Source organism: Odontesthes bonariensis, chromosome 14, assembly GCF_027942865.1.
Source record: "Odontesthes bonariensis isolate fOdoBon6 chromosome 14, fOdoBon6.hap1, whole genome shotgun sequence".
Lineage (NCBI taxonomy): Eukaryota > Metazoa > Chordata > Actinopteri > Atheriniformes > Atherinopsidae > Odontesthes > Odontesthes bonariensis.
In genome coordinates, this window is record NC_134519.1 from 31,175,538 (window position 1) to 31,293,677 (window position 118,140).

Here is a 118,140-nt window from a genome sequence, read left to right on the forward strand (position 1 = left end):
TATCCAAATCCTTAGGATCATTAGCAGCTGATGTCTTCACTAAACTCCTTCTCCAGAAACCAAGTTGTCATTTTGACCGCAAGATAAAATTTAATACTTCTGCCAAGTAACTCTCTTGTTGAAGCTGTGATCACCAAATGGATGTTACCAAAAAAATTTACTTTCCTGATCTTTACAGCAGATGGAAATTGCTGCAGTTCTCCCGGCACAATCTATTTGGCCTCAGCCTTTACTGGTGTGAAATATTGAACTTTTTTTACCTTATGTTCCTGCTAGGCCCCTCAGGTCCTCAGAGCAAGGCCTGCTTGTTGTACTGCTCCCATGTTTGAGAACACAGTGGGACTGTGGATTCACAGTTCAGGGCTTGGGGCTGACGAAAAACCCAACAAACTCTCTCTGGTGTTTTAAATCACAGTTGAAGACCTTTCTCTTGTCAGATTTTTTTTGTGCTTGACTTGTCAAGTACACTATTCTGGTTTGTATTGTTTTTTAATTGATTTTTCATGTTTGCTTTTCGAAATGTTTCCTATTATTGATGCTTCCATTATTGTGTCAAGCACTTGGTTCCCAATGCATTGGAAGGTATTGTAAAAACATAGATAAAACCTTTAATATATTGGTTATTGAATTGATGTGCTGTTGCATAAATGTGAGAGGTGGATCCTACACTCACTCAATGCCAGTTGCTCAAAATCTAGATTATCAGTCATGTTTGCATTCATGTATGAGGGAAAACCTAACGTGAAAATGTGGAGATTTTCACATTTTGTCCTGATTTTCAGTAAATTGCCCCCTAGATCTGTTCTTAGAATAAAAGATTTGGAACGCACACATTACTTCACTTGTGCCTGTTGATTAAAAGTGTCAAGATCCTAAGATTTTTAAACAACTGAAACAAAATGTTTTTACAGCCTCCTTTCAAATAAATTCATAAGGGTTTGGCCGCATAAGATTAACTGCAAACTTTTACATGCTGTAAGATTCCAACAGCAGAGCTCTTTGTCAGTCCTGAATAATCTATTGGAATGCCAGAACATCAAAGCCCCATTTGAGTCAGAACATGAGAGCCAGACAAGTGCACAGGCTGTACCGAAAATGTTTTCTGACATGTGCTGTGGTTACACTTTTTATTTTAAACAGCTAGACATGATATTTAAAACTAAAGTTTCATACAGGACAAACGTTTTATTTTTTTATTTTTTCCGATAGGATATAGATTTTTTTTTAAATATGTGAATAACACCTTGCAGTGCCATGTAAAGCTCAGAGCAGTTTCCTAAAAGACGAATATCTGTCAGCTGGTAAACAGAATCTAAAACAGCAGCTGTGTCCCTCTGCAGATTCTCAGTAAGAAGTGTGTAACACACCAGAAAAATGTGTAATATTTGCTGTAATAATTAGTTTGGAATAATCAGACTAATGCTCCATTAATGTAGTGCTTGATGATGATAAGGTAACTGTAATCCCATTTTCACACAAATTTCCGCATCGCCAGCTACATATCCAGGCAGTAGTACCTCCTTAAAGTTTAAAGTGTAATATATAAATCTACCACAATCTGTCAGGCATTAAAACCTCAACCTCTGGGGCCCTCAGGGCAATTACCTTCATAACTGGGTCAGTAATTCAAACTCACCAGTGGGGTTTGGAAAGCATGTTGTTTTTTCTTCTTACTTTTGCTTTCAGGTTGGTCAATTGAAAGAACAGTTTTTACAAAAGCAAAGTCTTACAAGTGATCTAGCTCCAGGCTTAGGCAGTGTCTGTGATCTCTGAAATGAATGTACATATATTCCAGTCCACAGTTATCAGTAAGAATGCCTCCAATTATTCTCAGAAACACACAAAGTGCTGTCTTGACAATAAGCCAAAACTTTGAAACATTTGTACATGTTCACATATTCCATAAAGTTTCATCCACCCTGGGCTTTACGAATGCCAAAGTAGCACCCTGTTGATTTTTAGGATCCCGACTGCACTGCTCACTACAGTGTGTTGGACAGTGAGGCCTTGGACTGGGTGCAGGCCAGCAGTAGCACAACAGGCAGCTGTGCAGGACAGACAGGGGATTTATAGAAGGTCCGCATTACAAACCTTTCTGTTTGTTATTTGTATGTTTTGCCATAAGCCTCGTTTTCCTTGTGTGACCAGTATTGCAATTACTGTGTCTGTCCTTCGAGTTTTCTGCATGCTGTGACTTACATTTTCAACAAATCAGCATGTAGTATTAGTATTGATCCAATTCTAAAGGGAACCCGACTGAGTATAAAAGCTTTCAACAGCATTTGTGAGCATTACAACCTTTAATAACAAGTGACAGCTTGGCAAACTCATAGCATAGTCAGAGTAAATTATTTTTGAGTTTAAACCCTTGAATGTGTTTCTTGATTCAACACAGGCATAAAGAAATGAAATAAAAACATGTTCCAGGAACAACTTTGTGGGTAATCAATCTCATAACCTTCTATTCCTCACAGAATTCCCTGAACTACTTACACTTGGAAAAAGGTTAAGACAAGAAATCCCCATATCATTATTCTTTGGATGTGTATTTAATTAATACATTTGTGTTTCTTTACTTTATGCACACCATATGAAGACACAATAGAAGCCAAACAACACAGCAAGTTTATTTCCCAGGTTCTCATTGATACTGCACTGAATTCCGGAGAATAATGCATGTTTTTACATTTTGTATAGCACTGCTTCTTAAAAGAATCACTAGTTTTGACTTCTTTTAGACTTTGGTTGAGCTTTCAGGGCCTGTTGCATTTGTCCAGATGTCAGTTTATTTCCACCCAGCCCCATAACTGATACAGTATATCTCCCCGGTCAGGCTTCCCTTTGCAATTTGAGGTATGTTGTTGCAAAGAAATTTTCTAAATATGTCATAAAAAATGACTTAAAGGGTTAGGCTCAGTACTGTGTATCTGTTATAAATTACTGGGCAGCTATACTAAAGCATCTGTCTGGGGCTGGAGCAATAGACCCTTGGTTTATCTAAAACAGAAATAGAAAAAAGCTTCAGTATCAATCAATGTCCTGCAATAAAAGTGAATTCTATCAGAGATCAACTTTGGATGAGGTCTGCAGTACATAGAGGGACTATTGGTGAGTAATATTAAATTTAACCTCTTGCAGCCTGTACAAAAATAATACAGTTTGTGTTTTAATACACACAAAAATAAATTCTCAAAGTAAGTGGAGTGTCACAGCATTTAGTGAAACAGTTACATCACATTTAATAGGCATGAAGGTTCACATTTGATGGTGGGAAGGGTTGGAGGATGATGCAACACATCACACTGCCAAGTTGGAGGTTCAAGACAGTTGCTTACACACAACTACTTTTGTCAAGAAAATAACTGTACTTTGAAATGTTGTTTTTGCTTTCATTTGGTGTTTCCTTGTGCTTTCAACTTGCTGTTTTACACAACAAAAATGGCTTGGTTGAGGTTAGGTATTAAAAACAAGGGGGTTGAGGTTAGAAAAGCATGGCTTGGATTAAAAATGATCCTGTAATAACTTATCCAACCACCACCCTCTCTGCTGGACACACAAACCAGATGTCCTACTAAAATGGATTAATTTGAAAGTCGCGCTGGGTGGCACGAAGAAAAATAGAATTTCGTCTTTTGGTTTTTTTGTTCCAAGCCTATTTCACAATTTTCTATGAGAGTGAACTGTACATGCCACAGCCCAAGATTTCAAGATGTATCCTAAAAATTTTCCTTAATCCTTAGTCAGGATTTTACGTTATTCGAGTCTCAGATTTTATCCAAGCCATGATGTTTACCTTGCCCTTATCTCCTAGCTCTTAATGCCTTAACCCAAGTATCACTGAATAAAAGATGTGGATGCAGGTGAGTAACGAGTTCAGGTGGTACAGTTATTGAGTAACAAGGCGAAGGTGACTGAGAACTTCCAGAGATAAAGGCTGAAAACCAAACCAAACAAACAAAAAAACAGTAACAAGAAATTGAACAGAATACATGAGGTTCCTCGAAATCAAACAAGAATTTAAGCATCATCAATCCGAGAAACAATAAGACAACTGGACAGATAATGTGTGTTGCTCCATTATCAAACCCCTCCTACCCCCAAATGTTTGAGAGGACTTTTAAACCTTTTTCTCTCATGTAAACACACATTTTGTGACAATTTAAAAAAACGGTCTGAGACCGTATTCTGGTACAATTTACTAGATTATTTTAACAGTTTCATGAACTTGCCAGTGTTGCTTGAGAAAATTGTTTATAATTACTTCATTTAATAAAAGAAAAAGAGGGTGTGGCACAGACACACACATATATATATATATATATATATGTGTGTGTTATATAGTTATATATGGTGTAGGTATGCAGTGTCTTCCTATAGTACCATAAATACATGAATAGATATACTAAACTAACATAAAAAAGAAAAATAATGGGTGGATAACGGTACATGTAGAGCACACAGTTCGAGTCCCACCGTGTTGAAATCGTCAGTGTGTATTAATGTGGACCCAAATGCAACCTAATGGAGGCAGGCAGGTGGCATATTAAACTAGCTTTTATAATAAAATAAGAACAAACAAGAGACAAGGCAGGACAGGAAGACCACTCACAAAAACTAAGGAGAAATCTAGAGTATTTCTCTGGATTTCCTTTCTTCACAGAAATAATGGTATATCTAAGTTTTTATACACTGCTTTTTTTTGGCGCTTCGGATGATGTTTAAGGTGATAATAAATCATTTTCACACTAAAGATAAACCAGAAAACATGAAAAAAACCCACCAAAGGACCTTTGCCATGCGAAAGTGTAGATTCTAAATGTTTGGCCATGTTTAAGGGTGCAGTCAAGATCAACACAAGCTAAATAGTCAAACTGTAGAAAAAGCATGGATTTTTACATCTGTTTACTTTCATTCAAATGTGCAAGCAAGTGAACTATCACTGTATTTACAGTAAGGCTTTTCCATTCGGGACATCTCAAATGTCTTCCACGAAAATGAAAACAGACCTCACAGACAGGAAATCCATCACATTTCCCCCTGTGGGTCCTTTTTCTGCCTTCAAGACACAACCATTTTATAATGTCTATTTCATGAAAGCCTTTTCTTCAGACCCTTCCAGTGTTTGAGAACACACAGTAAGTAAGTTCACCATTAAAAAGGCCAAAACAAGACTAAATCTGGTGATATGGAGTAACCATAGCAACTGCAGTGCACTTTTAACACTGTTGACTCAAACCTATTATAACAAACTTTAAAAATGTGTTAGTGTCTTTGCACACAAGAATGGAATTATATCATGATAAATAAATCTATTATGCAAAAGATATGAATTTCTTCAATAAATTAACAAAAAACTGTAATAATTATCATCTTTTCTGAGCCAGTAAACAGCTCATGTCAAAAAGAAGCAGAGGGCTACAAAAACCAGAGGTTCACATGAGGTTCACACAACCAGTGACCTCCATGATTTCCCTTTTGGTGAAAAGGTGAGAGGGTTGGTCTAATTCCCGGAGCTCCCAAACCATTACATTTACCTCTTGTCTTTTACAATTTAGTAAAAAAAAAAAAAAAAAGTTCCAAAGCATCACCTCCTGTCGTGTCTGGAGCCCGTCACGTGGGGGCGGCGCGTTTAGTTAGCGGTTGTTCATCACTAACGTCTTCAGTGGACGCTGCTCAGCTCCATCACCACCACACAGCGAGCTGACGGTTAAAGTGAGGATTTACTTGAAAAGCAGCACCCCCCCCCCCCCCCCACCCCCCTCCTCCCTCTCTTCGATCAGCAACTGACGCTCCGGGATTTATTTAATAAACGTGAGGGTGATTTTCTTGTTATCAGCCGGTTTCATCACCATCATCATCATGGGGAAGATCACCGGCGGACACTTGTTGTGCCTCCTCCTGCTCTCCTTTCCGCTCTCCTGGGCAGAGGACATGAAGAAAGATGCGAGGAAGACTGAGAATGTCGCACGTAAGGATGCGGTCCTTTAGAACGTTTATGAAAGCTGTTTTTATGGAATTTACTATTTTTCAGCGCTGTTTTTGTTTATAGTCAAAGGCAACATCATCTGAAAACCCTGCAGCTATCATAGAAAGAACAAACCGGACTAATCCTGCATGCAGCTCTCGTGCAGGATATTTGATTTGATTTAATTTGATTATTTTGATTTTGATTCACAGCTAAAAAAAAAAATCATGTAAAACGAAAATAAAATGTAGCTTTTACTTCAATTATTCATACACATATAATTTGTCACAGAGAGATTTGTATACGTCACCTGACTGATAAATAAATTTGGGGCTAATTGTCAAAAATATCAAACAGTTATTTTTAATTATGTCATATATTGTTACATCAACAGAGCTTATCGGACAATGCTTGCAGCTTTGTGCCTATTGTAGGCTACAGCTCTGAGTTTTACGCTACACTTTCACACGACCCTTTTGGTTGGTTTTTCTCAGTTTGTGGAAACATCATCAGGTTAACAGCGGAATGTATTTCTGCTATGAGGGAGAGCTGCTGATGACCCCATCTCTTAGGAGGCTTGTTATGGGAGGATATCATAATGTCAAGCAGGAGGAATCGCAGCCTCAAGAAAACATTAGCTTGGGTTTTAATGTCTCTGATATCTGGTTTAAACTGAGGACAAACATGTATGTGCTCTAACAGGCTTTGTTCAGTTTCACCCATTTGATCAGGATTTTAGTCAAATACAGGACGCTGCAAGACATTTTGTCAGTTTTTGAAAACAACATTCAGGCAGCAGATTGTTTTCTTTACTTTCATTTAATTTGAAAAGTAGTTCTATTTAGTAAAATTTATTTATTTGGCTATTTTGTCTGCACAGATCCCCATATAAGTTAATTTAGAAGAGAACAAATGCCAGCTGTTGTTTTGGTGAAGTGTTTTAAAAAAAAAATGTTTTTAGACAAAAGTAATCAATCACAAAAGGGATCAAAATGTGAGTGAGGACATCAGGAGGTGAAACTTGAAACTGTCCCAAGTCGTATGAAGGTATTTACCGTAAAGTAAGTGATACGTTCTTAATATTCGGTGCAGTATTAACAGCAGTTTGGCAGGATTAGAAGAGACGGTGCAGAAGCCATCAGGAAATTGGATTTTTGATTGTTGACTCTGCCCACGTGTTAAATGTCAAAGTTTTAAAGACGAGCGTGTTGAAGGTTCCAAGTTATTTCTCTGATGCTGATAAACTTGTTTTGAATATGTTCAAAAATAATTTTCCGGCCATTAGTTTGATTTCTTTTGGAACACCACACAATTTTGGCTGCCATGTCCTAAAATAAAACAAATATGACACCATCAAGGCTTGGATACTGGTCCAGCACTGCATGTTTGGCCTACTGAAGAACTAGTTCCAAAATAAGAGTTCATGGTGCTGAAAACTTTACACGAGTTACATAATTTTGGACAAGCCAAAACATTAGCAATTATTTTTGTCATGTAGCCAGAGGGAACACATTGTCCAATTGTTCTTACTCTGAGGAGGCTTCATAAAGGTCAACCTGCCTTGTAACTGAGTGATTGTTCTCTGTGAGGGCCTCTGCTTGGAAAGATGCCCAAATCGTCAAGTCAATTAAGCTTTCTTGGCTTGTTCAGAGGAAACATAGAAATTCCAAGCTCCAAAACAGAGTTTCTCTTAATGGGTCAGCTAGTTCTCAGTTTTCACCCACTAATTATCTGACAATGCTCTGATGTCTCACTGCCCTGCTTGTTGGTGTTGAGCCAATTTTGTTGCAAATAATTTCTTGATGAATTTCGGTCTAGTCTTGTGGGGGCCGGGCAGACACTCTCTCCTCTGTACTTCTGTACTTCAAGTCGAGTTTATTTGTTGTTGATTGAGATGGGTATTTGAATGATGAATTATGGTCTTCTTTGGTCCAGCAAGATGACAATTAGCTGAGAATTGTTGTCTCACATATCCAAACGAAGCTAAGAATAGAACTAAAACCCCTTCACGTTGAAAACAGCTTACTGAAGTGGTGTGGACATCTGAGCTTGGTGCCTCCTGACCACCTACCCATGGAGGTATTCCTGGCACATTTGACAGGAAGAGGACCCTTAGGGCAGATCCACAAGAGCTGCCTTATTGTATTAACATTTTGACCGTGAATTTGATTCTTTTGCTTGTGGGTACTGAATTGGCCTCTGTTGGTACTGAGGAGATAAAGAAAAAAAAAAAGACATTTCTGTTCTTATATTTTTTATCCTAGTTTGGAGCCATGCTAAGACCAGACGGCTGTTTGCGAGGCAAAAGATTTCTGCACAGCAGCAAAGTCACATTCTTGTAAGTTTTCACTGATTTACTTTTAGCTATCTTAGTCATATGAAGCCACAGCAGATTCAGTAAATTATCAGCAGGACATACCTGAACGAGCTTAGACCAAAGCGGGAAGATATTTGATTTTTTTGTTGTGTAGTTAGTAGTTCGGTTTGGTTAAAGTGCATTCAGCTGGGTTCTTTTTTCCTTTTTGTGCAATTTATTTAAACGCGTCTTAGATTTGTCAATCGGTGGACACACCACCATCATCTTATATTTGTAATAGAAAAAAAACAAAAAAACTTTGAAGACCTTTGGAAATTGGATTTTGCATATCTGGTGAAAGTTTTAAACATTCCTCTTTACCTTGCTATTGTGATGTAAAAAACTCAAAACGCATGTTTGTTTTTGCATTCCTCTGAATTTAAAGTTCAGCTGCTTCTATTGAAATTATGTACATCTTTAAAGTCTTGCTCTGTGTTTAAACATGCTATTACATGCCACAGGAGTTTTAGGGTATTCAAGCAACGTTTCCCTTTGTCTTCCTTTTCTTTCAGCAAGACATTTTTGATTAATTCTGTCACCATTTGTGCTATCTCAGAAACACAAATCAAGCATTATGAACCCTGCGCGCCGTTGTGGCCGTTTGATGGAAAATTGCTCCTCACATGTGCCGTGCTGTGACCCCTGCGCTTCCTGCCGCTGTCGGCTCTTCAACACCATCTGTCATTGCTGGAGGATGAACCCCCTGTGTTTGAAGAGGACCTAGATGGAACACAGACAAACACATATCTTATGTACAAATACACACAAAATGTTATACACAAAAAGTATGAATCCAGAGGTATTCACATACAGCAGAGGTTGAAAGAGTTTCTATATCTCTGCTAAATACTATATGGACTGAAACATCATCAAATTTTCACACATGTTCTTAAAGTTAATCAAAAGAACCCTTTAAGAAAATGAAACAAAAATATTAAACTTCATCATAATTTACTGATTTATCCATTAATAATTGATACATTATTTCGTATTTGTGGGTGGGTTTTATTTGAAAGACTGCGCTTCACAGTGACGTTGTGAGAGTGCATCATGGCACAAACAGAGGAGAGCTCTCTCTCGAAGTTTTCGAACTCCAAAGTCAGACAGATAGTGTACAAAAGGTGATAGATGGTCGATCAACAAAAAAATCATTCATTGCTCCAACAGAAGGATTTATTTTAGAAAGATAAAGGAAATGCATTTGTTAATTCAACAGACTTGTGGTGGAAGGACCTGAAGCTTTTCTGGGAGTAACACAGTTATCTCTCCTCAATAATTCAATGTTATCTATAGAACCATATATTTTAAACAGTAGCCTATGTATAGAAAGTGTAAAGTTTTTCCTCCTAACTCTTACAATGATTTGGCCTGACAGGCTTTAATGTTGCATTCGATGTACCTTGGAAATTGAAAATTTTCTTTGATCATTTTTGATAAACAGAAAGGGGAGAGATAGCATGGCTGGCTCAGAAGAAAGGAACTGGCTGAAATGTCTCTAAATGTTTAATTAGATCAAAACTCTCCCTGTATGCAGAGCTGCTTGAGCAGTTCATTTCAAAGGCACAAATAGTAACTTTACTTTCATTAGTAGATAAAAAAAATATGGTACATTTGTATTGCAACCTATATTTGTTTGCTCCATTACCTTGTGGTTGATAGACAGCAGTCAATTTCCCACACATGTGTATCTGTCTGTAGTGAAAATTGTCATAACTCACTGAATTTTAAACCAATTTCCAAGCTAATTTGTTTTAAATTATGGATGCTTATTTATGACAGAGGATACTTTAACAGATAAAAAGTCGAGTTACATAAACAAAAAGACTAAGTTTAGTGCAAAATGATTTTTTCCTTTCTTCTTTTAAAATTCACTCTCCCTACTCTCATTTCTGAGTGACATTTCCACCAGTACTCACAGCTGCGTACTGTTGGACCACTCTCCTCAACAGGCAGTGAGTAACAGCAGGATTTTTGCTTAGTTTTTTTCTTGTCTTCAAGCCGTAGTGTAGCAAATACACCCTAATGCGCACCTCCCTCTGGCCTATGTGTTATCCAGGTTCAGCTCAGCTCAGTGAAGTGGATTGGAGTGTGACTTTTTTTTACATTTGTAGAAAATTACATGTTGTCCCCCACATATTCTCATCATTCTGCTCTCCTACCATGTTACTCGTGTGGGAGACCCAAATAACTAGATTTGTTGTTCAAAATGATTTTTTTGTTTGTTTGTTTCTTCCTTTCTTTGTTTTTTGTTTTTTTGTTTCATTTTTTCAGATCCACTGCAAACTAAATGTGGATGTGGATGAAGTTATTTTATATTTTTGTTATCTAATATATATGTCGTAAGCCTATAATTTCATTGCATTAATTTCAAGACAACATGCTAAAAGTGCTTAAACATGACATGACAAGTTACTTTTATTTTCAAGTATGGAAGGAAATCAACTTTATTTAGAGAATTTTGTCTCAAAAGAAAATAAGTTATTTTGAAAAGAAATTCCTGCATATACTGTACGTGGAAATAAAAATCAACCATAGCCGAGAGCCGACAGACAGTAAATATTTGAAAGAATTGTTTATATATCCCTTAGAGATGTGCATAGACATAATGTAAGTCTGTGTGAAATCCAAATAAAGCAATTTCATAAAACGTGAATTCTACCCTGCAAATCTGTACTCTGTCTCTACAGCGCCTGCTTCTGCTATGATATAAAGTGAAGAGAAGGAAAGATGCCTGACTGCACAAAGCAGCACATTTTATGTCTTGAAAAAGCAGCAATTTCCATTTCGCACAGACAATGATTTGTCCATTTAAAAAAAACAAAAAAATAATTCAGTCCTTGAGGTATTAATCCATACAATGAACACATGTTCTGTGTCTCGTTATGTAAGTTTCCTGATGTCCGGTATATAGGGAGGAGCACAAGAAAAATTCTTAGTTATCATATGAGACTTAAATCTGTCTGTAGGGAACATGATGAATGGTAAACGTTGTCTGCTTCCTCCATAAAGAACATGATTTTCTGCAGCTGTCTGATTCATGTGAAGAAAGACATGCAGAGATTAGATTAACATGACTGTCTAAAACGTTGATAGCAGATAGCAGAGAGCAGAGAAGTGAAGTTGACGTTTTTATCTAAATTTTCTTGTAGCTGCATTCCTTTTTGCCATCATGTTCATTGCTTTGTAATTTATTTTGTTCCTCTTGACAAAAACAAGCAGAGTAGTCCAGAAAATGTGACTAATTAATCTGCAGCCAGAGAGCAGGAACTGAGACAGCGACTGCTTTTAGGGCAGCATTGGAATTTCTTGGCGTGAAAGAGGAAGGGAAAATAACAGCATGAGTGTTAGTCAGAGAGGGAATAATGCAGAAGTTACATTAAAAGAAAAGGGATAAAAATCACTAACTGCAGTTGATAAGCCATTTGGCATCATGGCAGGTTGTCAGGAGCTGAGTTTTAATGTGGATCATGGTTATCTGGAAGGCCTAGTTCGAGGAATGAAGGCTGGGATTCTTACTCAGACTGACTATCATAACCTGGCCCAGTGTGACACGCTAGAGGGTAAGAATTAAGTTTAATTTTAATTTTGCTTTGCCAATGTATAGTATAATACATGTAGCTAAATTCTAACTCAAGTTCTTAAGTGCAAGTGTGTGTGAATGTTTTAGAAGTAGCTGCAGTGGAGAGCTGACAGGCATCACTATTTATCCAGTTTCTTCACCTGGAACTCATTTAGCAAGGCATGAAGTTTTTTTTCACAGAATTTCCTTCTGTTTGTGAGGCATAAAGTACAGCTCAGTGAGGACCAGCAACATTTTAAAGTTTCTGAATCTGACACTGTGCGTGTGTGTGTGTGCGTGTGTGTGTGTGCGTGTGTGTGTGTGATTTGGTCTGGTGAATTTGTTGAACAAGTCCATTGAAAGTCAGAGAATAGTTGTCAGGCTTATGATTCAGGCCATTGTGACTACATCAGGATTTTGATTTAGCAGTAGAGTGATAAGAGCCAGCTTGTTTCCTCTCCTCGCCTCAGACATGAAGCTGCACCTTCAGAGCACAGACTACAGCAAACTGCTGTCCTCGTCTGAAGACGACCTGACGGTGACTCTGGTGGACAGCAAGCTGAGGGAAAATCTTGTGACTGAGTTCAGCTGCCTGCGCTCTAATGCCATACCGCCGCTCTCCACCTTCCTCGATTATATAACGTATGCTACATCACCTAATGTGCTTTATCAGAAGTGTGGGGGATAATCAGATATTCACATTCATAATTTGTAAAAAATAGTTCTCTGTCAACTCAGTACTTTGCCTTCGTCACTCATAAAGAAAGCAGTGAGTTCAGTACTTCTGAACAGTTTATTTTGGCAGAGTGTGGCTAAGATTTTCACTTGCAGCTGAAAACTAAACTCCTCACGTAGAAGAAATCTGTTCTGTAACTCACAAAGGTCTCCACTTTATTCCATCATAGTCCATTATATGGAAAAAAAGCCCTGTTTAAATTAAAGTCACATATGTGTGGAAACCCTCTTATAGGGGAACGCAGACAAAAAGATGAACAATTCACTCTCTCTTCTGTGTTGCCATAGTTACGGGTACATGATCGACAATGTGGTGATGCTGATCACTGGGGCCCTGAAACGCAGAGATGTGGGAGAGCTGCTCCCACGGTGTCACCCACTTGGAGCTTTTGATCAAATGGCAGCCGTGAGCATCGCCCGCACCCCAAATGAACTCTATTCAGCCATCCTGGTGGACACACCGCTAGGTAATTGCTCCTAAACAGGATTCAGTTTTGTATTGATTCAGTGTCTGGTACAGATTTGTTGAACGTCCCATCACCAGTTAACAGTAGTGATTGAAGTACATCTTTTAATAGTAGGAAACAACTCTGAAAATAGAAGGCTGGTGTTGTTGAAGATTCATACGAAGGTATCATCTGGGATTTTCATACATACAGTTTTGTGTTATAAAATATCTATAATTTGATATTTATGATATCACAACCCTAAGTAAAAAAAAAAGAAGAATGAACATTTATTTTGACTCGTATACTATTGAATTCTATTCCTGCATTTCAGGCCTGCAACACATTCCAAAACAACTGGGATGGGGCACTGTAGGACTATGAGTGGTATCCATGAATGGCTGAACATTTGAGGAGCAAAAATGGGCAAAAAAACTGTGAGAAAATCATTGAAATTACTAAAAAGACTGTTGCTTGAAAAAGATTTTTGGGGAATGAAAAAGGGAATTGGCGTATCTCTCTCTCTCTAGTGCAGGGGTTCTCAACCTTTTGCAAGCGGGGCCCCCCCTAAGATGGTTCAATGCAGTTGGGGCCCCCCCTCCTCCCGACACCACCCCTCCCCCTTCACGGCCCCACCCCCACGACACGTTACGTTACGTTACGTTACGTTACGTTACGTTACGTTACGTTACGTTATGTTACGTGACGTCACAGGCTCAAAATACTACCCCCTGGTAAATTTGAAATGAAACTAGTCAAACAATAGTCCAACTTCTTGCATTTTGGAGGAGGGAATTTTCGTGATTGATTTTTTTTTTCCGATTTTTTCTTTTTTTCCCCCGATTTTTTTAATTTATTTATTTTTTTATTTTTTCCGATTTATTTATTTATTTATTTTTTTTCCTCATCCTGTAGTCTACTCGCGCCCCCCCAGGAGAGTGTCCGCGCCGCCCCAGGGGGGCGGGCCCCACCGGTTGAGAACCACTGCTCTAGTGCATTAATATGATCATTAAAATCATCAGACCTGTCAAGCAATCTGGAGAAATTTTCGTGTTCAAAGGGCACAGGCACTAGCCTACATTGGAGAACTGGGATTTCTGATGCCTCAGACAGCACTGCATCCAGAACCATCAATCATTAATAACTAATACGACCAGATGGACAAGGGATTACTGTAGGAAACCATTGTCAAACACTACAATACAGAGTTACATTCACGAATGCCCTGTAAAGCTTAAAAAAAGAAGACTTTTGTTCCAAGGCAGTGTCCCCTCTACTGGCTTGGAGGGATATGGGATGAACCTTCACACAGTGGAAGCCTATATTGTGGTGAGATTAATCTGTATTCAAGACTCTTTTGGGGGGGAAATGGATACTGTGTGCTCTGGACCACAGAGGATAGGAAAAATCCAGACTCTTGAAAGTAATATGTCCAAAAGCCATTCTCTGTCAGTGAGGTTACATGGCACTGAAAGGATCGGATTATTGGCTAAATTAGAATAAGACTGAGTTGTTAAGTTCATGCATACACTTTAATCGGACAAGAAATTGGATCGGATCGGATTACTCGCGATCGGATTAAGAGAGATAACTTGGTTGAAAGTCAAATTAAACGTGCTTGTAGACGTAGCCTGGGCGAAAGCCGACTGTTGACTCCGTCAAACAGTCTGGAAAAACCCAAGAGGAATCCGTTTCCATGGAGGGTGGGAACTTACTCAGCAACTTAAATTCATTGGAGTTCCCTTAACCAATCATTAATGTTTAGAAAGGACGTAGGTTATGCGCCGAGGTTCATGCTTACTCTCGCGAGGCTCTAGCTCGCGAATCACGCTTCCCACATCCGCTTTCATTATACCGGTACCATTTGATAAATCAAACTTTTCCCAAAGCCAGTTGGAAGGAGAGCTACGACATCCTTGCCACTAACAAAATTGACGAGGCATTCCTCTTGCTCTTGTTTTAATTGTGTAATGCTCCCCAGAGTTGAGACAACTTCATGGATGGCTTCTAGCGTTCTTCCGTCGCCATGTTTATTTCCGCTGCGGTTGAACTACAATTATATGGACTACAATGGACTCCGCGCGTGAGTTCTGCGTCACCACTCGCAACTGTTTGCTGATTGGCAAAACACTGAGCGAACCGAGGTAGGGGGATTTGGCCAGACTATGTGCGGAGCCAAAATCTTTGGGCGGAAGTACGTAAGGATGGCGTCGCCAGGCTATTGTAGACGGTGAAGCACGGGGTGAATTAGACTTTGCGTTCTGCGCATGCTCGAGGTTTTATCCCGGGGTCGTGACCTGGAAGTTGGAAGAGACGATATTACTGTTGTCGTTGCTGCCGTCAGACAGAAACAAACAATCCGATGGAGAATGCGCCGTTGTGCATCGTGTTTGTGCAATAAGCATGCTCACCACAAACAAAATGTAGAGGGACGTAGCTTCATCATTTTCTCGAATGCCTGAGTTTGTTGTTGTTGTTGGTGGTGAAGCGGTCAACCGGAAGTGGCTCTATTAGCAATAGTTGAAATGGGTACAGCGCCACCTATCGTATCGGAGTATGACATGCTTTGTGCCTATGATTCGATTCATTCACCGCCATATATATCCAAGGATAATCACCCTTGCTCAAATAAGGAACAACTCAGTCTTATTGTAATTTAGCCAATAGTCCGATCCTTTCAGTGCCATGTAACCCCACTGTGTGATGACATGGGGTTGTAATTGTTTGCCCTTGGCAAAGTTCATTTACACTTATGATGGCAGCATTAATGCAGAAAAGATTTTAAAACCAAATGTGCTGAGATGCCAAGAAAAAAAATGGGACCTCTGTGCATTTTTTAAGAAGACAATACAAAACCACATTCTGAGTACAAAACCATGGCTGAGGAGAAAAAGAGAGAGTACAGGTACTGGACTGGCCCACCCACAGTAGAGAAATGTCCCCAACAGAGAATGTGTGGAAAATTTATTAACAATAATATGCGAACCCCATACTGTGGCAAACATGCGTTTACAGGAAAACTGGGATGAAATAACACCTGAAACACCTTTAAATTTCGTAAGAATGAATGGCAAGATTTCACAGTGGTGAAAAAATTCTATCTTTGTTTGGAAAGCTGGCCGTAAATCTACAAATGATGTTGAAAAAAAGAAAATGAAAAAAAATACAACACGTGTAGGTTACACTCTTTGCCCTGAGATAAAAGTCAAAGTAAAAGTAGAAATCATTGTTTTTTTTTTCTTTCTTCTTTCTTTTAAAATGCCCTTTGCATTATGTGTTAGCTTTTTCTCATTTAAGGTCTGTATCTACTGAAAATGTTAAATTGGTAAATTGAAAGCTGTGTAAAATTTCCTGAGGAAGCAAGATGTGTATTTTGTGTTGGACGCTGCAGTTCTTGAGGGCATTATATTCATATTAAACTAACATAAAATGCACTTATTTTAATGAAGAGGAAAAAAACACATAAAGTTAATTTAGGTATGTAATGTTCTCATAAATGTTGTGAATTCAAATTAATTCAAATGGGCATTATCAGCTTTATGAATTGCAAACACTTTGTCAAATTAATGTGAAGAAATTCAGCCAAGCTCACATACTGCAGACTGTCTGCAGCAGTTCCATGCTGGAATGCTTGTGTCTTGTAAACATATTTTTCTCTGAGCAAATGTGTAAAATTTCTCATTGGATCAAGTTGATTTTGCAATAACATTTCATGAAATATTTGGTGTGATCAGGTCTCTTCAGAGTCAAAGTGGTGACTTACTGACCATGTTATTCTTTTCTTTTATATGTTTTCTTATCATGAGAGGACTTGCCTTCCATTCTGGGAGTCAGCCAAATGAAACTATATTATTCAACATGTAGCTTAAAACCCTTACGTGTGTTTTTATGATTTTTTTGCATTGCAGCTCAGTTTTTCCAGGATGCTGTAACTGAAACCAACTTGGACGACATGGAAGTCGAGATCCTCAGAAACAAGCTGTATAAGGTGACTATGGGGTGATGTGAACTGGTACAACTGCTTTCGCTTATCTTGGCAGATAGAGGGTGTTAAGTTCACATAGGTTCTGTACTGTAGGCTGTTTTACAGTTAGAAACGTGTTTAAAATTCTCAAAGAAGACAAGGTTCATAATGTCTGAATGCCTACAGTCATGTGAAAATGAACATCATCTTTCAGTATAGTTCTGAAACGTACTTAAATTCTTGGACATATATTTAAAAAAAAATCATGTGATCCTGACGAGTTTTTAAAATTAGATAAATACAACCTCACATGAACAACACACAACATATTACAACATCATTATTTAACCAAAACCTATCTAAAAATGCAGATGCAGCATATAAAGTTCACCCATACAGTCTCTAGAGGAATTAGGAGGATAAGTATCCAACAGGTGCCGCTGATCCAATACACTTGATTAATTAATAATTAAGATTACTTTATTTTCATGTACAAACACATGGAGACAGATGCCATTCACTGGAGCAGTGGGCAGCCAATCACAGCGCCTGGGGAGCATGGGGGTAAGGGTGCCTTGCTCAAGGGCACCTCAGCTGTGGCAAGGAGGTGGACTGCCGCCCCTCTAGCTGTCAGTCCACCAATTTATTTTGAGCAGCGAGAGTGGGAAGGTGCAAATTGAACCACCGACCTTCTGGTTATCGGATGACCCACTGAGCCACGGCCGCCCTAATTAATCATCAGGAAGTGTGAGCACCTCTTTAAAGGTAGATGTTTAGGCAGTTTGCCAGTCTTGCACAAAGTCAAATGTGAGCCCATCTGTCGACAACTAAAGCTTTGCCAAAACTGGATCATGCAACAGGACAATGATAGCAAACACAGCAGCAAATCTACAACAGGAATGGCTGAAAAAGAAAAGAATCAAGGTGTTTCAATGATCCAGTCAGTTTAGACTTCAACCTGAATTAAAAGCTCTGGTGGAACCTAAAGAGAGCTGTGTATTAACAATTTCTTGCAAACCCCAATGAACTGCAAAATGATAAAGATAAGTGAGTCAGAATGTCTTCATTATTATATGAATGGGACTGATAACGTAATTAAAAAGTGAAAACTTTAATGGAGCTGAAATGGTTCTGCAAGCTCCTGAAACATGTTGTGCACTTAGTTTTTCACACATTGCTTCTGCATTTTGGCTGAGTTGTTAGATAAATAATGTCATACATTGTTGTTCTTCTGAAGTTGAACACACGTCTTTTTTTCATCAATATTTTATTTGTGCATCAACTTTTCTTTTTTTCCTTAAAGGCATATTTAGAGTCTTTCCACTCTTTCTGCAAGAAACTGGGTGGTGCTACAAAAGATACAATGTGCCCAATCTTGGAGGTACTGGCAATTCCCACTTAACGAACTTGCAGAAAGGTTTTGCAAACTATTTAAGATTTGTCTGCATGTCTGTGTGCTGCAGTTTGAGGCAGACAGGCGGGCCTTCCTCATCACAGTGAACTCCTTCGGGACAGATCTCAGCAGCGCAGAGAGGAGTGTGTTGTATCCATCTTGTGGCAAACTGTTCCCAGAAGGACTGCGACTCCTGACCAAAGCAGAGGACCATGAACAGGTTAAAGCTGTGGCCGACTGTTATCCGGTGAGTCTGATCTCTTGTCCAAGGACTCTAATGAGAGCTGCTGCTGTATTGTTATTGCAGACAATGTCATTTTTACGTGTGGTTAACTTTTACCTGAACCTCCCCACAGGACTATAAATTGATATTTCATGACCCTGAGCCAGGTTCAGATTTTAAGACTCTTGAGGACAGATTCCTTGAACAAGAGGTAAGATGCCTTTATTATTTGTCAATAACATTGGGATGTCCAAGGAATAGAGTCTGCAGGTGACTTTTTTTTAAATAGTTCAAGTATCTGATTAAAACGTCACATTAAACTTTTCCACATTCAAACTCATTTAAAAAAACTTGGGCAGCTTGCTTGATCATTTTTACTGTAAATATAAAAAATAACCAGTGAATGCATTCTTTATTTCTTAGATGTATTCAAAACAAGCTTTTGGCTGTCTAAACTTTAGTGCTGTTGTTTTCCGCAGGTGAAGCTAAACACACTCGCCTTCCTGCAGCAGTTCCACTTTGGAGTATTTTACTCCTACTTCAAACTGAAAGAGCAGCAGACTCGCAACATCATCTGGATTGCCGAGTGTGTCACACAGAGGCAGAAGTCCAAGATACACAACTACATACCCATCTTTCAGGGAAAAAACTGACAAAGCAGTAAAGAGAAACACGTGTATTTAAGATACATAGACGGCACGGTGAATGTATTATTTATCTGATCATATGAAAAAATATTTGCTGATTTCTCTATGACCTAAGTAGAACTGTGTGGAGTGGCTGCTGTCACCTCCGTGTCTTCATTGACAAAACAAAAAAGAAGCCTTGTAATCATTGATAAACTACTAGCTATTGTCAGTATGTTCACATTTACATTATTTTTCACATTAAAGTGTACACTGTGGAAAAACACCTTTTCTGTGCTTGAGAACATATATCATTTGGACTTAAAAACTTCTTGAAAACCACCACTCTGTCATTTTGTTCCAGGCCACCTACGCCTGAAAAATGTTATTCAGTTAATAACCCAGCAGAATAAGAGCCCAGTGGATAGACTCAATTTAGGGGCAATTTTCCGTCAGTGGTTAACAAAAACCTTCTGATGTGTGCCAACCACTTTTTGTCAGACTGTTTTACCACCTGGGCCAGTTTAAAGTATGAGATTATGCCTCAAAGAGGGATCACTATCAGCTGTCTTTTGTCAAACTGCAGACAAGGGAAATCTAAGTATTTGAGAAATAATCTGGCCATCAGATTCTTTGGATTTATGTACTTTAGTGTGCGTATCGCCGGCAGAATGACCTTGTAGAGAAATGCAGTCACTAATAATATTGGTAGTCAAGTATATTCTATCAGTTTATTTAGTGGTAGTGTGAGCTGTGTTTGCTGGGTGTGCTAGTATGAGCGCTTAGTTTGTTAGCGTCTGTATGCTCTCTCAAACAGTACAATGTGTTTTGATGCTTATTGAGTTTTATTTATGTTCAAAGTTTATGGTTGCATGGTAGCATGAAGCTGTTCCATCTATTTTAAGTGTTGAAGAGTAAAACTGGTTGGTCTGAACAGGGCTGTGAAGATGGAGAAGAAAATGGTTTTGTACTGTATCCCAGTGGTATTTTGATCCAAGCTACTCAGACATTTCATCATGACCACAGGAAAATGAGTCAATTCTTGAAAAAAAAAGGAATTATATGTCACATTTAAGGGTACATTACATAAGGTGTAACAACACATTGGAGTACAAGATATGAGTATAAAAGTAATGCAGCACCGCCAGTGGTATACACATGTAAATTCATCCATTTTAGCAGCTGACTCAGGGTGTCATCCTGGCTCATCATCAGCTTGTTCCTCTTTCATACTCTGACTGAAACAAAAGAAAAGGAACATGTAGTCAAACGATTATTAAATTAATTTTTTGTATTGAAGTTAAATACAGCACAACAGCTCAAGGATGTGGAAAGAGTATAATGTATGTTTTGTGTATTGGTCTAACTCACTGCACTGGACTGGGACCTCCAGTGGTATGTAGTTCTGCTGACAGAGATGAACGAAAGCAGATGCTAATCTGCAGGGGGCTCTGGAAGAGCTCAGCTCACAGGCCGACAGGAACTGACCAGGATCCACCTAACCACACAGACGCAGTGTAGTAAACTTTCATATCAGTCTAAAAAAAGACTGACTTGAAAAAAAGACTTGTTTTCAGTTTCCCTCAGGTTCAACATTTAATTTTACACCCAACTCAAAGATGATTTATTTAATCTTCTTTAAAAGTTTTCTTTCTTTGGCACATCTGAGGGATGAAAATGTTTGTCTTTTTTCAGTCTTTAGTAGTAGGTGCAGAGTGTTTTTTAAAATATGAGCTTTTCTCATTACAGAAGCCCAATCTTCATGATGGGATCCATTTCAGGTGAGAAGAGGTTATGGTTGCATGAAATGTTCTGTGCCTGATGAGTCTTCATAATGTCTCCTGACACCTCATCAGATTTATCTCACAAGGGAGTGATGACAGTCATGTATTTTTGAGTGGCCCCTTAATCTAAGACACTGCTGATGCATGCCAGCTTTTTTTTGTACTTACCACCCTGAAACACAGACTCAGTGGCGAATCAGGGGAAGAGAACAGAGAGTCGCAGCTCACTGGGCTCATGGCTGCTTTAGAAACTTTCTCTGCTGTATCTGGGGGTTTGCTACATTTTGGTCTTAACTAAAGACACAGACAAATAAAGCAGCTTTAAAATCGATACCGTCAGATCAACAAAAACATTTGTGAACACATGGTTTTAGGTATTCATTTCATTCACTATTTTTGTTCCACCTGCCAGCTGTAGAAAAAATCTTCAAGTGTTTTGGCTTGAGATCCATCAGGCAAAGGAAAATCATTGCCTGCATCATTGTCGTTGGTCCCCAACAGACCAGTGGACGCACCTGTGCAAACAAAAGCACACAGATGTGGCAGAACGTTAAGTTTGTGAGGTATGTGTGCACAAATGCACGGCATTATAAGTCATACAGGTTCCTTCCTACCATGTAACCATCCATCCAGAGTGAAGCTGCACACCTCAAGCAACAGATCACATGACACCAGTCCTCCATTTTGATTGGACACCTGTACAATGTTTGACCCTCTCCTGACACTCAGTCCATCATCACTGTCAAAAGTGTGTATGACACTGTTGTTGCAGTCAGCCTTCACCTGTGACACAAACGCTTTCTTTATACGTCTACTTCACTTGGACAAACTTGGTATAATGCTGTGATGGAACCCCTTAAAAAACGCCCATAATTCACACCTGCAGTAACACCTACCTGTCCACTGTGCTGAATGTCGATGGTGCTGTTGTTCATATGTATCAGGAGGAAGCTCTGCGAGTCTCTATTGAGCATCAGTGTGAATGAGGGGTCGCTGCTGACATCCTGGGCGAGGAGCAGAGGACACGAACCTGGCAGCTCATACAAGTGTCCATCAAACGTCACCACGAACTGATCTGCCACCAGCAGAGCTTGGTCTTTTTGCAGGGAAACAAAAGCAAACAACAGGAAGAAAGGTTTGAAAAACAGTATTGGTTATTTAACTAACCTCCAAGTGCTTAATTTCTTAATAGACTTGTAGAAAGAGCCCAGTTTGGTAGTTTTTGTAACAATTTGTTTGAAGTCATTGCTTCTGCTGGACAGCCGAGCCCAGATGATTTTCATTTTCCCATTAATGATGGTAAGCTGTTCAGGACCAGAGGACATAAAACACCACATCCTGTCGCTCATTCAACTGCAACTCATCATTGGAATGATCTTCATGTTGGTATGCGGCAGCTTTTTTTAATACACCAAATGAAGTGCTGTTTGTTCTGCACAAACGGTTCAACCACAGTTTTATCAATCTACAAAGCATTTACCCAAGTGGAACTGTGCTGTGTCAAAATACCTCTTGGTTAAATTTGGGCAGATGAAAACACACATTCTTTGAGATTGCTTTGTAATAGTTTCCAGAAACTTTTCAATAGTTTCTTGAAAAGTAAAAGTGATGAGTCTACAGAGATCTGTTTTATTTGATATGCATGGTTCACATCAGCCGATGCTTTTTGTGAAGAGCAAAATACAAATGTTTTTAAAAACTTAAATCTGACCCAAACCACCGATCATTACTCTTTGATCGGATTTCAGTTTGCCAACTCAGACTCCAGTCAACTTAAGTTGATTTTGTCAGTCAGAGTGTTCACATACTGTTTCAAACCAACACTCTCAAAGTTTGAATAAAAGGTTCCATCTGTACATGAGCAAAACAAAGATATGGTAAATCCACTTTATTGGATAAATTAGATTATGTTTGTAACTTTGATGATGGTCTGGTCATATTTTAACTACAAATTCAACCTTTTCGTGCCAGTGTATATGAAGAATAATTTAATAATAGAATCCCCCTCTTTTCTGTCTTCTCAAACTCCAGCTGGTCGAGGCGGATGGCCACCCTTCCTGAGTCTGGTTCTGCCAGAGGTTTCTTCCTGTTAAAAGGGAGTCGTTTCTCTCCACAGTCGCCTCAGGCACGCTCAAGACGGGAGATTGGACTGAAGACAAGTTTCGCTGCAATCTGTTGGTTTTCTTAGCTAGGAAATTGTTTTTGAATTGGCTCTATATGAATGAATTGGATTATTTTATAAATAATTATGATTACAATGAATTGAATTCCAATGGGCTTGAATTGAACTTTATTATTTAAGTGCCTTGAGATGACATTTGTTGTATTTGGCGCTATATAAATAAAATTGAATTGAAATTGAATTCTCTAAACCTCTTGTAAAAAAAAACAAAAAACACAACAAAGCCATAATTAATAACTGAAACATCAAATTTTTGCCTCTAAGATTCACCATTGCTATGAATAAGTATTTCATCCCTCCTGATTTCTTCTATTCGTATGTTTCAACTGTGTCAGATCTTTCAACAAAATTTTACCTAAAACCATCTGAGTTGAAATGTCATAGCACTGTCACCTCACAGCAAGAGCGGTTAGAATCCTGGCTGAGGCCTTTCTGTGTGTAGTTTGCATGATCTCCCCGATGTATGTGTGGGTTCTCTCCGGGTACTCCAGCTTTCTCCCACCGTCCAAAAACATGCATGTCAGGTTAATCTGTGATTCTAGATTGTCTTTAGGAGTGAGTGTGAACATGTATGGTTGTTCGTCTCATTTGTCTCTGTATGGCCCTTTGATGGACTGGCGACTATTCCAGGGTATACCCTGCCTCTCACTCAAGGTCATCTGGGATAGGCTTCAGCCCCCACCCCCCACACCAGTGGGTATAGAAAATAGAAAATAGATGTATGGATGTATAAATACACTTAAGCAAAAAGGTTATCTAATACCAACTGGGCATGTGTAAATAAGTAATCTCCCACATAATCCAAAAACCTTACCAGACTGCATTACTAATTGGTTGCAGCCACAGCAGACACATCCAGCCTTAAATACAACCAACCCAATCTTATCTAATCATTAACAGTCAATCTCGAAAAGATAGAATGAATTGGCTACATGGTCTGACTAGAAGCCCCCGATGCCAAAATCAAAAGCAAATCCAATGGAGGTTAAGAAGAAAGATGACTGAAATACAACATATTGGAAGGCTTGCAAAGTTAAAGCTATGATTTTGGATTCTAAAGCTCAACTGTGAGACAGAACCTGCAAATGTTAAAGACTTAAAACAAAAAGGGGCCTTCTCAGAAGTGGCTGACCAACTAAATTCCTGTGGTTTGATGAGTCAAATCATTTGAGAGACAGGAGTCATGAAACAGGCTGCACAGTGGTGTGGTGTTTAGCACTGTCGCTTCACAGCAAGAGGGTTCTAGGTTCAATTCCCAGCTGGGGCCTTTCTGTGAGGAGTTTGCATGTTCTCCACGTGTATGTGTGGATTCTCTCCGGGTACTCCTATTTGCTCACATGCATCTTAGGTATTCCAGTTCCAGTTTAACTGGAATTGTTCAAACTGGAAAGTATTTGCTGCTAAAGGTGGCTGGTGATTTTTAATTTTTTTGCCTCAGTCTGTATTATTTTCATTTCATACTTCATAGTTCAGTATGAGATACAAACAAAAGTGATTTTTCATGGTTCTGTAATGAACCTGTTAAACCATCAGCCTCATTAAATTGATGTCTTACGTATGAAGGGGCTGTCCATGATTTTCCTCTTGAGACGATATAGTTCAGCAGTAGGTCTGACCGAGGCGAGGGCCTGCAGGGGCCTCAGGAGCCACTCCTCCAGAAGGGTCTCCACCAGCCCAGCCTCAGCTACCCTTGGTGAGGTAAGGGTTGGTAGTGGCACTGACACAATTACTGCACATTCTCTGAAAAAAATAAAATAAATAAATAAAGATAAAATAAAAAATAATAATATATACACACACATATATATATATATATATATATATATATACATATATATATATGTATATTTATAGGATTTTTACCCAAAATATCTTACTGGAAGCATCCTCAGTTTTGCTCTGGCTCGATATTTAGTAATCTAGCAGCAAATGCCAACTTTGAGTCTATGAGTCAAAATAAGTTCATCTAATGGCCGTTTTGCAAGAGATTACAACAGCAAATTACTTTTTGGACCGCACCTGATTTTCAGACACAACCCCCATTTTAATCTCAACAACACACCTGCACAGTTTCACAACTCTATCTTGCATGGTTGAACACTCACAGAGCCAAAGAGCCTTTTCAGTGACTATGTCTCTTCATGTTGTTCAGTCCCGCTTTAATTCAAAACAAGGTAACTTAAACACTGTTGAAAAACAGCGACGTAGTCCACAGCAGACATTGAAATAAACATCAAGATTTTTCTCACATCTGTCTTCTGAAACAAAATGAAGAATATATCCTCTCATCAACAAGCTGAAGCCATTTTATGAAAGACAAGGTTTACAGGGCTTTTTCAGTAAGTCTCGGATCTGTGTACTACCTGGGGGAGAATTTGTACAAAGAGGCAAGTCGTTTCCTGACTCCTGACAGAGCCATGGCCAACTTGGTTTCAGTCCAATGGAAGGTTTGTTGTCCTGCCTGATTGACAGAGAAAACCAACAACTGATACAAATGATTGAGAAAATGTACAGTCTTGTTGCTTATCACTATATTATTCTTTAGTCTGAACCTTGATCCATGGTCATATTCAGGGCAGTCCTCGCCATGCACGCTCTTTTACAGACCCTGACTTTTATTCACTTGTGCATCATAATAACGTTTTATACATACCACATTTCCAGAAAAAGTTTGGAAAACTTCTAAAATTCAATAAAAACTTAAATCTTAATTATTATCTTAATCCTGATTTTCATTACTTTGAACTTTTATTCAAAATAAAAGAACATTGTTTTCAGTCGCTTCACTGACCAAATCTATTGTTTTTAAGAAATATAAACTATTCAAATTCAAATTTAATGCCACAACATACCTAAAACAGTTGGGGTAGAGGCATGTTTCTGCTCAATGAGGTTTCAAGTTACATTTGTGGATGCATCTGAAAGGGATAGTTCGCCTCTTTTGACATGAAGCTGTATGACATCCCATATTAGCAATATCATTTATGAACATTTTCTTACCCCCCGCTGCGTCCTGTGAGCCGAGTTCCAGCCTCGTTTTGGCGTTGACGAAGGTAGTCCGGCAAGTTGGCTGGGGCTTAAAAAATAAAGCGTCTTGCTTCTCAAAACAATATGCATTCATTACAAAATCGTTCATCCAGAAAAAGTCAGACCTCACAATCGCTTGGCGCTATTTCTCTCTCCCTTCGTATCACTACAGGCTGTGTAAACCTTGCAGACCGAAGAGCAGACCGAGCAGTCCCCTGCTTCCGAGCAGGAAACACCGTAACAGATGCAGCTATCGGCAGGTGGCTGAACGCATTGATATGAAGGGAGGCAAAAATAGCGCCAAGCGATTGTGAGGTCTGACTTTTTCTGGATGAACAATTTTGTGATGCAAATGTATTACTCTTTCGAAAGTGTATTGTTTTGAGAAGCAAGACGCTTTATTTTTTAAGCCCCAGCCAAATAGCCGGACTACCTTCATCAACGCCAAAACGAGGCTGGAACTCGTCTCACAGGACGCAGCAGGGGGTAAGTCAATGTTCATAAATGATTAAATGATATTGCTAATATGGGATGTCTATGAGATTTAAGATTTTATTACATTTTAAAACATTTCTCAACTTTTCTAGAAAGGTTTTTTCCTTACAGGGTAAATTATCCGTGTTTCCAAAAAACTACACACTCTGTATCAAACACACAGAAATATCTGGAATAGTTGAAAGGAATGTCTACAGTATAAAACACTTTGAAAAAGCCAAACAGATATTGATAATACTTTTTTTTTTTTTTTTGAAAAGGTAGTTTTCCTACCACATCCAGAGCGATTCTGAGTGCGATGACTCCAGCCTGTGAAAGTGGCCTCAGTTGGTGGTTTTCCAGCAGAAAAGGCAGAGCATCCATCAGCCTCTCAGTCCATGTTGAAACAGCTTCTTTCCACTTCTCCTCCAACCTCTGGCCCTTCACATCCTGGTATACACCTGCCAGAGTGGCAAGTGGCCCTGAGGATGAAAAGCAAAACACTCACAGTCATCAAAGAAACAGAAAACGAGAGCTGTTGTAATAAGTGTCACTTTTCTAGACTTAAGTTACAGTAAATAAAATAGAGAGGAGAACTCAGCACTCAATACTATCAGACAGAAATCAGAAGGCATATATATATAATGAGACAGAAGACAGAAGAGATGTTCTTAACATGAACAGGAAATAAAGTTTCTTAAAGAAATTAGATTTTTGCCTGTAAATACAGGCATGGACTGTGCTTCACTCAAAAACGAATGTCTTAATTTACATTCACATGATTTTACATTTGTTTTGCATTGCATAGTTTCTGTTGAGGGAAATGGTGGTGCAGCAACTGGCCCTCATTAAGCTGGAACAACAGGTAAGCATCTTGTCTCTGCACTCACGCCTCAGCTCCTGTTCTCCCAGCAGCGTGGCGTCCTGCAGCAGACTCAGAAAGCAGGGTAGGCTCTTGGTTAAGGTGTTACGCAGGGGCCCTCTGTGCCACAGACTCAACAAATCTCTGTCTCCTTGTCTCAGCAGAGCCTCAGACCATTGTGAGACATGAAGAGTGACAGCACTCAACTCCTGCAGCAGACGGCTGGAACTGGACTGGAGAAAAAGCAGCACAGAATTAAATTCAATTCATTTTTATTTATATAGCGCCAAATACAACAAATGTCATCTCAAGGCACTTAAATAATAAAGTCCAATTCAAGCCAATTGGAATTCAATTAATTGTAATCATAATTATTTATTGAAACTGAATTGAAAACTTCATTGCAGTAACGCCTTCAAAGTCAGATCCCAACATTATTGGATAGCACTAAGCCAACACAGGCTTTTTTGTGCATGCTAGCATGTGTGCTGTGGTTACCCGTTTCCTGAATTCTATGAGGACATGCTGTAATGTCTTCATTCTCTTTGTGAGTTTGGTCTGTATCTGAGAGCTCAAATAGTGAAGCCGCTCCTGGGAAATGAACAAAAGCAAACAAAGTTAAAACGTGTCAAACTGGGTTAGAGCTTGGGATGCTTTGATGCCATCAGCAATACCTCTGCTGCAGTTAAACTCTGCAAACAACCACTCGCTTTTAGCTTTAGCCTCTGGTTGACCGATCCCAGAAAAACACTTCCCAGAGTTTCAGATTTTCTTTTCTCATCTCTTCTCTGCACATTTATCCTCAGGGTGTGATTTGCTCCCATACACGCTGCCACAGTTAGATCCTCTTTGAGGCCTGAACCTGCACAGAAAAGGACAGAATTCTTTACGTTGTGGTCTTCGTGTTTTTGAAATTATGGCATTTATTCCTGAGATTGTTCTGTATTTACCATTTGTGTAACCGGCTGTGGTCTGAAGACACCGTCCCTCTAATGACCCGTTCAGCCAAACCTTTTCTCTGTGGTCCAGTGTGGCCTGCACCTGGAGACATGACCCACGGAGCCAAGACATGGCACTGCCTCCAATCTCCATACTCCAATTACCAATCCTAGACTGGAAAGTGTACAGCTGTATATTTATCAGGAACAACACTGAAAAAAAACAATAAGAATCTGAGAATTTTATTGGATGGTAAGGACTTGCTGTACTGAGTAACTAATAGCATGCAACAAAAAAACTGGTGACAAAACAAAACTTTGAGTTTTTGCACAAAATTTTCAAATAAATGGAGCAGGTGGAGGATTGTGATACGTATTAGGCGTTTTGAGTTGACGCAACCATTTTGTGAAAGCTTTGACCATGACAAAACCGCTCTGAAGGGATGCTTTTGAACTGACCCTAAAACAACTCTGAATGAGGTCCTACATGTCCATATCCTGTTTTTGGAACATCCCCAAAGGTGTGAGTTGCCCTAAAGTGGTCCCTTGGTTCATGTGGCAGATAACAGCCCCAAAGGGAATTTTGGAATACAAGAAACCTTTTTTAATAGCTGAGATAACTATTTGTTTTGTGCCCATAATTGCAGTAACTTCATACAATTATAGTTCATAGAACTTTGTTATGTCTCTTTTAGCTCCTACATAAGAGCTGATTCCTTCCCTGCACCAAGAGGCTGGTGAACTGAAACTGCCATAATAAAAAATACACATAAAAATATATAAATGACACTATAAATCAATTATTATGCCAACAAATGATAGTAAAATAAGGCAAAAAAGCAATAATTAACTTAGAGAATGTGAAATAAATTGATATTTTTACTTTAATTTCCAACCAGATTATTTAGCTTTGTAAAACTTTGCAGTTTATTTGAATATCAATTTCCTTTATTGATTTAATCATTAATCCATTCATTGATTTATTTTATTTTATTTTAATGTTTATTTAACAGGGACGATACATACAGCATTGCCACAAAGAATGAAAAATGCGATGCATACAAGACGTCTAGCTTCAGCTAATTTGCAGTCTTTGTCCCTGGTCAGGTTAGAGAAGGATAAAAAATACTGAGCACAATAAGTGCAATAATACAAATACAGTGAAAAATATAGTGAATGGGTACCATGAATAAATGAACACAGATACAAAATTTAGATTAAAAATTATACAAGATAAATATATTAAACATTAATAAAGTGCTGTATTGACAGTGACGAGAAAGAAGTTAATGTTTACATTTCTGCTGCTGCTTAAGCCAATGTTTAGCTTTGACACTAAACATCTTTGGTTCTGTTTGGGATTTGATTTCTGGTGGTAAAGAATTCCATAAGTGTGTACCTTGCACTGAAAGGGATGATTGGCCGAATGTTGTCCTGCGTCTTTGAATTTTACAATTTTGCTTGCTCATGCTTCTTGTTATTGTCCTACAGCTGTCTGACTTACTAAAAATCTGTGACATCGCTTGTGGGGCCAGTCCGTTTACGCACTTAAAAACAACTTTCAAAAAAGAGAATTTGATAAAATTGGAAAAAGATAACATATTATATTTCTCAATGATTTTACAATGGTGCCACTTTTGTGGCTTCTGATCTAAAATTTTTAAAGCTTGTTTATGGAGTGAGAATAAAGGTCTAGTTGCTGAGTCAGTGGCCTGGCCCCAGGCAGTGATGCAGTAGGACAAATGTGAGAGGACCATAGCATGCAGGTATAAATGAGCTGCCCCAAAAGAAAGACATGACCTGATGAGTCTGAAACAATTCAGACTAGTTTTTACCGTTTTAGACAGCTTCTTTATATGTGCTTCAAACTTAAGTGAAGGATCTAAAGTTACACCTAAGTATTTAAACGCATTTACCACTTCAATTTCTTTACTATCAATAGTAATGTGGAATTTCTCAAAGGCTTTCTTTCTTATTGAGAAGCACATTGACACTGTTTTTTTGTGATTAAGTGTTAAGTGATTCCTTTGTAACCATTCTGAAACAGTAACCATCTGTCTATTTAAGATATCTGAGGCTTGACAGGGATTCTTTGTTGAAACATAAAACACTGTGTCGTCGGCATACATCTGACATTCAGTGTCTGTGCAGATAGCAGGTAAATCGTTTATGTATAGGCAGAAAAGAATGGGGCCTAAAACTGATCCCTGTGGCAGACCAGTCTTACTGTTCAGAGGAGATGTTTTCACATTCTGTAAACAAACACACTGTTGTCGATATTTCAAATATGAGCTAAGCCAACTAACAGCAAGAACAGAAAATTTAAATTCATGTCTTAGTTTACTGATAAGTATCTCATGACTTACAGTGTCAAAGGCTTTCTTCAAGTCCAAAAACACTGCTCCAACCACATTCCCGTTGTCAAGGGAACATTTTATTCCCTCTGTGAAATGGCACAGTGCCATCTCGGTTGAACATTTTTTACGAAATCCAAACTGTTTAGAATGGTAAAACTGATTGTTTTCAAGATAGTTCATTAATTGATTAGCGATAACCTTCTCAAGTACTTTTGACATTGCTGGGAGAATTGATATTGGTCTATAATTACCGGCATCAGTTAATGCAGCAGATTTATAAATTGGGGTAATAATAGCCTTTTTAAAACTTTGTGGAAATTTCCCTTCTTTAATGGACAAGTTTATCAAATGGAGTAATGGGTTTATCCAGATGGCACTATGTTTTTTCAAAAATAAAACATCGATCCCAAATGTATCTTTTGCCTTTGAGTTGTTTAATTGCATTATAATTTTTTTAATTTTGGTGCGGTCAGTTTCTTCAATGTTAAAGCAGGAAGCCCGACCATTAGCAACGTTGTTTAAGTTTTGTAATTGTTGAAAATTTAAATTAAGTTCATCTGTGTTGAGAGTTTTTTGGAAATTTGATGTAAGTTCATCTACAGATTGTATGAAGTATGTATTTAATTCATTAGCTATTTCCTTGATGTTAGTGGAAATCGTTCCTTTAATACTAAGTTCCTTTATGTCTCTATGATGCTTTGGTTTATGATTTAGGAGTGTATTAATATGTCTCCAAAGATATGAGCTATTCCCACCCGAGTCATTTATTAATTGCATGAAATAATTTGTTTTTGCCTTTCTTAATTCAGTAACAACCCGGTTTCGTAACCCCTTATAGATAAGGGTATCTGTATGTAATTTTGTAGATAGTGATATTTTTAGTGCATGATCCCGCTTCTTCATCAACTAGAAGATGTCATTATTTATCCATGGCAGAGTTGGTTTATGCTTCAACTTAAGAGGGCAGGTGAACTTTTGGATTACATCTGCCACAGTATTTGTAAGAATATCGCAACATATGTCTGTGTCACTACTTTGCAAGACATTATCCCAGTTTAGATGTTTTAATTCATGTTCAAATTGATTGACTTTTTGTTTAGGAATTCCTGTTGGCAAATAATTACGATTCTGTTTGAAGGAAAGTCTCTGTAGGCATTTTTTTGTAAGTTTCCTAATTATCAGAATCATATTATGATCTGATAGAGCTGTTAACAAATTATATGTTTTTGACACTCTGTCAGGTTTGTTTGTAAAGACGAGGTCTATAAGAGTTTTACTAGTTTTGGAGATTCTGGTCGGCTCTTTAATAATTTGGTGTAGTTTATGTTTGGACGTAACTGTTTTAAGTTTTTGCTTACAGTTTTTGTCCACCCAGTTTATGTTAAAATCTCCAAGTACCATGTTTTCTGATCTATGGTTTAGTGCTTTAAGCAAATCATCAAAATTTTGATAGAATGTTACGTTGTGTTTCGGTGGATTGTACAATACAATTATATCAAAGTTCATTTTAGGTGACAAAACCACATTTAAAATTAAACATTCTAATCCATAAGTATCCAGGTTGACTTGAGTGCATTTAAAACTGTCCTTCATGTAAATTAACACTCCGCCTCCTTTTCCTGACAGTCTGTCTTTGCGGAAGCAGGTGTATCCAGGCACATCAATCATAGTTGTTGGGGTGTGACTCTGTAGCCAGGTTTCAGTCAAGGCCAAAAAATCCAAGTTGGAGTCTGTTAACAGATGTTTGAATTTCATCTCTCTTTGGTATAATACTTCGTATGTTCAAAAGACCACCTGTAATGCCCTTCGGTTTTTTCTTTGAGGCCCAAATTACCTTTGCATGGTTTACTGTTTGAAAATATTTCACACCTTTTTGCTGGAAAGCTGCTCTGCTGTAGGCCATTTTTTCTTTGAATCTGTCCTGCTGCGGGGAGAGGTATGATGGTACAGGTGCTTGAGTCTTGAGCAAAGGGGTTGGGCTTGAGTCCTTTTGTGGGGAGGAGCTCCTGCTCTGCTTGATTTCTTGGGGGATAATCAAGCTCCCTGCAATAATTGAGTCCAGCTGAGGAACTAGGTTGAAGCAGTCACTTGTACCTGCTGAGATCAGTGAAGGTTCCAGTGATCCAGCACTCATTGTGTTGAGCTGAGTGTCCACACCTTGGCAAGTGACAGTTCCTGTTGTTACTGTGTGGCCAATGTTGTTACTTGATGGGCCAGGGTTCAGCTGGATATCGCCACTTAGTAACAGCATGAATAATAAAAAATACAAAATGTATCTCTTATTTTTCCCTTTGGTGTGTTGTTGTTTGACCTTGCTTACTCCAAAAAGATAGTGATCTTTCTGCCAAAATAAGGTGTAAATGATCAAGTATCCGTGTCCAAAAAAGTTAAGTTTGGGAATGTCCAGTATATATTGTAACTTGGCATCTGAAAAGGTGCCTGTAGGTGGCTCATTTGATATGAAATACTGACTAAGGGGGACACAGAGAAGCCATAAACAGAGCAGAAGCCAGAGATAAGCAGTCTTTTTGTCTCCATGCCGCTGTTGGAAAGTGGGTATTGGTGTAGGTGTGCAGCATACCTGGAAAAATCCCAGACAAAGTGCAAGTGCCCATAGACAAAGGAACCATGTGCAGCCATATCCTCCATAGCAGTTGTTTGGAGCAGGTTCCAGAATATTCTTGGAACATATCCTTAGTTGGCTGCAGACTTGGTTATCATTTACCCCAGCATCATAAATTGGAGAGTTAGAAGTTTGCAGAGCCAAAATTATAAGAAGGAAAAAGTTTTGTAGACGAAAAAAGGAGAGAGGAGTGGAGCCTGACAAACCACCCCTGCTCTCGGCGGCCATCTTGCAATCTCTCCACAAAGGAAAAGGATAAATTATCCCTGAATTTATTTTTCTTTTTTCTTTGCATTTTCCCTCTGTTTAATCCACTAATCTTATTCAGTTAGTATTTATGTTATTTCACATATTCATATATCTAGATTAATCTATGTATGTTCTTTCAGCTTTGCATTTTCTCCCCCCAGTTGTTTCACCAAGCCCATGTTATTTGAATGATTTATTTTTACATTTCTCTGACTCTGTTTTTACATCACTGTATTCGAAAGAAGGGGGCTGTCTTTCAGAGTGCCTCATGGGGGGACTCTGGATCCAGTTCAATGGTCAAAAATTCACTTTGAATCAAACATTTTCAAAGCTCTTTTCCTTGACCTTGTTGAAAACTTCACAGGGTTAAAGAAAGGTGACAGGGGAAATGAATAAGAACAGGAATAAAACAACAACGCTGTAACTGGAATGTTTAACTTCAGCCTAAGAAAATCAAACAAAGGACATGAGAATTGGACTGACTGGGTGGTTGAGCCTGTTTGCAACAGAGAGATTAGAGTGGGATTTTGACTCTTAAGAGAGTTACCCAGTCCCCATTTTATTACCTCAGCTCAGGGTGAGAGGAGCCACTGACACCAATTTCAGTGTATACGGCAAGTTAAACTAACCACCTGCTGGCAGTAGCGTCATTTCTGCTTTACAGACATAGAGTGATAAAATCCTTCTATGCGAAAAGCAATTAATCATATCTTATAACTTGTGAAAACTTTTCACTCCCGCTGAAACAAATTAGATCAACCATCAGTTTCCCATATATTTTTTACAACCTTTACCATAACCACAAAGCAGCAGGTCATAGAAGTGAGAAAAGGTTGTTCGAAATGTTTTACTACCTAACCAAATCTAGGTGTTCCTATTCAAAGTATATTATAGGTGACTATTTATCATGTGCTTTACCTCAGAGAACAGTGACATGTTGGTTGCTTGAGCAGTAGAAGAGTTGGTAAGGGCGAGGGTGAAGCTGCACTGGTACGGTCGACCTGTCAATGACAGGCGGGACTGAGTGTAAAACAGCTCCTCATCTGAGCTCACTCTGTGAGTTCCTGACCACGACAGAGTCTAACAGACAAACAGAAAGGAAATAAACAAAGCCGAAGCCTTTGGTTAAGATTGGATCATTCAAGTGAAAGAATAGAATGGCTGCACAATGTATATATACTGAATTAAAAGATTCTGCCAGATCCTTACTCGTGTAAAGTTCGCTTCGACTTTGCCTTTCAGTAAGAAACAAATGGTGGGTAGGTGTTTGTACTCACAGGGTCTGATGGACAGACACCCAACAGCACCGTGTGCTCCAAACGGTCCATGAGGTTGGTTTGAACTTTGGCCAGGAGTGTGTGTGAAGGACAAGGCGCAGAAGACACTCTGTCCAGACCAACATGAACCTGAAGACTGTGCATTCCCCAAAAACTTTTCTGGAACAGAACAAGAAAACAAAACTTTTTTTTTCAAAATGCTTGCCCTTGATTGTAGAATTCAAATGCCTTTCCACATAATATAAAGCTGAGCACCTGGTACTTGAAGCCTTGCTTAACGCTCTTGTTGTGCCATTTTAACTCTGCATTCTGTGAATAGGAGTTTCCCTCCCGACCCACGGACACACAACCTTTAACAGAGGACACTACCATCTGCAAAAAACCATCACACAAACATGCAGATTAAGAAACATGGATGTTGTGCACATATATTTGCCTCACATGTAGCCTCAGCCGTGTGGACTTTTGAAGATGCTGAGGATCGACCAACCTGCTGTGCTGAAAGCAGCACACACGCCTGCCCCCTGCTGGAGTTGGTCTGCCACTGCTTGTTCAGGCTGAGAGAGATGTTGACAGGGGCTGCACTGTCCCATGATAGATGGGTCTGCGCACGCGCACACACACACACACACACACACACACACACACACACACACACACACACACACACACACACACACACACACACACACACACACACACACACACACAGAGAGAGAGAGTCAACAAGCTCTTCTTAAGTTACACTGGAATTTGGAATTTCTCAAATGTTATCCTAAATGTAAATTAATGTGTGAATATCATTGCGCACTTGGCAGCTGCTGCGTTGTTCCCTCTGTGAGCTGTGTGACAGTGTGAACAGGGACAGCTGGCTCAGTGTGGAGGAGAAGGGCTGCTTCAGCTCCAGTTTAGTCTCGTTTCTCTCCTCAGAGCGACTCCATGCACTGAGAGCTCTGACCTACAAGAGACAAAAAAGGGAAACAAAAAGAAAAAAAAAAAAAGAAAAGAGAAATCGAAACAGATGCTCATACATGGCATTTCATAAAACTCTGGTATGTTTTATAAATAGACAGGAGATATATATACTGATTTGACTTTATTCAATTAACAGATGCAAAGCTGGCATCAGGGCGCTCTGTGGAACGTTATAGGTGGTACTAGCAAGCAACTTAACTCGGACTTTAACTTTATTCCAGACATGACATTCAATTCTCAAGTTTTAAGAATCAGGAGATAATAAAAAAAAACAACTTATCAATACCAAGTTTTACCTAGCAGTAAAGCTATTAGAAATAAAAATGACTGAGTTAGAATCAAAAGCCAATGATAATTGGTAATTTCTTTTTTTATCCGGTTAATGAAACACTTTGTTCAGTCTGACCTGTTCGTGTTGTCCATGCCTCATCCAGCCCAGTAAAACACTGTCCAGTCTGCCTTCTAAGGAGCGCTCCAGCATCACCTCCAAACTGGTCAAACGGGGAATACAGCTGATCTGAACTAATGTCAAGGACACAAGAGAGACTTTAACAATATAGTCAGCTAGATAATATAACTGGATATAACATTCAAGGACCGTGCACCCAATGTCAAGTTTGTGTTTTATCTACAGTGAAAACAGAAACTTTTCAGAGCTTTTCAAGTTTTCCATATTTTATAATGTTTAAGACTCATCTTAAAATAGATTAAATTCCCTTCTTTTGATGGTGTATCTCAGAGAGAAAACCAAGCTATGGTCGAAAGAACTGTAGTAGACTTGCTGGAGTTGTGGGATTTTGTCAATGTGGAAGGATACAAGAAACCCTCTACATCACTGAAAGCACCCCAAATCACCGAAGCCTCAGTATGTTTGGAATTGAAGACTTGGAACCTTAAAACATCTTAGAAAGGATTTTCCAGCCAAACTGAGAGACCAAGAAAAATGGGTGTTTTTCATACAGGTGACTAGTCCTAAGGTGACTATAAATGAGATCCAAAGTTTCTGTGTGGACATGGGATAACCTTGAAGAATGACAACAACTGGAGCAGAGCTCTTCCAATAAGAGTGGCCTGATTCATTAAATGTCACATGACAGACTGCTGAGAGTTTGAACGACTCTCGGACCATGAGAAGCAAAATCCTGTGATTTGTTGGGCATCTTCTCAATATCAACCCTATAGTCAAGCATGGTGATGGCAGCATCATGCGATGGGAATGTTTTGTTTTTTTGTAACAGGGACTGGGAGACTAATCAGGATAGAAAGAACGATGGATGTACAAAAATGCAGAGTAACCCAGAGTGAAATCTTTTTCTAGAGTAAAAATTAACCCTGGCCTGGACAAGGATTTACATTTTAACAAGACAACAACCTGAGGCAAACTGTCAAGAAAGCATGGGAGTGGCTTTTGTAAAACAGCCAGAATCTGAACCTGAACTCAGCAGAATTTCTCTGGGGAGACCTGAAAATGACTATGCACTCCCCCTCCAGCTGGGTTGAACTTCAAACGATTCTGAGAATGTGAGAAGCCTCCAGAAGATGGGTGAGCCAAAAAAGCAACCAACTTATTTCCAAGAAGACTTTACTGCCAAATGTGCTCTAAGGAAGTACTATGAAAAGACCCTGGATTATTTTTTTTATCAATATATCACTGTAATTCATAACAAAAATTTTGAAAAACTATATACATCTAAAAAAAACCACAACACAAATAATTCTGGAGTGAAAAATGAATCAACACGAAGATTAGTCTGAAAACTTTCTGCATGCACTGTACACAGTACTGATGTGGCCTTTTAGAAAGCTCAGCAAGGTAGGTGTGTAATAATTCACCTTTCAGTGTTTGGTTCCCAATTTCCAGCGTTGGAGGATCAGAGTACAGGCCAGACAAGCTGAACTCGTGATTACCCCACACAGCTGCCTGTTGAACTTGGTAGCTCCAGTCCCTGCCCTCATACACTGTCCTCACTGCGATGGTCCTGGGCAGTGGCTTCAGCTACAGAACAAAAACATCTATTTATCAAACATTTAAGATGCCGGAACAACTTACCTTTTAGGAGCTGTAGGACTAGAAGAGTCAAATACTGTAGAAGGTGTTATTTTGAGTGCACTACCTAAAGTCACAAGCATTATGTGCTCGATCTTGATAAAGGTTGACAGGACTAGGAGAAACACATCAGCTGATGATGTACTAGCCAAAAAACTCAAATTAGCACTCAGGCATCTTAAGTTACTTTGTGTATAAACAGTAGTGTACATAGTGTGTGATCAAATTAGACATCACAAACACAATTCAGTACTGCGAGTAAAAATTTTTTTATGAATTCTGAGGGCAGACCTTACATGTAAATATTACACACAGATTTTACTGACAGTCGAGATGTAATTGAGCTCCTAAATACCTGTGGGCAGGAGTGTTTCAGCTCTACAGTCTGTCTATATCCGCTCTCGATGGCTGCCAGCTCCCCCCAAGCCCACAGCTTCCTCCTGCCTGACAACACCTCCAGCAAACCTGCCACACTGGTCCGAGACTGGTTCAGCTGGGAGGGCAGAGAGATAGTTGTCTCTCTGAGACATGTAATTTTCATGCTGACAAATCTGTGAATTGACTGACTTCAAAACTGCGTTCATTTCTAGTTCAAATAGAATTAGAATAAGAACGCATTAACGAATTAAAACCCACCTGAGATCGAACATTAAGCTGAGAGGGCAGGTAGACCAACATCTTGGGAATGCTGTGGACCACCTTCGCCACAAGGTCCTTGCTAGACAACACATCTATATGTGAATGCATGTGCTTATAAGATCATATGCTGTAATGTTTAATATTAGTTTGATTCTCAGATTTTTTAAATACCATCATAGAAGTGAATGTCTGACGGAGAGTCAGTTTGTGTGTATCAGCAATACCTATGAGGGACATGGTGTCCCTGGATGATGAGTGCAAATGAGGAGCTCAGTTCAGGGTTTACAGCCATAGAACACCTCAGCTGTGACTCAGTAAGCCTTCCCCAGGCCTCTACCTATAATCAATAGTGACGGAGGTGGTTAGCACAGATGAAGAAAGTTGTTAGAAATTTATCTGCATGTTGACCTTACATTACCTGGAAGGCAGGGTGAGTTTTTCCTTGTACAGTGTGTTTGAGTGTGACTCTGGCCTCCTTGGTCCCTCCATGTGTCCCCCAGCCCCCAATGTCCCCCACCAAACGAACCCTCCAGTCCTGGCTGCAAACATCTATTAAAGCGCTTCGCTGAGAGCCTGCAGAGGGTATCAGAGCATCGCTGTCTCAGGCTACAGTCAGAATACTGACATCCATCACAAAAGAAGGATTTGTCCAATGCATTCTTTGGCTGTTTCAAGAAAAGATCTGGAGTTGTTTGTAATTCAGAAATGAAAATGTCGGATTTTCTTAAACAGATATCAAGCAAGAACATGGACGTCAAGCATTAAAACAGAGCTGAAAACTGGGTTGACAATTGGTAATAGTAAATTAAATTCAGAGATTCATGGTTAGGAAATGATGAGTAATTTGAAGCAGGAGTTTCATAAAAATCTGAACCTTATGGAAAAAAATTGTAAATGAACATCAAAACATAATAACAAGATTTTTAAAGAGTGTTGGCTGAGTGAGCCTTTTGCTCTCACACAGTAAACAGTAACATCTGCAGGTAGAGTTAGACATCTCAAACTTAAAGAACCATTATAAAAGGCACAGCAAGCAAGAATTAAACACACCTTTAATTCCATTTTACCTTTGAATTGAGCGGTCAGGAAAGTGTCCAGTTTGTGGGGTGTCCTTGTCTGATTGAAACTTGAAGGAGAATACGAGAAAAGTGCCGCCAGATGTCCATCGGTGTTACTGACATTGAAACCAGACGAGAGCAGCTTGTGTCCGGCCACACTGAGCTGAGCCCTTGACTGAAGCTGGGATAGGGTTCCTTTGATAGAACATAAGCCCTTGGAAAGAATACAACAACAACAAAAATTCAGGGCAGAAACTTCTCTTTAGTGTAACTCTTAAAAAAGAACACATGAGCAATCCAAGTTATGTGTGTCATTAAATACAATGCAAGTACGTGACAGTACCTCCATATTAAGCGGCAGCCCTTGGTCATGTAACCATGACCAGCTGTGCCACATGTTTCCTCTTATTTCTTTGATCAGAGGAAAACTTTTTACATGAAGCCTTAGTCCTGCCTGCTCATCTCCATACTCAGACAGTAAGGTCAAGGCCTTCCCTTCAGAAGCTCTAAGTTCCACCTGCACACAGTCATTGTTGGGCTTTAGCTAACATCCCTTCCACCTCATTAATTAGTCATTTGGTTTTTTGGAGGGTATATTTGACTGATCTAACCTGTATGTTGTTGACTGAAGGGACTCCCAGATCCATCAGATAATTCAGTGTGTGTCGAACATCACACTTCACTCTCACTGTCTCAGAAGTCTTTGACACTGTCATCTCTTGACTTAACTGAAAACATTTTAGAAAGTCAACATTAGCACTTGTAAAAGAACTCAGAAAAAAAATATGAACAATGACAATCCTTCTATTGTTAAGTTATAGTGCACAACATAGAAAGATAAGATATCTCTCTAGTGTTGTGATTGTTCTTTCCTCCATACTTATAGGTTTTCAAAACATATCCCGCATAGAATTCTTGACTTCAGGTGCTAAAGGTTTAAATGTTCATGTTAAAAAAATAAACAAAATACTGAAAAACCTTTCAATGAACTGATCTATCTTTACCTTTTGGTCTCCTGCACTGCTGTTGAATATGAAAAAGTATGAACCATCGTTGTGACTCCCAGAATTCATCTTTAGCGCAGTATTCAAGGGGAGACCAAGTTTCTTCAACAGGGGCAAGGAGTGGTTTACATGAAGTGATGCTTCATTCTGATCCTGCAGCAGCAGAAAATAGAAGGTGACATCATTCCGTCAATGGAACTGTGAATTTATTTAAAATGTCATAGGCATGTTTTTAACATTTCCGGAAATGTGACAAATATAAAATGGTCAAATCTTTCAGGTGCTTCTGACTTCATACGTCAGCTTTTCTGAGAGCCAACAGAGCCTGTAACTCCACATCATCTATCGCCGCAGAGATGTAAGAATCAACAAAAGCTGGAGAAACAACCAGAGATCCAGAAGCCTGCATTCTGTGCGGACTTCCCCACTCCTAGAAACATAAGCAGGAAGCAGAAAAATATTACACATTATAGGCAATGAGAGATGAATAATATTCTATGTGTGCATTTAGTGGCAGCTGTACCTGGATCACTGTGCAGTTGTTGTGATACACCAGCAACCCCTGCAGGTCAGGCTGTAACATCACAGCTCCACTGGCTCTGACCGCGCACTCCTCCATCATGACCAGCACTTCCACATCATGTTGCAGTTTTATGAAGCTGCTGGTTAATCTCAGTCTGCTACTTTTTGTCAGATGTCTGAGGGCAGGGATGTCATTGTTGAGCTCACCGTCTACACTTAGCTCTGGCCAGGGCTTTACATCAAGCCTAAGGAAAGCTCTCCTGCCCTTTAGGTCAGCGTCGAGCAAAGCTGACCAGATGCCTTGAGGATCCTGCCACACTGAACCATTCAAATGAGCCTTTAATGGGCAACAAGTCTGCCGTTAGTTTGACTAAAAGAGGTAGCAAACCAACCAAACTGCATAATTTCCTCTTTAATCTGACTTTGGATGTACACATACAGACAAAGAGTAAAATTACATTAAATTGGATGAATTATTGAATAAAGTCCTACCGATAACTCTGGGCACTTCGACTCCAAAGCCCAAAGCCACTGTGCCCTTCCTCTGGCTATGACTCTGCTGGCTCTAATGTTGCATGTCCCCACTTTGATAAACAGAGCCCTGGCCTGCTCAGGGCCTTCAGGAGCAGTAGCCTCTATGTTGACAATCTGTGGCAGACCTTGACTCCTCAGCTCAAGGAAGGAGTGTCTGAGGGTCCCAGATAGATGTGGAGACCTGCAGGACTGATTTAGCTCTAGCGAGAGATCCTGGTTGTCTGCCCTTAGTGAGGAGGACACTGTCAGCTGGCAGGGAGTAACTGATAGGAGGCCCTGAAGAGCCAGGGACACAGGGAGGATCGTCCCCTAAACCATAAACACAGGTGGACAACATACATGAAGGTGAACAACATCTATGGTGTTGTACTTCTCGCTTGTCTACTGCTGCCATGACAAGCGAGTTGTACCTCTGCCCTCTAATAGAGCTCAAATTATGTTTCAAAGGAGGCTATGCTAAGATAAACACATGGGATTCATGTAGTTCTTTAAACTATGATTAAAGAAATAGTAATCATTGTCTTGTCACTGTTAAATATAATAATTTAATCAGGTTTCCCCGTAGCCAGTGTTAGGCAGTATTGAAAAAAAACCAACTCATAAAGGATCTTACCTTCAGTAAAGGACAGTAGCTGGTCACATTGACACTGCAAGAAGACTGCCAAACTTCTGTCTGTGAAGCCACGGTGTTCCCCATATCACCTCTGAAATAACATTGCCCCAGCTCCAGGCCAATCGCCACCCTAGGATTACTTACAGTTGAGAAATTAAGGAGAAGCTCTCCCTGAGTCGGAAATTGCATCTTTATTGCCTCTATAAAGTGTACCAAAGATGCCTTCAGTGTAAGGTGAGGTTTACAAGTTAGGGACAGACCAAGACTTCCTTTCAGTACCCCCCCTGCCTGAAGGACTGTACTCAGATTTGTGAAACAACCTGAGTGGGTGACAGAGACGTTGACTGAGGCTTGTGGAGGCAGAAAAGTCTGTAATGGAAAAAAATGGAACAAATAAAAAAGATAGATTACAACCAGTTATTTGACATTCCGGACAATTTAGCAAAAGTTAATCCCAATTTTCAGTTGTACAGCTACAGTGCTTCAGGTATATATATTTTTTAATGTTTCATATTAGTGGACTTTCTCCTGAATTCTTTTGGAACGCAGTATTGTGGGTAATTTGCTAATTAGCTTTTTCAAAAACACACGTCACTCTTGCATGCATTCAAAACTTGAGAGCCCTGTTTGTATGAATTCAGCCAAATTAAAGACATGGTTGGTAATCCTGTTCAGAAACACATTTTGTAATACTGGGTGAAATGGTCCATCTATCCTGAGAGAAATCTATACAAGATGTATTTAGAAAAAGGGACGAAAATAATCAGACCTCTGTGGCAGCTGCAGGACTGAGAAAAAGCTGACCAATCCGAGATCAGCGCTGTCTGTAAAAGGGCTGTCCCGCCCCTTTTACAGACAGCCGTTCCACTTCCTATTCGCCCCATTATAAAAAATTTGGCTGCAGTTCAGTTGATTTTCTCTGGGGGCGCTGGCGAGCGAGTGCAGAATGACCATTTTCCATAGGGCTGGCGCTAATAACTCAAAAAATGTCCCCGCTAGCGGCTGAAACCTGAAAATAATACTGTGATTTCTGACAGAGGGATGTGGATTTATATTATCATAAAATTATCATAATAGAGACTCTCTGCTACGCCCCCCTCTGCCGGCTCCCTGCTCCATGTGCGCATGCGGTTCTACCGGCTTTGGATGAAGCACTGACGGAATGGGGAGGGGGGGGTGGAGCTTAGAGGAGGGGACACTTTCGAATCTTGCTAGCTCTCTTGCTAGCTCTCTAGGATTACCTACCATAGCTTTAAGCCAATTACATAACTTTTAAGCTGACTGTAGAAGTATAGGAGAAAAATCACAAAAGATGCTACAATTGATCTTGTGGAAACCAGATTTTGATGAACAGATTTTAATTGATGCAATAACTATGAAGGGAGTGAGTTAGCAATTATAACAGAGTGAACCTGAGTTGGAAATTGTTATGGTTTTCTTACTGCAATTTGAGCCAGTATAGAAAAGCAAGAGTCATCTCCAAAGTGGAGATGTTTCTTTAGCTTTATCTCTGGTGGGAAACAAGTTTCCTTGTTTTGTTGTTTCCTGTCTAACCTTCAGAAAGACACATTGGTGATGAACAAAAAACCTCCATTGGGTTCTGCCGTTCTTTCACCCCCAGTGTTGGTTTGCCAGGAGAAGCATGGAGCACACATCATTCTTCACCACAAAACGGGCTTCACTTGCTGTGGTCAACATGAAAATAGTGAGCACCTCTTGTACACCAAGCAAAGTCAGATTTTGCTGAAGCGTGGCTCTGAAGGAGGTAGAAGGTCCCTGGGCACCGGAGATGTTAACCTGTAGAAATCTTGCATTGATAGAGAATCGAGCACTCCCAGAAAAGGAACTATCACGGATCTGACCTGACCTTTGGAGCTCCACTCTGTTTGGAATAAATGAGGCAATAGATTCCCAGTGGTGCAGTAGGCTCCAGCCCACCTCAGCTTTCTGCTCCTTCAGTAGCACAGCCAACAGGCTCTGGATGGAGTCCCCCTGGTTTATAAAACTCAGAGATCCTTTGAGTCCATCTTTTCCTGCTTGTGCATGTACAGTTAAGGAGTTTTTATGAGGTACAACTCCCTCAGTATTTCCAATCTGCATCCACACCAGCCTCCCCACTCCTGTACACTGAATAGACACCAACAGGCTGGAGATGATGGTGTTCCATTCTACACTGGCACCTGCCCAGATGTTACACCAGCTTTCCAACCTTATCCGACCCATTGTTACAGCCTTGTGTGTAACACTATGGTTCCCATACTCAAGCAGGCCGTGCCAGCCACATAGCCCAGGCATCTCCAACCTCAGTCCGATGCTCAGGTCTGTTCTCCAGGGGCCAAACTCCATCCCAGTCCCCATGACCCACCTGTGAGGCCCAGGCCGGAGTAGGAGCCTAAAACCAGATTTGTTGGGCATGCCTAAATATGTCAGCAATAGTACAGACGAATGAGTGAGGTTAGCTCTGAGCTCCCTCTGACCATTGGAACTGTAACAGGCTTTTGCTTTAGCACTTAGGCTAAAGTGAGTAAGTGACAGGCCATAGCAAAACCTGTTGTGTGGCCTATAGGAGCGAAAGGCTCGTACCTCCACTGGGCGGTCGGCGACATTTCCATAACAGTGAGCTGAGAGTTGGTCTGCGGTTACCTCCCCTGTGCAGTTCATCTGTGAAAACAAAACCTCATGTGGGCAAAGTTTGTTTTCTCTTAAGGAGGAGGATAGAAGAATTTCTGAATATTTACTTTAGGCCAGCCACATATAATAATGTCATTCCTTGGCATGCTATTCTGCGTGTTGAGATAGTGTTTCAGTCATATTCTTGGTGCTTCATTCAATACTACTGATTACGTGAACGGGGATTATGCTTATTTGCTGTGTTTCCATGAGCTAATCATTCTCATGTCTTTGTGTCAATACTTAGGTCACAGTCAAAATCAAATTAGCTTATATGTTCCAAAGTAATCCATATTTGAGTATCTACATGTGAAAGACTTCTTATCTGTCCTTTGTGTTTGTTACATACAAAAGAAGAGAGTGAATTTGGGTATTTTCATTTTCAGTCATTGTCTAAATTCTACAAATGAATTTCTGCGAATAGTATAAAAATACCTGTACAGAGGTAGACATGAATCCCTGGAGCAGCTTGATCTGTTGCCACAGAGACACTACCAAAATAGTGGTTTTGTTTCTCGATCCAGCATTAAAAAGAACGTCAGCAATTCTCTGGTCTTCCATATATATGACCAAGCCTGTGTCCAGTCCAGATGTTTCTAACTGGGGGAAGAACAACATAAAATTATTTTGAAAAATGCAAAATATGCACAAGCTTATTTACTCTTGAGAATGATAACATTTTTAATGTGAGTTCCAAAATACATTCCAAGGAGAAGATAGATAGATAGATAGATAGATAGATAGATAGATAGATAGATAGATAGATAGATAGATAGATAGATAGATAGATAGATAGATAGATAGATAGATATGCACCTGGTAATATACTTCAGCTTGAAAGGAGCTAGATAAGCCTCTTCTCATTAGGGCCTTGACTTGGTGCTGTAACCTAGAAAAGTACTGCCATTGTGGGATAAGAGGGTCTGTCCTGCCTCTGTGAAACTCAGCTTTAAGATACTCAGGTCCAGCCAGCAGCTCTGCCAGGGCCGACAGTTGACCATCATCCTGGGTCCACAAAAGCTGAGCACTACTGTTGGCTGGTATACCTGTATCCAGAAGATAAAGAGAGATATATGTATGTGTGTATATAACAATATTTAGTCTATAAATATATCTATTTAATGGATATTGTAAAGAACACCTGTGGCATTAAGCAGGTGGAAAGAATGAGAGAGTTGCACAAAGAGCTCTCCCCCTCTTTGGTTCACCAGCTGCCGGCTGACGTTAACACACAAATGCTCCGCCCCTGACCAAACACACAGCCAATCACGGGCCCCCTGGAACTTTTCTCCCATCGTGTCCTTGTTATCATCTATGTCCAAACTTTTTGCAGCATCCCCTTGATGTCTCAGCTCTATGCTGTGAACTGTCTCCATCAATCTAATTCTCAGCTGTCCTGCAACAACACACACAGCCAAGACAGTCTTATAAATTGCTCTTGGAACACATGAAGAGTACTCACATGATGCTGCATTTTAGCCCAAGACACTTGAACTTTTAACTAAATGAAATAACCAAGGGTTTAATTTCAAAGTTATTATAATTAACATTTGCATCTGAAGCTCTACCTTCAATTAAGGTGCCAGACTGCCCAAATAGCCCATCCAGCCCCAGAACTGTAGGAAGAACATTTAAACTGGTCATGGAGTGCCTCAAGTCCCCTGACACAGCCAGCTGGAGACCGTGGGAGCTTTTAAGAGACCCTTTGACCTGAGCCAGCAGAGTCTCCTCTCCCTGTGTTAAGGAGCCATGTAGAAACACACTGAAGAAGAAAGGAGAGGCATGCAAAAGATCAGAAGTTCATAAAGAGGCAGTCAGCATTTTTCATGGTGTAGTCAGTATATTACTAAGGACTAAATAGAGATCTTGACCAGCTGGTTAAAAAGATCTTGTAAATAATGATGGACAAACCTGTCTGAGGACATGTTAGCAGCTATGTTTACATTCAGGTTTGCGGCTGTGGGCAGCAGGCTCTGGGAAAGGTTCACTCTGAGTCCCATAGCCCTGTTTCGCTTCTGCAGGGAGTTGAACATCTGGGCGTTCAGCATCACTCTGTCCTTTCCATCAGCCTTCACATATATTGCGCTGCTTCCCTTGCCAGGTACTGAGATGTCTGCAGAGGCCTTTACCTTAACAGGACAAACAGTGAAATTATTTGCAATTATAATACAGTGTTAAAGTTTGCCGTAACACCAAAGCAGCCTACCTGTAATGTTTTGGGAATCTTTGATTTGAAGGGGTGACTGAGAGACGAATGCAGGCCGACTCTGCCTGATGTTCCGTTCAACTGTACTGAAAGCTGAAAAAACAGCCCTTTGTTGAGAGACATTTATCAGAAACAAGAAAGAATTTGCAATAAAAAGGCCTATTGTATTTGTTTAACTCACTTTGCACTCCTGTCGTTCTATTCTCAGCTTCCCTCTGGCCTGATAATCAAAGTCATTGTTGTCTTTAGGGTTCCAAAATACTTCTCCTTCAATTATAGCCAAGGAGGGGAGCTGCAGCTGTAACAGCAATTACAGAGGAACTGGTTTCATGTTGCCCTTTTCTGTTGTGAACTGTAGTGAAGACTCTTGGAGGGGGCTTTACATCACTTATTCAACTGCTGACCGAAGTCACCACTGACAGCATTATGCAAATCAGTGTGTTTGACAATTCAAGCATTAAATATTAAAGTAGATTTTATTGCATTATTTAAATGATTGTTAAGGAGGCTGACCTGGAGCTGATGGATGAAGTTGGCTTTAACTTTTATTGCTTGACGAGTTGAATGCAGAGGGTTCATCTGAGCTTGCCCAAAGAAAGTCAGTCTCTCCTTGCTCCCGACCCGTAACCTCCCTCGTAAATCTTTTTGGGTCTGAAGAACAGTATATGACAAAGAGATCATACCGCCCAAATCCAAAAAAGTTTTGAAACTATGTAAAGTGTGAATAAAAACAGAATGCCGTTATTTAAAAATCCAAAATCCCAAATTTAAATCATAATTGAAAACATAGAAAAACATTTCAAATGGTAAAGGGAAGATATTTGACTAATTCCTGAAAAATATTAGTTTCTCTTGAAATTGATGGCCGTCTCAAAACAGTTGGGATGGGGATAGCAAAAGACTGGAAAAAAGCACTGCAAGTGTTAATAAAATGACACAGCTTGAAGAGCATGTTGAAAATGGTAAGGTTAATTAGTAACAAGTCAGTAACAGGATTGAGTATAGAAAGAGAACCTTATTCAGGAAGAGTCTCTCAGAAGTAAAGACAGGCAGATGTTCAGCAATTTACAAAAAAAAATTCAGAATAATGCTATGCAAAGTAGAACAATCAGAATCAGAATCGCTTTTTATTGCCAGGTATGTGGACACACACGAGGAATTTGACTCCGGTTACACCTCACTCTCTTTAGTGCAACAATTACAAAAAAATAGACAAAAAAATAGACATAGAACAATTTCAGAAATGAACTTCTGTGAACACAGTTCTCTTTTGCCAACCGAATAAGCATTAACCCGAATGTGCTGATACCTTTCAGGGGAAGTTCATTTTGTATTGCAATCTCATTCTTTTGGTCTTTACCCACATCTCATAACTGTTGAAAGTTTCTGAAATACCCACCCATCTCCTGAGTCTGCCTAGCATAGTATTATGATCTACAGTGTCAAATGCAGAAGTGAGATCAGCCAGCGCCAGGACAGAACAATCTCCTGCATCCCCCTTAATCAACAGGTCATTGGAGAGAGCAGTTTCAGTTGAGTGTCCTTGGCCATTGTTGTTGATTGGCAACAAAAGAACTGACAAAATTTGGGGGACTCCCCAGAATGACATAGGATTTATCATCATTGAATTGAAAGACATTTTTGGGCTGTCCAGTATTTCATGTCAGAAACCAGCTGTGAGATTTGCCATCCTGCTGGGATTTGCGGGTTTTATCAGCATGAAAACTCAGTGCCATTAGTGTAAAAACCGTAGCGTACATCATGGCCTTGAATAAGTTTGCCATGTGGCAGCGTAGAATGGTGCGGGAGAACTGAATCTTTGGACATGCCACAACTCAGCTGAGCTGATGGGTAGGTACTTTTCCAGATTAGTGGAAAAGCTTCTGCTAGAGAGGTGGAATAGTAATAATGTATGAGCTGAGAAAATTGCCGAGGAAATGTGTGCTATATTAAAATGATGGACCTTTTAAAATGTCTTTGCTATGGTTTTAATCAACAAATTGGGTTCAGTTGAAATTACTGAGAAAACGGTTTGCCAGTGGTTTAAAGAGTTTACCTGGTTGCTGGTAACAGTCACACAGATCTCTGAGTCTGATGGAATAGTGTCAGAGCTGAATGGATGGATCAGTGCTGAACAAACCTGAAAATTAAATGAATAAACAATTAAATAAAGATATTTGAACTTTCACTAAGTAGAGAAATAAACAATTCCTCCAGTTTTCCTTATTTTACTGAGGATCAAGATTTACAAGCATTCAACTTACAAAAGGGCTCGGAGGTTTGTAGCCCAAAGTCAGGGTGTGAATGATTTCTCTGTTGTCATGGATACCAGCTTTAGTTTCAAAGATGTAGAGGCCTTTGAGCAAGTCGACGGTAAAAGTCTCCCGCAGGAGGAGATTCTGAGGAAGGCTCTGGAAGGGCAGTCTGTGTGGATGTTTGTTGTTAAAACCAACAATGTGCAAAAATTAAAAAAATATTAAAGGAGCTAAATTACAAATGGACCTACAGCAAACTAACAGACTCCATTCAGGTAAGTCAGATTGGGACACATACCTAAGCCGGAGTACTGCTGTTTTCTGATACGTGTTTTTGTCCCTCCTCAGCTCCTCCACCACTCCCTCAAACTCCACTTCAGAGGCCGAACCCTTTGGCTTTGAGACACTCATCTTTAAAATCACCTGTTTTTTTTTCAAATTCTTTAACAAAGTCCACAAGCAGACAGAAATAGCCAGATTATTAAAAATGTAACAAACAGCAAAATAATTACACCTTCATTCTATAGATAAATGAGCATTCAACACTCCCAATCCACAGACACAGCCCAGTGTCCCCACCCACCTTATCAGCAGTGTTCAGTGCAGCAGCAAAGCTGACATTTTGCCTGCCATAGGTGGTGCTTATTTGCAGGGTGTAGCTAAGTTTGGAGGCCTCCACAGAGATGTTTCCTCTCAGCGGAAGAGTCCACAGCGAGCTCAAGGAGCCGGAGGCTTTTGCACCCTGTTTCCCCACCACACCCCACACCCCTGCCTGCCAAGGCACGGAAGACACATTTTGAGACAATATGTGCATGCGTATACAAGTTTAAATGCGAATTTACTTAAGTCAAGACATCACAATATTAGCTTTTATCTCGATCATTTTCAGCCCTAAAATGCAATTGATACATCTTGGTCAAGGTTTTATTAAGGCTTACTTTATCAAAATCTTGTCTGGAACATTTCTAAAGAATGTGTAGACAAAATAACAGATTCTCATTTGGCATATGAGCAAGCATTGAAGGAATACTAAATGATAATACTTAAACTGTTGGGACTTAACATCTTATTTGCTCCTTACTTGGAGGTACGTAGCAGCTGGTGTGTAGAGCTCCAGACGGGCCTCCCTGTCTCTGCCCCTGCCCCTGTAAAAACCCTCCAGCACGAGGTTACGGATGGTCAGCCACTTGCTGACTGTCAGCTCCGAGGTGAGCTGCAAGGTGTGGCGGTGCAGCAGGCTCAGTTTGTGGGTGCTGTAAATGTACAGCCATGGTGTGTCCATGTTAAATGTACCTGGACGATAATAAGAGACTGTGATTTGTGCTTCAATGCACATGCAGGTCTGTTCCAACTTCCAACTTATGAAATATACAAAGATAACAGCTAGCTTTGTTATTACCTTCCAATTTATTTTGTAGGGAGTCTTTAGGAGAGTTTTTCCAATGTAATCCAGCCACAAGTGGCATCAGGTTGTTGTAATTGATTTTTAAGTGTGTGCTGCTGTCAGAGCCAAACTGCTTCAGGTGAGAATGCATAAGCTGTGTCCTGTAGTTTAAATTTTTCTCAGGGACCTGGAAATTGAACTGGATTAACAAGAAGGAGGAATAGATAATTTTTAGACATAGGAAATTATATATGACATAATGCATATGAAATAATGATAGAAAATTGTGAAAATAAGGATTGCAGATGTTTTACCTCCAAGGTGTAGCTGGTGTGATTTTGGGTGGACTGGTTTTTGAAGGACTGGCTCAGGAGAAGTGTGTTTTTGTTGTTAATTTCATCCCAGTGTGGGCCATAGCTCATGTCCAAAACGGATTTAATGTGGCTGGGGCTTTCTTCATGCCTAAGGTGGATCTGAAAAGGATATATCTTATCGCATCGTATCATCATAATGTTTTGTGTCAAATTGTATCATATAAAATTGTTCTGCAAAAGCAAAGTATTTGGTGTGTGATAAAAGATGCTGATGAGCATCACATTATGACTCTTATTTATGTCTATAAGAGAAGTTTTCTGTTTACAGATTGGTGTCATGTCTGCAGTCACCTTATGGTTGATAGGAGCGGTGTTAGTGCAGTAGAACTCATGATCAGCTCTCATGATGTATGTGAGGTTTGAATCCCTCTCACTCCTCAGTCTCTGGGACGTGTAACACTCCTGACGTAGCTGCCTGGCATTGCCTGTAAAAGGTGAAAAATCTAAATAAACCAAACCAAACTGGCTAACTTTTCACTGCATGCTATATATTTCTCATTGACATTTGCTGTGAACTTTCTATTTTTTTTTTCTGAGCCATCCTGAATTACTTAGAAGTTGGTAGTTTTAAATAGCAGGGAAAGGTGGTGTTTGATATGTTAACACATTTGTTACACAGATATAACTAATGTTATGGCCCTTGGTCTATCTTTTAAATGTAGATACACTGTCTGAGGTTGCCAATTCACTGGTCTGCACGTGCTCCTCCCTCCTAGTACCTGACTGAACTCTGATTGGATTGGTCTCTTCCATATTTTATTCAGGAGGGCCTGGCAGTCATGTCTTTTGTGCAGCTGTGATCTAATCTGAGCAACTCGCCACCTTGACCGTGTCCTAGTGACTGACTTTGCTTGTTGTTTATTTGGGTACTGCTCGTCCTTAAGGAAGTTACAAACAGATACCTTGATATACTTAGTCATATTTTGACACTGTTCTTTCACTGGCAGGTTTTAGGTTTTGCAAACTTGGGCAAACCTTAAAACCTTTGTTTAAAATCTCGAAAGTCTCTCCACACGGCTATGAGACTAAATGAGCAGACGGAGAAGCAAAAGTAAAGGAAGAGGGATTGCGGAGCTTTAACAGATGGTATGACTCAGGACATGCTACTGTTAATTACTGTGTCTACAACTCAAGTGTTGAACCATTGGCTGTGAGTTTGCATGTGGTCAACTGGAAAAGTTCACCTGTGCTACCTGCCAATGCTGCATATGACCAAGCAACAAACACGATACTCCACAGCAATCAGGAGATTTCAACCACACCTTTCGCACTGCTACATTTCAGCTTTCCAAGAGCTACTCAAATGTTTTTTATTTATTTATTTTGTGACTGATGCAGTCATACATCCTCAATAATCTATTCTGAAGTAATACAATTTCCCTTTGGGGATTAATAGAAAAATATTCAGATCAGTTCAATAATTAAATTCAATCCAATTTTGTTCAAATCAGTTCAGTTAAGTTCAATTCATTGTCAGTTCAATGAATACGATAGCCTGGGAATTCCCATGCTGCTTTGCGCGCGATTTCATTCTCACTGCAAAGTCAGCCTGGAAACCACCGCCCTTATTTTTGCCAGAGTTTGGGAACCAATCACAGAACGGGGGGGGGGGGGGGGGGGGGGGGTGTCAGCTATACGATGACGACGTCTATGCGCTACACCGAAGCTTGTAGAGTGTTAATCCAACATGGCAGCGGACACAACGTTACCGTTCGATGCAGCCTTAGAAAGTGTTTTAAGTAGCTTAGAGTGCAAGTTTACTTTAATTTTACTTTTTTTCTTCGTCTTCCTAGTCGAATTTCTGTCATCATCTGGTATAAGTGATACAATTGGCTATGAATCGTGCGCAAAGCAGCATGGGAAGAACCAGACGCCATTTGATAGACATTCGTAGCACCCAATAAACGGCTCTAGGCATTCGTAAACCACGCCTCAAATACGAGAAAATGCACACCTAGTTCCCAGACCACCATCTCATCGAGATTGTGGACGCATCAGCCAGGCTATGAATACGATACAATACAGGCAAAAAAAGTTCAGTGAATGATAAAAGAGATTACAATGATTTTGAGAAAATAAATGATCTGGCATACATGGAACACCATCCATAACTAAGTGGTGAGAACAATGTACAGGAACATTTGTGCTAAGTATGGGCTGGAAGTTCCAAAATCAAAGTGGGCTTGCCTCCAAAAGTGGTGGAGAATGACAGGGCAAAGATGCTGAACTACAGAGGAGCAATTCCAAGTGACAGCAACATAAAAAAGAAGGGACACAACAACTCAGAAATGACCAAGGGCTGAAGGAGAAAGTTGAAAAGATATGGGAAGTGAAGGCAACATTGGTAATAGTAGTATTCAGGAGACTCGGGGTTGTGATCCCCAAACTGGGAGAATGGTTCCAACAGATCCCAGGGACAACATCAGAGATCTCTGCCCAGAATAACGCAGTGGTAGGGACAGCTAAAATACTGCTAGAACCCTTAAAGGGATAGTTCGCCTCTTTTGACATGAAGCTGTATGACATCCCATATTAGCAATATCATTTATGAACATTGACTTACCCCCTGCTGCGTCCTGTGAGCAGAGTTCCAGCCTCGTTTTGGCGTTGACAAAGGTAGTCCGGCTAGTTTGCTAGGGTCCCGAAAATAAAGCGTCTTGCTTCTCAAAACAATATGCGTTCAAAAGAGTAATACATTTGCATCACAAAATCGTCCCTCCAGAAAAAGTCAGACCTCACAATCGCTTGGCGCTATTCCTCTCTTCCTTCCGTCATACAGCTTCATGTCAAAAGAGGCGAACTATCCCTTTAAGGTCCCAGGCGGGGAATTAACAGTTACTCTTCAAATGATATAATGCTTTATAATGAAATATAACTGGCAGTTTGCTGTTTGTCTTAATCCATTAGCAGTTAGCGTAACTGTAGCTTGATCTTCAGATAATTCAACAAAAAAAGCTTCTGGACGGATTCTGATATTCATTTTTTCAATAACTTCATACTTGTTTTTTTAGTTACACCTCTCAATTCACTTTAAATATTAATTTAGCCTGATATAGAACAAATACAATGCAAAGTGAAAAGTGTTCTGATCAGTGAAGAGCTTTCAAATGCATGAATTACAGATGTAGCCTACCTTGTTTAACCCAGTTAGGGGTGGACCAAAAAAAACAGTTGCTGACATCCCAGTGGCAACTTCCAACTTTTGAATAATCTTTACTAACCTCCCAGGCCGTATTTGAGCCTGATTACAGAACTCCACAATGACCTCCTTTGCTCCATCAGGCCCAGCATCCTGCTGCCGACCACCCCAGGTAAGAGGAGCTCCGCCTCCACAGAGTACTGCCTGCTGCTGCTGTCCCGCCTGCGCTCCAGAGCCACTGAACACAGATAACTGCATGTCTGGTGTCCTCTGCAAAATCCAATGTTTTAGAGATGATTTAAAAAGTTTTAAAAAGTCACCTGATAGTGATGCAGTTTCTTTGAACACATTCTTCACAGTAGCAGAAAAGCTGGTCTTTCTTCCCAGTCCACGAGTAACATTCGCAGATAGGATCATTGGATGTTCATCAGCGGCCATCTTAGCTTCAAGGTGATAGCGTGTCCTCTGCTCGGACGGAAGGGTGTGGGTGTCAACCAAACCCTGTAGAGGACAATGTTAAGATTAAATCTATCTGTCATGAAAAAGTATTGTCATTAAAAACAAGAATCCAATACTTACCATGATATAATAATGAGCATTGTCAATGACAAGCTCTAGCTTCCCTGACTTGATGTTCCTCTCTTGTTCAAGTTGTCCTGAGAGAACAAAATTTTTTTAGAATTATATCCTGAAGATCTGAAAAATATTATCCTGGCAACAGGGCAGCTGTGGGACCGACCTTGTATGTGGATGGTTTTCAGAGGATGAGTGATCCTCAGGAGCACTCTGTGAGGGTTGAAGGCCAGGTCCAGAGACATATCCCTGGGAATGGAGGACTCAGGAGTGGCTAGTAGGAGGTGGATGGAGGCATCTCTGGGAAGCCATGTGCCTTTCTGAAGGACAATAAGTGAGGGTGAATACAGCATTTCAAACACATTACAGGTCTCACAGAAGGAAAAACTTGGAATTTTAAATTTCAAATAAACTTATTGGAAGTTAACTGGTACATCTTCATATTTTCTAACACCTGATAGTGCAGTGAGTAAGCAGCCTCCAGCAGATAATAATGGAGGCCTCTGTCCAGCTTCAGCAGCCTGAGGGAAATGTGTAGCGGTCCAAAAGGGGTGAAAGTAAGACCAGTGGCGAGTGATGGGTAAGAGGAATTGGAGCACAGTTGCCATCCGATCATTTTGGACCCTGTGAGAAGGCCCAGATGACTATTTAGTCCATAAACTTACTATAACAGTACAAACCATTGAGTGAAACAATCTTATTTGACCATAAATCCTTATGATAGCTTTTCTGAAAATCTTGATTTTGAAAAAAAATTCTAATGCTTCATAATTACACAACTAGAATGCTGCCATTAAAGTCACACTCACATTTCCTTTCTACAGGTGTATTTTGATATGCATGTTTATGTGGCACTTACAAGTACAGTGAAAAAGCTAAAAAAGAAAGGCCAAATAAAAATGTATTACCAAAGCAGAACTTTAAAAGTTGATGTATGTTATCTTTACAATGTTAATACGTAAAGCCTCCCTCAACAGTTTGTATGTGTCGTGTATAACGGTATACATGGTGAAGTAGGGCTCACAGGTTTTTGGTGTGCAGGTGGTTTTTTGGACTCGACTCTTTGGCCCCTTTATCTCCTCTCTGTAGTCTCCACTGAGCTGAAATACTCTGGAGCTGGTGATCACAAAAGTTACACACAGTTTTTGAGAAACCATCATTCACATCTCAAAATAGTTATATTATACTTTTTGAACTATCCATCCATTATCTATACCGCTGAATCCGTCGATCGGGTCGCGGGCGGGCTGGAGCCTATCCCAGCAGTCAATGGGCGAGAGGCGGGGTACACCCTGGACAGGCCGCCAGTCCATCGCAGGGCCACATAGAGACAAACGAGACAAACAACCATGCACGCTCACACTCACTCCTAAGGACAATTTAGAGATGCCAATCAGCCTAACATGCATGATTTTTTTTGGACAGTGGGAGGAAGCCGGAGTACCCGGAGAGAACCCACGCATACACAGGGAGAACATGCAAACTCCACACAGAAAGGCCCCAGCTGGGTGTTGAACCTGGAACCTTCTTGCTGTGAGGCGACAGTGCTAACCACCACACCACCGTGCAGCCACCTTTTTGAACTAACGAAGGCAAATTTTCTCTTACATTTTAGATTTTTTTCTTTCTTAATTAAAGGACACGTCCTGCTATTTGAAAAGTTGACGTAAGATTTTCATTAAATATCTGTGGTCAAAATGCCACAGAGATCCAGTACAACACTTTCCTTTTAAAACATCAATTTAAAGGTCTTTTCATTGCAATTGGTTTTAGGGCATCGAGTGACCTTCTCCACTCTAGTGCACTCCTCTCTTTGATCGGGTGAGTCTTCACTGAGGTCTAGCTTACAGCTTTAAGCTACCATGTAAACATCAAATCTGGGCATAAATTTGCGCACAATCGCCCTTCAGTCATATGTGAGAGGATGTAGTGAATGGCTGGAGAGCTAACAAGGGCATAAACAGCAAACCAAGCTCAAACTTCCATACACCAAATTGACTCTCAAATACTTTACATAATACTTTCCAATGCCAATAAACATAAAACATTAAACAAAGTACAGGTAAAGCATTATTCTGTGTATCATCCATTCATCCATTAACTTCCGCTTATCCAAGGTTGGGTTGTGGAGCCAGCAGGCCCAGGAGCCCTCCGATGGAAACTAATTTCAGCTGCTCGTATCTGTATCTGTATCTGTATCTGTATCTCATTCTTTCGGTCACTCCCCAGATCTCCGTGCAGCAGCTTTTTCAAAGTTTTTTTAGTTGGTTGTGACTTCAGACACCTAAATGTGTGCTCTGAAGCACAGATAAATTGCCCTTCATACTTCACTGTTAAATTTTACACTCAGATGCAGTGACTAGTCCACAATCCGTAAAGGCGTAAACAGATCATGGAGCACAATTCCCCACACAGATTGGATACTGTATTCAGGAATGAAATAGTGTAATTAGAATACGCAGTCACACTCACCCGAGAGAGATGATATCTATTATGTCTTCTGGTGTGTTCAGGGTGACTCTGACGTCTTGACCCTCCTGTAACTGGATGCTGCCATCCAGACTGGTGGAACTCTTCAGCTCAGCGACCCACTCCACCGCAGCTTGACCCAAAGTGCTGTCAACCCCCATCCTTGCTGACAGGCTTACATATGCACTAAGAACAAAGACACCAGTTACACTCAGTTACACCAACATTGCAAGACACAGATTGACCTCAAAAGTTGAAACTGTTTCCACTGTTGCATTTGGAAACAAAGAAGTACTTAGGTTTGATGTATCCGTTCAGAGAGAAGTGAGAATATTCCCTGTAGTTAATGTTGCCCTTCAGATGCAGTGAAAGAAGGGAGGTCATGTTGATGCTCAGTTTGATAGGTAAACCAGACAGAGACGGTAAGACCAGATCGTCTGGCATCAGTACAGCCTTGTGGCTCAACTGAACCTCATGACCCTGAAGACCAAAAATGAAGGAAGTGTGAAGAAGAAGGGTGATGAGTGGTAAACAGAGAAAGAAGTAAGAGTCAGAGTCTCAAACAGCAATGCACATGTCAACTTCTATCTTTACCTTGAGCAGTTTCACAGCCAGTCCAGCCATGCTCAGTGACATCTGGTCCGTTTGATGATAGATATCGTCACATGTAAACACACTGACTTCATTACCAAACACCTTCACACCAACCCAACACTTGAGCCTGTTCTCCTCAATTTTCCTTCTTCCAAACAACTGCAAGAGAACAAACAAACAAAAACACAAGCAGAAATCCCTGCTGTGTTTATCACTGTTTTGTTCATGATGATGGAATACAAATTTTATTCTGTTATTGATAGTTTGTTATGTATTAAGAAATAATTTACAAAATGTTTCTTATCGATGACCTGAATTGGGCACCAGTGCATCTGCTTACAGGCATTAATAGTATTAAAAAAATATTGCTGTCATTGTGCCAATTGTAAAATAATAAGTCATCACTCACATTGCACCTGCAGCACATTTCCAGCACATCTGAAAATGTTCTCTATCCCTGCATAAATACAACCTGAAATGTCATCAGATTTTTCTTTCAAATTATTAAGAACCCAATTACACAAATGAGATGCAAAATATTACATAGCTGTGAGTAGAAAAGAATGTGAACCTTTGCTTTCACTATCTGCTGTGACCTCATTGTGTGTTATTAACTATTTCTAAACTTTTTAATAATCACTGCTGATCACCCCCACAAATAATTTTGGAGAAATTTTAGCTCATTCACTCTGAGATGTTGGGTTAGGGTTAGGGAACTGCTCACTTCAGATCCTCAGGATGTTGGTCACTCACTTCGCCATTCCACATAATTAATTATACTCTTCTCTGGCCAATCTTTGGTTAAATGCCTTGTGTGTTTAGGGTAATATTTTAGCAGGATGACACCTACTTGCTCTTGAGATTCAATTAAGACAGTTGTTCTGGGTGTTTCCTTTCGAATTTGCTAGTATATTGCAAAATGAATTGCTCCCCGACAATGATGGCCATCACTGGATAGAGCAGAACAGGCCCAAATCATACTACCACCACCCTTTTTCACGTTGGGGATAAGGCCTTAAACTGGATAGTGTTTCTTCTCTCCAAACATTACACTTTCAAATACACACAAAAAAATCTTTTTAGTTCAATTTGTCCTCAAAACATTTTCCTTACAACATATGGCTTTTTTACAATATTTTTAGCAACCTGCAGATGGACTGGAATGTTCTTTTCAGAGAGCAATGGTTTTCTCTATGCACCCTGCTACAAACACCATTGTTGTTCAGTGTTCCTTTAAAAAATGGACTCATAAACATAAATACTAATTAATGTAAAAGGGGCCTTTAACATGTTTGGATGTAATGCTGGGTCGCTTTTATGACCTTGCAGACTTGCACCGTTTTTATACTGGAATCCTTAAATACTCAAGAGATCCAGAGCAGTGGCCTGCGAGAACACAGAAGTCCACAACATTTGACTTCTTGCCAAGTTGATTGATTTATCATTATTTCATGAAAAACAATAGCTCATTTTAAAAACACATCTTAAAAAACGTTGGGACAGGGCCTTGTTTACCACTGTGTAGCAGCCCTTTGTCTTTTAACAAACAGTCTGTAAATGAGGAGACCAGTTGCTGGACTTTTAAGAGAGGAATGTTGTTACATTCTTATCTGATATAGGCTTCTAGCTGCTCAGTAGTCCTGGATCCATTTGTAATGTTTTAAGCTGGTGAAAGGTCTGGGCTGTAATCAGGTCAGTCCAGCACCCAGACTCTTTTACTACAATACCATGCTATGATAGATTCACTATGTCGTTTAGCATTGTCTTGCTGAAATAAGCAAAATCCTTTCCTGAAAACGACACATGTTCCTCTAAAACCTGTGCATCCCTGTCAGCATTTATGGTGTCTTTCCAGATGTGCAAGTTGTCAGTTCTATAGGCACTAATGCACCCCCATCCCATGAGAGATACAGGCAGTTGAACTGAGAACTGATAATAAGATGGATGGTCCATCTCCTCTTTAGTCCAGAGGAGGCAGTGTTCATGATTTCCAAAAAAATTCTAAAGTCAATTTATCTGACCGTAGAACAGTTTTGCACTTTGCCTCAGTCCTCAATTCTAAATGAGATTTGATCCAGAGAAGATAGCAATGTTTCTGGATCTTGTTCACATATGGCTTCCTCTTTGCGTGACAGAGCTTTGAGATGAACTGTGTTCACAGACAATGATTTTTGGAAGTGTTCCTGAACCCATGCAGCGATTTCGATGACAGAATCATGCCTCTTTTTAAATACAGTGTCACATGAGGGTCCCAAAGATCACAGTCATCCAGTATTGATTTTTGGCTGTGTCCCTTTTCCACAGCAATGTCTCTGAATCGTTTAATAATAATTTGTACCGTAGATGATGGAATATTCAAATTCTTTGAAAATTCTACAACGAAGATTAGTCTGAAAGTTGTTCCAGAATTTATTGGCAATATTTTTGCAAACTGGTAAACTTCTAACAGTATTTACCACAACGAGACTCTGCCTCTCTAAGATGCTCGTTTTATACCAAATCATGTTATTGACCAATTGCAAATAAACCTAATCAGTTACAACATGTTCCTCCAGCTGGTTAATTTTTGTACAACTTATTTTTCCAGCCTTTTATTGCCCCATTATAGCTTTTTTGAGACGTTTTGGTGCCATCAAATTTCAAGATGAGCTGATACTTTCATGATAGTGTAAACTGTCTCACTTTCAAGATTCAGTTCTATTGTGAATACAGTGATAGTTTATAAGATTTGCAAATCATTGCATTCTCCTTTTATTTACATTTCACAAAGTCCCAACATTTCTGGAATCGGGGTTGTATATGTATTCAATTTAAGTTTTCCAGTTTGGTTAGCCCACTTACATTGTGTACTGAGAGCATGAAATCTGAAAGACAATACCATTGGTCTTTGTCTGATCTTATAATGTGAATATGTTAAAACAGATGCTTTACTTTTCTAAGATAACAACCTGTTGACTGTCTTACAACAACCACAGACATCTTACCATGCCTGAGGCCTGGTTAAGAAAACTCTTGGTTGTAGACAAACACTTTTCTTTTTCTCCTCTGTGACCATCATTGGTTTTTCTTCTGTTTCGTTTCACCTCACGTTCTCCGTTTTCAGCAGTGGGCTTGCGCTCTGTCTTGTAACCAAAGATGCTCTTCATAAGCGGCTCAGCATTCTCAACATGAAGGTCCACCTCAGTTGGGAAACATAATGTGTCAATTCAACAGATTTTTTTAAGTGCCACATGACATGCTAATATTCTCCTATCTATCTATTGTACATCAAACTTACTTCTAAAAGGTTGTGGGCTCTGCCATGAAAATACACTGTCAGGTTGGCAGAGGCAGATCTGGGCAGAAATGATTTAGGAGAGAAAATCAATGACGTTTCCACATTTTTGATTCCAATGCCTGAAACATACAAAAAAGCAGAATAGAATAATGGCAGTAGGCTGCTTGGAGATTATCTACTATACATTTAAATGCCTAACCACCCTCCATTACATCAGCTGTCAACACCTTATAATTATCTTCTTGTGTAAAGACCTAATGATCCCTTTAAAAGGTAGATCAGCTTTAATGGTAAGTACATATAACAATTTCAGATTTCTGTAATTATGGCCTGAAATTCTTATTACCTGTGGCATATGTGTGGTCTGAATATGAGGAATATTTAAAAAACTCTGCTTCAAAATCCCGACTGATTATGTCATCAGGCATTGACTCGATTAAGGCCTGCTTCGTGGGATCCTCACTCCTGAGAACATTAGTCAGATGGCTCCACACAAATGAGCCCACTACAAATAAAAAAAAACAACAAGAGAAAAGCTAATTTTTTTCAAGGAGACAAGCACAATAAAAAAAGAAGACCTGAGAAGGAAACATCTGTCAAACATGCACCCAACAGGTATACAGAAGATGGATGAGCATTGGAGGTTAAGTGCCAGTTTGTAGAACTTCTAAACTGATTAGCAAGAGTGTAGCAGTCAGATCATGCCTGGAGTTTAAGAAATATTGCATTATAAATTTGTTAACATGCAAATATTCCCTTTTCATGATTTTGTCCATAAATATAGCATCCTGAGGTTGTCCCCACTGAACATTTTGACAGGTGGAACACGTTACACCATAAAGTCTTGAGCAGACCTTGACTGGATGTCTCGTTCCTCAGCCTCGTTTTCACCACTTCAAACACTTCCTGGTCAGGGCAGAGCATGAGCTGCTGGTATGCAGCGATCCTGACCTCAGTATCCTCCTGGGAAGAGCTGTACAGCTGCAACAGCACAGACCGCTGATGGAAGGAAACTGCTGTCAGTAACTGATTCTGAGCTCCTAGTCGTCACCTCCACTCATCGTGAATCAATTATCACTTAATTTAGACATTCAGTTTTTGCGGGTTTATCTAAATTCAAAGTTTAGTTAATTACTATACGTCCAGCAAATCCAACTAAAAAGAGCACAATAGCAAGCTATCAGCGACTTGTTTTTATATACATCATTATAATACTACTGGTTTCATCATCAACTTACATCAGCCGAGCAGGGAAAGCGTCTGAAAGCTTGGATGGCAGCAAGCCTTAGCTCCAGTGAAGTTGTGTGACCCAGTATGCAACGATTTAGGAGAGGAATGAAGGCAGAGGCAGACAAACCAGTGTTTCCCACTGATTTTAGTGCATGAAAAAGCTGCTGGACAACATACAGTCATGAATGCAAAATGAGCAGTGTTTATTTGAATTATTTTTTCAATGGGTCCATGTAAATTTAATAATATGTACGTTACACGATCACTGACTCCTGTTAAAGGCATTGTACCTCCTTGATTTGAATGGGTTTTTCGTCCTTGCAGCCCACTTTCAGAGTTTTCTCAAGTGTCTGTAGGAAGTTCTGCACCTGAGGTATTTCACTACAGGAAGTTGGAGATCTTTTGCACAGTTGATAGGTCAGAGATGATCCTGCCAGCAGTGCCTTGGACCGCAGCTCTGGGTCCTCCAGTAAGGCCTAACAAACAAAGCAAATATCAATTTGACCAAAATATCTCATCAGTGAATGCAAGAGTTTTGATGAGAGTAATTCAGTAATTGTCAATGTCAACCAGAGGTTCCTACAATGATGGCACCAATGATGAATGGTGATGGATGAGGGATGAGGGATATAGTGGTAAGACAAGAATGAGCCAACCCCTCCTCCAGTTCTTTGTTCCTTATCAGGTCAGTCAGTAGTATAATGCAATTTTCAGATCCACATGCAGGCAATGCATCCAGTAGTGGCTGCCTGTAGAAACATTTAATTAACATCAGTATCAGTTATCTATCTGCTGTAGGTAATCTGTAACACCTAGACATCACTGTATCATATCGTTGAGACAAGACTATTTCTTTAAAGCAGACTAAAGCTACAGTATTTGCTGTTAATGATTTACACAGAAGATATTTAATCACATTAATAGAATTGGTTGGCATTTTTGTTAATTAGCTATTTTGCTTTCAAGTACAGAGTACCACTCTCATGTCTGACCAGCTTCTACTGTTTTTTTTTTTTTTTAAACACAAAGGGGTATATGTTTGTAACTGACTCAGTTCAGTGTTTTTTAAGAGGAAATTACATCAGGTCCTATGCAAAAAGTAATAAATTAGCCTAGTTTAGCATAAAAAATGGAACCAAAAACTCAAAATCTGAAACTATTGCCTACCAGCTCCTACAGCTAAAGCTAATGCCTCATGAACCTGCTATATATCCTGTTGTTTAATCTATATATTTTGTTGTAGTTTTAAGACGAATTTTGCACTAGATTTATTCCATGCAGGACCCTGCAGGATTAAATTTTTCCAACTATTTTAGTTTGCATTGGCAAGCTGTAACTTTATGTACTGTACACACATTAGAGTGGCATCCATCAGGACTTTTTCTCAAACACAACCTCCATTCTATTTAGTTGCACTAAGAGACCATAAACTTCATCTAAATGTGAAGTGCTTGTCACGTATTTTTAGAACATTTAGATGAATGATTTATTAATTAAAACCATCTTATTCACATGCAATAGGAAAACAAAACAGAACTTTTGTGAACAACAGAGATGACCCTGACTGCTCTTTCAGTAATGTTTTTCAAATTAAAAACCATAGCTTTATTCAAATGTACAGTACTAGATAAGCAAAACAGACCATATTCATTAGAATATAGAGGGTGGGGACATGTTGGGAATTAAAAAATTAGGAACTGAAGGACTAGCCAGAAAGATAAGACATTATGAGACACAGGGGAAATACTGACCAGTCATTGCGGCACTTGAAAGATGCTTCTTGCCAAACTGTCTTTAGTTGAGATAGAGTCATATCTTTCAGTTGGAACACCAGCTGAAGTAACTCTTGTGATACCTTGGAGCATATATAGTCAAATTCAAACACATGCATGAACTTATATTATCAGCATCATGCAATCGCAAATAATTCTCCAGTGTCTCTAAAGTATTCCCACTCAACTAGAAGAAATCAACTCTTGAAAAACTGTAAGCATAGTCAGGTTCTCCATCTGATGGAGCTTTTGAAAGAAATCCCATGTAAATAAGCTATGTGGAAAGTTGCCAGATTGGGCGTGACTAACCTCTTTAAGAGAATCAGGAACCTCAGGAGAACTCTAGCCATGACTTACACATACAAACATGTAATCAGTGGTCAGGCAGAGTAAAAGTAATGTTAGTTATTCATATTCACAGCTGAAAGGAATTGCAGCAGTTGAAGTATAGAGTTGGTCAAGGGAAACACACAAAGAAGACCCTTAAAAGTAGTATGGGACCTGCTGTGTTTGTGGCCTACCAATTGTGGGTCTGAATTGAGGCTGCATAACAATCTGATGGTCTGAACTGCCTGTGGTGTTGATGATCTGGTTTGTTCTTGCCTTGCAGCCCCTTCATCCACAAACTGCAGGTCAGTCAGCATACCAGTACTTAGAGATTCTATGGAAGCAATTAGGAATTCAGGCATCAGAGTCCATGTTCATTGAAGAGCAGGGTTACTAAGGGGAAAGGCATAGTGTTGATACAAGTCTTACCTGCTCCTAAAGGAAATCCTGGATGGGCTCTGAGCAGAACTAATGTAGACACAGTTTGGGTCTTCACCAGCCTGGCAGTCCCGGACCAAAGGGCCAGAGATAGAATTTCAGTACAGTTAGCCTCTTCCATTACTGTTGCTCCATGGTGCTGAACACAGCGTTGTTCCATTTGTACTGACTAGCAAAAAAACAAACAAACAAAAAATAATATAAAAACCTGCTGAATAAAAATATTGAATAATTTATAAAAGGGTTTGACAAAAAAGCAGTATTTTAATATTCTGAATCCAAACTATTGGAATTACTTCATAACACAGCCACGGTTATGCATAGTTTTCAAAGCCCATGACCTCAGCACCATCAGTCACTGTCTGAACATGTAAAAAGACAGAGGGTACTCAAACTCACTCTGTCATTTGTTAAAGCAACTGAGTGAGGCCAGAAATTTGCCAGCCTGGACTGCTGGCACTGTGCTAGATCCCTGGTCTTCACCAGTGCTGGTCCTCGCCTCTCATACCTGCTGATGCACGTACCGTGGATATCAGTCTGAGGAAGAAGCATCAAACACAAGTCTGTAAATAAACTTAATAATAACTGGTGTGTCTGGTATACTATATACTCTGTCATACTGAAATTAATCAAGTAATTGTTCACAAAAAGTTCAATGGACCATCCAGAATGTTATCATCAACAACTTCCAAAACCAGGTTCTGTGATTATATGTGGTTGTATCAGTGCTCTTGGCAAACGTCATTTACACTTCTGTGATGGCAGCATTAATGTAGAAAAGTTCACTGAGATCATAGAGCAACATCTGCTGCATTTGAGACGATGCCTTTTACAAGGACGGCCATGCTTTTTTCAACAAGACAATGCAAAACCACATTCTGCACACATTACAAAGGCAGGGCTGTGCAAGAAGAAGGTACAGGCACTGGACTGGCCTGCCTACAGTCCTGACCTGAAATGAGAACTGCAGTGACAACCCTGTATCGTTGCACATCTTAAGATGTGTTTGCAGGAAAAAATGGACTCCATAAGACTTAAAACACTTAATCGCTGTGCATCCCCAATACCAGAACTTCTTTAAAGGGTTGTGAAAAGGAATCGTAACATTACAAAGTACTAATAGCTTTACTGTCCCAGCTGTTTTTTTTAGAATATGCAAAAATTAAAGTGAAATTAAGTTAACGAGACAAAAAAGTATATATATATATAGATATATTGGGTTAATTTTGTCAGCAAAGTAATGATTCACAGTTTTATCAAAGAGAATGCTCTCTCCATGAACCCCACCTCCTTTTCTTCTTTGAGTTTGGTGACCACGGGGGAGGTCTGGAGCATGCTCAGTAAAGCCTTTTTAATGTTGAGAGCCCACACCTGCTCCCCGTCCTGGAGACAGAGGGCCGTGACCTTTCCCCCCTGCAGGGAGAACTTGAGGCGAGTTCTCTCCAGTGACTCCCTGGGAAACAAAAACACCAGATGAGCCCTCAGAGACCTGATAGCACATACAAGTGGAGCATCTGAACAGAGTATCTCATTCATAGAAATAATAGTTGTTGCATCCCCAAAGCATCTAGGTTTACATCTTCAGTGCAGTAAATGGAGCACCCACACAACTAAACAACAGAGATAGAGAGCAAAATTTTGGGTAAAAAAAAAACACCAAATAAGTTAAATATATATGTGTTACCTCAAACTTTTTAAACGTGGCACAGAATGTTCCCTCAGAGGGGAGAGCCGTTTTATCTGTGGATTCCTTATCTGTTGGACAAGCATGCACATGAAACCACAACATAATATGCTCTTTAGATAAACAACTCACAAAAAAAGTTTTGCAAAGCCAACCTGCATCATTAGGTGACACTTGGAGACCACATCAATATCAACCACGCAGTCAAGGGCCAGTCCATTCCTGCCGCTGGAGTCATGAAGGGTGGTGTTTATTGTCATGGTATACCTGTAAGTGTACCTCACACCCTTGTGATAGGAAAAGTCAGATGCAGGAAACCCTGCGGACGCAAAATAATGCACAATTAAAACATGAAAAAAGGGGAAAAGAAAATCCTCTTTGTTTATATGCAAATAATTTGGGGGAAAATGTATGTTTATTTGTCTGCAAATGTGCATTAAGTCCCAATACACTATTAAACAAATCAAACTCTCACCAGAACAACTTGAATCGCAGAGATTTGGTTCCACCTGAAGGCTATCACCTACTGAAAGAGGTTAATCAAAAATATCTCTGTCATACTGACAAAAAATGACCAACAATCTCAAGCAAAAGCTTCAATCTTCAATACCAATCATCTACAGACATACCACAAATATGATCCTGACATTTATCAACACAAAGCAACAATGCAAAACGGTTAATAAATCTTACCATAGAGCAGGAGAAAAATTACAAGAACATGTGCATAACCAGGCAGTAACAGCAACACAGCCATAGTAACCCAGAGTCACTGCAGGTCCGACTCCCTCGGAACCTCAACATGTAGAAGTGAGATGAAAGCCAAGCACTGTTCTGAGCCACTGAATGACCAGGCTTGTATGTGTGCTTCCACAGTGCCTCATACTGCTAACAGCAACCAATCAGGAAATTCCTTCCAAGCCGGAGCTACAAACATTTAAGAGCCAATCACTTAACAGTGTTGGGTCTCGTAAAAAACTGGTGACTTGGACTCACATTAGACACTAGCCACAAATGGAGAGAAAATTCGATTTATTATGATCATGCTTAAAAGTTTGAAAGCCAGCAGGCTAAATACTTTTCAGATAGAAATGATGATTAAGGTTCATTGAAAAGAGATGAGAACACCTTACAATATAGCTATGATAGAATAGCTAAACAATCAAATGTTAAGAGCTAAAGTTGTGGTGCGTCTCCCTTCATATTATAGCCTTGTACATTTGCCTGGTTTTGAGGGAAAACATCCACACACGCACGCATAATGGTCAATATAACCATAATTAATAAGCCACAACATGTCTGTGGCTTCAAACCAGTTAAAAGCTGATTTATAAACTTCCCTAAGGACAAATATAACAGAGACAAATAAGCATATGAGAGAAGGAATATCGTGTCTTATGAATAAAAACATGTTTTAAAAAGTACAGCGTTGATTTATAACGATGACGATGTTTAAAAAAAAAAAAAAACATACATCATTTTCATCATGTGGACCCCAACACTCAGCCAAGTCCTCCTGTCTCCAGCTGTACAGAAAAACTAAACTACCCAACAGGCCTTTTATCATCTTCCCCCATCATTAAAGTGACACACAGTGCCACCTACTTTCCTAGATTCACCCGCCACCGCGGCCCACGCCCGTGCTTTGCTTGCTGCTGGTTTACGCTGCATTTGGTAATGACGAAGAATATGTATAAAGGAATTTCCACTTAGGTACACAGCTGTATTCTTCCCGCCTACTTTTAGTGCACGGAATAGTATACGTGGCGTGTTTTTATATAAATGAATTCAAATATGAGTTAGATTGTGAAAATGTAAAAAGAAAAGTATGTAATACAGAGATAGTTAATATACTACTGCAGAACATTTAAAAACAGTTGCTCTTGATTAACAGATTTTCATGTGCTGGAGACAAGTAAACAAAGTCACATTCATTACTTATTGGATCAATAATAGAATAAGTAACTACAGAATAATAAAAAAAGAGTACATTTATGGAAATTTAGAGCGATCAAAAAAGTTTTAACCGATGACTCGTGAACGCATCCTTAGTCCGGACCAGGGGGCGTGGGTTTGACCGGCTTTCTCGGAGGCTCAGACACAATGAACCGACAGACAGAAAGGGGCACGCACGTTGGGCCCGTGGTGTTAGCATGATTTTAGCCTCTTATTCATCTTAGTTGGGCATTTTCTTTGATTTATTAAGTAATTTTTAAACTACTGATACATTATATGGCGGTAACGAGACTCGACTGGGAGCGGTTTGTTCGTCGAATTTGATGAGAACGAGGTCCGGATCAGACTGTTACCGTTAGCCCCTCCTGTTGTATTTTTCGTTGTTTTTTTTTCTGGTTGAGGACAAAAAGACCGAGTAGATAAAAATGTCGTTGACTGCGTCGTCTGATTATTTCGCTGCCGAGTGTTTGGTATCGATATCAAGCGGTCCTGTCCTGCACAGACCCACCCCGGTCGCCCCCGCCAGTCAGTCTGCCTCGGTGGGCCTTCTCCCTGGGGAACCTGAAGGGTCGAGCGAGGACAGGGAAGTGCGGGAGACTTTAAGGCTGGAAGGGACGAACATGATGACGGTGGCCGGTATCCTCACCGACTTGCACAGCAAGTTTCGCCCTATGTCGGCCTACTCTGAGAGCAGCAACTCCTCGTGCGGTGGTGAGAGCGGCTACACCACGTTGTCCGACCCCACCACCCCTACCATGACCCCCACTGCTACGCCAGTGCCCGGACAGCAGCAGCAGCCACTCAGGGGAGCAGGCGGCGCTGGGCCCCCGCGGTCCCCGGTGAAGCGACACCAATGCACTTTTGACGGATGCGACAGAGTTTACGGGAAATCATCACACCTGAAGGCACACATCCGGACACACACAGGTATGGAAACGACAACAGCTGTGTGGTTACATCAGCAGTTCTCAAGTTGTGTGGGGTACACAAGCTAGCTCTTGGATCAAGTTAAACTTTGTACCCACATTTTGCCTTTTTTGGTGACATAAATTACAGTTATACGGGGTAAACTTGTGCTATCTGCTTTGTGGGTTTAACTTCTGGTGCCATGTCAGTTTTTACTCCTTTTACCACCAATTTGATAAAATAATGTGGCCATGCAAAGAGGTGAAAAACAAAAAAAAACACCTCCCCTTAGTGACTCTGACAAAGAAGTAAACTAACAAAAGAACGGGGCTGGACGTTAAAACCTGTGACGAAAGTCTTCCTCCCCACTGGATTTGCATATGAAATGAACGTAAGACGAAACCTTAACGTCGGTAGAGCAGAGTTCATAATGGGACGCTTCTATAACAGCAGCGCGGAAGGGTTTTAGGGTTTTTTCTGTGGGTATCACCTCCTGTACCCACGTAATTCTCTGCATTGTAATTAATTATTGATAAAACGGTCCAGAAAGCTGAAGGAAGGAGTCCTGTCTGATAATGGGTGCGTCACTCGCATATGTCTAATCGCTGTATTTTCTAAATAAAAAGGGGCGTACACTGAGGACATTTAGTACACCATGTTGTTGCACCTTAATACTCAGTCCTGCATAGCACTTTGGGTCTCATCTGAACCGTGCAGTCTCTTTCTATGCGGGTAGAGTTGATTGTAAATAGTCCGACCCGTGGCAGCGATATAATGGCTGCGTTGAAATGTCCGTGTTATTTTGTAGCAAATTAGGAGGTTGCTCGTGTGTCCAGCGTTACAGAGCAGGCGCATATGGATTAAGGGCAGGAAACGGCTCAAAGAAACTGTGGTGGGAACGCCCACGGGGAGCTCTGTAACAACGTGGCCAGGCTTTGTGATCTTGAAAATGGCACCGAGCATCCTAGTCGTTTATCCTGGGTTTGACTCATGTTGCCTGCAAGAGATTAAGGCTAGTTGTAGCTTAGTAAAACTACTCTTGAATATCCAACTCCTATAAATGTTTTGTCGTGAATTTAATTGTGCACAGATCAATATTCATATCCACACTGCACAGGCTGTACATTTAGTCTCATTGTCTTATTTCAATCCAAAAACCGGGTTTGCTCTCAGGATGCATGCACTGATTTTTTATTTATTTATTTTTTTTAGACTTTCACATATGTCATGCAGTCTGTATTTCTTCTGTAACAAAAATAAATGAAACATTTTCAGGTAAAGGAAAAGGAGATTATTATGTTAGCCCTAATCCTTGTTACTTAAAACAAGACTGTAGTGTTGTGTAATTCCTTTGATCACACTGTAAAAATGACCAAATTAAGATGCATTAATGTAGAAGCCCCAGTGTAAAATACTTTATGTCATGGTGAATGAAAGACTGTATCATTTGCAAGGCTGCTTAATGTTAAGCTTAATGTTCCATGAACGGTTGCCATATTTTATCAGGTGCTTTGATCATTTTCATGCAAATGTATAATTTGGACTGAACTGTCCACTTTATTGGTGCTTTATTGTCAAAGTTTTGTATAAAAAAGGGCAAGTTTTAAATTTTGGAAGCCATTTGTCAAGCATATATTATCTGTTCAGTACTGGGTTGATGTAATGTGACTGCGCCCAGATGTTAATGGCATCAATTAATCCAACGTCCTCTGTCAGCTACAGTGTGCTTTTTAATTAAACATCTGTGTTGTATGCTTGCAGTGTAAGCCTGGTGACTTAAAGTTGAAATCTCACAGGTATATGGTCCAAAAGTTGATGGTTCTCTCTGCTCTGTTGTAGGTGAGAGGCCTTTTCCATGCACCTGGCCTGACTGTGAGAAGAAATTTGCCCGCTCCGATGAGCTTGCCCGCCACACCCGCACCCACACAGGGGAGAAGCGCTTCCTGTGCCCACTGTGTGACAAGCGCTTCATGCGCAGTGACCACCTGATCAAGCATGCTCGCCGTCATCCCGACTTCCAGCCCTCGATGTTGGGGCGCAACAAGGGCGCATGTTCAGCTTCTAACCAAACCATGCAAAATTAGGAGGGTTTGGGTGGCAGGTTTCTGGCGTACTTAGAATGACAGAAGTAGAAGGTCACATTGGTTTCAAGTCAACCAGCCAAAATCAAATCCACTGACTAGGATTTAGCTTTGCTGTGCTCTACTCCAACGTGCGCGCACACAAGCCACCACACGTAGCAGGATGTTGGGGGGATAGTAAGTTGAGTCATTTGACTTCCCACTCACTTGCTCATTATATTTAGGGCTGGGTTTTGAAAACGTTCCATTGCTATTTCATTCCTGTTATTTTTTTTTCCCCTTAAAGCAACACATTGGACCTATCACACTTCCATTTGCATGCCCAGCTGCACATGTGTCAAAGCATTTGTGTGGTGTTTACAAAATGGCAGACTGGAGTGAGCCTTCAAAAGTGTTGCAAAGCCCCAGAAAGGATAGACAATAAGATCTAGCGAAATTCCCCTCTGCGTGAAAATTGTTGCATGCAGGGGAATCTAAGGCAGTCAGTAAATTTGAAGATGGAGATACCACAGAGTGGTATAAGAATGCAATTACATATGAGAATGTAGTGACATTGAATTTAGAATTTTTATTCGATAACCATTTTAGGTTAATTTGTTGAATGAAATAGGCCTGCCTTATCAGTCAAGGTACTTCACATTGATACAAAACGTCTGTAAAAGCCAATCGTACCATGAAGCAGTCCTAAGAATTGCCTGACACCACAATGTTAAATACAGCTAGCACAAACGGTGATTTTTTTTTTTTTTTTTTTTTTTTTCTAACCAAATAAATTTACAAAATACCTCATTGTTTATTACAGGTTTATGGCAGCACAATTTTTATTTTTCTCAAACTTCTTATTCTCTGTTTCAGGATTTGATAATAAACAGAATCATCAAGCAGATTTCAAGCAATGGAATCCACCCAACATAATAACATAACCTCATATACTGTATCAGACTGAAACACTTTCACAAATTTCAGGGATTTTTCACTTTTTTTTTTTTTTTTTTTAAGTTAAAATGTGCTCATTCATCATCAACCAAAACTCATCTGGTTTGTTGTGGTTAATTTGTAGATTTTTGTGCTGTTCAGTACCATTTATTTACCTTGAGTAATGTTGTGATATTAGGTAGCCGGGCAATGACTAGAAGCTTTTTCGTTTTTTAAACCTCTGTATTTTGGTTATTGTCTTAGTTTAGCTTGTTTTTGGCTTTAGTGGTGACACATTCCTTCATTTTTTTAAAAATAAATTGCATTAGCAGCTATCATTGCTGAGACTTTAAAAGAAAAAAAAAACAAAACTTTATATCCAATTAAACTATAGATCAAATCTTAATTTTTATTAGAAAGTGGATCAAATTTTCCTCTAGAAGAGGAATATGCACGCCGCTTTGAAGGCTAGATCAGTTATCCACAAAATTCTGACGCATAATACACCACAGTATTATGTCTAATATTGATGCAAATGTACATAAGCTTTAAGCTTTTACTGTAGAGAAATGGTAACGCTACTAGCAGCAGAAATAATACATTTGAAAAATTGTAGTCCTTATATTAGGGGTAACATATGCTTGATAGGATGACATTGCCTGTGTGAGTCGGTGTGTGTGTGTGTGTGTGTGTGTGTGTATGTTAGTGACAGAACTGGGAAAAGTGTATGCAGTGGAATCAAAGTGATGTATTTCTTTTTTCTGTTGTGTCCGGCATGATCTGTGCTCGATTTTTCAGCCTGCTGCCTTTAATGTATTCAATTCACTCTTCTGGGATGTGGAGCCAGACGGCAGAATGTGTGGAACTTAGTGGATCAAGTGTGCTGAGTGTTTTCCCCAACAGCAGACAAATGAGACTTATAAATAAGTAGCATTGGAATAAAATAAAAAAAAAGGGGGGGGGGGATCCTATTGCAACCATCTTTTGGTAGAAATCCCAATTTTAATTGTCAACAAAGCTAAAGTGCAGATGTTCTAACCCATAACGTTGGCTGGGTTCTGTCTTGTCGTCATTGAACTCAACGTGTCTCAGTGAGCTATCACTGATGGATTACCATCCATTCAAAAACAGAATAACAGTCATAGGTTTCAGAAATTGTAGCTCAAAAATATAACTTCAAGTAATTTGTGTGTTTCCAAACCCTTTTGAGTACAAATACTGTGGGGTGCAAGTATGAATATAGTTGCGTTGATTTCTTTTGAATGGTTCCCACGCCGTTTGGCCCGCTCACCGACATATTCTTTCTCAGTGACAACACTTCTTCAGGAAACTCTGAAAGCCTTAAACTATGTCATAACTGCTTTGCACCATGTTTACAATTGGATCATTGTATAGGTATATATATTCCCTTTTGTGGGTACATTACAGAAACTCATGCAATATGGCACTTTCTCTGAAAGGTATTTGGCTGAAAAGTGTAAAGGCTTGCACTGTTACTGTGTTTCTACAAGCCAGCATTGTGGAACTTTGTGTATGTGTTTTAAAAAACTGCCTTTTCCATTTGCTTTACAAAACACAATTGAACTGGGTAGTTGTTGCTTTTCTTTAGATAGTTATGTTTTATTTTTCCCCCTTTATTGTTTGCTTAGTTTTCCAGGCCATCCCTTGTGGAATTTGTGTTTATTTTCTAGATGGAATACATTTCATTGTTGTTCCCAGATCTGTTGACTCTGTCTCCTCCAAACTAAGATCAAAGAGGGCAACCGCAGATGTCTTCCTCTTTCACGTCAAACCATTTTCATATGCAGCAGAAGTTCAGCGTTGTGTTCCTTTTAATGGGAGCTGTACTCATTGAAGTGAATGCAACGCTTTGAAATTTTGTACACAACTTTTCAGAGGTTAAATGTTTTTGGTCACTGCTGGCAGTGACCTTGAACACCTGGACTGTTTAACAAAGGAACAAACTCAGTAAACTATATTTTCAAATGGAAATCTTTCCTTCCATCTCTCGTTACAGATGGAAGTGACATCTGAGACTCTCAAAGCTATAAAATCACAAGAACATACCTCACAGTTTTTTTTTTTTTTTTTTTGCAGTGTCTGTACAGATGCCATCCAACCAGTCTTTAAGAAATTCCTTCACGGCTGTTTAACTTTGATTTAAAAGGTTTCAGCAGTTAGATGGTCTGTTTTGTACCCTTGTATCCTCACTGACTATATGCAACACGATTACTACCTTTGTAGCAACAGAACTCCTTTTACTTGCCTCAGTGAACACGTGGATAAAAGTAAATGGGTAAATCCTCCACTGGCTGTCATTAAGGTTTTGCTACGGCTTTTTTTTTTTTTCTGTTTTATTAAGGGTTTAAACTAAACTGCTGGCTGGGCTCGAGGCTTAAAAGGGGCATTGAAACACAAAGTTATAAATACCTGTAGACTGTCATTTCATTGAAGATGTTGCTTAAAAAGTTCAGTCCAAATCTATTTGTTCATATCACAGAATGTGGCTCGTTTTTGCTGCGCTGCCCCTCTGAGGGGGAAAAAAGCCACACTAATTCAGATATGCACATTGTACAGAAGTGGATGTTTTTTCATAATTGATTGCTAATTTTTATATGATGTAATTTTTAAACTCCTCCTATCAAAGCTTTAGTTGAGATAAATGGGAGGAACTGTGGAACTAAATAATTGCTGCAAAAAGCTGTTTTGATATTTATATTCTCAGGCGTCTTAGATTTTGAGCATTGGAGTTTCAATATTTCCTGTGCTACACCGACATATAAAGCATGTTATTTCATTTTGTTGATTAATTTATTAGGTATCAGACGTATCAGTTGTGTGGTTTAATTTTTCTTTTCATAACTCATATTGTGATATGGAACTGTACTAATATTAAATGGTTCCAGTGATTGCTTGATCTTTTTTTTTCCCAATAAAAATTCTTAAGTTTAGCTCGTCTTGTGTGTGTTTCCTCTGCTTGTTGAAGTGTAAACGCAGCTGAAATGTAAAAGGGATCCACAGAAATGCGCTTGAAGAACAACCAGAAGGCTTCAGGCGACACTGTTTCTTTTTAAAAACTCACATAAAAACCCCTGTAAGTTTAGACTTTGACATTAAACTTCAGCATTACAATGATTACTTTATTCACTGCAGTTTACTGAACATTCATGAAAACCCAAGGAATAGTCTAAAGCTCCCACATTCTTAGTTGCATTATTTTCCTAATTAAATTGATTAAAAAGGCTGAAATGCAGCAGTGCTGTGGATGAAACAAAAGTTTACAACTGATAAAGTAAAATGACTTTCATGAATGAATTTCAAAGAGAATATTTGCTGTAAAACAAAGTTTTTATAAAAGATTAAGCAACACAGTTCAAATTAGCTCAGCCATGGTTTGGGACGCGACACAGGCCTAATGCTTCTACTGTGTGTCCTGCTCAGGCTTCACCTTTGTAGACACCGACAGAGGTGGGGACCTCACCACGAGCCATCGGTCTGAAGCCTTAAATCCTCAGATTGTGCTTCACGGCTGTGTTTGGTTTTGTCTCTGTCCCAGTCTATTTCTGTGGCCTCATCATCCCAAATGGTTGACGTCTCTGTGTCGCTGAAGTAGCCGGGCTCACCGGTGTAGTGTGTGGGGAACAGCAACAGCGGTTCCACTGAGAATGCTTTCAGGTCCCTTTCCTCAAAATACTGCATATACTCATCCCTGAAAGGAGAGGGAGGGTGACGTCATGACTTACAAACACAAAAGCTGTAAATGATCGTCAAAGCATGAGATCTGGATTTTCTTATATACTCTGTGGGTGAGACTCACTTGGGGTGCTTGTTGAACATGAGTGGAAGGAACTCATCAACAGGCAGCATTTTGTTCAGGGGTTTCGCCCTCAGGAGCTTCCTGGCACCATTCAGAGAGAGGGCATAACCCAGTGTCCAGTAGGAGTAATCTGGGTGCACCAGGCTGCTGACTCCCTTCACCCAGTTCTCTGGCTCCTTTACCTGCAGCCTCTTACGACCTACATAACTACAGGGAGACAACTCGCCACTTAAATTCAAGGTGAATATGAAAAGATTTTGATAAATGAAGAAGAAAAAAAAACTGACATTAGATCCCAGTCAAGCCGCACTCTCAGCACATTGCCCATAATGGTCGTCATCCGGCTGTAAAACCTGGGCTCAAATCTCACATCGTCCTCCAGGACAAGCACCTGCTGTAGTCCCTGCTGCACCACCTAGAGGGCGACACATACCAGCCATAATCATCACTGAACTTTAACTGTTCTGCTGAAAAAATGCCCCATGACCAGCAACTGTCAGTACCTGCTTCCAGATGTTGAAGTGGCTGAGGAAGCAGCCTATCTCTCCTCTGGTCAGCACACGGTCTGAATAAGGGTCTTTGTACCCAGGCAGCATGTCTATACCCATGGCCCGCAGCTGTGATGAGTTCAAGGCTCTGAAAAAGTGAAATGCAGGGAAAATGTTTTCCTTCATTTTCCACGTTTTCCTATGTCTGCTATGAATCCATACATCAGTAAAGCTTTAGACTGATGGTGGAAAAACAATAAAGCTACTTCAATGGAAAACACGGGTGTAGATCTGTTTCCCAATAAAATTTGTTCAGAAATCATCATTTTCTTAAATGGTCTTAAATACTTTCTTAAATAGTTAAAAATGGTCGCTAATCATAAAAAGCTCAGACGGAGTGGAAATGAAAATAAAAAAACAGTCTTTACAATTACTTTGACTTTTATCACATTGCAGACAGTATCAACAAAATATATTTCCCATTTAGTCTAATAAGCTCCATTTAATTTGTTAGAATGAGTCTTTTTTATTTTTTGTTTAGGTCTGCAGCACATTCCATAAAGCTGGACCGGTAAAACTTTTTAAACCAAAACTCCTCATTTAAAAGATGTTCTGTATTCTGTATTGAGGAAGGATACCGATCCATCAGGCATTTCTCCATTATTTGGTCCTATCTTTCCTGCAAGCATGTTTCAAGATCTCGCATTGTTTCATTTAAAAATTATCCACACATTCTCTACTGGGGACAGCATATATTACTAAAAAAAAATATAGTTAACTTTTCTGCATTAATGCTGCCATCACAGAAGCGTAGATGCACTTTGCCAATTGCACTGATACGGCCGTATATGACCACACAGTCTGGCTTTTGAAGATTTTGCAACATGTAGTCTGAACTGATTCATTCTTCTAATCCCACCAGTTGCTTCTATTTAAATATTTTGATCATTTTTAGTACACATGACTATCTTATTCATTTCGCCATTTCAACTTTTGTTCCTGAATACTGCCACATAGTTTCAAGTTCTGCTGAATGGCATACTTGCCATCCACGGCTTCCACCAGTGTCGCATTGATGCCGAGGACTGCCAGAGAACTCAGCATCCTGTCCCTTCGGTCTGAGCGCCGCTTCAAATTGATCAGAAAGATCTGTGCGGAGGAGAACAGTAGTTCTTTTTAAACATCACTCTGTCAATGGAAGTGATTCCACTTCCTCACAAAATGTATCTGTACCTCATCAAATCCCATCTTCCGTGCTCCTCTAAGTCTCATGTGCATATAATGTGAAGGCTCCATTGTGTAGTCAACTAGAAACAAAAGGCATCACATTTAGATTTTAAACTGAATGTAGCGGATGTACTTTTAACACAGTCCTTTCAAAAGAATTTGTTAGATATGTTCAACATCTAACAGACGGGAAATTCTCAAAAAACGGAAGACGAGAGAGAAATGAGAGGCAGTGGACTTTTATCACAGGAGTGAGGCATGTGTCATGTCTCCGAGAGCAGACCAGGCCAAATATGCTACGTAGAACTAGTGCACAAAGACTGGTAGTATAGAGCCCAAAAGTTATCAACCATAGATTAATCAATAGGCCAATCACATTGTTATATCCACAGTTAGAATAAGTACTTACTGAGTGCCTCAGTCAGTGTGTGAGTGAAACTCTCCTCTTCTTCCTCTAGAGTCTGGTCTTGTTTAAGGGGAACTGGTAAATATCCATAATGGTTCCTGTTGCACACATACATCTGGACGCCTGCAGTAGTGCAAAGGGATGAGATCTCATTGCAATTTATATTCCAATAATATTTGCATTTCTTTATTATTCCGATCAAGATGATCTTCAGTAAATAATAATATTTAATTCTGGCATTAAATTTGTTTTAATGGTAGTTTACGATCTTGGAATTTTCACAATCTTAAACAAAATCATAACTAATCGAAACTCTTGTAAAGATTAAGTTGTACTTTAATAAAAGATGTTGAACCTTAGATATTGAAATATTTATAGATTTCCTCAAATGTCTTGACATGTCCTAATGTTTTCTATACGTTAGGATTAGCATTAGAAGAAACACAGTTTGTGTATTATTAAGTGACTCCAAAACTATAAACTTCTAGCCAGAAATTCAGGACTTCAAAAGAGTTCAACCAAAGACAATTAAATGCATAAACAAATAAAAACTTCATGTCAGAGTTGCTAGCTACTTAGATTTTCCACTCTATTACTCTCTGTTTGAGTCAGAATAAATGTGGACAGAAAAAAAAGGTGCCCAGGTCCTGTGGCTGCAAAGTAAGCCCAAACCCTCAGCCCTTCACTGCTGTGCTATGTGGTGTTGTGGTGATATGCTTTTCACCAAACGTCCTGCTCTGCATCATGAACAAACATCTCTACTTTGGTCTCATCTGTCTCAAGGACATTGTTCCAGAACTTAAGTGGTTTGTTCAGATGCAGCCGTGCTGCCATGTTCTTTTTATAGAGAAGAGGCTTTCTCTGCAGCCCTTCCCAACAAGTCATACTTGTTCAGTCTTTTTCCAATTTTACTGTCATGAACTTTAACATTTAACATGCTAATTGAGACTTGTAGAGTCTGAACTATTAGGGGTTTTTGTAGTTTCTCTGAGCTTGCTGGGACGTCCAGTCCTGGGAAGATTGACAACCTTCTAGAGTGTTTTCCACTTGTGAATAATCGTTCTCTCTGTAGAATGATGGACTCAAAATAGTTTAGAAATGGTCTTCCCATATTGATGGGCAGCAACAATTGCTTCTCTAAAATCATTGCTGATGTCTTTCCTCCATGGCATTGTGTTATCGCACACCTCAATGCTCCAGAGAGTTACATGCTGGTCATGGAAGTTTATTTTTGTTCAGTGAAGTTTTCCCACCTGGCAAATGACTGCCACCTGATGACTATTATCAACATTACACAGGAAAAGCACCCACCACAGCCTAAATCAAAGGTCTGACCTGTTTCCTTTGCAGAAAAAGCTAAAACCATGATGTCGTCTAAATCATATGGGTACTCGGGGTGAGGAGGGTAGAAGGCCAAAGCCTGGCTGGCTGCGCGCCTCAGATCCAGAAGGTAAGTGGAGTGCACCATGGGAACAGCAAAGCAGCCCTGCCATTTCCACTTACGGATGGGAATATACTCTGGAGTTCGTCTGTAGTAGCCCTATGTGTGCATTCAAAAACAAACACCATGAAAACAGCGACTTGCCCAAAGTTTTCAGTCAAAATTCTGCACAAGCAATACACTCAATACAATGTGTTTACCTGGGGAGTTATGCCACACCAGAAGTTTGAGTAAAGACTTTTTGATTCCAGCATGGGGGCCACAATAGTTAAGTTCTCTGCTATCATGTCAGTTAACACATGGCGGTTTGTCAGTAAGTTGTCGCTGTCCACAAACTAATGAAAACAAAAAGAGTTGACAATGTTTTAATCTGATACTATATTGTGATTTGTCAATCTTTGTGTCTGTTTTACCAGTATATAATCTGTCCAAAGTCGTTTGGCAGCTCTGAGTGCGGCCTGCTTTAACTTCATCACATGGGTGAACCGGGAGTTGGGCCAGTGTTTTGGACCCTCCTCGTCTGCATAAGAGCTGAGGAAGAAAAAAAAAAAAAGAACAAGTGTTACATAGTCAAGAGTTGAGGGTCAGAAAGTCAGAGGATCTCAGGCATTTATGCAACTATGCCATATAACAGTATCAGAATGATTCAGTTACCTGGATTGCTCCGTGGGCCTCCACTCCACAGAGTGATACAGGTGCTGAACTCTTCTGAGCCACTCCTGAAGCATGGCTGTGCTGTTGTCCACGCTGTGGTCAGAGGCTGCCCTGAGAGATCACAGACAACAGTTCTTTCTTTCTTTCTGTAAGCAGAAGAGTCTGATATACAACTGAAAACACGTTTTGCTTTGTTGGCTTTGTTGTAGCTCTTTAAATCAAATCTGCCCATGTCATTATTAAACAGTTCCATAAATCATAATAAATATATTTTTCTCCTTTCTCCAAACAAATGAACAAATTTATATATATATATTTCAATTTAATGATCACTGCAACTTTTACATGCAAGTTTACCAAATGGCAATGCGGTCCTTTGGATAATCCAGCCTGTCAATGCATCCCAAGAAGTACGGCAGGCTGTGCTGTGCGTTGCGTGCGAGGATGGAGATCAGCACCGTGGGCTTCAGTAAGGAGGACTCCAGCTTGGTTGCCTGGGGAAGGCGGTCAGCTGGCAGCCCCTCTGCGCTGATGTGCAGGAAGAGCCATCCTGCTGAAAGCACCAAATAAAAACTGAATCCTTTAAATTCAAAAGCCATATCCCCACCAGAGCAATGCTTCGTGTCTGTAAGCCCAAGCAACTGGTAAACTGAGGGCGAGAGGTAGACTCACACACTCATGATAAAACACACACACACACACACACACACACACACACACAGAAAGACTAATCAGTTATGACAAAAGTTTAACTGATTTTTGAAGTTATCCTTCTTTTTTATTCATATTCAACTTGAACACTTTATTTGGCACTAAATATATTCCTAATCATATGCATTTTTTTTATGTTAAACTGTAAAGAGGAGAACTGAATAAGATAAAAAGTATAGATTGTCTCCCTGAGTTCAGTCTGTAAGGCAGCTGCTGGCGTCCTCTTTGTCGAGATGCGTGGAAAAGCAGAAACTATTATGTTCCCACCCGGACGACCTTTAATGTAGCACGCCGGCAAACCTGAAAATACAACCGAGCCATGCCGTCTTGGTTGTTGTGAGTCGTCACTGTTGGGTTATGTGGCTGTGTTTAAGCCAGCTGACTCGTTAATGAAAAATGTCGGCAGTGTCGGACCGAACAGAAGCGTGTGAGAAACCTCCAGGTGGAAACTGGATCTTGCAGCATCCGATGGTGAGGCTGGGACCTCAGGACGATGCAGTCTGAGCTCTGGTATGGTACACCTGCAGTTGCCAACGTTTCTTCTTGTGTTAGTAGTACCAACAGATGAAGGAGTTGGAGGTTGGGGACAGCGCACAGTTACACGCAGCTTTTCTAGTATACATGGACCTTTCTGAGGGTGAGTTGGAAAAGATTTAAAAGGAGCCAGTCTGAGTAGATTTTGTTGTGTCATGTAGAGTCGGGGTCGTTTGACGAAATGCTAGATATCTACTTATATTTGTCATTATCTTAGTTAAATAGTTAAATGTGTATGAGGGTTAAAAAATGTCTCTTTCTGACAGACTTGGTAAAGGTTTATGAGTGCATGTGCAAAAACATGTTCTGAACAAGGAAAAAAGGTGAATCAGTATTAACCTGCTTGCACACAAGTTAAAGCTGCAGTCGGCAGGTTTTCAAAATTCCGAGTCCCTTAAGCCCCATACACACACGTCGCTGCTATTTACTCGCTCAGCGAGTGAAGTCAATAGAATGTCTATGTGTTCACGCGAGGCGAGTAGGCGAGGAGAGTACAAGCGAATACAAGCGATGCGATGTGGGCGGATTCCGAGATGAACATATTTCAACTTCGAGCGACGCGAGTAAGCGAGTAAAAGCGAGTAGCCAATTAAAATGCAGAATACAGATTATTGACAGGTGACGTTCCCCCAGTGTTCTCCAAACAGTGGCCACCCAACTTCTACACACTAGTCAGCAAAAGCACCCAAGCGAGTGGCGAGTAGGCGAGTGAGCGAATAGCGAGTGATGTCAATAGAATGTCTATGTGTTCACGCGAGGCGAGTAGGCGAGGAGAGTACACGCGATGCGATGTGGGCGGATTCCGAGATGAACATATTTCAACTTCGAGCGACGCGAGTAAAAGCGAGTAGCCAATTAAAATGCAGAATACAGATTATTGACAGGTGACGTTCCCCCAGTGTTCTCCAAACAGTGGCCACCCAACCAAGTCAGCAAAAGCACCCAAGCGAGTGGCGAGTAGCGAGTAAATAGCAGCGACGTGTGTGTACGGGGCTTAAAGTCGGAAAATTCGAACTGATACAACTTTCAGGTCCCTCCCCCAACCTCTAACAAGCTCCGAATCGCCCCCCAAACCCCTCCCCCTCTGTGGACGAGGTTGTGCACGTGAGTTCACACCAGTGTGAGCGCACACAAGCTGGGGCAGACTCACGCTCAGCAGCGTGTGCACAAGCTGTGATTGACAGGTAGGATTCCTGCACCCTAACTTGATTGGTTAAAAACAGCCGGGAGCGCTCGGTTTTTGCAAGCATGATTACAGGCTTCAGAGGGAGCTACAGAATTCGTTATTTTTCCTAAACAGCCTATTTAATATTCTACTTCCAGAATCCCATGACAGTTCAAGCTAATATGACTAAAAAAACCGCAGCTTTAATATAATTAGTAAAGTATGTCACGCAAGAAATGTACAGTACATGTACTGAACTCTTGAGTCGCCCCTAATTTCTTTTAATTTTATAACTTAGCAAAGGACCCATTTTTAATAGTATCTTTAGCGATTTTGTTATTAGCAGCCTGTTGGAAATAAACATAATTTGTTCCCATTTCCCTCGTCGTAGCTGTGGAAAGTTCCAAAAATGGCAAAATGATTCCCAAAGAGCCATAAGCTTTTATTTCCTGTGCCAAGTCTTTGCCTGAGTCTTTTCTATTTCTTCAGGACATTACTTTCAGATCATGTTTATCAGCTGTAGATATTTTTTTTTTTTAGGCCTGCCACTTCTTCTTTTGTCCCTCACTTGTCTAACTTTTTTTAAACACAAAACACACCTTGCTGTGATAGGCAAACTAATCAGGTATGAGGACTGGAGTGAAAATGAGTGAAAAAGGGGCAAAAATGTTGAAATGTAACTGTCTAAAGACCTTCTGAAAGCCTGGAAAATTATTGTTCAAAACCACTTTAAAACCACCTTTGCCCAGTACTTTATGCATCCAGAAATATTTAGGTTACCACTCTCGCACTGCATCTCTCATTCACTGCAGTGCGTCGGTGGAAAGACGTGTCATGTGTTAAGAATCCCGAACTACAAATGGTTCTGCTGGAGGCGAGGGAGAAGGAAGGAGCACCTGTTCACACTGTCCTTCCCCTTCCCGTTCATCAACCTCTGAGCCACAGAAGGTGATCAGACACTTTCTTGAAAGGTTGCTTCACCTTCATTTCTGGCAACTCACACTTTTCCCCTCTCTGATGTTGCAGTGTTCGTTGCGTGTTGGACAGGGGCTTGCCTATGCTGTTGTGTGCCGTGGCCTCCGACTCAACCCTGGTCTATCAGAGGATGACAGATGGGTTGGTGACACCGGACCCACCTGCGGGTCCTATTCAGGATGTGGGGCCTCGGCAGCACAGGAAGAGACGGCAGCAGCACTGAGTGGCACAGTTGGAGAATGATAACACATTGTAGGGCAGATAGGATGAGGTTGGAAGCCAGTTGGTCAAACTGTCTGTGTGAGCCACCATTTTAACCACCACAAAGATGTGCGTACAGTATGAAGATTCCATATATCAGTATGACATAACCACAAGCTTCATCCAACAATGAAGTGCAGTTCAGAGGATTTCAACCTTTTTTTCTTATGACCTCTTTAGACCAAACAGCAGAAAAGTGATATAAACGTATCTGCATTTTAAGATGTGAACTCTGCAAAGACAAGATTTTGGCATAGGAATATGTCTGATTCATGTTTGGAGCTTGAGCAGCATTGACTTGTGGTGAATGTGATTTACTTTCTTGGAGGTTAACGGCCTACACGAATGGAACGTATTTGTTCAAATGCTATTTTGAGACCACCGTTGTTGATTGATTTAACTGTTTTTCTAGAGTTTTGTTTTTGTTTTTTTAAATGCATCTACATTCATGTGCCTTCTTGGCCTGGACATATTTTGCTGCAATCGACACAGATCCATCATCACTTCCCTCTGAGGCTGAGTCATCAGGCGACAGCAGGTGGTTTTTCCGCAGACCAGATATCTGAGGATAAACATGTTTGCAAGTCTGCTGCATTTTTTTGTGAGACCTTCACTTCACCTGGGCGGACCTTCAACCTTGTTTTTTTATTTAAAAATTCTTAAATCTTCCATGCTTGAGAAATTGGTTGTTGTGTTGTGTGTGCACTTACAAAGCTGATCAGATGTGCTTTTAGTGCAATCTGCAATGTGTTTACAAAACCCCCATGTTATGTGTGTGATAATATGCCTTCATCAGAACACTTGAATGGGGCAGGAACAAGCAAGGCCCAACTTTAACCAACTCACGAGGCTGATACAGAAACTAAAGGGAGAAATAGTATAGCTTATAATGTTCAGTATATTAAGATATTTATTTTAATACTAAATGACAAACAAAGAGTGGCAAAAACCACTTTACTGTAGTTAGTAAGGAATACTGTAAATTAAAATTCATAAATGTCGGTTTTGCTATATTTTTCATTTAAAATAAAACCAGAGGTGCTCTATTGTAAAAGGACTTCTGTCAGACATGACAAATGAAAGCACACTGAACCATGTACCGAAGAAGTCTCAGCTTTTCCGGTTGAAATCCTCTACCAGGGATAAGAAAATTAAGACTTTTCAGTGAAAACGGAAAACACTATTATTTCTAAATTGGCACCGAATAGTTAAAGTTAAGCAGGTGTGGTGTTAGCTAGCTTCAGTCAAGAAATGACAAACTTAGTTTCCTGCTTGTATTCTTTACTATTCTGATTAACTTTTACCTTGGTTTCACATGAAAGAACTTTCATAGCGTAAATATTATTAAATTCTAACACATGAAAATATAAATGGTGATGTATATGTTTGACTGTTTGCTTTTAATGTTGTGCCTGACACCTGAAGATCAGGGGCATTCATTTTCGGTTGTATTCCTTTATTTTGCTCCACAGTTTGTGAATGTTTTCTTGCAGTTTCTTGCAATCTCTGTACATCTTTATTTCGGAGAGACTCTACCTCTCTTGTGTGCTCTTTTTAATACCCAATTGTGGTATTGACCTGTTGCCAATGAACCTAGTTAGTTCCTGCATTTTTCTCCAGCTGTTTCTTTTTTGTACAACCTACTTTTCCAGCCTTCAAATTCAAGATGAGCTAATATTTTTCATGAAAAAGTAAAATGTCTCCATTTCAATATCTGATAAGTTTTCTTTGTTCTGCTGTGAATAAATATTTGCTTATGAGACTTGCAGGATATATTCATCTTTTACAGTGTCACAATGTTTTGGGGAATTGGGGCTGTCTTTGGAATCAAATTTCTGTTTGGATCTGATGTACCCAGTAAATAGCCACAGCTGTGTGTAGGTTTACCTCTATTTCTGCAGTATTTGTATTTAAGAATTCTGCTCAACCTCATCTGAACACCCTCTGACACATAGTAAGCCCACTTGGGCTTTGGTCATTACAAAGAATAGTCACAAACATGATCTCATATTTCTGTATCTTAACTAGGTTTTGCTGTTGAAATGCTTACCTTTTGGCACAGTTAATGGTATGACAGCAATATGCAACCAGTATACAGGTTTCATATATCTGCATTGGCTTCACATGTGTGTTTCACATCAGGCAGCAATTTGCATCAGGTATTGACAGGCTCCTTTCCCAGGACAGCTCCTCTGTGAGGACAGGATGTGCCACCAAAATAAATTCTACAAGACAAATCAAAAGTCCAGGCCACTAATGGGACTTTTATGATGTTATTACTATCTTGTTGACTGTGAAGTGGATGGCTGTGGCAATATTGCAACACTTAGATCCATTTTTATCAAAGTAGTTGTGTCCTCTTAATTGGATATGAATGGAATGAGTCATCCCAATGTTTCTGTTAGACTTTTTTTTTTCTTAACAGCATTTTAAAATGTCCACTAATGATCTTATCACCCATTTCAAAGGTTTCAATAACCTCAAGTCCAAGTTTTATGTGTATTGCCAGTCATTACCACAGTAATGGGGAATTGATTTAGAATAAAACCACAGCTGTAATAACTGTAAACAGTGAGCATAGAGCTGGCTTTTTTCTTTTATTTTCTTTTAAAATCTTGCAGGTTGATCAACGGCCTGTTACTTTCCTATCGGTGGTGTCAGTTGTACTTAAAACAACACAACAATGTAAATTAGTGGGATAAATTACTGAAAACAATTTTAATTTTTCTAAAAAAAACAAAAATTCAACATAGAAACAGAACACAACAATAATACTGGTGAATGAAATACATAATCAGACATTTGTGGCATTGCAGTGTCCACCTTGTAGGGTTTTGTGGAGCAGAAACAGGGATCATCATTAACCCCAGTGCGTGAGTGCATGTGTATCGCTCATGGTGCAACAGTGTCTTAATGAGAGGAAGGACTTGATTACATGAGACAGAGATTACAACACTTTAACCCTGAGCCTTATTCAACGTAAATACCACAAATCTTAACAGAAACAGACATGGACAGACGCACTGTAGTGGGCCACGCACTGTAGAAAAGAGGTTTCATACTGTATCTTGGAATGCAGGAGATTTCCAACCCGATGATTTGTCAGGGAGGCCTTCAAGGATGAAATCTTCCAAATGATGCAAAGATGTTCTGCTCATTATAAGTCAGTGTCCACGAGAGAACTAGTTTCTACTGCTGCAAGAAATATCTAGCAGTTCATGTGTTTCAAATGTCTACAATAATTCTCTGCTGTTTATACTTACATTTTGGGAGTTTTTCCAGCAGGAAAGAAAGTATTTAATTCTCAGTCATGAGATGGCTTCATTCGGGAGGTAACACTAAACCATTCCTTCCTTTGGAAAACTTGTAATCGATTTCACTTGTAATATCTCTTAGAGTTGATCAGACAAACGGGTTGGAGGGGAAAAAGGTGCTTGTTTCAAGTCAGAAATCCATTCATCTCAGGCGTGTACATAAAGGGGACAATCAAAACAAGATGGAGTCTCCCTGAACATGGTGTCCCATACTAAGTTCCATCTGTAAATGCTTCAAAGACAGTTCCTCTCATACTAGGACTGTTGGATCCACGACCACGGGGCTATGTCATATCCTCCTCCTCTGAGCAGTAGTCCTGGCCCTGGACACAACACACACCATCACGTAAGTGTAACATGATACTAAGAACTGCTTAGCAGTAATATTGAATTGCCTCATGGTTCAATCATACAAAGATAAAGCAATATTTTGATGAAATATCTGCAATTCAGAATCAGATGCCAAGGAAGAAAGACTGGATTGGTTGAAAGGAGGATAATATATCATACACAACCAGAGTGTAAGTGGTGAATTAGTAAATTTGTTGCTGTAAAGAGCAGTATCCTGTCCTTAGACTCAACATATTTCTTTCAAACCTGGGGCAATAATTGGTTAAACTTGACGTATTTCTGTGATAGACTGGTGACCTGTCTCCAGGATGTACCTCACCTCGACCCAGCTAACCCTGAAGTGGACTAAGGTGGTATAGAAAATGGGTGGATGGATGTGTTTATAGTGATCGTGATGAAAGCTGCCATCCAAAAAGCACTGATTAAACAAATACAATTGTTCTATGAACTACAATTGTTAATGGAGTTTTTGACATTTTTCCCCCTCTCTGCACCTTGGAAGTAAGCAATGTTGCACTGGGAATTCTTACAAAAGCAAATGAGAATTGTGTCCTTTTATACTGGACAACTGAACTTAAAAGCCAAAAGCAAACAGTCGTTGTCTCACATATCAAAATGCTCTAAAATTGAACTTTGTGTAAAGATTATTTCAAATGGTGTGCTTTCATCAGATTGATAAATATTCAAAAAACAATCTGTCACCTAGCTTAAGCAGGCTCTAATTATACAGTTTTTACTCATCTACCATTTATAAATCTCTGATCAGACTGAGTTGATGGCACCTGCTGCATGTTAGGCTTTAGTCAGTCAAATGAGACTTGAGCCAAGAAACATCTATCCATCCGCTCTGTTCATCTGAGGTCGGGTTGCGGAGTAAACAGATTCAGGAGAGAAACCCAGACATCCCTCTCCCAAGTGACACTCTCCAGCTTCTCCTGGGGAATCCTGAGGCGTTCCCAGGCCAGAGGGGATATGTAATCCCTCCAGCGAGTTCTGGGTCTGCCCGGGACATCCTCCCAGTAGGACGTGCCCAGAAACTTCCTAAGGGAGGTGACCAGGAGGCATCCTAACCAGATGCTCAAACCACCTTAGCTGACTTCTTTTGATGTAGAGATGCAGCGGCTGTACTCAGATTTCCCTCTGGATGCCCGAGCTCCTCACCCTCTAAGGCTGAGCCCAGCGACCCTCTGAAGGAAATCCATTTCAGCCACTTGAATCTGCGATCTCATTCTTTCGGTCACTACTAGAGATGCGCGGTTGGCGGTTGAATCCGCGGAGCCCGCGGATGAACCGCGGATCGGGCGGATGACACGCCGAAAAATCGTATTTTAATTAAATTCGGGCGGGTTGCGGTTGAAGCACCAAAAAAAAAAAACAAAAAAAACAAACAAACATAATTTTCCAAAGGTAACGAACGAAAACATACATTACAAACAGTATAAAACAAAACCACGTTTTAGATTTCCTGCGTAGGTCTTCTCGTTTGTTTGTGTCCGTTACTAAGGCCATTCATGGCCTACAGTTGGCACATAGGACCCTAGTTCTACGTTGCTTGCTAGCAGTGTTGGGTGCGTTAAACCGTGTGGATTAAAGTGGAATAATTGCTAGAATCCTGTGATCAAGACAGCGTTTTAAGGTAGGCCATCTGGTTATTCATTTTGCCCGCCGTGGCATGTTGATTTGGGCTTAGACTATGTGCTTTGAAGTTGTTTTACATTCTCTGAAGTAGGTTGGGAACATTTGCGCTAAAGGATGGATTTATCGTGCTATGTAGACGGACTTTGTTGTCTAGATTCTTTAAAAAAAATTCGTACACTCAAAACGATGTGCCCGTGCTCATCATGTTTTACTTTTTTCTTGATGGAGTGTGAAATATAGCTGCAAATAGTATTTCAATGCAGACATGTCAAAACGACAGTGGAATGCACATTTTCAAGGTGATGGAAGGGTCGTGTGATGCTTGGAAATAGATCGGTTAATCCAAAATGTAGAACTATATAGTTATATTCTGTATTAATGTTTCACATACAAGTGGGGAGACGTAGGGTATGCTAACCTGTAACTAGTGATAGTGTGAATGCCTTGGAAGGAATTCAATCGCTTGTGACGGCTGTGTGTTTTAAAGGTGTTCAATTTAGCACTTGGGAGTGATTTTGACAGCACTATTATCCACTACATAGTAGTAGGCGGACTTATTGACCAGATATAATGAACTACACTGTTTGAAAAAGCCGATACAAATAGCCAAGGCACCTTCAGTAGACCTACATCTATCGGCGGATGGCGGGCGGGTTCGGTTTTGAAAATCGGTGAAAAAATGTTTGTGCAAATGGATAGCGGGCGGATATATATTTTTTGCAGCGGTTGCGGATGGGAAAATACGTCATCCGCGCATCTCTAGTCACTACCCAGCTCTCGTGACCATAGTTGCGGGTTGGAACAAAGATGGACCAGTATTCAATGTAAACACAAGAAACTTGTGCTAAAGAAAAAATAAAAAATAAAGGACCAGACTCAGTGAATAATTCCCTATACTCCCTATAATATAGATCAGTGAGCAGTGCTGACCAATATGTCATTGGGGTCATCAGGTGGGAACCTCCTTTCATCAGTGTTTCGTCAAGTTGGGCCCACGACACCTCCAGGAGGCTAGACAATGACCACTGGCGTCCCAGAGTCACCCCCCTAATGCCAGCCAACACTGCCCCTCACACCACAACAACCATAATCTACCTCAGCCTCTCACCAACTGCACACAGCGGGGTGGGGATGCAAACCCTGGTTCGGGTAGGGGGAGAAATAAAAGAGGTAAGATGAGTAGGAATGGGATTCAAACCCTGGTTCGGGTAGGGGGTAATGAAAATATAGAGGGTGGCAGAGGTGGAGGCAGGACAAGACACACTAGCAGATTCAGCAGACAAACTCACCTAAACAGTCCTATAATCTAGTGATGTTACCTCCAACACCGAAGCTCTGAAGCACGCTTCAAACTCGACAGGGTAGTTATAGTGAAGCAGTGGGCCGGAGCTTGCTTCATGTGACGTCACTGATGACGTTTGAACCACTTCACTGCTTCATTCAGACCGAGTCAGCTGACTGCTTCCAGTTGATGTGCGGAGCTTTGAACATTTGTCGCGATTCAGTGTATTCAAGATGGCTGAAGCCCCGGTTCATGTCCCTGTTCTACACGTATTATACGTTACGAACAGCTCTCGTTTTTTGATATTCAGAGTTTTGGATTATTCTCTCATGGAGCAACCATCGAGGAAGCGTTCTAAAGTCTGGGAATATTTCGACCCAAACAGTTCCTTCAGCACACCAGCCTCCTCTGTTCCCTGTGACAGAGTATTTTCCAAAGCTGGAGAAATTGACTCAAAAAAAAAAAAAAGAAACCGTTTGAGCCCTTCCACTGTGCAAAAACTACTTTTCTTGAATTAAAACACCTGAAGTAACACAAGCACCCTCTTTATTACACCAAGCACACTCCCAAAGAAAATATGAATGACAAACCAAAAATTTTCACATTGTTTTTAAATTATTATTCCATCCATCATCTTCCGCTTCTCCGGGGGTCGGGTCGCGGGGGCAGCAGCTTAAGCAGAGAACCCCAGATGTCCCTGTCCCCGGCCACTTCCTCCAGCTCTTCTGGGGGGACCCCGAGGCGTTCCCCTGCCAGAGATCCAACGTGTCCGGGGTCTTCCCCGGGGTCTCCTCCCAGTGGAACGTGTCTCACCAGGCGTCATGGAGGCATCCTAACCAGATGCCCGAGCCACCTCATCTGACTCCTCTCGATGCGGAGGAGCAGCGGTTCTACTCCGAGCCCCTCCCGGATGACCGAGCTTCTCACCCTATCCACCTATACTGTCCTGGCGGTGAATCGCCACGCAGCACACGCAACTGCCGGCAAAGCAAAATGAAAGCGTCTCGAGCCATTAACGCAAGCGCAAGGGCAGTTAAAAGAGGTATAACTCAGCCTTAAGGGAGAGCCCAGACACCCTGCGGAGGAAACTCATTTCGGCCGCTTGTATTGGCGATCTCGTTCTTTCGGTCCCTACCCACAGCTCGTGACCATAGGTGAGGGTAGGAACACAGATTGACCGGTAAATCGAGAGCTTCTCCTTCTGGCTCAGCTGATGGCGCACCGATCCGCCTGTCAACCTCCCGCTGCATTTGTCCCTCACTCGTGAACAAGACCCCGAGATACTTGAACTCCTCCACTTGGGGAAGGATTTCATTCCCGACCCGGAGTGGGCAAATTATTATTTCATGGGTAAATTAATCAATCTGTAATGTGTACTACAAACCCATATGTACAACACACATACATACGTGTTATTATATGCATCACATTCGCAGGGCTTCATATGGTGCAACAATCGCTACGCCAGTAGATGTCACCCAAGGGAATTGAATAAAGCTTCGAGTAGTGAACCACTTTATGACACAATGGTTCAAAATTATTTAATGCTTCAAAAAGCCTCGTTTTGCCATCACTACTATAATCACTAAAATACCAGCAAAAACAAAGCCATACAACTCACTCCAAGCCAACTCACCCAAAATGGCAACCTGGTTTCAAAAGGATCACATGTGCCAAACCCTCCACTTAAATATCTTGAACTTCTTCTTTGCTTTTTCAAAAGTCTGTTTACCCTAAGTGCTGCCCCTGCTGGGCCCCCAGCTGCTATTGCATCTTCTAATCCAAATACACTGGCTGGATTTTACTGCCTTATCTGACACCTCCTGCACTATTTTCCTCACACTCTGTCCACTTACACCCAGCTCCCTCAACAATGAGACAACAGACTTTGCAACAAATCATCTACATCCTACTTCCACTGGACAGATTCTAACCTTCCATCCTCGCTGCTCTGCTTCTTCCCCCAACTTTACATATCTAAGCTTTTTCCTTTCATATGCTTCTGCTACTAATTCCTCCCAAGGAACAGTCAGCTCTATGAAATAGACTCTCATTCTACTCCTAGACCACAAGACTATATCAGGCCTTAGATTTGTACAGTCTATCTCTTTGGGGAACAACAAGCGTATTTCCTAAATCTACCTGCATCTCCCAATCACAAGCATCCTCCAAGCTGCCATGCCTCCTTATCGTCTTTTTAACTTTCTCCCCCTCTTGAACGAACTGAATTGCAACTCTCTTCACCTTAGACCCTCCTAAGTTTACCTGCCTTCGTTTATCTTCAATACCTGCAGCTAAGCTTCTTAATACTTGGTCATGTCGCCATGTATACCGGCCTTGTGACAGACTAACCTTACAACCTGACAAAATATGCCTTAGAGTTGCAGTACCTGAACATAACAAGCATAACGGGTCTCCATTTACCCAGAGTTTTAGGTTCTGGGGAGTTGGCAATACATCATATGTTGCCCCTATCAAAAATCTAATACTCCTTTCCTCCATACTCCACAGTTCTTTCCAACTAAGCTTTTTCTTCTCTACAACTTCCCGATTCAACCACCGTCCCTGCTTAGCCTGAGTCACTGCCTTTGCACCCCTTTACATTTCCTCCTGTCTACGAACCTGCTCAACAACTAGTTTTCTCTTCTCCTTTGGACCTGCTCTACTCCACACTGGTTTGCCTGGGCCAAGCCCCAAGCCTCCCCAGCCTATTTGCACATTACCCACAATCTCTGCATGTCTAAGAGTTGCTTCTGCCTCCTGAGCTGCCATTCTTGGTTTCCACTTCCTCCCCTTGGTTGGGTATGCCTTTCCCATACAGTGCCACAGTACTTAAGCATCTAGGAACACCTAGCCACTTCCTAATATAAAAACTAATTAATCTTTCCATTTTTTCTACAACAGATAATGGAATCTCATAAACAGACAGTGGCCACATCAACATAGGAAACAATCCAAACTGCAGACACCACAGCTTCAACTTTCCTGGAAGCTCTGATTTATCTATTCTATCCAGTCCCTCAGCAACATCTTTCCGAAACTGCACTGCCTGCTTTCCATCATTCATGTCTGCCTGGTACCACCTGACTAAACTCTTTACTGCCTTTTCCCTAATTATTGGAATGCTTTCTTCATCTATTACAAACTTTCTATCACTTAATTTCCCTCTACTTATTGAGATACTTCTAGACTTAGTAGGTTTGATTTTCATACCAGCCCACTTTAGATTTTTATTAAGTCTCTCAAGTATTCTCTTCATACATGGCACTGTTGTAGTCACTAACGTCATATCATCCATGTATGCTCTAATTGGTGTAAGGTGCATGCCATCCTGACGTCTCTCTCCTCCTACAACCCACTTGGAAGCTCTAATAATTATCTCCATGGCCATTGTAAATGCTAATGGGGAAATCGTACACCCCGCCATAATGCCTATTTCTAGCCTCTGCCAAGCTGTTGTGAAACCTGCTGTACTTAGGCACAGTCTAATATCCTGAAAATATGCTCTTACTAAGTTAACAACTATTACAGGCACTCTAAAATACTCAAATGCTTTCCAAATAAGGCTATGTGGCACTGAACCAAATGCATTTGCTAGATCTAGAAATATAACATGCAAGTCTTTTTTCTCAATCTTGGCTGTCTGAATCTGATGCCAAATCATGCTAGTGTGCTCTAAACACCCTGCGAAACCTGGTATTCCTGCCTTCTGCACAGTAGTATCTATTAAGCTATTCTTCTCTAAATAACTAGCTAATCTCTGTGCAACTAAACTAAAGAAAATCTTCCCCTCTACATTTAGGAGAGAGATCCGGAACTGACTCAGGTCCGAGGACTCTTTCTCCTTTGGAATAAGAACGCCTCCTGCCCTACGCCATGCTCTAGGAATAACCTGTTTCTCCCAAACTATTCTTAATTGCCTCCACAAAAACTTTAGGATATCAGGTGCACTTTTATAAACCCGGTAGGGGACTCCATTTGGCCCTGGGGCCGACGAAGCCTTTGCACGCCTGACTACCTCCTCAACCTCCTTCCACCTAGGTGGTCTAACATCCATCTTATGAGCTATCTCTCCTAATGGTGGCATGTCAGGTGGAAGGCCTACTACTCTACGCTGCTCAAGATCTGAATATGTATTTCTTAGATACTCTTCCACCTCTGACTTTGTTGCCTTAAGCTGCCCTCCCTTTTCCTGGTAAAACAATCCTTTAACAAACTTGAACGGGTCCCTGTAAAATGCCGTCCTTACATATTCTTTCTTCTTTCTCTTTTTCCTAAGATTTTCAGCCCTTCTGAGTATTGCTACCCTGCCTCTCAATTCTTCCTGCAAAACATTAATTCCCTCTCTCTCTTCTTCTGTAGCTCTTTTCCACTGCTTTCTTAAATTTCTTCTTTCCTTAACCAATTTCTCCATCTCTTTTTGCCGTCTAGACTTACCTAAATGTACTCTTTCAACCCTCTTTCTATCTTGCACCCCAAATCTCTCTACACCATAGGAATAAATTATATCTCCCATCTTCTCTAGCCTATCGCTTGCATTTCCTCCTAAACCTACCCAATATTATTGACAAATCTTTATTGACTGCCTCCCATTCTTTGTAACTATTTGTCCTTGGCCACTTAACTCTAGCTTTCTGCTCCATATTTCTCTCTATAACTGGCCTATTCACCTCAGTATCAGCTGCATCCCTTCTTACAACCTCCTCCTCCGCCTCCGTAGCTGTGTTATTGATATCCTTCGGACTGTGGTTTTCTACCTGCCGCTGGACTTCATCCGACTTACTCGATTGACTTCTTAAAAAGTACTGATCGATGCGGCCACACTGCCCTTCTTTTACCACACATCTCTTTCTTCCCTGATGTAAATTGAACCCCGACCCGGAGAGAGCATTTCACCTTTTTACGACTTAGAGCCATGGCCTCGGATTTGGAAACAAATTTTCATCCCGGCCGTTTCACTCTAAGCTGCGAACCGCTCCAGTGCACGCTGAAGGTCTTGGCTTGAAGAAGCCAACAGAAACACATCATCCACAAAAAGCAGAGATGCGACCTTGAGGTTGCCGAATCAGATGCCATCCACTCCATGACTACGCCTCAGACACCCAGTGTAGATGTAGTGCCAAGAATGCAGACACAACTCTTGCTTTGGTTATACAGGGCCCGGATAGCTTGTAAAAGCGGCCCTGGTACCCCATACTTCCTCATCCTCCCTCACAGAATCCCTTGGGGAAGACAGTCGTAAGCCTTTTCCAAGTTTACAAAACACATGAAGACTGGAGAGTCAAACTCCCATGATCCCCTCAGTAACTCTGCAAGGGTAAAGATCTGGTCCACTCATCCACGACCTGGGCAAATACTAGACTGCTCTTCCTGAATCAGGTGTTTGACAATCGGTCAGAGCCTCCAACATCCTCCCTCTCTCTGGTCCCCTTTCTTAAAAATGGGAGCCATCATCGCGGTCTGCCACTGTTGTCCCAGACCAACATTGCAGAGGTGTGTCAGCCTAGACAGCCCCACCATGTCCAGAGCCTTTAGCATCTCAGCATCTCAGGGCGGCCGTGGTTAGAGTCGGTGGTCCAATAACCGGAAGGTTGGCGGTTCGATTCCCACTCTTGCCACTCAAAAAAGATTGGTGGAACTGATAGCTGGAGTGGTGTCAGTCCACCTCCTTGTCACGGCTGAGGTGCCCTTGAGCAAGGCACTGTACCCCCCATGCTCCCCGGGCGCTTCATGGCTGCCCACCGCTCCAGGTTGGCATCTGTCTCTGAGTGTGTGACCCTGTGCATGTGCATGTGTGTGTGTGTGTGTGTGTGTCAACAGGTGCCAACCTGGATGGTTTAAAAGCGGAGGACAAATTTCGTGTGTATGCATGTATGCATGACCAATAAATCGGATCTTAATCTCTCCTAAATTACTCATTTGGCCTCACCCTTTGATTTTGCATTCTGATCCACAGATCAGATCTTAAGGAAATAGAGGGGTAATTGTCATCTAAATGTCTTCCATGTTTTCTTGAGAGGGCTAAATTAGCAGTTGTCTCGTGCAATATCACTTGGACACTGGACATGATAGAGTCTATGTGTGTCCTCACGAACTACAGATTTGTTGCAGTGATAAGATTAACCTCTACTTTGTCATTTAGGAGGGTCTGTTTGCACAGAAAAGTGACACTTAACTCATGGTTAGACGTAATTTACCTTTTCAATCTTCTCATCCAACATCCGAAAGAATTCTTGTTGGCTCTCTGAGGAGTGGATGCTCCTGGGCGAAAGACAAAACAGGTGTTTAAAGCCTTACAGTACAACCTGTGACAAAGCTGTGATGCTGTGATAACGGAAACAACAGTGACACTTACAGAATCTTTTCGTTTGATCCTGATTCCTCTGTGTGTTGTGCTTTACCAAGGAGTGCACTCTTCTCCTGCAAAGGCAACACACACAAGTGAGCAAACCTGCACAATCATCCCTCCTGGAAACTATTATCTTCTGGTATTCATGTGTCGCATTTCTTTATTAATGGAATATTAGAGTATAAATTTATAATAGCAAATGTGACGTTGAATTTTGCAGTTGAACTGATTTTTTGTAATTATTTTGCTCATGGGTACTTTTGACTGGTGCTTTGGTCTCGTCTGGCTCATATAATTTTCCATTAAGCAATTAAAAATAAAAACTTAAATCTGCAAATGTTGTATTTGTTTGAACCTTTATTTAACAGACACAAGCCCAAATAAATTATTTTCAGAGTGTTCACTGACCGATTCTATTATTTCAGAACAAGAAACAAACCTAGAATTTAATAGCAAAAACCCTCACAAAAAGTTGGGATAGAGGCAAAGATAGACAGGATAGTTTGTAGAATGTACAAGTGATAGTGTTCTGGAAGATTCTACAATCACCTAATTAAATTGATGGTGGGTAAGGGTGTCTTGATTGGGTATAAAAGGAGTATCCATCAAAAGCGTAGTCTTTCCAAGCAAGGATTCGCTCACCAATTTGTGCAGAATGCTGACAAGGAATCGAAGGTAAATTCTCCCAAAAATATTTCTCGATAAAAGATTACAAAGGACTGTGGCTTTTAGGAATTTACAGTGCTTAATATTGTGAAAGAAATTCAGGGAATTTGGGGAAATCTCAGTGCATGAATGACAAAAACAATTGTGTTATACAATGAGCATGACCTTTGAGCCCTGAGGCTACACTGTATGAGCGACTGTCTTATCTCCATGGTCAATACAGCCTCATGGGCTTCGAATTATCTTGCAAAACCACTGCCACTCGACACATTCCATCGGTGCATGGAGAAATGTAACCTGAAACTGTATTATACAAAGAGGAAGCCATATATGACCTCTGTGCAGAAACACTACTTGGACAAAAAGACAGTGAGCATGTATTCTGTGTTACGATGAATCCTCGGTTCAGCTGCCATCAGAGAAACTGCAAAATCCAGCTTCTGTCATGGTTTGGGGGGTAAATCAATGTCCATGGCATGGGTTACTTGTATATGTGTGAAGGTACCATTGATATAGAGGCGTGTACTGGAATTTTAGAAAGACATATGCTGCCATCAAGACGACATCTTTTTCTAGGAGGTAATTGGTTATTTCAGCAGGACAATGCCAGACCTCGTTCTGCATGACGAACTACAGTGTGGCTTCATAAACACAGAGTGTGTGTGCTTGACTCGCCTGCCTGCAGTCCATATCTGTCTCCTATTGTGTATGGAGCATCATGAGGCGGAAAATCGGACAACAACAGCCATGGACCATTGAAAACTTGAATTTAGAAAAAATGGACTAAAGTTCCTCTGAAAACTGCAACTAGTATCGTGAGTTCTCAAACGTTTTGAAAGTGTCATGAAAAAAGGAAAAAAAGGAACGGTGATGGAATACAATGGTAAACATGCCTCTATTCCAAGTTTTTAAAAGAGTGTTGTTAGCATCAAACTAAATTTGTTTTGTATATCAATTCTATATATCTATGTTTACATTTCTGTGATTTATTTATTTCAGGTTTTATCAAGATGTTTTTTTTTAATCTAATTTCATTAGCATATCTATTTAAACAATCATATTGATTAATAAGTATTCCAATTATAAAATCAGATTAAATATAGCACATCATAGCTAATGCCAATAAATATGATTAAATATTCCATTAAAGGCATTAAATAGAATACAAAGTAGAACACAAAGAAAAGGAAATACACACTGTGCCTTCATGGCCGTCCACCCCTGCCTCTTCTCCACTGATATACTTGACTTTCTCCACTCCTTTCATCTTGTACTCATCTGTGACAGAGTGGGAGACAGAGAGGCAGAGAGGAGCACATCTCCTCTTATTAACTCACGATAGCAACGACGTGATCAGCAAAGTCCTCCGAGGTTAACAGTTCTCACAGTTGAGCACTTGGTAAAGTAATTATGTGCTCGAATTCTCACGCTCCAGACTAAATCCTCTCTCAACAATGGTTGGCACGCAGCAAAACACATGAGCGGACAGCCTCATTCTCCTCTTTTTCAGTCTCTCCAGCATTCCCCCCACACATACACAGTCCCTTGCACCACCTCACTCCCATGCTATTAGAAGAAGTGAAAATACAAATAATACAATAATATTGTCAGATTAATGTTGGATATGGGATGATTTTGCATTTAATTGTAAATGTAGGGACATTAACATCTACAATGATATATACAAAGAAAAACATACTGAGCAGCTCATCAGGAACACCTATGCCCTTGCTTTTCAAACAACCAATCACTTGTCAGCAGTGTGACACATGTACTCATTCAGATACATGTCAGCAGCTTCAGTTCATTTGTTTAAAAAAAAAAAAAAAAGGGATCTCAGTGATATGGACAGTGACATGATTATTAATGCCAGATGGACTGGTCTGTGTTTATGACACTGCTGAACTGTACAGAACTGTACAGAAAGGCTACAGTACAAAGCAGACTGACAACACGTATAGCTGTGAGGCTGATGGGCGACAACAGCATTACTAAAAACAGAAAGCGGAGGCTGCAGTGGACTGAGGCTCGCCTAAACCAAACAGCTGATGATGGAAAATCGTAGCCTGCTCTGAACAGTCCCTGTTTCTGCTGAGGTGAAGATGGTAAAATCAGTATTTAGCGTAGACAGAATGAGCCCCTGTCCAGCCTGCTGCTGCCTGTGATGGTGTGGTGTTTTGAGACTTTGAGTCCTTCATTACATTTCAATCATTATTTTTTTAAGCCAAAGCTTGTTTGAGTACTTTAATTCAAATTATGGAAGAGTTTAGCATTTTCTAATGGCTTATTCCGACAGGATGCTGGACAAAATATGTGGGACGTGGTAGAGCAGGAGATTGGCAGTGTGAATGTCCAACTGATAAATCTGCATCTCAACACTGAGCTGAATCTAAAAGAAAGGCAGAGGCCCAATTAAATATTAGTATAATGTTCCAAATAAAGTGCATGGGTGCATTGATTAAGAGCTGAAGGAGAATAATCCAAACAAATCCTCAGAAAAATGTGTCTACAATATGACAAAAGAATGAAGCAGTTGGCAAACATTTAAAATCCCAAACAATCATTGGTTCCAGCTTGTTTGATACGAGAATTTGGCTCTGTTCTGACCTGGCGCTAGCATGTATCCTGGCTGATCTGATCACAGGTTGATAGCTCTAAAAGCAGATGTAAACACACTCTGAATGGATTGAGGATGCACACTGATCAGTTCTTTGAGGGCACATTCAGAAGTGGTCTGGGACACTTGACTATGTTCACAGGCAAATTGTTCAATATCGATCCTGTACAGGTCAGATTTGACAGTTCACAATCACAACTATGAGCATATTGTATTTGGTGGGTTGCCTTTTGCCTGCTGTTTAAGCAGCTACTGCTAGCAGTGTTGCAGTAGTGCTTCAGGTTGATGAGAATTATAATGACAGTGCTCAGCGCTACCAAATAAGGAAAAAAAAAGAAACATGGAATCCAATATGAGCGTTCTTATTCATGTACATATCAGATATATATCTAATGTTGTGTTTTCCTGTGGTTTAAGGTCATCTGTACCCACAGTTGTATTATATGCGATTGCAGCTGCTTGTGCTTTTTTGTTTGTTTGTTTGTGTGTTTGGTCTCTGCTTGTCTGCTTACAGGTGCTTACAGTGGCTCTAAGGCTGGATTCCCCACAAAAGCCGTGGATTGTCTTCAGTTTTGTTTTTACAGGTGTAGCAGCTGGTTGTCTGATTTTTCATTGTTTTCTATGATTGTCTCTTCCTATTTCTGTTCCTTTTTTTTTTGCCCTCTTTTCCTGTCCCCCGGTCTAGTTCGGCACTATCACATGTTAAGTATTGTAACATAAATAAATAAATAAATAAATAAGCAGTTGATGGGCATCAAGGGGATCTTTACATCCATAAAGCTTCCCTTGGCATAGCAAATGTGTTGGGCATAAATGGTATTCAGATTATAATTCTGCTGACATAATGCTGGACAGGACAAGGGGTTAAGAAAAAAAAAAGATATATATCTAATCTAGCACCATGAATTTGATTTATGTCCATGCAGCCCTGAAAAAAGATCAGATATGTGTCACAAAAATTGAACAAAACAAAAAACAACAACAGAAAAAAAACAGATCCCAAAAATCTAACCACACATAAGCTCTGGAGATGACACGTGTTGATTGAATGCTGATCGAGTGAAAGTTAGCTTGAGCCAGCAGGGCCGACAACAATGGATTTCAAAACTAAGAGGACAGAGTGCCAAAAAACATAAATAGCAAAAAACAGGTAAAAAGCACAGATAACAGGTACACTGGATAATCTTCATTACAAAGAAAATGATTGTCCACTTTGATGTCTGTCTATTCCACAGCAGAGCAAAGCTAAAGGACCAACCATGGCATCAACACAACCAAGGGCAGCACATACCTCAGCCATTTCTGAGACTGCCTCAAAATGGCAGCATAACCCTGTAACAAACATATGTTTGAGAAGCCCCAATGCAGAGAGCTCCAAAGCTTAACTGAATTGTGGGGACATATTTCAATGTTACATTGAACACATGTTCTGAGCTCTGTTCACTTGTGATCTGATCGTCCAGAACGCATGATAATATCAGATCTGAACAGGTCTACATAATTGTAGATTTAAACAAAAATTAGATTAGACTGAAGCTTTCAGACTCTGTAAAACCAAACTAGAATTTGTAAAATGTTTAACACTTACTACATTGTTATTAGCACATTCATTGATGAATTTGGCGCAGCTCTACCCTCATTATGAAAAAATATACCATTTCAAATGCTGACTAAACAGTCATTCCAGTTGTTTACCTAGACATATTACAGTTACTTAATGAACAGGGTTTCAAGTACAGGCACACAGCTTTAAACTGAAGGTATCCACATTCTGCTTGGAGGAAAATTGTATGAATAAGAGTTATTCAATATGTAGAATTCTCATTTTCAGGGGCTTTAATGTCGTGGGAGAGATTAACAGAACCAAAAATAAAATACCTATTTGTAATATTTTATTGACAATCCTTCGCAGACTGTCTAGACCCTGGAACCCATGAATATCAAGAAAGAAGCCTTAGTGATGCTTTGGCCTTTACTGCAGCCGTCTTCATCTCTGCCTATTTTGCCCACAGGGGCGGAGTTGTATTGTTCCGAGCCTCCCCCACAGGTAGAGTGAAGTTGGTATGTCCAACACCCCTGTTAATTAGTTTGAGCTTCTATCTTAGTAACTACATGGTTTATGTCGAGGAAGCACACGGTTGTCAAATGGTTTGCTGTTAATCCTACTCACATGTACTTCATGGATATAATTATCGCTAAATACTGTACTCTAGGAGTTTGGTAGCTCATTTCATGTATGTTTGTTGTATGGTATGCTCAGTATGTCCATGTTAATGTCAATTTGTAAAGCTGGTAATACTACAGTTGGTTTTAATCTATCTCATGTAACTACTGTAGCTGACATTCATTGTTTATATGTAACGTTTTTTTTACTGTTTCACAAAAAAGACTTCCACTAAAGATACCTGAATTATCTTCATTGTTTCGGGCTCTTTTTTGGAGTGTGTTTAGCTCGCTGTCTACACTGTGTACTGCACACGCACGGTCAGGGCAGAAGACTGCCTGTACTTCAATCTTCAGCAGATGAACTGCAGCTCAATCAGGCTGAGATCAGGTAACTGATCTGCAGAATATTCCACTTTTTTACCTTCAGAAGGTCCTACATTGGGTTTGCAGCCATTGTCGAAAATCCTCAAAAAACAGAGTTCTATTTGTTTCAGGGCTGTAATTGCTAAACTCTCTCTCCAACGTGGATGTAAACATTCTCACATTGAAGCGAACAGTCTGTACTTTAACCCAATATTTAGCACGTAAGTGCAACTTGAATATGTTTTGCTTCATACAATAGTAGGAGCAACTTAATCTGAAGAGAGATTACATTGAAAATAGCAGTCACTAGAAGGATAAAAAAATTTATATAATAAATAGACTGACCAGAGAGGTCCCCATTGCTGTAGGCTTTATTCAGGCCCTCCTCACCGTTGGGCACGGCAGACACCTGCTTCGCAGAGGTGCAGCCCATCTCCTCAACTGCTCTCCTCCTCAGCCCAGAGCACAACAGGCACACCTGTGGACAGGTACGGCGGCATATACAGGAATTCAGAAAATGTTGTACGAGCAAAGAAACACCTGAGATCAAGCACAGGTCTTGATGAGGAACTTATCTGTGCTGCAACAGTGTGTGACCCCTCTAATCATCATTACCAAAGAACAAATCCCCTGAAAGGTATGACATGTGAACTGTTCTAATTTTGCAAGAGGAGAAATTATCCAGGTGGCTGCATGGGAATATCTGTTTTCATAATCAATTAGTCACGAAGGTCCCCACCTTGGAATTAAAACACACAGGACTCTCAATCTATTCTTGAATGGCCAATAAAATAGATGGTTCAGTCTATTAGTGAGTCACGCACGCGCGGGCTTGGAAAACACCAATTACAAGGAGCGCGCGGCGGTGCCAGCAACAGCCCAACAATAAAGCCTTTCAGGATGTTGGGATGCCACTGTTCCAAGCCGACGGGTCATATTATCACAGAGTGGGGGGTGTTGTGGGGGGTAGGTGGTTCTGTGAAGCTCAGAGGATTAAACTGGCAGCGCGCGAGCGTTCCCATCCCCACGTTATCGGGCTGCAGCGCTGCAGCAATACGGGCGGCACAAGGGTGTTAGACCCAATGACACGAGGCAGACCAAGTATTTCCATTAGACTGTGAAAAATTCAAGTGTGATCCATCCGCTTATAGTTGGTCCTAAGCAGGAGGAGTCCAGCTGCAGAGTCAGCTGCTTCCGACCCATCACTATCCTCCCTACTGTTGGCTCCAGTTAGTACATTTATACACATAGAATATGCCGCTGCATCCTGTATCCTGTAAACGACGGGTCATGCAGTTGTGGGCCAGCAATTATATTATTATCTAAAACTGCGAAATGTCAACCGTCTGCTCCCTTCTCAGCACAAGAGAGGGGATGTAGGGATGCAGACTCCTACAATTAATAACAAAAGATGCGAAAAGAGCAGCCGTTGCACTGCTCCGAGACTATGTTACAACGTCGGAACCGAAACATTCGGAAAAGAAATGCGATATTACGTAGGGAAAATTACCTTTCCGGTGAATCCATGGCTCAGGGATGCTTCCTCTGTTTTTAGTCCAGACGGAGGACCCTCTCAGACAGCATCTGCATGTCTCGGCTCAATAAGCAGTCAGTCGGTCCGTCTGCCCGCTGTCTGCTCAGACTGCACGAGCTCATAGACTCGTTCTCTGTCGTAATGGTAATACGAAGCGAGCTGATTTAAGACATTTGAAATGAGTGAATTAAAAGACAAAAAAAAATTCAGAGAACAAAAGCGTGTAATACATTTTTCCATACGATTTAAAGAAACATAACACACCTTTTCAATGTTGTATGTTGTCACTCGGACCTGATTCAACTGCGCACCACACACTTCCGTCCACAACGCATTCCTTCTACATGATCAAAGTAAACAGCAAAAACACAGAATCTTTTGAAGGTTTATCGCCTCAAATTGAGCCGACAGCTGCTGACCTCCATCAGTATGATCCTACTAACAATAATCGCTCGTGTAGCGGATGGACTTCCGCTGGCTGCGTCCATACAGGAGGATGAACAGGTATGAATGAGAGCTAGCTTCCTCAGATAGCGCTTTTTAACAGAGGGACTTGTACACCAAACTCGCGTTGGTAAAAAAAAAATCCTGCAAGTTTGGGACTTAAAGATTCAAGTATTATCAAAATAGTTGAGGCAATTATAAAATATAGCTTGGTCTGGAAAGTTAAAAGTCCATATGTTTGTGAGAGGTTCCAGTCTTAAATGGGATGTCCACTCTGTTAATTATTTTAAATTAAATTGTCAAACCATGAAGTTGCAGATGAAGCTTATTTTATTCGGGGGTGGTTCTAGAAAATTTTACATTGGGTACCCAATGTCAGGCAGGGTGAAATGGGAGGATCCTCTCAGGTAAATGGATAAAACAAGAAATCTAAAAATACAACAGACCAATGTTCACACGTGGAGTGGGGCGCCACTATTACTGAGACTATACTCTCTGCTCTACAAATCAGCTCACACCTGAGCACATTTTCTAAAGATAGCTTAAAGCTAAAAAAAAATGTCATGTTCAGCAGCAAATCATATAACAAACAAACTGTATTTAAATTAACACTAAGTACGAAAAAGTTTTATTCTTAAGTCACTGGGAATATTCAAACCATGGCCAAACCTTGTGCCTTTTTGCTGCCTCATAGCATGTTTTAAAATTTGTTTGCATTACTGCATCAGCTATGGGCCTGGATTCATCTAGAAAGAAAAGACAAAACTGGCAATTAACACTATCTAAGATTGGATTATTATTTGTCTGGAAATAAACTTATCACTAGTTTTCCAGTCAGAACATTCATGCACTCGTTTCACCTTCTCGTTATCTTTTCATCCTCGATTTGCACTGCAGGCAAAACGAACAACTCATACGGAGTAGTTAAGATTCAAAAGCATCGGATTAAAATTCGTTACATCTCATGATGGGAACTCTTAAGTTAATAAGTGAAATAAAACTAGAAGTGATCCAAAATTTGTGCATAACCTTACTTTAACCTAGTCCTGTTATGGCCAATGCATCAAAGGTTTTGACAGTCAAGGTTGCAGCTCGATTTTGTAAAGTCTCTTATGTATTAGATTGTAGTGCATAAAGTTTGAGATTAATTTATTTGCTAATAAAATAATTATTTCACTTTCTGACAGAGCAGCTATTTGATTGTAGCTTGTGTTTTAAACTATGTAGCTGTTAGCGCATATTGACTTTTTCATTTACATTAGTAATTTTTCAAAGCATGTCAGAAATTGGATAAGTGATATAATTTAATGCTTTGTGTGTCCCTGTAAAGTGGACTGTGTGTACTTCTCGTGGCAGTGCAGCCTCGTTCCCTCGATCTCCTGTGTTTGTTAGCAACTAGCTGAGCTGGACTTCCTTAAAATGTCTCCTCAATGTTGCCCAATCAAAAGCTTTTTTTTTCTTTCTTAAAAGCAACCATTATTACATGTACCAACTTCATGGACAAAATGTGGCTAAATTCTGTAGAAGAATGTCACCAGAACAGCCCCACAAGCTCACTCATGCCTTCCCTCACATTGTGCTGCCTAACAAAGCAGCAGCGCTCCGTGACCTGTGATTATCCCAAACTAAAATGTTTCCTGGTCAACTAGCAGTCGCAATTTAAAACAAATAGTTGACACCCAAATATATTTGGCAAACTTCTCATATTTTTGTTTTTCACAAGCTGAAACGGGAAAAGCTAATACTGCAATGGACTGCAATTCAGCCCTGCAGTCCTTTAAGTCTTTCCCAAAATTACATCATCAGCTCCTTTTTTAATACACACACACTGGGTCAAAATGTGATAATTGGGCTTGTTGGGTTACACTGTCTTCAACTAGATTTAGCAGCTTTTGGATCTCTTTGGACTCTTATTGGATTATGTTATTTTCTTTGTGAGATGGTTGCCCTCAGCTTCGCCACACTTCAGTGAGTGTAGGTTGACAATTGACCAAGTGAGTGACAGAGAGGAAAATTAAAGCATACAGTCACTTCTGATTTGGAAATAACGAGTGAAAATTTGAGTATAGACAAAAAGTTAATGGCAAAGTACAGAGCTGGGTTTTTTTAATTGATTACACTCTTTAAGTCATCTGAATACTGTGATCATTTAATTTAAAGTGCTTGTGATGCCATACGTGTGGCATTGAGTTAAACAGGAACATTTGCTTCATATTGCCCAGCCCTATCTTTAGCTCTTTCATATTTCTGAAAATATCATCTCAGTAAACTTCTCTTGTTCTCTCCTTATTGACTATTGAATCACATTTATTTGAAAGGTAGTTTTTTTTAACTTCTGCTATTGTAAATTGCCAAACACGCTCTAGGGTGGCCAGTCACATTGTTGAGGAGGGCTTCCCTTCAATTAAAAACTGTGCACACCCTTTGTGAAGTGGAAGTAGCAATGCTACACCATGAAAATGTATGTATTATATGTATTTGCTGAAACGATCAAAAGTAAAAACTATTCTTTGTTAGCATTGTTTTTTACTTGTCATGTCGTTATGTTCTTTGGTTAATTTTCCTGCTGCATTTTACAACTGTACATCTTTTAGGGTTGAGCTAACTTTAACTTCATGATATATTTCTGTGCAGTTTAATCGACAGTCTCATATCACATGTTGTTAAAAAAATCTGTACTGTGAAAACACTGGATCAACACTTCACAAGACAAGAAGGGTAACAAAAAATGTCACCTGCAAAGTTACTAATATCTAAAGATGTCAGACAAATGTACATGCTCTGGTGCATTGAAGTAAAAATATGAAGTTTCATGACTGAATTAAAAGTACATCTTTGCACTGAAGCAAAGGAGTGGTTCATACAACCACTGCAATCCAAAAATATTTTATGCCCTTTGAGGCCACGGTGATGTTACACATTATATCCCCTGACATTCAGTTGTTTTACAACTAACAAACTTTGATCTGGTTTCCTTTCACTGTCAGTCAGGAAGAGACCTACAGCACTACCAGAGTCAGGCCAAACAGCTGTGCCGTAAACTGAACTCTCAGAGTCCGGACCGCTGTACGTTGGAGGCCGGCGAGATGAACTTCCAGTAAGATAAAAACGAGTTTATGTAGTCTGCCTGTAATAATGTGATTTATCTGGCGCATGCACCTTAAACCTGACATTTCTTTCAGCTATTTAATAGCCGAGGGAGTATGCTACTTGTCCCTCTGCGAGGCTTCTTTTCCAAAAAAGTTGGCATTTGCATATCTTGAAGACCTCCACAACGAATTCTACGACCAGTATGGAAGACGAGTGCCCACCGTAACGAGGCCATACTCCTTCATTGAGTTTGGTAAGACTGTTTGAGCTCTTGTGGTGTGCTAAGGAAAATATCTCTGTTTACCATCTATAGAAAGAGAAAAAAAACTTTACTATCACAATGTTTCAGACACATACATCCAGAAAACAAAGAAGACATATGTTGACAGCAGGGCCCGGAGGAACCTTGGTAGTATAAACACAGAGCTACAGGATGTCCAGAGAATTATGGTGGCAAATATTGAGGAAGTTCTACAAAGAGGAGAAGCACTTTCTGGTAAGTTTAGTCAATAAAAATTAACAAAAATAGACAATACACAAAACACCTGGTTAAAAGAAAATAATACCATCCAGTACAAATTTTACTTTAAAAGTTGAATTCTGATCACGGGAGGTGCTGATTCTACTAAATCACACATAGTTCATGGTGGTGTTTTGGATTGTAATTATTTATTAAGAAACAGATTTTTTTTTTCCCAGCTCTGGACACTAAAGCCAGCAATCTGTCTAGCCTGTCCAAAAAGTACCGCAGCGATGCCAAATATCTCAACACCCGCTCCACCTATGCTAAGGTGGCCGCTGTGGCCGTGGTCTTCATCACACTCATCATCTATGTGCGTTTCTGGTGGCTCTGATGGACGCACAGAAAGGACTTTTTGAAGAAAGCATCTCTCTACTCTAAGCATTTAAACTAATCTTGTTACATTTGTCTTATACACCAGGGTGCCTTGGAGGGGTCTTATAGTCTGTCCACATTAAAGGCAGATGATCTTTCTGTGCTTTATTCCAGCTTTGGGTAATGCTACTTATTCAGTGTGAGCTGGCCGTAGGCAAATGTTTTACTGCAAGTTCATGTAACTTGGTTTACTGGATATCTTGAATTTAAGAATACGATGTTGAGAATTTCCTGTTTGCACACTGGTATTGAGGTTTCTGAGTTAAGGCAAAAAAAAGAAGCTACGTATGCTTAATGCTGAGGTTCTGTGGAAAGTCTTCAGACTGTGATGAAATTAATCTCTACTGTTTACAAAGTTAAGTTGTAAAAAAAAAAAAAAAGTCTTAAAAAGATTAAATATTTATCATTGAATTGTCCTCCACACGTAGCCCAGATGCCTTGTTTATTGTAATCCCATCCCATGATTTATTTATTTTTTCATGTCCCAGGGTCCTTTGCTCTGAGATAACGTAGTTGATGCTGAGTTTAGTTGTGGCTAAAAAAGTGACTGAAAATCAGGCTGTTACATGTGCATGTCCATTGACAATGGTTGAGATTTATGAAAGAGAACCTCCACACAGCTTAATAAATCTGCCTTAAAGAATGTAAATTGGTGACGTTAAGAGAAGTCACACCCTGTAGTATCCTAGATGGGACCGCCATCTAATCTCACTGGTAGTATAGTTTGAGTCACTATGCTTACAATAAAGATGTGTTTTAATGTAGAAACTAAAACAATGTTTATTTAACTTGCAGTGAATAGACATGTATAAGAGTTTGTTATGAGGATTAAGAACGCACTGAGATGTGCTTTTAGAGGCCGATCCTACAGTTAGCGCGTAGATATAAGACTACGGTTATAATGCACAGGGTCTGTGCATACAAAAGGAAAACTAGGGAGTAAATAATACATGACCAAACAAACCTTTGGGTGACATCACTTTGCATTCTCTATCATATGCACATTTCTGGCTTTGTGTGAATACAGACATGACACAGTGCACAAGGTTAAATGTATTTGTGTTGTTGTTGTGCTGCTAGTGGTGGTCCTGCATATTTCAGGAGTAAAATTAAATTTAATCAACCCAGACTTCCACATTTTAATCACCCTCCCAAGTGGCAGTACAAACAATAACGTCTTCGTCTGTTACTTTTTAGTTATAGAACCAGGCACATTGATTTATGTCTTTAGCTTAATAAGCAACATCTTTAAATTTATGAGCATTTGTTGTTTGGCAAAAAGCAACAAAGCACCACAATAGGTGGTTTTGGAGACAGGAGAAAAAGAAAAAGACAAAACAGCTTTAAGGTATTACTTCCCACTTCTGTGATTCATCCAAATAAGCAAAAAACTGGACATAGCAACTGTGATGAGTTAAGACATTTTTTAGAAGCCCACACTCAACGGCCTTGAAAAGTTCCACTTCAGGTTGCAGATGCTATGGCGAAATTCGTGTGGTTGATTAAAGAAGTTACCTGCACAATCAGATATAACGACACCATATGCTAACCATTTTACAGCTTCTGTTTTAACATACTCGATCAACTGTCAGTGCCTCACACTTCAGTTACAACTTCTGACAACAGTTTACTGAGCAGTGCACCTTGCTCAGGTAAGTTTTTAAGAATGTGAATTTCTTTCTCCAGTGTCCACGCTGATGGCAGACTGAAACTGGTGACTCCTGTGTTGCTGTGCTTTTCACAGCACAGTTAAAAAAGCAGAGTTCTTCTTCCTGTTATCCAAACTTAGGCGACCAGATCAAAGTCGTCCCTCTGCAAATGAAACACAGAGGTCAACTTTATATTCACACTTTAAGTCGTGAATATGACTAATGAGTGGGTTTTTTTTATGTTTGATTAAAATACACCATCCCAAGTTCTTAAAGAATAGACAACAGTCAATAGTAATACAGTCTGGCCCGTAAATTAGATGAAGTGTGCAAAACTGCATGTCGATGAGGTGACTGAACTGCAAGAAATACTGAAACGAGCGACAAAAAATATGGAATTTTTTTTTAGATGAAGGGAAAAACATTGTGTTGAACTATTTAAACAAAACTTGTATGCACAACAGTCCGTCTTCTCACATCTTGTGAAAATGAGTGAATCTATAACACCGGTAAGTTATGTTGTGATATCTCATAAGCAGTGAGCCATTCATTGATGTAGAGTTGGTGTTTTCTTTCTGCCTCTGTCGTACACTGGCTCTGTAACCTGCATTATAATTTCATTTGTTTTGATACGATTGCAGCATGTTTACGACAGCTGCTGTAGAACATAGGAAATTCTGTAGTCACTCAGTATGTTTACATACACAGTTTAGCCAAGTTACAGTTAAAGCTCGACTGTACCATTTAATTGGTAGGATTTTCTTGGAGCACTCTGGAAATGCTTTAAGTGGCGTAATTTACTCATTTTCAGTTAAATTTATGAGGCTTCTGACAAAAGAAACAGAAAAAGAAGTGATTTTTTTCACTTTCAACAGCTGTATTAATATACACTTTGACGTTTTTGCAAAAATATGTAAAAAAGTTGGAACTTTTGAGGACGTACAGAGCGCCTTGGTCTCTTTCATTCTAGTTGAGCGTATATGTGCAGGAGTGCTTCAATCCCCCAACCTCTAACCCTTGTCTGAGTGTGTTTTTTAAAAGCTTGATTTCATATGACTTTAGACTAACATGTTTACATGAGTTTTACAGGTCCGGTTTTGGTCGAACTCACAAAAGTTTTGTTTGTTTAGTATTGCGTTAACATGCTCACTCACCTCGTCATTATAATTCATGACATGCTGCTTGATCTTTGACGAGTCGACCCAAGTGACAAAATCTTCCATATTTCTACAGATTAAAAGAGTTGGAGTAATAGCATCAATATTTCATATTTCAAGATGCTTTTGCGCATTTACTTTCACAATTAAATTGTTGGAAAAAAAAAATCAAATAAATAAAAAGTTAGAAATCAAAACAACATGAGACCAACCTTGTGACTAGGAATGCTGGGTCTGTGACAATATCTGGGCCGACACGTACGTCTACCAGAGTCAAGGAGAAGACTTCTAAACAACTTCTCTCCCTGAACGTAGATGAACCCATTTAGTCTAAATGATAACTAAAGGCAACTTTATGGAGAAAAAAAAGGGAACACATTTTGTGGATAGTAAAACTTGCAATGATGCGGCATAGAAAGGATACGTCCTTGTTCAATGAACATAATGGCTGTCTTCAGGTTCTGAGCCATACGAAGGCTCAACATAATGCTGGGCAGTCGCCTCCTGTAAGAACACACAGCCAGCAGGTAAGTGTACAAACTGATGATGGCTGCTGCAATTGACTCCGTTGGAGTTTACTGAGTTTTACCTGCAGAATGAGGAAGCTGTGACTTTCTCTGTGAGGGATAGATTCCCTCTGGTAGGAATGAGGCCGATGCTGTACCTAAAGTGAAAAAAAAAAAACAGGTTTTAATCAGAATGATATCTAAGTTTTAGTAAGTTAGTTTTTCCATAGACAAAACAAAGAGAACAAATGACAGAAAAAAAAAAACTCACAGTTTTTCTAATAAATGATGTGTGCTCTGAGCTCTGAAGCCGTCCTTCTCGTCCAAGTCTCGAATTTTCTGCGCCAAATCTCTGATGTTACGACTCAACTTGTTGTACCTGAATACATTTTAAAAGATTCCATTAACATCACACCAAAAGCTTAACAGTATGTCAATGTGAGCTGATAACACCAAGTCTTACACAATGTTCCCTTTTCTACAGATGCATTATGGTTATGACGCTACTTCAATAATACCTAAATACTTGGCTCAATTAATATCCATTCCCGTCTTTATAAATAAATGAAAAACAAACAAGCAAAAACAAATTCAGCAGCACATAGTGATAGCAGCCTGCGGCTAACATGCTGTGAGGGACTCACTTGGTGTAGTCCTCCCTCTTCTCGATGTGAAATCTCCGCAGAACCTTCACCTCGTGGAGGTTGTTGTCCACCTCCCAGTTAATGAAGTCCACCTTCCTCAGCAACTTCTGCTCATGATATTTCAATTTACGAACCATTTTGAACTAGTTTCACTGGTAAAAATTATTTCCCATACAAATAAAGAAAACCCGGAAACACGTTTTGCTCTGCTTCTTCTTCGGCGAAAATTTGAAGACGCAGTTAAGTCGAGTCTTCGACCAAAGCGCCATCTAGCGTTATTTCCACCGCACGTCACGGGCCTCGGGCGCTCTCGAGTAGCCCCTGACTGCAGACCGCAGATCGGGGCGGAGATCAACGTTGAGGGGGCGGAGCTCAATGACTCCTTTGCGGGTGCCATCTGGTGGCGGTGCTCAACGTTGATGCTCAACATAGAACAACACATTGAACCGCAGAAGAAGACTGTGTGGAGGAGAATAAGTAGATTTGTTTTTTAATGTGCTATTTTGCAATATTTGTGACAGACAAGGAAGAAAGTAACATTTTTTCATTTTAAAACATGCTATGCTCTCTGTGACGATGTGTTCTTAGTTATTAGCTTAGTTATTATCTTACACCACGGAGACGACTTAGAAACTCAGCGCTAACTTTCAACAGCATGTGGTAACTTCTGGTTTTCAAAAATAAACGAGAACTGTCAATTTTTTATTTAAAAAAGAGAGATGTGTGTCTCATAAAATTATTCATAGTACTATGCCCCTACACTCGTTTTTTTAAAAATAAACAACACCAAAGCTTTGAAGCATGCTTCAAACTCACTGGAAAAATTGTCTAAAAAAAAAAAAAAAAAAAAAAAAACCGTTTGAGCCCTTCTACTGTGCAAAAACTATTTTTCTTGAATAAAAACATGTGAAGCAACACAAGCACCCTCTTTATTACACCAAGCACACTCCCAAAGAAAATATGAATGACAAACCAAAATTTTTCACATTGTTTTTAAATTATTGTGTTATTATATACAGAAGAGATGTATCATATTTGCTTTATTTGGTGCAACAATCGCTACTGCCAGTATATGTAACCCAAGGGAATTGAATGAAGCTTCGTGTAGTGAACCACTTTGAGACAATGGTTCAAAATGATTCAATTTCCATCACCAGCTGCAGGTTTTTGTCCCAAACAGGCAACAGTACGACAGTCTTGACTCAGATAATCAGCTGATCTCAGTCTGCAGATAGTTGATTGGTCAAACTCTGTGCTTATATATATAGCCTATAATTATCTATCTAATATATATAATTGTTTCATATATATAATTATATATCTAATATATATTATTATAATTGTTTTATATACAGTTATAATTGATTCCTTATTTTAGGCAACTCGGAGCTGCTTGCTGTTTGTGAATGTGCTGCATGGTCTCCGCCACCAGATGGCACCCGCAAAGGAGTCATTGAGCTCCGCCCCCTCAACGTTGAGCCCCGCCCCCTCAACGTTCCGCCCCCTCAACGTTGATCTCCGCCCCGATCTGCGGTCTGCAGTCAGGGGTACTTGGCGCTCTCGGTGAGCTTCAGTAAACATTTTCTCGTCGTTTCGACACAAAATAAACTCCATATTTTCTGGGATGTTTTTCTGACACGAAACACTGAGACCACTGACTCGGTGTAAAAGACACATGACACTTTCTGTAACTTACACCTGATGTCCACGTATTTTTTTCAACTGTCTCAAAATCCTTTTGAAAATAAGATCAACTAGACATTTACTCAACCCTTATTTGGAATGCCACATGCAAAACGTCGAACAAGACAAAGAAAACCGGGCTTCTATTTGAAAATTAAAATCATCTATTTGAATAGTGTATGTTAGTTACACTCTTTGTTTGTTTTATTTTTACTATTTGAAATTGTCATGCTCACCGATTATGGACATTTTCTGGACTCGATTCTTTTTATTTTGTTAACCTCTGTGTCATCCTTATTTCACTTCCTGTTAAGTTTCCCACCAGTCTCAGCTACACCTGGTGGCCATCACTAATCATTATTAATTTTTAGTAATAATGTAGTAATAATTTCTAGTACTAGTACTATTTATACTCCTAGCATTCCAGACCTACCTTGCCATATTGTCTAGGTTCCTTTGTTCCAAGCGCTCTAGCGTTCTCAAAGTGTATGTATACCCGTGTTCGACCTTTTTCCTGTGTTTTTTTAACCTGCTCTTGCCTTGTCCAGTTTGATACCTTTGCCAGTGTTTTTTTTACTTGGACTGTTTTTTGACTCTGCCTTTGCCCACCCCTGCCTGTCCTTTTGCCCCGCGAATTGCCTCACTGTGTATGACCTTTAGTCGTCCTGTATTAAATTGTGTTTGATCTCTGCACTTGAGTCTTCAAGCCTGCTCGTTACAGAAATGTTAAAGACAAAAAAGATCAAAATTATTTCAGAACCCCATATTTAATTTGCATTAGGCTATGATGCTCATACACTGTGGAAAAGTCTGAGGTGTGCCAAATGACACAAGAAGTGGCAACAGGTTTTATGGAGTGACCTCAATATTATTGAAGCAGTGTGGGATCATCTGGACAGAGAACAGAACAAAAGGCAGCCAACATCAAAAGAAGAGCTTTGGGATGTCCTTCAAGAAGCCTGGAGAACTAATCCTGAAGACTAAAGAAAATGACGAGAAAACTCCTCTATGAGGGTTCAGGCTGTGATGAAGAATAAAGGTGCTCATAAAAATATTGACTTTCAAACTCGTTAGAATTGTATGGACTCTTTTTGCCTTATTTCCATTTATGTTAAAATATCTGCACCTAGTTCCTGTTTTACCGACAGTATAAGAAGAAATAATAAAGGTGCCCCAAGGCGCAATACTTGATTTATTTTGTTGACATCGTACCAGTTCTTACTTTCAAAAAAACTTGTTACATAGTCCATAGAGTATACATTTAATAATTTTTTCAAAACTAAGAAGGGTAGTGGTTGTTTTCATTAATTGAATCCAATAACAGTTCATTTGAATATTGCTCCATATCAACCAACATCATGCTCATCTTCTCACATTAATTGGGCCTACTTTATTTACTTTTAATGGGGAATCCCATTAAAGTTTTGGTATTTCAATCCGGTGAGAACATTTGATTTTTTTTTATGGTGGATGTTGTTTCTAATTTTGTGTGGCGTGAAAAGGAAAAACAAAGAGAGAAAAAAATAAAGACAGTTGATGCATTGTGGTTTCAGGTAATAGTCAGACATTTCTTTCAACAGGCGTCACCAAACATCTGGAGTATGAAATCTGACCATCAATCCATGGTTCCATTCATGAAATATAGTGGAGGAGGGACTCCCCACCCTCCCCCCAAAAAACTTGCTCTTTACGTTCAGCTTTCTAATGACACATCTCAGCGTCTCAGTTGTACCTCGTTGTCTACAAGTTACAGCCGGATTAACGACTTTAGAGCAAAGATGAGAAGCCTCGCGTGAGTTTGTGAGTCCGCAGACTGTCATCCACGTCCGCAGCTGAGACTCAGTCCTGCAGGTACGTTTCCTCAGCGACGGAAAATGAATGAAGCGGCTCTTTCAGGCACTGCGGAAAAAAACTTGCCAACGCTTTAATGTTCAGGCAATACGTCCAATAAGAAGATGATTGCGCGTGTACACGTTAGTTTGTGCTTTTTTGTGTTCAGTGTGTCTAAATGCTGTCAGGGATCGCTTTATTTTTGTCATCAGCGCCCAATGAGAACCATCAGACGAGTCTTAAACAGGTTAAAGCTGCTCACTCCCTCACTTGACAGTCTCTCATTCGGTCACTTCTTCTCCTGGCATTCCTTCTTACAGATCTGCATTCTGATGATGATGAAATTCAATATTTGTTCAAATCAGCTCCCATTTTCCAGATGAGTAAAGATAACCCACTGATGGGGGTCCTCTAATTTATGCATTAACACACAGATGCCCTCATTCAGTCACATTTAGAGGACTTTTTTTTTGGCATGGGTGAACTTCTTTCTTACAGAGCAAAGCTTCACATTGTCTGGAGGCACTTTTAAAGTTCCCCACAAGTTGACGTTTCTTCCTCAACAGTGTTGTGTGTCTTTGTGTGATGAATTCTCAGAATACTTGTCTGAAATGCCCCAAAGGTGGAACAGGCCCCACCTGCAGTGAACTCACAGACACAGCATTCTTTGAGCAAACAGATTGCTCTGAGTGAAATGGAGGCTGATACGTTGGAGGCTGATACGTTGCATGCTGGTCCTGAACCTGATGAAAGTCTCGTCTTGGTTTGTGAACATGCTGCTGAGATTTAGTGGAGGCAGTTTTTAAACTGAGGTCTGAAATTTAAACTCTTTATAGACTACTCGATCATCCATGAGGCAGATATGAGGTTTGAATCTCCGTCGGGGCATTTCTATGTGGAGTTTGCATGTTCCTTGGATGCATATGTGGGTTATTGGTGATTTTAAACTGACTCTAGGAGAGAGTGTAAGCACCCATAGTTATTTATCTCTATGCTGTTGCTGTGATGGCTTGTTAACCTACATAAAACAGGCGTACCCTGCCTTTTGCATGATTGCAGTTAGGATAGATTCCAACCCCCTTTCCCCTACCCCACACCTCCACAACCCTCATTAGAATGAAGTGAGTATAGAAAGTGAATGAATGCACTTATTCAGGGGTCGTCTGTAGCTACAGTAGGGGCAGACTTACAATATGAAGGCCTAAAACTAGTTATATTCTGCAAAGATTCTGGTCCATCTTTCTATGACACCTTGTTTCTCTGAATTTAACATATAGAAGTTCTATCACTAAGCTGACAATAATATAATACACAGGATCTTTACATATTTCAGGTTATTGACAACAAATTCGAATGTTTTTTCAGCTAAACCTGCACGTAAATCTGCAATTTACTCCACACATTTACCCTCCTGTCAAAGTAAGCTCAACATTTGAAATTATTATTTGAAGATATTCGTGTTAACTCTAATGCTCTTAATTGTTGCTGATCTTACAAAAAAATTGCTTTATAAAAAGAGATCAAAACTAGAGGGAATCATATCTTAATTAGTCTTGTCAGAGCAAAATTTCCTTTTCCCTCACCTATAACTTTTTTTTAAA

General features: G+C 40.1%; 9 protein-coding genes across 16 annotated transcripts; 5 read left to right on the forward strand and 4 right to left on the reverse strand.

Moving 5' to 3' along the window:
- The first annotated feature begins 4,826 nt into the window (after positions 1–4,826).
- On the forward strand, positions 4,827–19,495 carry LOC142399389 (V-type proton ATPase subunit d 1-like). Of its 2 annotated transcripts, XM_075484017.1 has the most exons (9): positions 4,827–4,841; positions 11,767–11,881; positions 12,351–12,522; positions 12,904–13,082; positions 16,970–17,049; positions 18,329–18,406; positions 18,489–18,665; positions 18,775–18,852; positions 19,121–19,495. In XM_075484017.1, exons 1-9 carry the CDS (start codon positions 4,827–4,829, stop codon positions 19,292–19,294), a joined length of 1,068 nt encoding a protein of 355 aa, XP_075340132.1. In that variant the 3' UTR covers positions 19,295–19,495. The 2 variants fall into 2 exon arrangements, with proteins under 2 accessions (XP_075340132.1, XP_075340131.1); XM_075484016.1 differs by lacking the exon at positions 4,827–4,841 and having other exon boundaries at positions 11,752–11,881.
- asip2b (agouti signaling protein, nonagouti homolog (mouse) 2b) lies at positions 5,682–10,974 on the forward strand. The gene is made up of 3 exons (XM_075482406.1): positions 5,682–5,968; positions 8,230–8,303; positions 8,878–10,974. Exons 1-3 carry the CDS (start codon positions 5,860–5,862, stop codon positions 9,043–9,045), a joined length of 351 nt encoding a protein of 116 aa, XP_075338521.1. The 5' UTR covers positions 5,682–5,859; the 3' UTR covers positions 9,046–10,974.
- Positions 19,496–20,306: 811 nt separating the features above from the next.
- On the reverse strand, positions 20,307–67,793 carry LOC142399387 (uncharacterized). Of its 6 annotated transcripts, none has more exons than XM_075484011.1 (74): positions 67,518–67,788; positions 67,300–67,350; positions 66,980–67,143; positions 66,825–66,895; positions 66,428–66,593; positions 65,540–65,677; positions 65,132–65,309; positions 64,897–65,036; positions 64,355–64,458; positions 63,187–63,352; positions 62,894–63,079; positions 62,612–62,764; positions 62,228–62,372; positions 61,720–61,878; positions 61,374–61,492; positions 61,081–61,275; positions 58,097–58,255; positions 57,798–57,982; positions 57,506–57,688; positions 56,058–56,149; positions 55,488–55,657; positions 55,200–55,353; positions 55,040–55,116; positions 54,781–54,961; positions 54,543–54,698; positions 51,613–51,746; positions 51,262–51,420; positions 50,963–51,146; positions 50,645–50,856; positions 50,147–50,335; positions 49,862–50,004; positions 49,573–49,732; positions 49,365–49,448; positions 47,822–47,959; positions 47,490–47,606; positions 47,309–47,401; positions 47,014–47,231; positions 46,671–46,864; positions 46,244–46,498; positions 45,919–46,148; positions 45,538–45,702; positions 45,016–45,093; positions 42,433–42,801; positions 41,778–42,128; positions 41,287–41,622; positions 41,062–41,193; positions 40,764–40,916; positions 40,371–40,487; positions 40,103–40,276; positions 39,769–39,973; positions 39,120–39,274; positions 38,926–39,038; positions 38,699–38,780; positions 38,418–38,555; positions 37,849–38,011; positions 36,422–36,537; positions 35,852–35,998; positions 35,531–35,644; positions 35,296–35,412; positions 35,041–35,199; positions 34,682–34,843; positions 28,547–28,709; positions 28,271–28,458; positions 28,095–28,187; positions 27,625–27,829; positions 27,029–27,216; positions 25,597–25,694; positions 24,789–24,973; positions 21,948–22,147; positions 21,666–21,834; positions 21,457–21,566; positions 21,220–21,345; positions 20,639–20,765; positions 20,307–20,505 (listed from the first exon to the last, which is right to left on the reverse strand). In XM_075484011.1, exons 1-74 carry the CDS (start codon positions 67,579–67,581, stop codon positions 20,495–20,497), a joined length of 11,475 nt encoding a protein of 3,824 aa, XP_075340126.1. In that variant the 5' UTR covers positions 67,582–67,788; the 3' UTR covers positions 20,307–20,494. The 6 variants fall into 6 exon arrangements, with proteins under 6 accessions (XP_075340126.1, XP_075340125.1, XP_075340127.1 ...); XM_075484010.1 differs by having other exon boundaries at positions 62,612–62,767; XM_075484012.1 differs by lacking the exons at positions 41,062–41,193; positions 41,287–41,622 and having other exon boundaries at positions 62,612–62,767.
- Positions 67,794–68,897: 1,104 nt separating this feature from the next.
- LOC142399390 (Krueppel-like factor 9) lies at positions 68,898–75,633 on the forward strand. The gene is made up of 2 exons (XM_075484018.1): positions 68,898–69,707; positions 71,526–75,633. The coding sequence occupies exons 1-2, from the start codon at positions 69,206–69,208 to the stop codon at positions 71,768–71,770; spliced, it is 747 nt and encodes a 248-aa protein (XP_075340133.1). The 5' UTR covers positions 68,898–69,205; the 3' UTR covers positions 71,771–75,633.
- A 320-nt stretch (positions 75,634–75,953) lies between these two features.
- Positions 75,954–81,314, reverse strand: LOC142399549 (procollagen galactosyltransferase 2-like). The gene is made up of 12 exons (XM_075484272.1): positions 81,073–81,314; positions 80,716–80,826; positions 80,475–80,592; positions 80,262–80,396; positions 79,956–80,160; positions 78,624–78,743; positions 78,221–78,294; positions 78,030–78,136; positions 77,003–77,135; positions 76,787–76,914; positions 76,500–76,706; positions 75,954–76,391 (listed from the first exon to the last, which is right to left on the reverse strand). The coding sequence occupies exons 1-12, from the start codon at positions 81,312–81,314 to the stop codon at positions 76,160–76,162; spliced, it is 1,812 nt and encodes a 603-aa protein (XP_075340387.1). The 3' UTR covers positions 75,954–76,159.
- A 394-nt stretch (positions 81,315–81,708) lies between these two features.
- tsen15 (TSEN15 tRNA splicing endonuclease subunit) lies at positions 81,709–86,136 on the forward strand. Of its 2 annotated transcripts, none has more exons than XM_075484019.1 (4): positions 81,709–81,897; positions 81,982–82,063; positions 83,938–84,073; positions 84,152–86,136. In XM_075484019.1, exons 1-4 carry the CDS (start codon positions 81,823–81,825, stop codon positions 84,321–84,323), a joined length of 465 nt encoding a protein of 154 aa, XP_075340134.1. In that variant the 5' UTR covers positions 81,709–81,822; the 3' UTR covers positions 84,324–86,136. The 2 variants fall into 2 exon arrangements, with proteins under 2 accessions (XP_075340134.1, XP_075340135.1); XM_075484020.1 differs by having other exon boundaries at positions 81,823–81,897; positions 81,979–82,063.
- An 809-nt stretch (positions 86,137–86,945) lies between these two features.
- Positions 86,946–105,103, reverse strand: LOC142399395 (uncharacterized protein C1orf21 homolog). Its single transcript, XM_075484023.1, has 7 exons — positions 104,906–105,103; positions 104,618–104,800; positions 103,453–103,585; positions 99,160–99,239; positions 97,302–97,366; positions 97,144–97,207; positions 86,946–87,998 (listed from the first exon to the last, which is right to left on the reverse strand). Exons 3-7 carry the CDS (start codon positions 103,538–103,540, stop codon positions 87,960–87,962), a joined length of 336 nt encoding a protein of 111 aa, XP_075340138.1. The 5' UTR covers positions 103,541–103,585; positions 104,618–104,800; positions 104,906–105,103; the 3' UTR covers positions 86,946–87,959.
- On the forward strand, positions 104,952–110,236 carry sec22ba (SEC22 homolog B, vesicle trafficking protein a). The gene is made up of 5 exons (XM_075484021.1): positions 104,952–105,145; positions 108,073–108,182; positions 108,268–108,428; positions 108,525–108,671; positions 108,875–110,236. Exons 1-5 carry the CDS (start codon positions 105,071–105,073, stop codon positions 109,027–109,029), a joined length of 648 nt encoding a protein of 215 aa, XP_075340136.1. The 5' UTR covers positions 104,952–105,070; the 3' UTR covers positions 109,030–110,236.
- imp3 (IMP U3 small nucleolar ribonucleoprotein 3) lies at positions 110,196–113,272 on the reverse strand. The gene is made up of 7 exons (XM_075484022.1): positions 113,027–113,272; positions 112,654–112,761; positions 112,466–112,540; positions 112,301–112,380; positions 112,089–112,140; positions 111,874–111,946; positions 110,196–110,882 (listed from the first exon to the last, which is right to left on the reverse strand). The coding sequence occupies exons 1-7, from the start codon at positions 113,161–113,163 to the stop codon at positions 110,856–110,858; spliced, it is 552 nt and encodes a 183-aa protein (XP_075340137.1). The 5' UTR covers positions 113,164–113,272; the 3' UTR covers positions 110,196–110,855.
- Between the last annotated feature and the right edge of the window lie 4,868 nt (positions 113,273–118,140).

Coding starts and splice junctions, on each gene's coding strand:
- LOC142399389 (XM_075484017.1), top strand. Junction 18,407..18,488: donor CAATGTGCCCAATCTTGGAG/GTACTGGCAATT, acceptor TGTGTGCTGCAG/TTTGAGGCAGACAGGCGGGC. Junction 18,853..19,120: donor ACAGATTCCTTGAACAAGAG/GTAAGATGCCTT, acceptor TGTTTTCCGCAG/GTGAAGCTAAACACACTCGC.
- asip2b (XM_075482406.1), top strand. CDS start 5,860: ATGGGGAAGATCACCGGCGGACACTTGTTGTGCCTCCTCCTGCTCTCC. Junction 5,969..8,229: donor GAAGACTGAGAATGTCGCAC/GTAAGGATGCGG, acceptor TTTTTATCCTAG/TTTGGAGCCATGCTAAGACC. Junction 8,304..8,877: donor AGCAGCAAAGTCACATTCTT/GTAAGTTTTCAC, acceptor GTGCTATCTCAG/AAACACAAATCAAGCATTAT.
- LOC142399387 (XM_075484010.1), bottom strand. CDS start 67,581: ATGGCTGTGTTGCTGTTACTGCCTGGTTATGCACATGTTCTTGTAATT. Junction 55,117..55,199: donor GAAAACCATCCACATACAAG/GTCGGTCCCACA, acceptor TTGTTCTCTCAG/GACAACTTGAACAAGAGAGG. Junction 39,974..40,102: donor GGCTGCCGCTTAATATGGAG/GTACTGTCACGT, acceptor ATTCTTTCCAAG/GGCTTATGTTCTATCAAAGG.
- LOC142399390 (XM_075484018.1), top strand. CDS start 69,206: ATGTCGTTGACTGCGTCGTCTGATTATTTCGCTGCCGAGTGTTTGGTA. Junction 69,708..71,525: donor ACACATCCGGACACACACAG/GTATGGAAACGA, acceptor GCTCTGTTGTAG/GTGAGAGGCCTTTTCCATGC.
- LOC142399549 (XM_075484272.1), bottom strand. CDS start 81,314: ATGGCTTTTGAATTTAAAGGATTCAGTTTTTATTTGGTGCTTTCAGCA. Junction 80,827..81,072: donor AAGGACCGCATTGCCATTTG/GTAAACTTGCAT, acceptor GTGATCTCTCAG/GGCAGCCTCTGACCACAGCG. Junction 78,744..79,955: donor TTTTTCTGCAAAGGAAACAG/GTCAGACCTTTG, acceptor GCACTACTGCAG/GCGTCCAGATGTATGTGTGC.
- tsen15 (XM_075484019.1), top strand. CDS start 81,823: ATGTCGGCAGTGTCGGACCGAACAGAAGCGTGTGAGAAACCTCCAGGT. Junction 81,898..81,981: donor GGATCTTGCAGCATCCGATG/GTGAGGCTGGGA, acceptor TTGTGTTAGTAG/TACCAACAGATGAAGGAGTT. Junction 82,064..83,937: donor ATACATGGACCTTTCTGAGG/GTGAGTTGGAAA, acceptor CATTCACTGCAG/TGCGTCGGTGGAAAGACGTG.
- LOC142399395 (XM_075484023.1), bottom strand. CDS start 103,540: ATGGGCTGCACCTCTGCGAAGCAGGTGTCTGCCGTGCCCAACGGTGAG. Junction 99,240..103,452: donor CAGCAATGGGGACCTCTCTG/GTCAGTCTATTT, acceptor ACTCTGTCACAG/ATGAGTACAAGATGAAAGGA. Junction 97,367..99,159: donor TGGACGGCCATGAAGGCACA/GTGTGTATTTCC, acceptor TTGCCTTTGCAG/GAGAAGAGTGCACTCCTTGG.
- sec22ba (XM_075484021.1), top strand. CDS start 105,071: ATGATCCTACTAACAATAATCGCTCGTGTAGCGGATGGACTTCCGCTG. Junction 108,183..108,267: donor GCCGGCGAGATGAACTTCCA/GTAAGATAAAAA, acceptor CATTTCTTTCAG/CTATTTAATAGCCGAGGGAG. Junction 108,672..108,874: donor AAGAGGAGAAGCACTTTCTG/GTAAGTTTAGTC, acceptor TTTTTTTCCCAG/CTCTGGACACTAAAGCCAGC.
- imp3 (XM_075484022.1), bottom strand. CDS start 113,163: ATGGTTCGTAAATTGAAATATCATGAGCAGAAGTTGCTGAGGAAGGTG. Junction 112,762..113,026: donor AAGAGGGAGGACTACACCAA/GTGAGTCCCTCA, acceptor AAATGTATTCAG/GTACAACAAGTTGAGTCGTA. Junction 111,947..112,088: donor CCAGCATTCCTAGTCACAAG/GTTGGTCTCATG, acceptor TTTAATCTGTAG/AAATATGGAAGATTTTGTCA.